Source organism: Anopheles coustani, chromosome 2 (assembly GCF_943734705.1).
Source record: "Anopheles coustani chromosome 2, idAnoCousDA_361_x.2, whole genome shotgun sequence".
In the NCBI taxonomy this organism is placed as follows: domain Eukaryota; kingdom Metazoa; phylum Arthropoda; class Insecta; order Diptera; family Culicidae; genus Anopheles; species Anopheles coustani.
The window spans coordinates 71,573,330-71,717,508 of NC_071289.1; the positions used below are offsets into that span (position 1 = coordinate 71,573,330).

Below are 144,179 nucleotides of genomic sequence, written 5' to 3' on the forward strand. Positions count from 1 at the left end.
TTCGCTTTTCTCCTATGCACTGCATTGGCACGGCTGCATGGCCTGATTGGTTAATGGAAGTTACACCTGGTTTCGTAAAATAGCGGACTGTACATTCGTTTTCTTTTGCTTTGATTTCAGTTTCTGTTTTCCCGCGGTAAATTCACCGATTTCCATCCAAAAAACCGCAGAATGCGTCGGCCAAGCCGTACCCACCTGACCTACATCGATACTTTGCCGTCGACGTAATCGAGTCCATCGAATGCGCGCGCCGGCAAGTGTTGGAAAATGTTGGCCCTCGGCCACGGGCGCACGATTGTTTACATTTGCGGGCGTGGGGGTTAGAATTTTACCGGATCTCTGGAAAATAAAACAGAGCGCCCCAGAAGTGAGCGGCTCAGATGTATCGACGCCTTGCTGGCCTTTACTCCCAGCTCCAGTCGTTGTTTGTGTTTAGCATGTAGTGTCGAGGGATAGGTGCGGCCGGCGGGGAAGGAACCACGGAGGAAAATGTCGAGTGAGAAGCGCAAGGTATAAATAATATTTTCCGCCCTCGGTACGATGACAGGGTGCACCATCTATTGAAGGTACGAGTTTTATCTTCGGTTTGGGTAAAATGGATTTTGCATCATTTTTATCTATTCCTCTATCTGGAAAGCTGATTGAATTCTAATGAAATTTTATTTTGGATGGAAAAGTTTTAAGGGGCTCTTTTATTGAACCAGTTAACATTTGAAAGATGTTTGAAAATATTGTTGAAAAGGAAACTTTTCCATTGATTCGTAAAATAGAAAACGATTGTAACAAATTCATTTAATAGTGAGATCCCAAAATTACAATCTTAATGGAAAGAGTTTCGAATAATGTTGGATTCAAATTATTAGAATTTGCTTCATTCAAACAACTATTGGAAAATTCGTTTGAGATTTTCTGTTTTGTGGTTTTTAGTTTGTATTTGTGTTTTTGTTGTAACTTTTTTCCCAAGAGTTGATATTTTACAGTTGTTAACACTAACATTTGTTCGATATAAACGCTATTTATAGAAAAACCGATGAAGAAGGGAACTGAAACACTTGTTTCTTTTGTTGGAAACGTTAGTCGGTGGTACTACACTTGTTGGACAGGTGAAACAACTGAAAAATAATGTTAAATTAAGGATTGTTGCTACGATCTTTCTCGATAACGAATATACATTGATCGAACAAAGTCAGCATTGTGATTTTCGATAGTGCGGATATCTAACTCTCGATATATTTCCAATGGTTCAAGGCCTTTAAACTATAAGTTTATCAGTGTCGATTTTGATTTAGTTGATTCACCCGGTTGTGTGTTGTTTGCAAAACCGGGTAAATTTATTCATCCTGACATGGATGCTTTACTTTCCAATCCATTCTGTACCTTTCCTAACGTCTCAATATTGTGCGCACCAACGTATGGCTCATTTATCGAAACCCCCAAACACCTTAATGCGATACGATAGGATATCGATGTCGGCGGGTACATCGGTGTAGTGCTGCCGGTGGAAACAGATGGTGCAAACATCGTTCGCCCCGTGCCTGGCCATCTTGCAAGCCGCACTAGTGGGCGTGCTTGTTGAGTTTTCCTTCTGGACGAAACCTCTCAAGAAGCTGGAGCGCCTTATTGGCATTTTTATGCATTCGATAATCCTTTCCGCTTTGGGTTTCGGTGTGCGATGGCCATTTTCGTAATAGCATTATAGCGACGGAGCGATGAGACGGGAGCGTGTGTATGTGTGTGTGTGTGTGTACTTTGCGCAAGTACCATCGTAACGAGATGGGCGTGAGGCGAAAGGAAAAAAGGGCAAAACCAGGAAGTGCCGATGATTGGCAGCGATGATAATGGGGCGAACGATCGCTTAACGTTCCTTAAAGGACGAGAGTGTCGTCAGTTTCGTTTAGATGATGATTGTTCTCGACCCTCTGGTGGAGCCTTTGAGGGTTGTGGTGTGCCTGGTGGGAATTGATATTCGTTTCGATTTTTCCTGCCTTTGGCGCAACATCTTGCACGGACCGAACGGGTTAGAGGTAAACATTGATTTATGTAGGATGTGACGGTCTCTGCGGTACGTTTACGATATTGCGCCTCAATACGGCATGCAACGCATGTGCGAGCAGCTCGATAACAGCTGGAAATGATTAAATTGCCACCGAACCGGTACGAAGACGCGACCCTGGAGGTTTCCCATTTTCCCAGCCTCCCCGGGGGAAATCAGTCGAGACAGGCCGGTACCAGACGAACCGACCGAGAGGAGGGCCACGTGCGAAACGGACCGGTTGTCGTCATACCGATAACATCTGGTGCGGGAGTCGCGGGTTGGACCTCGATCGACCGACCGGGTGTGTGGGTGTTTTTGGGAATGATTGACGCCGCGTCTTGCGGTGCGTCTGCCAATGAAGTAGTTAACCTCTAATGGTACCGATCACGCACAGTTTGATTTTCGGGGAATTTACATTAATCCAATCCGTTTGTTTACCGCACAGCCTTCAACGCACGATGGCAGCGACGGTGATCATGTTTAAATTAATCGCTGCGCTACCGCATTTGATTGCCCGAAGCGCAGGCAAAACAATTTGACTTTTCCGTGTCCGTGAATTCCCCGCCGGTCGTAAAACATAGCATGCATGCCAACCGGTCATGGAGGCAAAGATGTTTTATCGTGATCGCAAATATGATTGTTTTGAACATTTCGCATGCTCCATAAAATGGTACTATATTTCTTTGTCATTCTGCAATGAAATTTATTCAGCTGGGAGTGAAGAATAAAACAAAGCAAACAAATAACTAAGATCATAAGAAATTTGAATCGGAGGTTATTCAACATGAGGTGTTGATATTTGTATCCGATTAAAGCTACTCGAGATGGACAATTTCTGTACTTTGCAGTACGTTTTGTTGGTGTGAAAGAGAATTTCCAATGTTTTGTATCCACGTTCTCATGAGAATTTCCTAAATTTTTGTTAGATGTGTCATAAGGCCTGATTTAAGTTAATTTAGGTAATAAACTAAAACCGAACAAGAATTCAACTAAATCCAATTGTAACCTATTGTAATCCAAACAAATATAACAACCAAACATTGTTAAAACGATCTTTACGAACGCTTAAGGATTAAGGATGTCAGGTGATTCAGGAAATCACAACATTTACACTTTGTAGGAAGTTCAATTGGAATCCATTGGTTTACCCAATTATATCAAGAAAACGATTCGTGGCATATTGTATTGGAAATGTTTAATGAACAGATTTGAAGGACCTTGTTTAGAAAATGTACATATTCAAAACTTATAATAATAATTTTACAATTTTTTAATTTCTGCGCTGGTATATTCTCTGAACTACAAGTAACATAGAAAACATACACATGATGGTCCAAAGTAAAAAAATATTCTCGCTTTTGTTTCCCAATTTTATGATTTCATTTTAAAGTAAGACTAATGACTTCCTTTAAAAGGATTCGATGTAAATATTTCAAGAGTTTGTACGAGAAATTGTAAAATTCGCTTGAGCTTGGAATTTAGCTTAAGTTTTATACAGTGACCGGCAGGAAAAAGTGCCCACTTCGAATTTTGTTGATTTTCGCTCAATATTTTTTTCTCAATCCAACTAAATATACTGCAAGTATTTTTCGTATATTGATTTACATATTTCATATAAGATCCACTAATGAGTAAGCGAAAACAAATATATTTTGATTATGAGAAAAATATAATAAAAAAAAGTATCTAAAAAACAGTGACAAGAAAAAGTGCCCACTTTAGTTATTCTTTATTATACATAAAATAAGAAATAATAAATGCATTTTGATATTTTATGTGTTCTCTTTTAGCTTTTAGAACCTGCTGAAGGCGCTTTGGCATGCTTTCTACTAGGATTTTTAGTTTTTGGGGATTTTATTCTTCTCAAGCGCGCATTAGAGCTTCAAAATTGTCGTTTTTATTCGATACATCAGTTTTGTCCACCCTGGCATCGAGAACTGCCCACAAATTCTTAATCTCTGGGCTCTGAGGAGACCATTTCAACAGTTTTGTCCGACAAGACGGGAAGAAAGATTTCGTCTTCTTGGCAGTATGTCGAACTTGGCCCCGCCGGGCTGCGTGGAACTTGCCCCAGCCGGGAGAACGAACTTCTCTTCAAGGCCCGTCAGGATCAGTGAAATCTCCAGATTTTGTTGCAGGATGTTTATGTTGTAATCTGCACTCTTAACACCGTTAATGTTCCCAAGGCTCCCCACTCCACTGGACGAAAAACAACACCAGACCACCATATTGCCTCCTTCATGGCATACTGTGCCCTGGATGTGGCGAACCTGCAGCATTGCCTTCTTCGATCTGCGCTGTATACGTTCATGCCATCTTCGATTAAAAAGTTCAAATATTGATTAGTTAGACCACAGAACCGTTTTCCAGTACTCTAGAGGCATAGCAGCATGTTCCTCAGCGAGCTTAAGACGCTTGGCCTTATTGGTCATGCTCATATAAAGAAGCCTCCTAGCAAGTCTGCTCTGTTACCCGTATGCAACAAGCCGACGACGGATAGTTCTTTCGAAAACTGATGAATGAAGTGTTTCCATGACCTCTCTGACAGTTACTTTTGGATTTTTTTGATCTCACGAATGATCTTAGTGTCCATGCGTGCATCTGTTTTGCACATGTCTCCCCTACCAGGGCGATCCGCCTACTTTTAAAATTTCATTGTGATTTTTCCTACCGCTGCCTTGTGGATTTCGTGCTTTGAATGAATTACTTCAATGTAGTCGTAGAGTGTAGAGTGTCATAAAACATATTTTATGCAAGGCAATTTCTTGTAACACTTTTTCTTGTCACTGTTTTTTTAGATACTTTTTTTATTATTTTTTTCTCAAAATCAAAATATGTTTGTTTTCGCTTACTCATTAGTGTATCTTATATGAAATATGTTAATCAATATACGAAAAATACTTGCAGTATATTTCGTTGGATTGAGAAAAAAGTATTGAGCGAAAATCAACAAAATTCGAAGTGGGCACTTTTTCCTGCCGGTCACTGTATAATGCATGGATCGAAAAATATTAAATATTGATTGTATTTTATGTATCCGAAACCAGCTCCCATAATTAATTCATTTCATGCGACTTAATAAAACTCGAGTTCACACCTTGGCCAGTGTTTAATGTCAATAATCTGTGCTTTCGCGCGAGGTTAACATACGATATCTATATGTTAAACTTCTCGCAATATTTCTCTGGCTGTTTCTCGTAACGTGGTCCACAGCTTAGCATTAATCTGGGCGTGAACATAAATATTTATTCCGTGACGTACTGTTCAGAAAGCTTAATTTCGTGTCTTGAGCTTCCCGAGCTTTCGACTACGAAAAACCAGTAATCCATTCTTTACGACATGACAAAGTCAGCAGCACATCCTATAAACCATTGAAATAAACAAAAACTCGATCAACCGACAAACATGGACGAGCGCTCCTCTTATCACTATCGCTATTTTCCCCGGGAACCGCCGTCAACGAGCACTACCGAGCGGAAGCTTAATAGACATAATAGGGATTTATGGGAAAATGGTTTTATGACGAGCGAACAAACAAAGCGATGATAGTTTTCCACGGCGGTGCTCGATGCTCCGGTGGTGGTCCTCCCCGGTTCGTTGAGCAATGTCGTAAGTCATACGAGCCAGCCGAGAGGAAGAAGTGCTTTTATTGCACTCACGGCTCGAGCGCGCCTCGTTTGATGGACGTTTCCCGCCTTCAAAGCGGGAGAGTTCGGTTACCCGAAACGATGATGGGTTGGGATGATGAGCCAACCCTGTGTGTGTGTGTGCGCCATACCCAGCCTTTCATGGCAACATCTCAATCATGATTATCTACGTTTTGGCGTCCTTGCGTGCTGATGACAGCACGATGACAGCAGACGCGGAAGGACAAAGGCGGCAATGACGCCGAATGACTCATGCTAAATAGGCGAAACGTGAGATGGGTTTCGGTTCGGCCTTTGACAGAATGGGCGGGCACGAGCTGGCGGGGTTGCGTTTTGCAAAACGGACGTTTGATTGACTGTCGCAAACGGCTTTTAATGCCCGGCATAAAGAAGTCGTCCTGGTCGTAAAGTCGACTTAGGAATTGTTTTCCTCTCACAGGCCCTTATGAATGGCTGACATTGTTCAGTGTAATGCTGGTGAAGTTCGAAGTATTTTCCTTCGACCATCGAGCCCCGGAAGAAACGGAAGCATAAGAAAACTTGTTGTTTGAAAATTGATCACTGTTGCGTTGGTTGGCATTTTGGGAACATTTTGTGTAACATAAACTTTCGGAGTTAGCTTTCCAGCCTCGGGCCAACATTGGCGGCGAGCTGCCGGTTCGGTTTCGGTACCGCCTGTCAAACTGCCGCTGTCTGTTTGCCCAGGTTTGAGGGCAGGGAGGGATAAGGTAAACAGCATAGGAAAATATTGGCTTTGGTCGTTCCAGCCGACACAGTTTTCTACGGTGAAAGGTCAATTTCTGTCGAGTGTCGCACTCCCGCTTCAGTTTGACCCGACCTGTTGTACGGGCACGTTTCAGGCAGATCTTTCAACCGGAGAAACACCCGTTAAGAGTGTCGTTTTAAACACAGGCAGCAATGCGGTGTTTGTCAACAGCCGACAACAACCAGAGCCCCGGTTGGCATATATTGTAAATATATGTGAATTTGCAGCCAGGCAAAGAGTTTGTAGTTTGTTTTGTTTTCGAACCCAATGACACCAACAAAGTCCTCGCCCTCCAACGCGCGCGGGCGGGAAAAACCACGATCGCCGTGCAGCGGAGTCGTAAAAAATTGATCTCCAGCAAAACTCGACCGGGCCACAGCAGTTCGTTAATCTAATTTTAGGTCCATGTGCCACTCCGGTCCAGTTTGCTTACGGTTCCCACCCACACACATCGCCACCGTCCGCTGGTTGGGGGTGGAAAATCAGCGCCCGAAGTAGATCGATTATTTACCGGTGAGTGAAAAATTTATTTTCTTCCCTTACGTACACACACACGCAGACACATACACATATGCATGGGAAGACACTGGCCTTGCCAGACTGCGCGCAAGACGCATCTGAAGGAAGGAACGAAACTGCATGGAAGAAAGATGGCGGCGGAGAAGTTAAGCTCGCAAACTGAAGCCAAAGAGAAAAACAAAATCGGACCCGAACTAGCCACTGTCGAGGCAGAGTCCACCGTGTCAGAACTCGAACTGCGGGGTGTGTGTGTGTGTTCATGTGTCCGGGTCTCAGATGTTTTCAGTGTAAATATTTTGCCATCTCGAAGTTTTTGCGGCTCCACCGGACCGGGTTGAGCCGCAAGGTGTCCGGCGGCATTCTTCCGTCCCAAAAACCACTGCTTTATGCACTGGCAGGAAAAGCGGGAAGATTTATACTCATCCGCAAGCAACAAGCAAACATGGCTGGGAATGGAGGGGGCGGTGGTGTATATCGGACTCAGTCCACACGATGCCAGGTATCGCAGCGATATATCACGGCCTGCACCGGATGAGCAGCAATTCAGTGGCAAGCGGTTGTTTGCCGCTGGTTAATATTGTTCCGAAGTGATGCATAGTGGATGGTCGGAAAACCGGATACGAATGAAAATTGCAACCATGCAATTTGATGGTAATGGAAGTACTCTGCTGATGGTTGCGGAAAAAGTGAAAAGAAATGCTGTTGTTATTTTAAGGCCAAAATTTGTAAACTTTGAAAGTTATGTTTTGCATTCTTGTGCAATGAAATTATGAATATGCTTATGATTTTCTGTTATTTAGTTATATTTGCTCTTCATCTCATGTATATATGTGACAAGTCTTCTTATGCATGTAACGTTACAATACTATGTCTTAGTTTTTCTAATTAGTCTTAGTTTTTAAGTCTTAGTTAAAGTGTTTTGAAAATAATAAATCCTTTAAGAGACGTTCTGCTTCTAAAAATTTGATTTACGCTTACTTTACTTATTTTAACTTCTAAATAATTAATTCTTGACTGCATAGAATTTTTGCTGCTGTTTGTGGAAGGGTCAATATTTATATCATTGTGTTCATGGGAGAATCGCATTTCTTTGACTTGTTCCAAATTTTAAAATGAATTTATTTTAATATCAAAGGAAATGCATTTTACTGTTTAAAAGGTCATAATTAGAACTATGTTCGATTTGGCTAATGATGTTAGATATAAAAGTAGTTTTTTGATTTGTTCAATTTAGGGTCATATGTATTTTTAGTTCCATATCATTGGAAAAAATATATTGTTTACCGACATGCTAAATAAGTTTACCTTGGGTATTACTGTATGCAATTGAGGCGGTTTCTTCTAATTTTTCACATAGTGTTACATAGTGAACATGTCAACCAATATCCTTTGATTGTAAGTGAGATATACTAAGGCATAATCACACATAATGATGCACCGTGAATTATTTAAGTAGTATTGATAAAAACAGAAAGCAAAACTTATCGAAATGGGAAAGCACTTTAGTGACTTTAGTAATAGTTTAAAATTATTGAAATTGATCAGGGGCCACAGTGATTATCAAATCGTGTCAGTGCAAGTCGATGGTGTTTCTTGTCTAGAGGCTAATGGATGTGGCTAAATAAACCTCGTTGAACTCAGTCCAAACAAGACCAAAATCTCAACAAATTCACCTCCAACCCATAACTCATCCTTGTAGTGGTCTCTTCCGATCTGTAACCGGTATTTACGATGCACGCTTGTTGAAGGTCAGCCCCGGATCCCGCTATAACACAATAATCACCCCAAATTAATCGCCCATCGTAACGTGAGCCGAATTAGCGGGATGCATTGCTTGGTTGAATGAGGTCATAAACCCTTAGAGATGTTGTCCCACTTCTTCCCAAAAGATGTGAGCACGAGCATGGTGCCTTCGGGTGGGTTTATTTCTGGTACTTTTTGTTGTGTTCAGCCAATCGTCGCACCGCTTGATAAGACTGTGCCAAAACCGAACCGCGGGTTATCAGTCTTCTTTCGACCGGGCATCCGATCGAACGTGCGTATGGAAGTTCGTAGTTTGTACTGAAGAGTAGTTCTAGGGCAAGTTAATTCGGAGAATATAAAATGGTTCGCAATTGCGCAGGGTCGGGCCGATGTTGGATACTGTGGATCGTGTTAGTAGGCTGCCTAGGCCGGTCAGTGTTGGCGCAAAGCAATGGGACTATTTTACGCGAAGGTTTCGACCTTCAACGGTGTGGTGTTCCACGGCTCAGCGGGCTTCGCAGCCGCATCACGGAAGGTGAGCTGGCCATGGAAGGACATTGGCCCTGGCACGGCGGGTTGTTTCACCTGGACGAGTACCAGTGTGGCTGCACGCTGATCAACGAACTGTTCGTGCTCACCGCCAGCCATTGTGTGTACAACAGTGGCACGGGATACAAACTGAATGAGCGCATTCTGCGAATCAAGCTGGGCATGTACCGGCTGTCGGCGAACGACACCGACCGAACGCAGGTGTACACGGTCCGGTCGATCATCTCGCACACGAAGTACTTGACGAGCAGCCACAAGCACGACGTCGCGCTGGTGCGACTGAACGACACGGTCCAGTTCACCGACTACATCCAGCCGGTCTGTCTGGACCTGACGGAGTCGATCTGGGTCGAGCACTTGGCGGACGTGCTGGGGACGGTGGTCGGCTGGGGCATCACCGAGAAGAATCGGGTTTCGGATCAGCTGGTCAAGGCGGAAATTCCGATTATCCGGTATACGGACTGCGTCGAACAGGATCCTTCTACCTACGGACCCCTTATCTACAGTGGCATGTACTGTGCCGGCATTCTGAACGGTAAAATTGTTAATCTGACGCAATGCAGGGATGAATAAGTGCCTTATTTTTATATAATCGGATTCAATACTTGGTGGTTCAGTTTGGCTACAGAGGCATTCGTATCAGTAATTTTCGTCTCTCACCAATAGTGTAGTTATATGTTTCCAAAGTGTTAGGATGTCGATTTGAAAAAATCTGTTATTATGTGCTAGAATAATTTTTCTTTTCAATCGGGGTCTACCACCTTCCAAGTAGCGATATTTCCTTACAGTTTCTAACTTGTTCATTGCATCCTCATTAAGGCTATTCATTCGCTATTTTTTCGAATCCCGTTTTTCACTTAAAGTTTATTTGAAATAAAAGCATGCTGAACGTTCACCTTTAAATAGTAAAGTTCATTGTGGATTCATGTTTGTGATTATTCGCGGTCACGTTTTTTGGGGTATGCTCACCATTTGTCAATTTGCACACAATTCATTTGTCCCTACTGTAACGCTCTTGAGGTCAGCTTGATGCTTGGGTGAATAACTGTGTATTTTGTGTAGGTATTTTGAAAACTAATAGTTAGGAAAATAGATCAGAATGCAATAATACGCCAAAAACAAATGGTTTCCTAGTTATTTTTTGAATCTATATTTTAAATGCATTTTTATTTGGATTATTTGTCGGAACACTTCACACACATTGGCTTTAATTTGATGATTAAATACTTTTCATGCGTCCGTTCTCCGCTCTATCAGTTCGGTGCTACGAGAAGTATGTAAAATCAAGCTCAACTGTTTTCAGTTTATTACGTAAAATACAAATTTTACAGCTGAAAGAAGTTTAAGACTTCATATTTTGGATTTTTGTGCACAATTTAAATGGTTATCCTATCTTTAATAGACGTTAAATACAAGTATCTCGTGTATGCTTAAACCAAAATGCATAATGAAGCAATTTAGTGGTTCGGGCGTATTTAGACTTACACTAAACCCTATTTCCTGCTTACATCTTATCTTTCCATCTTATTAAATTTTTACATTGTTTTTCATCTAAAGAACGATTAAAAAAAATCTCTTAACGATTAAGTGATCATAGCACTGGACACATTCTTTAAATACGGACCAACAAACATCAAACAGGTACGCACGTAACCCCCAAATGTGGCACTCTGCCACGGATAACCCCAAACAAAATCCCTGTTTAATCCCATGCTTAGGGAAAACCTCATAAGAAAGAATGGCAACAACATTGCACGTACTTATCGAGGTTTAATTTTGGTGAACCTTTCTTGAAGGGGGGAGCATGATTGTGTGTGTATGTACGAAACGGATGAAACAGACTGTTTACGAGCCCGTTGTTGTTTTTTTTCGGGGTTTTTTGGTGGTTTGTGCCTCCTACAGGTACGAGCCCGTGCAACGGTGATAGTGGTGGTGGAATGTACATCTTCCGCGAGAACCGCTGGTTCCTGCGTGGCGTCGTGTCGTTTGCGAGGATTCGGGCGGGGACGAACTTTTGCGACTCGTTCAGCTATGTGGTGTTCATGAACGTGCCGTACTACACCAAGTGGATCTCGACGGAAGTGGAGGCCGCCCGGGAGAGCCTCCGGTTGGAGGCGACTACTCCGTCACCCAAAACGAACGTCTCCAGCCGTTGGGGTGAGTCGTAATAGTTTTTTCAGTTTAAAAGCAATACCCCAAATAACCGAGTTTGTTCTCTTTGCCTTTGGTTATATCTGTTCACTTTTAGACTCGGAACTCGCCGAAAACGATGCCTTGGAAGAAACGTTTTTCCCCGTCGCTAGGATGGACACGGAAGGTGAAAGTTCCTCACCGTTTCCGAGGCGGACCGCACGCTGTGGACAGAATGTGACGCTTTCTTGCGTGAGACCTTCGAACAGTATCTTGTCTTACCGCAGGGATGTCCGCTGGTATAAGCGTATCAATGGGCGAAGGGAGTTTTTGGCATCGAAAGTACGCAAGTGTAGCCATGAGTTGGGGGGAACCTTCCAAATTATATTTCAATTGGTGTTTTCAATTGCATTTCCAGGCTCTGCTAAGGCTCCAGCCCGTCCGTCCTCAGGATGCGGGAGAGTACTGGTGTACAACGACGGCGCGATCGGGTCAACTGCTCGAAAGTGGAATACTGCTCGAAGTGTCCGATGTACCGCTGCGTTTTCGGCAGAACGGAGAGTCCAAATCGTACGCCAGCTACGGTACACCGACGGGGACAGGGTTCTCCATCACGCAGTTCAGCTTCGAGATGACCTTTAGGACGACCGAAGCCGATGGGCTCTTGTTCCACAAACCGGCCCTGCCCGAGCTGGAGAGCTGGAGCTACTCGCTGTCGCTCGAACGGTCGCGACTCACGTTCCGCATGGTTCCGCCGGGGCAGGGTGAGAAAGTGTTCCGCACCGTTCGATTGAACCTCGAGCCCGACCGGTGGATGACGGTGCTGGTCAGCTGCTACGATGGGCACGGTTTCCTCGCGCTGGACGGCCAGTATCTGCTGGGCTTCGAGGGTCATCTGCTGCAGCATCGGCTCGATCGGTACTACATCGCGAACGATCCCGACCTGCTAGAAGCGGTCAACTCGGGACTGAGCGGGTGCGTGAGCCGGGTGGCGGTGAACGAGCAGGAGCTGCGGCTGCTGGAGGATGCCAGCGAAAAGGTCGGCGTGGAGCTGTGCGATGATTGTCCCACGGGGGGATGCCGGGATGCGGACGCCACCGTCTGCCCGGTGGAGCAGATCTCGTGCATAAATTACGCCTGCAGCGATGGGAGATGCGACCGTACGGATGCGTTTTCCCCCGAGAGAACGTGCGATTTCCGACCGGGCACGTACGCGGACGGGCTGAGGTTTCAGCCGAACAGCTACGCGTCCTACCGGTAAGCCCATCGGTGTCCAGGGACATACGCCTAATAACTGTACAAACACACTCCTCTTCTCTCCCGTCCCGTCTTTTCCTTGCATCCGGTGTCCGTCTGCCAGGAGCTTCCTATCGGCGACGCTGACAGTTGAGCTGCAGTTCCGCCTCCGTAGCCTGCAGGACGGGATCGTACTCCATACGGCCGAGCACCGGCGCGGGTACGGGAAGTTCATTACCGTCCTCTTCAAGGCGGGCCGCATCGAGCTGCGCTTTACAACCGACGCCCATTTGACCACGACCTTCGTGGAGTCGGAGGTCCCGTTGGCGGTGGGACGTTGGCATCTGCTGAGGGCGGGCTTCGCGAACGGTTACGTGTATCTGCAGGTTGACGGTGAACGGAAGGTAGAGCGTAGCGTCGCCGGAAAGCTGGTCTCACCGGAACGGCAGCTGGTCGTTTTTGTCGGTGGAGTTCGCTGGAAGGGCTTCATCAACCGTCACAGGGACGTATGGAGGGGTCTAGACGGTTGCATTAAGGGGGTGAGTTAAATAGCATGTGGTCATTTGTGTTTGTTGGTTCAACGTCGAGATTAAACTAATTCATACTAAATGTGTAAATATAAGATGCACCGGGTTGGATATTTTATTATCATTTAAAGCAGCTTGCAACATTTTAGGTTATAAGGATATAGGATAATTCTTTTTTTACGTTGATAATTGCTTTTTTCCATTCGTTGCTCACTTTTTGTATGGGGTTTCGATAGGTCCAAAAGCAATAAATTAGTTAAACAAAACCCCCAAAAGCAATAAACCAATTAGCTTTTTTCAAAGATCTCAATCATTTCTCGAAACGCAGAAGAAATTCTTATCGGGTACTTACACAATGAATATATGTTTTGAAAATCAGACTTAATAAAAAATCTGCAGATTTTTGGTTGGTCAGATGTCAAAAATCGATTTTTCTGTCTAAGTCGACCGATGCATGTGTGGTCAGAAAACCTTTCACTTTCACCCTATGCTTTTCTTCCCTCAGCTTAAAGTTATAAACTGAGCAATGAGCAGTTTACTGTTAAATTTGGTAATTGGATGTAAATTAAACAATAAAATTTCTTCTTATTTCATTAGAAAAATATACTTAACAGGTAAAAGGCCGTACGGTCTTTAAAGACGATGTGAAACAGTAGTTGTCCGTATACTTCTGATGTCAGCCGTACCAAATTGTACCAAATTAAAGAATTGATGTTTCGCGAAGTTAATTTAGTATCACATAAAAGTACATCCATTGGAGCTTTATTTGTCTTGTATGAAGTTCATAGTAAAATTGTTTAGAAATACCAAAAATATGAAATTCAAATAAGAAGCTGAGCACATATTTTTATAACAAAATTTGGTTTTAACATATGAAGTTTGTTATCCAAACAGGAAATAAGAAACCAGTATTTCGAGTGTTTCTTTGGGTCATTGGTCATAGTCTTTACTTTGAATTGGAATGTAAAATAACAGTTTAAGCTCTGAATTTATTCCTTTTCAAATCCAAAGTGTGTTAGTCTTTCTTAAGAAAATCTGTTGAATAGAACATATTTTCATAACTATTTAGAGGTATCGGTACAACTTTGGATATTTGTCTTATAATTGAAGAAGAGCAAAACAGAATAAACTGCCTTATACCAGTTTATAATCATAAACAGTTAATAATGTCGCCGCGGTCGTAGTGCCATCCGATCGGCCATTCAAAAACGCAATCAAGATCGTTTCATAACCTCACAATTTAACCATAAAAATAACCACCACACTAACGATTTCACCCGCAAACGGGTTGCCAGCAAGTCAATCGTACCCGCAAAATTCTTATGCGCATTGAATCACAATCAAACGGTCGATGGTCTACCCCGGCCATCCGGATAACTGACCATAAAACAAAATTTCGTCCAGCCAGCCCCTGTTCCTCCCCACGTGCACCCTGCACCAGTCAACTTGGCGCCACGATCGCAACGCGCGTTTTATGGGCACTTAAAATCTCAACACCACTTCACTGCAACTTAATCACTCCATATTTTCTCTCTCTCTTTCCTTCTCTCCATTCTCCCGCTCGTGTGCTCTGCATACATTCGTGCCAATCCCCGTCCGGCCAACTGTCGTCGGGTTCGGTGTGCTTGCGGTCCGTTAAATGCTTGCAGCTGAAACTTTCCGGCCTTCCGGTGGATATGGTCGACGATATGGTGGAATCGGCCAACGTACAAAGATGCTGAGGAGGGTGGCAGCATTGGCAGCATACCTGGCAGGGCAGGTACACCATCCCATTGGCCTCGACCCCACCCAAGCCATCGCCTGGCATGGATCTGCCCACTTTCGATTGTAATTAAAATCCCATTCCATTTATTGCAGTTCGCAGTGCAGCTGCAGAATCTGTCGTGGCAGATGGGGCGGTTGACCAAAGTTTCCGCTTTCGGGATGTCGATGGTCAATAAAAGGAAACCACAGAATGAACCAGCGGCATGGCAAGCGGATCGAGATGGACTACGCGTTTGTTCACAGATCATCTGAATGAATCGTTTCTTCCCAATAGAAAGGACAGTTAAAACTATTTAAAAATGATTGTTATTTTGAAAAAGTTTTCATAAAAAGAGAGAAATGTCTTTTTAGTAGTTGAATGACAAAAAAATGGTTACTATAATAATTCAATTTTTTAAGTACACTGATTAGCTATATTCAAATCATTAAAATATAATAATCCGAAAACGCAACCAGTTGCAAATAATTTAGAATGAAAAAATCAACCCCAACATTTGCTTTTGAAAAGAAAAAAATACATTGAAATATTCAATCCAAAACATTCAAATAAAAAGAAAATGAAACTTATTACAAACAAAAGTGGTCCGAATTAAAGAGTCCGTTTTGCGAAAAAAAGGACATTTAGCATTCCGTAAGTTCATTACCTATGCATTAAGCATGAAATGGTATTTTTAATGGTGTTAATTAATCATTTCCATTGCTGGATTGTTACGTTCCGCTAGTGACCGCGTCTTTTGTTCTTCGGTGTTCGGGTGCACCCGACTTTCGATGTATCCTACCGGTATGAAAACTTTCCTTACGCTTTCTCGAAATGATTATTTAAGCTGGCGAGTACAAAGGAAAAATGGAGTATAAAGCACAAGATACCCGTGAAACTTGGCCCCAACACTGAACGCGGTTTTTTGCTTCCTCCTGTATTTAGTGCATTCCATCTGTACCGTTTTCAAGTGTTGATGCCTGCATTCAGGCCGGAAAAACTGCCAGTTTTATCGATCGTAAGCGACCGGGCGCCTCCATCGCGCATCAAGTCCACCGAACCGACGGACGGACCAAAACGAGAACGCAAAAGTGCGCCATTGTCAAGTTTTCTCATTTTGCTGAAATCGACGTTAATGGGACGGCTTTATTGAGGTCCGTATTGGTAATCATTTGGTGCGGAAGTTCGTCCGGTTTTTTGTATGTCTGTTGGGTGAAAGTTTTACGACTGACCGTTTTCTATCATTTCCATCTCCAAGGGAGTTGTGATTATTTCCTACGTTTATTTTTTATGTGCTGGCGCTTCCTCAACGTGAAAGTTTTCGCAAAAGCTTCAATTGAAATTAATCGCTCTAGTACAATGCAATTATTCAATATCATTTAGTTGAGCACGAAATTGAAAAACATAAGTATCCGCTTTCGGGCGTTCGACGGCATATGTGTACACATTTCGGGGCCCAACGGAAAAGCGAACGAATAAATACTCCCATTGGATGATGGGAAAGTTTTCCTTGAAGAACCTTTTACGGTTATGGTTGTTTGGAGTTTAATTAATTTCACAAAAGATGACCCCATTCCGTGCCATGAAATCTCGCATGTAAATATGCTGGAACATGCTTTCTTCAATTTGCTGAAGCGAAGGAAAAGTGTATAATATTCCTCCCCTCCGTAGTAAAGATGTTAGCCTCCAAAGAGCCGTTAGGTTAGCAAAGCGAAGCCAACAAAAAAAAACACATTTTCAATCCATTCAGTTTGGTATAAACAGCCTCCCATAAAGAAAAAAACAGCAAGAGTGGGAGGTTTTGCAAATGAGAATGGCACTGAAAGAACGGCTATCCGGTTGGGCGCCCCGGGAGGCTTTTCCATTCAATTAGAAATGGTATTTGCTCGGTTTTTTATTCCCTTCTTTTCATTACCATTTGCGTTCGCCTTTCGGACGCGTGGCTCAAATGACACCAACTTTTCGGTTCGCTCTGTCGCGTTTGCTTAAAACGGCAGAACAAACGCATCAGTTGATAGATGACATGGGTTTCTTGGAGATTTAGACTGCAAGTAAATAATTAGAGAACAAAAAAAAAAAACTGCCAATCCACGCCATTTTATGTTGGCTATTCCTTTCAGCTTTCGTCCAAATGCAAGGGATTATCTAGTCCAAACTAATCGGCAATTTGAATTCGACAAAAAATGGAGGATTATTCAATTTCGTACCCAGACGTAAGTAATCGATCAAATGCTGACGGGGATGGACGGGAATTTTGAATTCGGTAATCCAATTAAACATTTTGAGAATAACTGAGACTGTTGAAGATTATTTATAATATTTAGCTAATTTATCTTATTTTATTGTGATGGACTATTTCCCTGACAATTAAATATGATAATTGATATGAGAATAATTCGTCCCGTAAGCTTTAAAATAACCTTGGTCCTTTTCTAACCATCACTATCAAACAAAGTTACCGCAAGTCCAGTTCAAATGGTAGGTAATACTCAACAACAGTAAATGATGCATAGTTAAAAAATACCATGCCTGATTTTAAACAATAGGTTTAATAAAGCTACCCAATGTCATAATGTCAATAACCTTTTTCAAGTATCATAGAGTCTCTGCAATGCCGCAGCTTTTCGCCCTTTATTTTTTCGTTGACCTCCTACCGAGTCAGCAACCTATTGTTCCGACAGCAGTGACGAAGATCGGACCTTCGAGAAAAGCAAAATCGTTGCACCAACGCTCAGCCCATACCATCAATGGACAACGTGGTGGCATCGGGCGTCGACGCTGTAAGTAAGCAAGTTGCCCGGAGGGCAGGGACGAAGGGAAGGATTGCTGAGTTGGCGTTAGTTGGCAATTTTCTCGCCACCAGTGCGGTGAGAGCAGGAGATAAAGTGAAACTCGATTCTAAATCTGTTTATTGTTATAGACCATCCAGGCGAGATTGAATTATTGCCAGCGCTTGGCGGCATGGGCTGTAGTTCCCGGGCGCTTATAGCTGCTTGAAAGATGACTATAAAGTGAAGATGTAGAAAGGAACGCTAGTGCGAGCGCTGCATTGAAGAGTGAAGAAGATAAAATGATGGGCAAGGATTATTTCAGGAAAAGCATATGGCAGAGAAGTTTAATGAGTTTCCTTCGCCAAAACCTCATGAATAAATTAGAAGAATGGATAACGAATGAGGAAACAGAGTGATATGAATCGTTTTTATAGGATGGATTTAAAAACACATACCTTAAAACACAACATCTTTCACTTTTGGTTAGTTTACTATATTTTTTTAAGTTCAACACTGGTTGTTAGCTCACAAGAGCTTCAGTACATTTGTTTTGTTACAGTTTGACATTTCTGTATGAAATGCCTGTTACATAGCCATAAATTTGAGTTGCCACATTAAGCCGTCGTTATAATGAAACGATTTTTATATCAGTAAAAGTAGTCAGTACCACAAAACAATAAAAAAAAAACATCACATAGCCCCATTTGCTTCGACACACCTATAGTGTTATTCTCCATTGTTTTTTTCCTTTTTTATTTTACAAATACAATTTTTCTACGAACCAAACGATGGCACCGAACGGTGAAGTTCGGTTCACTCCGACCGGGCCAAGGGGTTGAGCAATGATTTACTTGCATTCTGTCGCCTGCTAATGGAACCTCGTAAATCCCAGTTTATTTACGAGCGGCTGCAGATAGCGATTACAATCCAACCCGTTAAAGGTTTGGTGGCTGCTGCAGGGTTTCACAGTTGACAACGCAACCCCGATGGCATAAACATCCGTGGGCATTAAAATTACCACCGAGATCGATTGTTCGCTTGCAACAATTCGGGTTGTTGTTTTTTTTCCCGCTGGCCAGTTTCGTTACTTTTATTCGGAGGGTCGTTGGGGTCAGCTTGTTTTGCTGCGTTTCATCCAATGATATCGATCATCGGGAAATTGATTACAGATTTACGCTAATGGGAGGACAATAAATATGTATGGTCACAATGAAAGCGATTTTCCGTCACGTTGGAAGCAAATAAAGTTTGTAAAAGGATCATTCACCACAAGGACACCAAAATTGGTTGAGTGTACTTTGAAAGCGTTATTTATTCGTGATTTGAAATTCGTATTGTGACGAATGGAATGTTAAAAACCATTTACAACACATATGTTTTTTGTTAAGTTTATTAAACAAGTGGATTGCTTTTTGTTGTTGGTTTTTTACTCACCTATATTCCTAACGATTCGTTTTTAACCGCTCTGTCAGATGTCTACTGGATGAACATACATTTTCACAACAAATTTAACAGTTGATTAGACATTCCGAAAAATTTCGATAGAATTTCGCTACACAAACACAACAAACACTACCAGCTCTTCCAGGAAGTCGCCTTATTTTCCTCCCCGTTCAGCTTCGCCACTTTCAGCTTCGCGTCACTAACTCCAACAAATGCGCACACAAGCGGACCACATTAAAAGCTTGCATAAGCTTCACTCGCTACAATTTGCACGTAAAACACCATGCGTCTCCACCGTACGCTGAGTTCCACGATGCGCGCTGCTGTTCGAAGGTTTTGGGGGGAAAAGGAGGCCTAAATAAATTCCACAACACCGCTAGCGATACCGGGGCAGTGATTGGTATTTCAATTCAACATACACTTCAGCGAAACCGACAACAGTGGTCACACATCTGCACCTCTCACTCACTTGCTCCACCGTTGCCGGAACCTCGGGTTCTCCGTTTTTTAAACGTGGAAAAACTCTCCGGGCGGCCCTCCCTTATCCGGCCCGGCGGTGTCCACTGTCAGAATGGTGGCCTAGATTATTTTCCGAAGATGTGTTTTTTTTTCTTCTTTTCGCTCTTGCTCTTCACTTGCCTTTGCTGAGTCGCACGGAAGGAAAAAGAAAATATCACGTACGGAATGAAAATGCTGCCCGTTGGGCTTTTTCCCGGCCCTCGTCGAACCACGAACGAACTCGATGCTGTACGCGGAAGGTAGCCTCGGAGCACACACTCTCTCTTTCTCTATCACTCTCTTTACGTTTGTGTGCATGTGTGTGTAGGTAGGTAGCGTGAAATGGTGGAAAAATTCAATTCCTGTCTCGAAATTTGTGCGAAATCGAACAACAATGGTCCCCATGATGGATGGTCACCGTTTCGATACATGCCGTTCGGAGATGCCCTCCGGAGATGAACCGGGTCGTCGTGGGTCGTAGATGCAAGACCTGGTGGGACGCAGTTGTGGAAGGTGGGCAGGGTGGGCGAAATATAGCTCCACTTCAGGGAAGAATTGTGATCCGATTTCGCTGCGTCCGGGCTGGATGCAAACAAAATGACAACACTGCCTAGCTCTCAGCATCAGGATATTTTTGTGTCGTTTTTGTGTGCATGTGTGTGTGTATGTATGCTTCGTAGTGCGGGAATGTAGGATGGGTCAAACCGCTCGCTGTCAAGCAAGCCCGCTTTGGGCAAAACAGGAGCGATACGAATGCGTTATACACATCTATCGGCCGTTCGTGTTTTTATTTTGTTTTGCTCCCGAGCAGATACCCAGCGTCAGCCGAATCGGGCGGTGATAAATGGATATCCACTATCGGGCACATCATTTCGTACAGCCCCCACACAACGAGCGATAGGAAGGCAGCCGAAGAGGATCGATCGTTTCCAAGCACCTCACGCACGCATTATAAACACGACTCGGTGCGTTCGTGCGCCATTTTAGCCACCGGATAGCCGGATGACTATTAATTTTATGTTCGTTATTCACCACCTCCCACAGGGCGCTGGTATTCGGCTAATTGCATCTATTGTTTCTTATTTTCGCATTCGTGCACATTCACTCGTCTGCTTTATGGAGTGTTTATTCGCAAGCGAACGGTTATGGAACGGCAGTTTGTGGACTTTAAGTACTCTTGGGGCTGCGAATTTAGGAGATTTCTGCTCGAATCCTCAACACCACATTTTGTTTTATTCACTTTGTAATCTATTTTTGTGGAAAATCAAATCCCAACACATAGAAATTGATAATGTATTCCAATCAAATCAGTTTTCCTTTCTGGAATGTGTATGAACTAAGGCAACAACTACAGAAAGTATTTTCTACTGGATAAACACTTTAGTGTAGAATATCGATGATATAAGGCACTAGATAACGATGTATTTTCAAGCAGCTCCTGCCCTATATTTATTGCATAAAGCAGGTGAACCATTTCGAAAATTGAACACTATTAATTTCTTTGCTTTCCTTCGCGCATAACTTATACGATGAGAAAGCAAAAATCGATAAAGTCCATCTATTGATTATTCAAGAGGAAGGAAGTGCAAAGTCGGGCCTGCAAATGATGTTGTACACAAATTGATGTAGTGTACTTGTAGTTTTTGGTTGGGAATCAAATCTCTCTTGGGAATGAGTTGTTACTTGGTGCGTTCGTAAGTAAAACCGCCCCATGGGAATACACTGAATACTGTAAATAGTCCGGCAAAATGAAAAACTTATTCCCGAGGGGAAATTGCTTCAAATCGATACATGATAATAAAGCCTGAATCGCGGAAAACAAGTATGAAAAAGCAGTTGACGAAAACGATACATAAATCCTCAAATTACTTGCACGTAAACCACCTCGCTGAAATGGGGCAGAACACTCACTCGGCTGCCATTGTGTTCGATTGTGACGGCTTTCGGAAATAGGCATTCGATTGCGAAATCGATTCCATTGCCAATGGCGGGTACTGGCGCTTCCATAGATCGGGAAACCCGTTTTTCAAAGGCCTGCTTTGTGCCCGGCCGTGTTATCAGCGAGTCGGAAAACTTTTTACTCTTCTTCCTCCCTGTTTTCATAGACTCACACACACACACATGCTCGCGTACAGTGGAGGTTTCGATGTGATACCGTCCGCTCGCTTGTTATCGTTCACTCGGTCACGCTCGCGCAACCGTTTCACTCGGGCCCCTCGGCCTTCGGTTCCAATGTGTTGTCCTTTTCCCGTCCTTAACTAGTACGCTTTCTTTCGCTCAGCTCTGGAAAACTTCTCCCCTTTTCACTTTCTCACCCGGAGTCGGTTGAATGTGCACGTACAAAACGGAGTCTTTTCAACCGCACCGAATCGTAATTCGAGGCGCAGGGCTCTACCGGCCGGGACTCGGTACACCGCTCCCGAGGTAGTATCCATCGAAAGTTTCCCACAATTTTCCCATGCTTTAATGGTAACAAAGACATATCCTGTTGCGTCGGTGGTGCAATCCGCACCACGAGGTTCCATCACAGCTTGGTTTGCTTGTAAGCAGTGCAAAGGACATCGTTCTGGTTTGGGGTCAATGCGCGGAGGAACAGGGTCTAAGACGTTCGTTTAACATTATATTGTTTTGCCCGCGATTGGTTATTGATCAAACTTTGTTTTGTTTGCCATTTATGTATTCATCTATCTGTTTTTTCATGTTTGTCTATTATTTCTCAGTCAAACTTTTATCTTCTATTATATGTGTATTCTTTTTTTCATAATCTTTAACTACCTCTTCTGTGTTTCCAATTTGTATTTTCCAGTTGTGGCGTCTCTCTCGCTCACTTTATCGTTTACTTTCTCTTTTTCTTCTGTCTTTTTCTAGCTTACTCTTTTTCGCTCTCTCGCTCTGTTTCTCCCGGATTCGTCCTTCCCATGTATCTTTCCTTTTGACGTTAATTTATCCTCCGTCCCTTTCGGCAACAACGTGCGTTACGAACAATCATCGCTCGACGGGTTCCGTTTCGCATCAGCCTTTCCGGAGTTCCTTTGGGCAGCCTCCCGCACAACAAGCCACATACGTGCACACGCACACACACACACAATCACATCCGGCCCGTGCCAACCTCCGTTCCGCGCTTCCGGCAGGTGCGTTTCCATCCGCTCGGCAAAAGTGGCCCCCAACCGAACCGGTGCGACTGCGGGAAAAAAGACGATACAAAGAGGCAACCGTCAGCGTACCTTTCGCCATATTCCGTGTTATCAGCATATTCAAATGTTGCTGGTTTGCCGAGCAAGTGCAATGTGTGTATTGGATTTTCCTGCCCCGCTTTGGCACGAGACCACGGCTTCCTAGAGGAAGGTGGTGCCGCGCTGAAGGGAACGCTGTAAACAGCGAAAACACGATGCTTGGAGTAACGAAACGCAAATGAGATGATTTTCTTCGAACGTGTATGAAGGGGGAAGCCTATTTGTGCCACAACAAGAAAACAAAACAAAAGCAATATCCTTACGTCGTTCAATATCTTTAAGTTTCGGTTGGCAGAATGCTCATATCAGGCACATGAAATATTATTCTGCCGTTATTTGTTACTAAAACTATTTTTCATCTTCTTAGGCATACATAACGACTTTCTTCCTAAACTATTTGTTGATAGAGGAATTAACAGCATTGTTTCAGCCAACATTGTTTCAACAAACTGTCGAACTAAATAAAACTTTCTTTATAGTTTTCTTTTAAATATAGCTTAATAGTTAAATAATAATTAAAATACGTTCGCACGTTTGTGCTGTATATTGTGCACGTTTCGCTGCTAACCGACATCGTTAGGGTTCAAATGCTTGGCTGAAGGACTTTCCAGTCATTAAAAATGTCCTCCTTTGGGGCCTCGAGAGTACTTCACCGGTCGTGGGGTTACTGCTGCTGCTGCTGCTCCTCCCGTTCCATCGATCCAGCTCCAGCTTCCTCTGGGGCAGAACGCAGAAAAGGACCGTCCTATGCCGCCTGACCTTGCCTTCACCCTCCCCGCCAGCCAATGCCCCCAAATGCCGTATGCTAATTAATATCAATAGACACTCGGTGCGGTCTCGATTTTCCATTCTCGCCCACGCACTGGTGGCAGTTTTCCGATGACCTTTGGAGCCCTCGTCTGTGCCGTGCTCAGTCCAGGCCGTGTGCTCTCCGAGGTTGCTTCGGTTGCGTCTCACGTACTTCCTCCCTCTCGCCACTGCTCGTCGTCGTTGTTGTTCCATTTGTTGTTATTGTTGGTGGATCAGTTGTCATACGTTTCATCTCCGGCGTTAGCTCCGATCCCCTTGATGTGTGCATGCGGAAAGGGAACCCACCTGGGGGAAGGTGCGGGACGGCTTTTTTAGGCCACCAAGAATTTTCCTATCCCTTTTAGACTAGCAAACGGAGTTAATTTCTCTCCCTCTCTCTTACGCACACACACGCACATACTCTCGCACTCTCCCGTAGCTACTCTCGTTGTCTCGTCGCACCATTTTGCTTCTGAAGTTGCACCTGAGTAACGGGAGAGGGGAAACCGGTGGGGAAGGCCTTCTAAGAGTCACTTTGGTGGCACAAGGCACCTGCCGCAGGTTAATGAGGCCCCAGACCCCGAAGAATCGGGTCCCTCAACCTAACGAACCAATCGATCGGCCGACAGTTGGATCGAACATTAGCGTCCATTTCGGGAGCTAACGAGCGCGGAGGCTTTTCCAACCGTTCCACCAACACTTTTCCTACCGACGGAAGCAGTCACCTTTGCGGGGGGGGAGGCTCGGGGGGAGGCAGCGGGTCAAAGGCAAAGATTCACGACGACGCACAACGGTACCAGTGGTTACTTTCGTGCAAGGCACCTTTCCGTTCGCACACACCTTCACGTACGCACGCATCCGACCTCGCAGGTATTTCGGGCAGGTATTAAATCACACACTCCGAGCACGTTCCACTCGGTTGACACTTGAGCTTCGGGTGGCTCGAACGGGATGCCAGGAGTTCCTGGGACACGCAAGTGAAGCAACTGAGAACGGAGTGAGGTGCTGTTAAAAAATCATGCATCCTGATCGCCATTAGCGTGATGGAACCATTTTTTGAACCACGTTGGACAGCAACCGTTGCGTTGTGGGTTCGATACTCGTTCACTGGACCCACAAAAAAACCACACACACACACACACATTCCCATGCACTTACGCGTGACGCGTTTCCTTTCCTTCCAACCGTTTGGGCGCCCTTTGTCGTCCTGCCCGTCGCTGTTGAACCGTTTCGTTCGTGGGATGTGGGAGCAAGGGAAAGGGCCAATGCAGCGCGGGGAAAGGGGAACACTGACACTCTAGCTGTCTGCTGCGCAAAGCAAGCTGCAGTTGGGCTTGCAGTGGTTTTGGAGCACGCGATAACCGTTTCGGACGCGCGGTCCGTACGCGCCACAGTTTCCGACGGCACTGAGCGAAGCTGCGTTCGAGCGGGCTTTCGACTCCCGAACCGACTCCCGGTCTGTGTAGGGATGGTGGAGCACGGCGGGGAGAGGGTGGTGGAGGGTTTCCATGGTGGGGACATGCGGTCCGGGACGGTCTCGGGCCAACCATGGTGGTTCGTTCTCCCCTTCGAGCGGCTCTCCGAGTCGTGGCGAGCGAGAGAACAAACGCGCGTGAAGGACCGAAAGGCGTGTGAGATGAGTCCATCAGGCGATACGAACATTCAACGGTGAACCGATTCTCATCTCCTCCGAACTGCACGCGCAGCGTGGGATTGCGAGAATTTCTTCTCGAACGCTTGCGGATCTTAAACCCTCACGCACCAGCGAGCAAAAGTGAACGGTTGTGAAACTCACCGAGAGCCAAGAACGAATTAGGACAACGGGTAAAACCACCTACCACCGTACACGATGTAGGTGATGGCTGGGAGAGCACGGAGAACAACATACGTAGGGCAAAATAATACTCGAAACCGCGAGTCGAGAAATGCTTTCCAAAGCAGCCGCAGAGCAGAGACGGATCGACGCACGTTTTTGCCAGGTCGCAAAAGGAAACCAGCTGCTTGCCGATCCTGTTGCTTTGTGAAACACGCTACCGCCCTCCACCCACCCCGATGGAGGCGCCCGGTGGGTGTTTTGATTTGCGCGTGAAAGTGAAGGAAAAAGCTTTAAAGTGGAACCACCAGCGCGGGGCGATAAGTGGGCGGAAGAAGCACGCTCTATTGTAAAGATCGTTCAACAGGCGGAGAAAAAGCACTCCTGCTTACGAAGAGGTTCTTCCCAACGGTTGGGATAGTAGCTACATTTCTTGGCGTTCACGGCAAAGAACTGGTTATTTTGATCTCGAAATGGAATGGTGATAGCTAATAAAATTGCAATCTTTTCCTAAACGAACAAACAAACTCAAAATGAAACTTTTAAAAATAAATCTTTTCAATTAGGTTTATGTTTTACAGGGGATTGAATATTTTAGGCTCTTGATAATACAAGATTGGAATGGGAAAAATGAAATGTGAAATTCTAATATAAATTGACAAAGATAGAATAAATAGATACAATCTGATAGACAGAGAATATTTTAAAATTTCGAAACCAAACATACTTCAATTATCGGAAAAAAACATCCCGCAACGCGCACTGTACAGTACATGCCTGATTTATCCATTTATACATTTCTTCTTAATATTTGGAAAAACACACTTCTATATTTTCTGTTAAATTTTACTATAATTGGCAATTAAAAATTCTACATCCCAAGAAGATTCGAAATCTTAATAAAAAAGAGTACAATAGACGTTGCATATTTCACAATTTCACAAATAAATAAAAATAAAAAAAAAAATAAATTATTCACACATAAATTAAAAAAAATAAAATAAAATAAAAAAATATTTATCTAATTAAAAAATATTTATCGAAAAATGAGTTGTAGGATTTTCAAATATTTTTATGTTACATAGAACATACCATACTATACCATTAAACCATAGAATTATTTCATTCAAAGCAAAAAAATATGAAAAAAAACAAATTATGATTTGCAGACTATAATTTAAAAAAAAAAACTTTCGTTTGTTTAAAACAGACCTATAAGAAAGAAGTAAACAGCTTAGGAATAGAATAGGCTGTGGTGATGGAAAGAATCGGATCATAACAACTATTGATTCTCTAAAAAACCATTGTAAATTATGATGCTTTTTCAACCAGGATCCTTGAAAAAGGTAACATGTTTAGTTTATTACTTCAAAACGGCAAAAAGGTGGCGAATAATCAGGGAAACTCGTTCCATCAACACAATCGTGATACGTGGCCAGTCATCAGAAAAGATTGTAAACATGCTTTGCACATTGCTGAATAAACAATGAAGCACAAACAAAACACCAGCCTAACACAAAGGATAGTTTCGGTCGGCGGCGCTTTTATTTCGAACACCGCGGTGCTAATTTGGTTTGTCTGCCGCAAAACATGTGCCTCGCCTTTTCGTGTGTTCGCCCGCTCGCACACTGACGCTTGTTGACCGGCAACGGCCATGTTGGTCGGTGGCGGCCATACAAGGTAAAATGGCACGTCGTACGAACGACGGTAAGCCCGGTCAGTGGAACATGCCAAACGGAACCACACGCCCGGAAACGACAATTTGAGTCGGAAATGGTGCTTGCGTTGCTGCTTGGTCGAGCTTTCTCCGGGCCGCAATGTAGCGCCTCACAGTATGCAATCGTACCAGCAGCGCTCGTTCGAAACATTGAAGTACACTAGGTGTAGTATACCAGTGCTGTTCTAGCAAGCGTCGTGTTGTGCAAACAAGAAGGTGTGTTTTTGCCTTCTTTTATGACCCACCGGACGATGCAAAACAGCATCACTAGCTCGGGGGAGGCCCTGGGTCGTTGTCTTTGAACACTCTTTCCGTGCCTCTAAAGGGGATAGTTTCATGGCGCATTAATGCTCTACATTTCCTTGCCAATTTTTCCATCATACCGCACACGCCGGCAAGCCTTGTTCGTGAATGCTTCAAACATCCTGAGCCAAAACCGCGCTCATTTCCCTCCACGGTGAATGGGCTCTGCTGATTTCGGGTGGCTTTTGTGCCCGGGCACCGCTCCAGCCAGCTCCCGGGGTGGTGGGAATGAAAGTTCGTTACGAATTTAAATTAGATTTTCCACACCTTCTGCAATCGCGTCCCGGTGCCGTTCCGTTGCAAGGCTCGCATACTGAAGTGAGGCCACTTTCGACGCGAAAAGCTAGCACATCCACAATCGAAACACGCACACACAAACACAGCATAAAAAAAAGGAAAAGCACACCATCTGTGCCCGGACCGGGCTTGGACGGAACGGTGGAGAACACTCGGACAGATATTGCGGTCATGCAGGGTTTCGTGCGAATGCCAGCAGCAGGCCAGGGAAATGGGGTCATTTTTTCCTTTTGGACAATGCAATTTGCACTTTCGTTTATTGGAACGATGCCCACTAAATGCACGAGCTGTCTCGGCTAAGCCGCGGATTATGCCAGTCGGAACAATGGACTGAAACCGATTCAACAGTTTGAAAACTATCGGTTCGGCCATGTCGTTATCGTCGCTGTTCGCAGATGGGATAAGAGCGGGTGCGATATTTTCGTCTAACAAGCGTTGTCCGTGTTGTTGGAATTCAGATTCACTGCGATTTTCTAGCATATGTTTGAAATTGCTGGATAATTTTCTTGTTACTGAAAATTCATCGCCTGTTTCCCAACTTGCTAAACGTCGGATGTGCTATTAACCTGTATACATTTAGAGATCATTAGTTGGTTCGAGTTCGGAATTGGTTGGTTTTGTCAAATATCGTTGGTGATTGCTTTTTAACAAATTTGAACTATTTATTGGACCTGGTGAAAGTAATTTATAAATCGATTTTATTATTGTGATGCATTTTATTCGTGAAACAAACCTATTCCCAACGGTTCGGTTGTGTCTAATAAAATTAATACGTGAATTAATAAAACCCTCTAAAATCCCCTGCCGTCCGCAAAATGCAACAGATGCCAACCCGGCAGTGGCTTTAATGGGAACAACAAGGGAATAGACATTCCGAGCGCAACAGGCTCGCCTGTCCGCATAGAACTCCTCTGGCACGCAGGCAAACTATGGCTGGTAAACTGGAAACATCCGCTGCATAACAAACAGCCACCATCGTTGTCGCGCACGCTGTCTTCCTGTATGGGGTGGAAGAAAAACGAGCCGCTCAGCTTCATTGCATCCGCAGCTGCTGGGAAGACACGGACAGGGGGAAACAAAGACGAATCCAGGGCGAGCTACGGCGGGTTCGGCCCGGAACCGTCATGCCCGCCCGAACCAGTGCATATTTACCGAGTAAATCCAGCGACTTTCGAAATCATGCCAACCAGCGTGGGTGGGGGCTGGAAGGAGAAGGAGGAAAATGGAGTCCAGTACTGTGTGTGTGTCCACAGTTTGCCTTGTCCTGGCACATGCCAGAGTGCATCCGCCATGCTGCACTTCCTAGTCGGTTCACGATGCTCGATAGCTTTGCCCACACGGACGGCACGAGTTGATTCCACTCTCGGAACACTCCATCCGATAGTCTGCCCCTGCTCCGGCATTCCGAACACGGTTTGCAAGGACGAAGGCGAGAGTTCGGTTCACGCGACAACACAGGACCTGAACACCGGACTGGATACACTGCAAAGGAGAGTTGTTAATGCTGATGATAATGGGAAATAAGCAGGCCCTTGTCGTTTGCTTCTCGTAGCTCCACGCTCGCTTGTCTACACCTTCTCCACCCGGAAGCTGCTGGCTTCGTCGTTACTTTTACGCTATATCCTGGCGTTGCTGATGCTGCAGCAATTCTTGCTCGTTGGAGCATCGCGTCGTCTGTTTGATCAGGCGAAGCTGTACGTACTACCGGCGTGCCCGGGACGCTGGGTTTCCGGAAGCGGGGCATTTGTTGCTCTGCTTGTCCACCATGTCCGGGGCCGAGTAAACATATTATATTTCAAAAAAGGCGGAAGCAAACTGCGACAGATTTCCGGAGAATCTAGGGTGCGATCTGTTTTAAGTTTTGCAGTTGCTGGAAGGCAGTTTCAGTGTTCTTTGTAGGAAAAATCGATAGTTACTTGTTGAAAATTATTTTAATTCAGCTACACAAACTATTTGCATAGCCTGCATTGTATAGCTTTTATTTTGGATTTTTAGTACTAAGCGAAACGTACAAATAAAGGGCATTGCATCCTTATTGCAAACTGTACGAATCGTGCTGGAATGATTTCATCAGTGGTCAGTGCATAAAACTATCGCGACATCCATCCAAAGTCTGTGTGACCAAGTAGAAAACAATTGAGATAATGTCACCGAGATCAATTGGTGCCGTTCTGCATTCCTCTCCCCTCCAAAGTATATTAATTCAATTAAAATTGTGACACACAGCGCTTCTTTAGGCGATCCCAATTGCGGTCAGTCATGAGCAAGAGTGTTTATTGTTTTCCAGCTAACGCAGACCACCATCACTTGAAACTGTTGTTCATCGTGTCGATCTCGTCAAATAAGACGTAAAATATTGTCCCAGCGAGATCCAGTGTGGTAAACAAATTTATCTCACGTACGTCTATGTTTCTTTTCACGTTCGTTCTGACCGTGAGGCAGGGAGACGTTTTATCTTAATTACTCACTTCGTCAAGGTGCAAAAATTACTCATCTTAGAAAAACGCAATCTCTTTGAAAGTTAGAGAATATGTGGAATCATGTGGAGCTATTGTTCTAATATTTTTGAGTATTTTGTGTTAAACAGACTTGTACTCTTCGCAACTTCTTAGGACAAAAATAATTAAATAAAAAATAAAAATATTAAAAAAAATGAAAAAATTATGACGATTCAGTATAATAATATTTATTGGTAAAATATTAATATATACTATAATTGCATGTCGAATGAAACATGCTTGTCAATTTCACCATTTAACGTGTTAATAAAAATGGATCAAAGCAATTAAAATATTGATATTAATTAAATTACTGGTGTTACAATCAGGAATCAAATAATAAACGATCCGTAAAGTTGAAACCAAATTTGCTAGTCGCACATTGCTGGAAAAGAATAGAATGGAATACTTGTTTTATTGTTCAGTACTGTTGATTTAACATTACGCTAATCTAATTCAAAACAGTAGTAGCTCCTAATCGTCAAATTATACTTCAAACAAATGCAATCTGAAGAACCAGGGCAAATAAATTCTACAAAAGCTTAGCTTGATAGTCTGAAATCGTCGCTAGCCACCTAAACGAAATTGAAATGGAAAAATGGTAATTGAAAAATTATATGGCAAATTGAGGCTTATCCAGCGTTCACCCGTGTGTGCATGTAATTAGAGGTCGTTGGTATCGTTTTTTTTTTCTTTTCATTACGAGTGCATATGTGAGTTATGTGTTCTAGGTCTGGTCGGCTTGGCGGGTAGATTACATCACTTACCCACCACCATGTGCGCCATGACACCGTGAGCCAGGGGAGGGGTTTTTTATGCTATCTGTGATGCTCACCTGACCGTGGTGTGAGAAAGCCTTCAGTAGGCGTTGCATCGAACAGACAGCGTACATGAGAGTGCCCGTGAATGTGAAACGGATTGAAATGTATGCTGATGTGGTAGGTAAATCAGGTGCTGGTCAGAATGGCAACCGTGCCGCTTTATGTTGCACCAGCAGGCGCCCGGTGGTTTCCTCGACCGTAAATGTGTGCACAATGCTGTCGTTGTTCTGTTCTCATTTCTGGTATGCAGTGGAGCCTTCAGCTGTTAATTCTGCAATTACCATTTCGCCACTCAATGCATCGTTTTATCGTGGTTTTACACGTGCTCCCACCGAGGTGCTAAAATGGAAAACTCGTGGAAATTACATACGATTCTCGCCATAGGAACAAGTAGCTACTAAACTGCACGATGAAGATGGACGAGATTAATTGACGGTAAATGCACTGATTTCAATTGCGATACGAAACATGACGAACAAAAATACCTTTCCGGCCACCAGCAACGATCACGGTTGGAAAGGAGGCACAAAACGGCACGGCGGTTTTAACCGGTGGAAATCATCGAAATGGACACGATCGTCCATTTGCAAGAAGCGGGAAGTGAACGGTCTGGCTGGCGGTTCAATGCAGCCGCACGAAATATTAACCTTGCATCTCACGGTTTGCAATTAGCGGTCGCGATTGCTGCATTTAATAAATGATTATACCCTACATTGTCCACGGTCACTGTGGAATCGATGGGGTTAACCGCGGCAAACCGTTACAGGTGTTGAGGATGTGGCAGCTTTTACATTTTTGCATATCATCGGCTTGAATGGCAGTTATTTTTGAAAGCAGTTTACGTGTAATGTGCGAACTGTGCTGCTGATTGTTTGAACATTTCCTCAATGAAACACGTTGCATAGCTCCAGTTAAAATAGTAGGGTATATACTAAAAGAACAATTATTACCAACCCGACAAACTTTTTTTTTCTTGCAAACAAAGGTAGGAACCGTTGCAATAACAGCAAACTTAAAGAAGATAAACAACGTTATCAATTGTAAATTAGTTTGTTAGTAAGCAAGTGAACCAGTACTGCAAAACAAATGCTAAAAATAACCGTTCGCACGGAATCAACAAATATTCTCTGCGAGTGATCAATGGGTGTTTTCGCGTAAATATGTTTACATTTGTAAATTCCTCTGTTGATTTACACTTTACTACCCACACACACACACAAGGTGGCACAGTGGGGTTGAAATCGATAAAAATGAGCAAGACTCAACAATACACCAATTTCTTTTGTTTAAATTTAAATTCATCCAAACTAAATGCATTTGTAAACACAGACGGCAGCTTCCGATGGGTCACTGGAAAGCATGGATCGCTTTCGCTGTGTCGATGGACGGATGATCAGTTCAAGCTGCAGGAACGAATACGATCGACGATGATCGAACAGCTGTTCGAAAACCAGTTTTTCATCGTCACGAAGATCGCGTTCATCGGTTAATCTTTGTTCGGCACAAGGAAAGCTCAACACACGTACGATCGATGCAGTTTGGCGTGTTCGAAATCTGACCAAGAAAGATCGCCCACAAACCGTGGCACAACGATGGCGTGCAGATGCGAAAGACGACACCGCAAGGCTTCCGCCTCTTGTGGTAACCTTTCACGGTTCAACGCGCGCGTTGGCTCGAGCTTGGCGTGGAATGAACCGTTACTTCGAAGGGCCGCTTCTGATCAGCGCGTCGACGGCGATGAACCATGCGGCCGAGATGATCGTCATCGGCATGCGATCGCGGCTTTCTGCTCGCCTATGTCCGTGTGTGTGTGTGTGTTGGTGGCGCAGTGGCCCTATGCGTGTCCAGCTTGCCTCACCCGCACCCCGTCCCGCTCCCATAGGCTGCGGCTCTTGAATTCCAGCACTCGGAACCGCGTTCACCGCGACCGGCAGGTTCATTGCTGGGTCGACCGTCGTGTGCGCCGCTTGTGCTAGTGCGAGTGTGGAACGCGACGACGCTTTGTGCATACAAAAACGATCTTCCCGCGAGCTTGCAAGACCCTAAAGTCCAGGGCGCAGTACCGCCGACAGTAGAGATAAAGGCAACAACATAACAACAACGACTGGTTTTGTGTAATTTTGCTCTAACGCTCCTATCAACAAAGTGGCGCATCGGAAGATTTATCTCTCGAAAGATATCGTCGGGTGGCTCGGGCGCCAAGTGAGACTTCTTGTGCGTGAGGCAGCAAGAGTAGAAGCATGGCTTCTCTTGTGGGGCTGTCTAGCTCAATTGTTCCACCATTGTTCGATGTGTAAACTGCTTTACCAACGATTTGTTCGTCTTCAAGTGCGCTGTTAGTTAAGCATCAACGTTGACGAATCAGGGTCAAGGTGTGAAGTTTGTCAAGCAACTATAAAACCGAAAATCGTCCAGTGCGTACAGTACAGGTGATGTGTGACGATGCCACTGGCGCGGTAGGAATGAAAATAAAGCAAAGCCACCGAAGTAAACAAGTGAGAGCGTAAACATCGTGCCGAGCAGCGGAGCGAAGGAAAACGATACCCCCGGGAAAAACAGGCCACACCGGTTCAACTGGCCAAACCGGGTGCGTTTAGTAGGGTAGTGAAAATTCCTCTTTTCTTAACGACAATCGGCAGCATCGCTATGTTGGATCCGACGAAAAAGAAACGTCCGGGGTAAGTTGACGCTCTAAATAAAAATTCCCGAGTTTGCCCGAGGTGATCGTGTACTGGAAGTGTTCTGAATTCGATGCGATGTTTCTTAAAAATGTGGTTTGTTAACAACATGGTGCTAAATATTTAAATTCACTTGCAATTTTTTTGCACTTTCACCATCTAAAACATCTTTTCTAGCATAAATCCTTCATTTGCTCGCGAAAGGTGGCTTATGTTGTAGATAGTCAGAATCAAACAAGTGTTATCAGCTCCGATGAATAAACTGACAACGAGGGGGTGGGGGGCAAAAAAACAAAACGATGCCATACGCAAGCCGGTTCGAAGGAAAAAGTTTACCGACGTAACTTTCCTCCACCCGACCGACTTGGCGCAACAATGAGCCTGAGATGAGTCTGTCCCGATAAGAACACGTTACACGATTCCCATACTAAACATGCTTTGTTACCGTTTTCACGTGGCCATGCAGTTCGATCGAAATGCTCGGTCATGCCGGGTAGGGTAATGAGCGTAATCGTATCATTTTCCCTGCCTTAGTTTTGTCCTACTCGCGAGCTGCATGAGTTGACTATTGAAGACACCCCCAAGTCCGCTGGCTCATGGAGAAGAAAACATTGTTTGATAGTACGGTCAGGTCCGGTGTGTGCGTGTGTGTGTGTGTCGAGAAGCGTAAATCACGGCTCAACGTTCCGGATAATTTACGAGAGGATTCCCATTCCGGTTTGGAGCACCGAGCAGCCAACGGACGGCATTCCCCATCAAGTACCCATCTTCACGTCGTTCGTGAGTTAATGATCAGCAAAAACCCTTAAAAGGCACGTCTTGGCACGGCAAGCGGCGCCTTTCGGTTGTTCACCATCTCGACGGGTGACAGCGTGTGCTGCAGACAGTCATCGAGGTGGGTTGCAAAACCCTTTCGCCGGTGGCTTTTCGACCTTTCTTCGCCAGTAATCAGGCACATTATAGTTTTTCAATTAGCTACAACCGTGCCATTTCCGGTTCGATAAGCATCAGTTCTCTGGCACCTTCTCTGCCGTAAGCACTCGAGTATGCAAAGCGACGCCGTAGCAAGATGCCTTCGAGTGTATGTTTGCGTTCCGCTTTACGTTCTGGCATCCGTTCAAAAGGTGTATTCAGACAGTATGGAATGCAGTATTCTTTACCAAAAAAGGATAAATACCCCCGCACGTACTGGCACGAAGCAGAATAAAAATAACAAACCCTTACGAGGCGTACCAAAGACTCGTGGATAAAGAATTAAATCGAATGACACGCTTAGTGATAGATGTAAGCTGAAACTTGGAGCAGAGGATTAAGCAGGGATGAGCGAGAATATTTTTGAACACAAAAACGCACGACGGAAGAAACTGCACAGCGGCAAGAAGCGAAACGCTCCGTTCAGCTACAGAAATCTTCCAAACGCCTTCTGAATCATTAAACAGCAATTAAGTACTTTTTTTCCGCCGTGCCGTCGATGACTGCCCTCTCGAGCCCATGGTTTTTGTTTCGTTTTTGAGAAAAAATTAAGCCAAAGGGCCCTTTTCTACATGGAGACAGGGAAATTCAACCGAATTCTTGATATCTTGCGAGGAAGATTCAACGGAAGAATGGGAACGCGTTAGAACGCGGAGGTTTCCGGCGCAGTTTCATTGTTTTTAAAGTGTTTGGATTAAGGATGTTCCTTTTTCGGTGCTGATTTTACGACAAATTAAATGTGGCATAAACGGCACACGGCAAACGGCGGATGCAATCACACAGTTCAATATTGTTTCATTTAAATTCTACAAAGAGTGCCTTATGACAAAAGTTTTACCAAGTAAGATTGTGTTTGATTTTGCGCATTTATTTCTTTCCTTTGGTTTGGTAACACTTTCAATTGAACTAGTAGCAACGTATTGAAATATCGACGTTAAGATCACCTTTCCTTACACTTAATCCAGAACAATCCACATGGAACAAGTCTGAACTTGTACAGATAGAAGAATGGCAGCAATTTCATAACTTCATGTAGCAAATTTTCACCGTGAAATCCGACCACGAAAGGTTCACCTTGAATGGAATGTCGCAAACGGAATGCAGGGGTTTGGAATTGTATCGCCATGTTGTTTGGAAAGTGTGCTGTAGGGTTTTCGAAGAAAATGGAAAACCAGTCGCTCGCCATTTGACATGGCCGACTGTTACAGAAGAATGAGAAATAACAGGAGGAATGGTAGATAGATGGTTCCGAACGGGAATTGATTGGATCGAAGGCGGCGGTCCGCACTTTCCGTTGGAATGGAACCGAAATCACTTAACCGGATTAAATCGTGTCTTTTACGCCGGACCGAGCCTGGGACAGGCAAGGGTTCGCTGCTGGTGCGTTTCGGTAGTGATATAAAATTGTGTGTAAAAGTCAATGTCTGTGGGTGGGTTGGGTGGACAATATTTCGTCTGTGATCGAGCAGCTCGATTTGACAGCGACATAGTTTCAAGGGCAGCAAGGACATGTCTTCCACCAGCGATGCGTAGGAAAAGAATGGAGTGAATAGAGCCGATTCGAAAATATTCGTCCGTTTGCCAGACGCACATAAAATGGGTTAATTTACTAAGTGTACTATGACGTCGGCGGGTTGAGTCGTTTGGTGCTGGTAATGTGGTTCATACATTAATCCATTGAATGTTTACTTGCTATGCGAACGACATGACTATATTGTGACTAATTGGATTTACAAGATTTATATAATCAAAGTAAAGAAACGAGTAAAATATACAATTGCTGCATTTCTGTCAACTTCTGCTTTCTGTATAGAATGATGTTATCATTTATATTAAGTTCTGTTTTGTTCAGCACTAAAACAGAAGTGAATGTTTGGAATCAATTTAAAGAAAAAAGTTATAGTTATAGAAATTGATTCCACTGAAAGTCGCGATAAATGCGATAGCATTGATTGCACTACTGACAGGAATGCATTGATAAATATATTATTTTGAATCAAAGCTTTTTTGTAACCTAGGTTAAAATAACAAAAAAGAAGCGTCACATAAAACATGTTTTTTTTAAATGGGATGATAAACCTAGGGTAAGGTTAAAAACGCAAAAATATGGTAGTTATATGATACAACAGAATCGATTTTTATCAACTACAGCATTATCAAGAAGTTCTTAAAGGTATTTCGTATGTAAAAAAATTCTTACCCTATTACCACAAAATTTGTGGACATTTTCATTACAGCATTTGTTAACAGAAATTAGTTATAAAAAATTAATTACCCCTACAACCTATCGTTAAGCTTGCAATGTAGCACATTGTTCCGGCGATTCCCACGACCCACGGCATCGACCGCCGTCGCCGTCGATGCTGCTTACCCCCCTGTCAGTGTTGCGACATTTTCACCGATAATGCTGTAGCTTATGAAACAATGTTCACCCCACTAATTGTACCGACGTATCAGCACGTAGCTGAATTAATAGTCATTGCCACCGAACGCCCGGACCCTTTGCCGAAACGCAAATCCCTTTCGGAAATGACTGGACGGGGACACATTGACAATGGCTGTCGCGATAAATGTGCCTATCCATCGGTCATAGCAACCACCAACGGAACCAACGCAAAAAGTCGTCAAAACCGGTCACATGTTAATAAGCACTTTCGTCTATCGAGGTACTTAAATCTTAATCTTTTTGCGCCGCCCTAAATGAACGATGTGGTGAACTCCCGCAGCGATCGGCCAACCATTACGGGAAGCGAATCCATTTCGAGCATAATTCTTTTGCGGGGAACCACGGGAAAGTGCGAGCCAATCACCCACCACAGGCGAGCTCCAAACGTACTCGAAACGATCGGTGAAGCACGTTCGACCCCCCCGACAAAAGCCCTCGACATGTGGACCTTGGACCCTGTAGGAGGGTGCTGGAGTTCACTGGAGATGTAGTCATTGCTCAACTTCACCGACATCATCATTCTCCGTCTCCGTTCTAGTTGTTGCTGTGTTGCTGACCTGTCCCTGGTGAGCTATAGCCAGTTTCTTACGGCGCTGACGGCGTCTATGTTTTCTTCCGCTGTAGATGTGTATTGGTAAACTGTTACTTCTTCAAGATCTGTAAGGATTGGGAATACGGATTTCGCTGAACCGAGATGAAAAGTTAATTTTTTCAACCGGTTAGCCGAATTCGCTTAAACTATTTTCATTTTTCAGTTAGGTTCTAAGAAAGATGGCTCTAACAATTTGCAACCTTTATTATGTACTTTGTTTGAACAGCTCTTCAGCTCAACTTTGGTAAAATCTGTTGTAAACAATGTGTTTTTTGGTTTATTTCCCTTTTAAATTACACTTTTTTTTTGTTAATCCTACAGGAGAAATGTAATTCATTTTTACTGCAACAATGCACTAATTTTTACCAATTTGAGTAATTTACTAGTTTTAAATAGTTAATATTTTGTTTTTAGTTTCTGCTGATTTGGTTTATTCGGCCATTATGAACGAATCAACAATTTGATTTGCAATGTTAGTAGCTATTTAATTTTTGTTCGTAAGGATTCAAAATTTGGAAGTGGCTTTTCATGTTTCAGAAAGCTTTGGTTTTTTCTATACCTTTTATCAAACTGAGAATCATCTGCAAAACCATTCCTATTTATAGTTTAATGTTTATTGTGACATACGTCAAAGATTTCAATTTGAATAGGAATGTGTTATCCACAAACTACTTTGCGATTTCAAATTTAGATGGCCACAACCAATTAAGTTTTCAAAAGTGCGTACCGATCTTCCGCATTTATTGAGTTTGAAGCCAATCTTGTCAGGAAATGTCACTGTGGGACGGATCGCGGTGGTCTTGGCAGAGGGTCAACTTACGCATAACAAAGGCTTGACCCTGGAGCAGGCAGACGAACGTCGTGTTTTTTCATCAGTGAGGCGCCAGTCAGCTGTGCTTCCCAGCGTTGCAAGGCGACGCTCGTGGCAGATGCGACTGCGGACGCGGAGTTGTCATCGATGAACGCTGCCGCCAGGCCAAAAACACCCGCAATGCGCCAAAGTCAGTCTTGAGGGCAGGAAACGATCCACCATCCGGGTGCGATTGAATTAGTTCCCTCATTCCGGGCGATGTCATTCGACGAACGACGAACGGCGGGCCGCTGCAGGCTCAAACATCCACCCCGCGGGCTCCCAGGTTCGCCCAACAAAGGAACTAAAACGCATGAAATTTAATACACTTTATGAGTCTCGCGGGAGATGCAGGGCGTGAGATGACTCGGGCTGATGGTATGCAGAGGAATAAAGGCGCAAGGCAGAAGCGACCCAGCGCCGGGACCAGGGTGTCGTTGATGGCGTTGGCTTGTTGAAACTTGCCGATGGCTTTGTTGAAGGGTGCGTTTTACGCTTTCGTCAATAACGACAGCGTAGTAGAGGGAGCGATGGGTAAATGTACTGCAGAAATATTTCTTCCTGTTGTGGCAGAGTTCTTCGTTTATGCTTGACGAAACATCGCCCAAAGCCTGCGAGATTTAGAAAACGAGGAACTTTTTGAAAGCCAAGTGATTCCATGAAAGTGATTCTGTTTTTTTTTTGTTACACATTCTCATCAATCAAGCGTTGAGAGACGTTCCTGAGACTTCAAATTTATGAATCAGAGATGGTAATGTTTAGACTAATTTTGTTTCCAGCGAACCATGGCACTGTGTGCCTTGTTTATTTATACGATTTTATTAAAATTTTACATATTTTTAAAGCAAGCTAAAATGAGCTCGAATTCACGAACTTTCTTTTTCCATCTTTTTCCTATTTATATTAAATTATCAATCCAATTATTAATATTGAAAATAATGGTATGATTATTAAGCACCCAAATAGCCGCAGATTTTAATACCCAATGAGTTAAGTTTTTAAGTTGTCAAAGAGTTTTTGTCCTTGCAGTGCATTCTGTCAATTAATTTCAAACATGAAACTAGTGCATAAAAAAGACTCATATAAAAAATAAAACCAATTTCAATTTACATGACACGTGCCTAAGCTACTCGGTACCATACTGAATCAGAATCTGCTTGCGTCAATAGAAGAGAGGACTAGCAAACGTATTGATCGATGGCACAGTCCCACCTTCGCACGGCTTATAAGCCGTTGCCTTCGGGCTACGGGATGCAACAAGCGTGTACACCAAGGCCAGCCAGGTCGGACGCCCCCGCAGCATCCACAGAGGGGTCTCCTGGCCGGTTCAGTTCTGCTTAGCCGGTTTCCTGCTCCAAACCGATCCGAAGTGAACCAACTGGCCTCGGGCTAATATCTGCATCTCATCCAATGCATCTGTGGTAAATGGTGGCTCGGCGTAGATAAAGAAATAGACCGGGAATGTAGATTACCACGCCAATACCAGTCCCGTGCGGTGATGCATAAATTTGCGCGAGCCTAAAGACGTCAGCAAAATCTGTCGCAAAAAAAAAACAAATCTCGACAAACGGTAGGGCGTGGGCGACGTTGTGGAAACCGCTCCATTAACTCCATGTGGCACTCGGGTTTCGTAAACAGATTCCGAACGGTAGCGTTCCCGATACGTGGTAGGCTAGAAAAAATAGTATTAGTCGATAATGTTGTTCATCGCATCCCAAAGCACCCTTTCCATGTCACGTGTCGTCTTATACCCATTTGACGGGGGCCGATAAGGTGCCGTTTGTCGTCAGCACACTTCGTTCCAGTCCCCTCCACGACTAAAGGTGAGGCAACCCGGTCTCGAAAGATCGTATGGGGAGACTCCCTGCGGGATCGGCGATTCTCGGAAAGCAACAACTCAAAAGTGTCCCATGCGGCGCTAATGCGCTACTTCCTGATCGTGATCCACCACGAGCAGCTGACCATTCAGCTTCCATTAGGGGCCACTTCTGTTCGAAAATCGTGACAGATAGCACTCCCGGTACTTCCACGTTTGAGCAAACGGATACTAAACCGCACGCCATCACACGTACTACACACCAATGCTTCTCCCACAACTTTTCTCCCGTGGAAATCCCACCCACCATTGCTATTTCACTTCTGAGAAAAATCTAAGCACATGCTAGATACACAGAGAGAAATAGAGAGGGAAAGGAAAAAAAAAGCAGTAACGAACTTCGGAACGGGTAATCAATTGAACTTAATTGCAACTTCCCGACTAGGATGACACAAACACGTTTCACTCCGGAACCCGCGGAATGCATGAGGGAGACGGACACGGTTCATCATCCATCCACGCCTTGGCGTTCTCAGAGTACCGCGCTTCTGCCGACTGGAATTTCTAAGGTTAAAAATTGCTCCACCTGCGGCTTTAGTTAATCTGCTCAGATTTCCAACACGTGAGTTGGAACGTTCCTTGGCAGCAAGCGGTTTAAGTTATAGAGCGGCTTCGATAACCTGTGGTTTCGACGGGATACTCAATCAACGAGATGTTAATAATGTCAATCAATCTTTATTGGCTTTGAATTGAATTACTTCATTACCATAAATTTTCCAAATGACCATTTTTGTAATGACCATTTTAAGTTCTTCAAACATACTATTTTTATTTTTTGATTTTATGATCCTTTGATTAAAATAATTGACTAATTTTTACCGTCGACATGCAACAGGATTAGCCTTACAAAGCAACATGTTCCAACATTTTTCCCTCTTCATTGTTGATGAGTCCCGCAAACCGGACATATTAGCTAAAGTTGGCCGCCGTCGATAAGCTAATCGCTAACCACATTTCAGACCGCAGAGAAAATGGTGGCGGCGTGGGATATTTAAATTACCTAACTTATGTTCCCTCATCACGCAGCACCCGGGGCATGGGTTCTGGGATGGGGGGTTTTTTTTTTGTGTGTTGCTGTTTGTTTCCCTTCAATCATTTACTTTTTATTTGCACAAACAGCTACTTTGGCGCACGATTGTTTCGAGGAAGGGCCGTCACTCATCCCCCATTCCAACTGGCGTCGACGGCAGGTCGACGGTACTTTTCGTGAGATAGCGATCTTAACAAACGAATGCGCACCGTTTAAACACCTTGGGACTCCCGGTGCGATACTCGTGCGTTTGGCCAATTCCGCCTGTACCGTCCGCAGCTCATTTCTTCGACCACGTTGCGATGACATGGACCCATTAGGCGGTCCTTGATTGCTAAAATTGTTTACATCGTGCCCGTTTTGTCCGCACCACTGTGCACGATGCAGCAGTTATAGGTGGTGATGATTTGCTTTTTGGTAGTGACTACAAAGCTAGAAAGCTTTCAGAAGTACGATGTGTTCGACCGATTTGTTTAAACAATTGGCCGTAAGGTGGGCTTCATTCCCTGTTACATTCATGTAGCTACTGTCAATTAGCTAGATTACATATCCAACACGTGGGATTAAACGGAAAACCTCCAAACTTACTCCTCTAAAACGAGTACATACATACTTCCTATTGAATAAAGCGTGCCATATTAAAAATAATTGCTTACATTGCTTTGCTTGTAACAATAAAACAATACTAAGTTCCTTCAATGTTTTATTGAACTGAAATATCTCATCTATGTTTCAGTACATGGTAGACTGGGTTTCTCCCAACACTTTGTATTCACACCAGGCCATACCAGGTAGATTGGCAAAAGCTGTCTAGCGAGAATGAACCAGACATTGTAGCTCAAACAATTCAATTTATGATAATGTACAATCGTTTCATAATCCTCACCACATTGAACGATCGTGTTTTGCCACAATCTCTATCTCTCAGTCTCATAACCTAATTTGCAAACATATTAGCCCAAGGGGTAGTGCTCATCGAGTTCTACGATTTTCACGTAACTGCCCTACCTCACAATGCGTCTGATAAGAACCATTACAACACCTGTTGGTCCGGTATTCGTTGGCAAAACGACGCTCGTTGCTTGATTGTTCTAATGTGAAGCAAAATGGAATGTTTTATGCATATCGACATCAGCGTGCGATCAGAACTCGAACTCGAGGATCATCGTCAGCTGACGGCGGGAGATTTAACTTCATCAGTATAAATTAGTTTCACGGAATACTGCCGCACAACGGCACCTCACGTTAATGAGGTAGAGAAAAGTCCCCGACAGTCTCCGAGCCAGATGGAACCAGGTTTTCCTGTGCTGTTTGCACTGCACCCCGCTCACAGCTGACTTGAACGACCGGATGTCGTAAAACCTGTTCAAAGACAGAAACGCTTTCGTTTTCTACAAACTTGTTTTCCGCTAATGAAGAACGGGGTTCAATGGGACACGTTCGATGAAGCTTCTACACGTGTATGGTACGTGTTAAAATGTTAAAATGTTTTTAAATTATCTGCAAAGTCGTGTACTTTGAGGTTTCGATTGGTGTATGGTATACATGTTTTTTGTCATTTTAAACGTACGAACTTAGTCACATGCTAGATTATCAATTATATTTTTGCTGAAAATAATGTGCTAAAATTTAAATATTGTAGCTTGAGTTGCCCGAACCAAAAAGGACTTATCTATGATGATCAGGTATCGGTTACAAATTTCGCAAATAAAGAATATGCATGGGTTATTGCTTCTTTCTAGAATGTTTGTGTTGGGTGAATGAATGATTTTAATCCATATTTATTTGAAATTAAACCGCTACATTTTCTCATGTTTGCTTGATGTTTTTGAATCGAGAATAAAAACAGCTTTCAACAGTCACCTTGATAATACGATATGTACACCTTGGCCTAATGATTAGCGTGAATCGGATCGGAACGCTGGGTTCATTTCAGTGGGTTCATAAAATAACTCTATTTATGTCAATTGGACCATCCATTCTACCCAGCGTTCGATTTGAGTAAACTGAGATCAAACACATTGTCTCTAGATCGACTCGTAACTTAACTAATTCTCACATCAAATTCAAATAGATCATTAAATCATAATCGAATCAAATCAACGTGAATCAAATCTTTAGAATCCGTCAGATGGAATTCGAATCTATGGAATCCGTATAGGGATTGAATCTTCGAATCTTCCGAATCCTGATTCTGCCAACACTAGGCACGTATTCGGTACGTAAACATCACACCAGTTTTACATCAGCACAATTTCAGTTAGTTTAGATTTCTTTATTTTCTTGCCCTTTTGGTTCCGATTTTAGATGTTGTGAATTTAATTAAGGCACTACGTAGTTGTTAAGAATCTTCAGAACATTCCCTACTTTAAGTACACGACCACCGAAGTTTATTTTGTTAACTTCGCCTCGAGCACGGAAGACGAGAGTCAAACACAAAGCAGCCAATGCAGTTTCTCGTGAATTCCCCCCAGCAATAATGGTACAGCAGTGTCGGTGTGGAGCACCAGTACGGCAGGAATCGACACGGTACTAGCGACAACACTTGGGACCGCTCCGAAAACCTTCAGTACGGGCCAGCTTCATCAGGCCGGATTGAGCTATCTGCCGAACGGCACCGGAAACGGCAACCATCTGAACGTGGGCAACGGGACATCGCTAAATCACACGCACTCCCATCCGAACAGCAACGGAAACAGTCACAGCACAGGCAGTATCGGAAACAACAGCACGCACAGTCTCACGACGCACGGTCACGGCGCGGTGAGCTGGAACAACCGAACCAGTATTTGCAGTACACACAACAAGGTGAGTTTTGCCGGATTTTACCTAACCAACCTAACCAGCCGGGAGAAAGGAACCAATCACTTCGCACAGTATGACGTAGCTCCCCCGTTCGCTGGAAACTTAATGGTTGCTACGTTTTTTACGAGCGCTTCGTGATCGTGATCATTCATCAAATGTAAATATTTGTTTTAGTTATCCCGCCTGCTTTGGAGGCACTGCACTTGTTTACTCCGATGCGACTCTCCAGGCGCAGGTGGTTTTGTCGTATTAGCATTCGAATTTTGTTTTCTCGATAACAGAACATTTTTCATACGTTTGTTTTGCGAGAAACGCCTTGCACGTTGGAGTAAACTGTGTAAATAGCCGGCTAAAAAATTAAGATGTTTATGGACGCATAAAAACGGTTGCGATATGTGCATGGGCAAACTAATGGCCACAAGATTAACATATTATGAATGTATGGTGAGATTTGCAACAGGATCCACACGAAGAGCATTTAAATACCAAATAATCGAAGCAAAGTAGGTTTTCCTTCTTACTTTTGAGTTGTTCAAGATTCATATAAAGCATATCTTTGGCATATGAGTTAAAGAACATAACGAAAAAAGTAGCTTTTCTGCAGTTGTAAAATATTATAAAATTGTGTTTAACCTATTTTCTCATAGATGGGAGCCATATTTATGCTCAAAACTCAATTGTTTTCTATGAATTTATGGTATAGTTATCCTATTATCGTTAAAAATGTATTCAAATAATTTTGAAATGTTTACCGTTGTGAATTCTTGTTTTTCACTTTCACAGCCATAGGGTTTTACTTTTTATTTTCAAACTATTCAATTTTTTTCTTAAGTATTTTGAAAGTTCATGAGTAGAAACATTTTGTATGGATAATATCTGCACCTGTTGAATTTATTTTAATTTGCTGGTCAGCTATACATTTATACTTGTGTGAGCCGTAGTTCGATACGTTTATCGCAAGGTTTTAACTTTTTTTAAAGTCGTCATTTTGTACATATGTTCACCACTAAATACTAAAAGTGAAAAATATAATTTTTGTTCTGTTTTTTTTCTTCATGTTTTGTCATGTATACTGTTGGTTTCAAGGACATTTTTAGCTAATAAACTATTACATTACCATGAAAACAGTCCATTATGTCATGTTCCGGTAGAGACGGCATATGTTTATTGCTGAGGACAAGTTACCATGTAGCTACCTACGGAAGTTAAAGGTTAACCAGCGACCAAAGAATGTCCTTTGTTACGTATTCCTCGGTTTGTTTTTTTGCACTCAAATCCCAACATAAAATGTAGGGATTCGACGTTTCCTGCGGGACCGTACCCAACATAGTAGTAGGCGTTATAAATAGCGACCCCATCCAACGTCGGTTGGTCTTGTCCCGATGGTCCATAACGGTGCTGTAATAAATTGTAAAAACAGCTTCGCTCGTAGCAGGTGGTCCGCATGGAAAGGCGGGAAAACGAATTCCGGTCTCCGGAGGGTTCACCAGAAGTTTCGTCTGTGGTCGGTCTGGCGGACGACGACTTCGGTGGCCGCCGCTCTAACACATTTTTCGTTCCACCACAACTGGGCCATCTGCGTGCCGATGGGCAGCAATACGTGATACGGGAAAAAAGCGGGGGTGGGGATTTTTTTTGCCACTTCTCGGGGTCATGGTCGCGTGGCAACCACGGGAAGTTGGTCCCACCGAACACTGGGTACAATTTTACATTCGGTCAGTTAGGGAAACTATCGCGTTGACTCCGCTTTCGAGGCAGTGCAAAACGTAAACGTCCTGCGAACAAGTTCAGGGTGCAACTGACCATTCGGTTGTGGCACCCCCCTGCGCTTGGCACTACACCCGTACGAGGGGGTGAGGCAACCCGTGATCGCAATCACTCCGTCGATTCACCACGGTTGTGTGCGTGCGCGATGCCAAAAGCGGCCAAACGACCCCCTATCAACGTTCGAGCACGTGAGGAAAGGGCATTTGCACTCGCGCTCCCACAAACGTCACACCGGTGGAGGTTTTGACGCCGTTTTTGACCCGACGTATATACGCGAACCGCGACGAACGAAACACGCGAACGAATGTCGTCGCCCCTTCTTCCCCCCGCTTCGGCCCACGGGGGCAACACCAGAGTAGACGGACATATGATAGTACGTCTTAGGGTTCGGTTACACTATGATTGAAGCTTCAGTTATATGTTCGTATGCTCTGGGGCCCGACGTCGTTGGCGCGAGTATCGGATTTTCCCCCCGGCAGAGCCGAGAATCGTCAGTCACCGAGGGACTGCCGTTGTGTGCTAGCGGGGAGCGTGCGAACCTTGGACCGCCCGGCAAGGACGATCGAATATTAATTCACTCCCGCCAGTGACTCGTGCGCGCTGGGTCGCGTTAGAACGTCACACCGGACGTGTGATTCATTGGTAGATCCTTCCGCAGAGTAGTTTGACGCGAGGGAACCTAATACCCATCGAACAGGAAAGTGTGTAGGTCAGATAAACCATGTGATTGAAGGCCGAGTTGATTTGAAATTTGCAGTGGATGTGAAAAAGCGATTGATAAAACACGTGTTCATTGTGAGAGGCATCACATAAGCGATCAACATTCTCTGTTAAAATTCAAATACATTTTCAACCGTGCTGATCGACAATCGGTTCAACCAATTGGTTCACAATTGAATGCAATTGTGTTGGCCGTTGAGTTTTATTGTATTACAAACAGACTAAATGTTTGCCAACTCGATAGCGTGGCCATAATTTTCCTTCAAAATTTCGTGCACAAATATTGACTCGTTTGTGGTATTTTGAACCCGCGAATGTTATATTCTTATCTTTAAAAAAATCCCCCACCCCCCCCCCAAAAGAAACCATCGAACGTGAGAAGGTTGTGTCTGTTATCGCTCTTCATTCGTGTTCCGATTGACTTTTGAAGCGCTAGAATATTTCGTGAAAAAAAAACCAAAGTTTAAAACGAGCTGCAACCGTAGAACGGATCGTCGTCCTCGGTTGAGTGGTTCTTGGCAAACGATCCCAGCACGGCGCTGCCGCTCCAAATACAGCTGACATCCCAGATTAATGTCCGTCCCATCGCTGCCGAAGCACCATCCCGTCGCGCACATCTGTTCGTTCAATCGCTTTCGCGTCGGATCGCACGAAACCGGGAAGAGGAATTTCACGGGTTTTTGACTGGCTGGAAACTGGCTTGGCTGATGGTGGTCCCAGTGCCGTTATGTCGTTTTTATCGCAGTCCATTAACAACTCGCATTGGTCCGGGCGTGTGTGGTAAACAGTGGCCAACCATCATTTGATGGTGAAAACTAGAAAGGAGAGAGTGTGTGTGTTTGTGGTTTTATTTTTCCCGCGCGTTACCGAAGAAGTGTTGTTGCGATATTTTTGTCAACGCCGTTGCGGCACTTCATATTTTTCTCGGTCGGGTTTTCCCCTTGAACCTGGGCGTTGTACACAGGTACACGTTGACCAGGTGTCAACCGGATATACTGTCGTGTTCGTAGGCGTGATCGTACCGTTGCGTTACAGAGACAGTCGGACAGCAGTGAGCGGGAGATCGTTGCGCAAATTGGTTGGCCATTTCAACGGTAGAAAAGTAGAAGGTTGTTTTCCGGGACGAGCGGGTTGTGTTCTCACGTGAGCGGAAGATCACGCCGCCGCATCGTTACACTACCTGAGCACATCCGGCGTTTGGCACTTTATGTACCAGTACCCGTGGGAACCGACTCGGATCGCGCTAAGGTATCTTGGGCGAAGATCGCGTGAGAAGACGAGAGAACAAGAGAGACAGTGTGTTGCTGTGAAAGTCACGCGCGCACGCTCACACGAGAACCGTCCTCCGGCGGTCGTGTGATCGGCTTTTGTGGTCGTGCGGTTGCGCCCCGTCGTGGCTCGCTCTCGGTCAACCCGTGTGCCGCCGACTCGAAACAATGCATTTACATCCAAGCTGCTCACAGTCGAACCTGTGCCTCAACTCGCCGCTGTACCGGAGCTTCAACCATCCGACGGTGGCCGCATCGACGCCAACGGCACTCCTCCGGGCGAGTCCGCAGCCAGTGCCGAAGATCCGTACGGGCCGATCGCACTCGTCGACCGCCTTCGGAGGCGGTGGTGGTGGTGGTGCACCGGACTACTGGGCTGGAAGTCATCCGGCGGCGGCCAACTACGGTGCGAATACCGCGCTGCTTGGCGGGTTAAACGGTGCGACCTCCAGCTACCAGGCGGGCGCCGCGTCCTACTTGAGCCAGGAAGCGATCGTAAGCTCCATGTGGTTTCCTTTCAACCCTAGTTTAACAATTTCCTTCACTCACTCTTGTGGAATGTAAAGCCGTTCCCTTCCACTAATGTTGGTTTATTTTTTTCTCTTCTTTCAGCGACGATCCAACTTGAGCACCATGTCACAGAACGGGGAGGACCTGCACACCCCCAACTATCTCTCCTGGCGCAAGCTGCAGCTGAGTCGGGCCAAACTAAAAGCTTCCAGCAAGACGTCGGCCCTGCTGTCCGGATTCGCAATGGTACGTATGGCAGCGCGGATATATAACACCTCGCGAAGGATCGGTGGGTGGATCATCGGCCGTGTCATTGTTGTGAACAGCCAGCCGATCGTGTCGGTGGAAATTAAAACAAACGGAACAACATCGTCGTCGTCTTCGTCGGGTTGTGGTACCCCGGCGCGAAGGGTCAGTGTCAGTGTCGTTCAGCGACATTCAGGAAGGAAAACACTTTCGCATTGAACACCCAGGGTGAAGCGGGCGTTTGTATGGGGCAGGATAGTGGGGAGGGATGTACATGTTGAATAAGACAAGACTGCGCCGCGATTTCGTTTATTTTAAAAATAGTTTAATCCTAGCCATACCATCGCTTGATCACGGTGTTCCGTTGGTCATCAACCGTGCCGTTGCCCGTGTCGTTGGATGTTTAGATATTCCGAGCCTCTTCCCCGCGCAGTTATTACACACACACAAGCGCGGGAAGGAAGGGGCCTCGCGAAATTGCACGATTTCATTAATTTTGCTTCACATCAGCCCGAAGCATCCTCTCGTTTCCCTTGGATCGCGCGTTACATGTGAATCGGTCGGCATCGTCGCATCCTGCGGGACGAATTGTTGTGGACCACCAAGGCATAACCACGCACCGACACAAATCACAGAGCATCATAAACTTCTTGAACGATGGGTTTCCGACGAAACGGCGCGCTGGTGTTTTGGGGGCTGGTAGGGCTATTTTTTAGCATCCGTTCCTTTTTTCCCACCGGCTAAGAGAAACCGCAAACATTAAACCGTTAAAAAATAACTCCCCCGCCGCAGCCACCCCGCGCGTGGTGATCGCCGACCAAGGTTAAGGTTCGGCGAACGTCGTTGCCCGCTTGCGACAGTACTGTTCACGCGGGAGGGAGAAATTCCATCCCTCTCGACGAAGAAGAATGGTACAAGTTCGAGGGTGGGAGGGAGCGAGGATTATGATTAACGAGTTCTTGTAACATTCTTCAGTGCTACACTTTGGATTATTTACGCCCGAAAGGAAACATCATGCTCATGTTATGTGAGGTGTTACGTGGTCCCGGTAAATCCGCGGTACATCCGCTTATCGGTGAAATATATGCTGAGAGTTGTTTTCCTTCAGCCCCCGTGCCGTAATGATGTTGCCTTAGAACATGGCGATTTTAAGAGTGGAACAGGTGGAAAGTTTATTCTTCGTTCATAATTGAGTTGATAATAAACCGCATATGATTTGTGGAACATCTACTCTGCTAGGTTTACGGAATGCCCTTTTCATTTGGTTAGAATGGTGTAAACAATTAGGAAATATCCAATTTGGTAGGGCAGGTATCAGGAACTGAAAATAAGCAAATCTATCTCTAAATACTCACATTTTCATTTGTATTGCAGGGTTATGTTACAAAGATTTTTTTATCTTTTAATGCTGATACTGTATTTGATGAAAAAGCTTGAGTAATGCCAGTTTCTTTTGGAAACTTTTAAGAATGACGTTTCATTTTGAAATTAGCAATCCAACTCGAATTGGATACATTCAAAACAATCGAAATGATTGACGGAATAAATTTAAAATGATTATATTGAAATAATTAACCGAAATCGATTACTAATTCTATATTAGTTCAGTTGTTAAGAGTGATGGAAGATAAATACTAAATCAATTTAAATTCTTTATTTGGCACTTACTTGAGTTCGATCGATTTGAAAATGCTTGGTTTTAAAATATGTTTAAAAAACATAATCCCCAGACTTCACTAGGGAAATGCAGGGAATTGCAGAGAAATGCGAGTGAAATGTAAAAAATAGTCCTTTGTTAAAATAATGGTTGACCTTTTTCTATGAATTGAGCAAGCTTAAACGAGTTAAGCGTCTCTGTAAACTCCGGTTCGGGATCGTAAAACCGGAATAGGGCGTCTTGAAACCTATCTTGGTTTTTTTTGCAGCCAAAAAAAAAAGATGTTACCGTTCACAAATAACACCCACATTTTGTATCAATCGATTAATCAATTAATAAAAATAGCTAGTTTGGAAATTGGCCTGGTTCCATGATACGGTACCGGAATTTAAAGAGGCGACCTTTAAGTTTGCTCTATCCATAGAAAGTATATCAATTAACTAAAGCATAAAGGTCCTTTTTTTGATGAAACCTGAAATGTTTTTTTATATAAAATAAAATCAAGAGAAAAATTATGGATCTTTCTTACGACACCTAAAAATTCAAAAGATGAATTATAAATATTTAAAATACATACATAGTACAAAACCAATCAAACTACTAATCTGCTAAACTATTTCTTCCAGGTCGCTATGGTTGAGGTCCAGCTAGACGAGCACACCAAGGTTCCGCACACAATGCTGATAGCGTTTGCGGTATGCACCACGCTGCTGGTTGCGGTTCATATGCTCGCCCTGATGATCAGTACCTGCATCCTACCGAACATCGAAACCGTATGCAATCTACACAGTATATCGCTCGTACACGAGTCCCCGCACGAGCGACTTCACTGGTACATCGAAACGGCGTGGGCATTCTCGACACTGCTAGGGCTGATCCTATTTCTGGTCGAGATCGCCATCCTGTGCTGGGTTAAGTTCTACGACCTCAACACCACGGCCGCCTGGTCGGCCTGCATAGTCCTGATCCCTGTGCTGATAATCTTTGTCGCATTTGCGCTGCACTTCTACCGATCGCTGATGATGCACAAGTACGAGGTGACCGTGTCCGGCATACGGGAGCTGGAAATCCTTAAGGAACAGATGGAGCAGGATCACTTCGAGCAGCAGCACCATCACGGCCCACTGCACCCGTCCGGAATGCAGATCGTGTGATCTGCAGCTGACAGTCGCATCGGGCATTTGCATCACGACTCCACTACCGACGAATCTTAAACGTTTCATATGCAAGCGTATGTCAACTGTGATTTATATTTGAAGATAACTTTGTTCAGTTCTCGAGCCTCGATCGGGCATGCTTTTTAATTTCTCTTGCATTGTACCGTTTCGCGCGATTCCAGTTCCGAACCGCACACGCGAAACTACATTGACGGAGTGGCGAGACGATAAAATGCTAGCGTTCTTTTCTTTTGTTTAACCAATACCTACTTCCATCCCAGCGTGCAAAATCATGATGCTTTTTCGTTCTGTTTAATTCACAATTGTGAATAATAAAACGAGATAGCGTGACGATTTCGCACGCTGGGATACAGCAGAATCGAAATTCGATTTTGAAAAACACAGTAATGTGCAACATAAAAGACATTCGATAGTGATGAGTGTTTGAGGAGGGCACTCGATAAAGTGCGCTTTATGATAATAAATAAATGAATAACTCTACTGAAACCATGTATCCAACGGGTTGCGGTGCATCAATTGTGTTGGTGCACAGCGGCACAGAAAGGCTCGGAGAAGAGCGAAAGCTCCCACTACAAGTACCCAAATAGTCGATTAGTTTTAAGTTGTAATGTATTGTTCTAAACGACTTCTTGAGAGGAGCAATTTAATAAACGATTCGAAACAAACAATCTTGATATGTTGTGATCTCTGGAGTGATTAATGAGAAGGTAGTTTGTGAATAAAGAAAATGGAATGATAACAGTAGAAAGCAACTCTTGCAATGGTTTGATGAGGAAGTATTTTCAAACATGTTCTATGTTATGAGGCTGGACAAAATAAGACAAGACAACGTCGGTTTGAACAACGATAAACGATTTTTTTAAACTGCGCTTTATGTAGTTTTATTAATTTCCATAAGAGCGCTTGTGTCGTTTCTGAACTGTGTTGGTTTCATTTGAAACCAGTTTGGAAAATGGCTTCAAACTACTTTGAACCTGGTTGACATTGCAGTATAAACGGAATCGAAACTTAGTCAAAAGCGGAATAAACTAGTGGTGGGAAAATTGAATCCCTTCGGGATTCGAATCTTTTGATTCAAATTCATTCTTCTTCATCAAACAATCCTGAGACGATATAAACCAATCAATACCGGTCTGGAAATCGTTTAGCCTAATCTGAATTCTTATCAAATCATAGCTGATATATCGCTTTTTCGTGATAAAAATATGCCACGTATTTCCGATGTGAGGTTCACCGCTGTAGGTAGTTCTGTTGATCTTGAAAATCAAATAAAGTATGGAAACGATGTTCTTCGTAGGCATTGAAAACCAGATACATAGATTTCTTTCTGTAAAACTGTATAAAGAAGTTTCTCAATGGCGCCTTCTTATCCCAGATTGAGTCCAGTCCATTTTATATAGCGTTCGATTTGAGTAAACTGAAATCAATCACATGAACGACTTGTTACGTGACTAATTTGACTCACAGCAGCAGACTCAAGCCCGAACCAAATCAAATCGAGTCCCAAACAAATCAAATCTGATCCGAGTATCCGAGTTGATTCTCAAATCTTTAGAATCCGTCCGATGGGATCGAATCTTCGGATCATTCGAATCCCGATCTGCCAACACTACCTTGGGAAGTAAACATACATTTCAGAATATCCCGCTCAAGCAAACAGTTTACCTGATGAACAGTGCACTAATTATCGGCGAAAAGCAGCCAAAACAATAGAGAACGATGGATGAAACACAAGCTAACGCTATGTCGTCGGATGGAGAAGTTATTAGCGACAATAATTCGGCCGACAGCGCTGTACAGGTAATGGTAGGACCAGCGGTCGCCGTTGAATTCGGTCCACAACCTCCGGCGATTTCGGAAGGGCAACATTACTCGCCACTGCTTACTGTACAGTTCCGAAGTAGCGAGCTTTACCAAAAACTTGAGCTAGACGTCGCCACCGCCATCGAAACAGTTTTGCGTGCGCACTTACCGGACCTATGCGTCGCTGTGCGGCCAGATCCGACGCGCCAGCACACGTTGGCCGCCTTCGGAATGGAAACCCAGGGCGATGAGTCCGAAACCGGGGAGTCCCTGTTCGTGGAAGATTCTACGCCGATGAAAAGCAAAAAGATCGACGGTCCAATACCGAGCTACAAGAAGGTTATGAACAAGGTGTACGAGGGAAAGACTCCGGATGCAAATTCGACCCCAAAGCGAGCAAGGGCGAAGCAAAACTGCTGGAATTGTGAGGGCGAACACGGGCTGAAAGATTGCAAGGAGCCACGGAACTACACCCGCATTCGCCAGAAGAAGGAAGAGTTTCAGAAGAAGAACGATCGCTACCACGTCGACCTGGAGCAGAAGTATGGCCATTTCGTGCCCGGCCAGTTGAGCAGCGAGCTTCGCGATGCGCTGGGGTTGGGATCGCGCGATCTTCCGCTGCATATATACAAGATGCGACAGTACGGATACCCGCCCGGTTGGCTGGAGGAGGCGAAAATCACACACTCCGGCCTGCAGCTGTTCGATTCCAATGGCGACGTGGTGCAGCATTCGGACGAGAGTGACGGCGAGGTCGACAGCGAACGGAGCAAGTACGACGTGCGCAAAATCATCGCCTTTCCCGGTTTCAACGAACCGGCGGAGGGCAAAATGTTTGACGATCACAAGTTCTACAATGTGCCACCGTACTCCGAGGAGCTGAGCCGCGAGCAGATGATACGCCAGCTCGAGGGCACCCTGGTGCACGGCTACCGGCGGAAGAAGCTAAAGCTGTCAATCGAAGAGAGCGGTACGGCAAACGTTGTGGATTTGACGTCCAACATGGAGATTGTAGATATGGATGCGATGGAGAGCAGTCCACAACCTCCGGAACCACTGGAAATTTCGGAACCGTTGCCACCGGAAGGGCCCCAACTACCACCGCCATTACCGTCGCCACCACCTCCACCGCCACCACCACCACCATTCCAGGAACCCCAGGCACCGACAGTTCCTAAGAAGGAACTGGAAGATGGGGAGTTGTCGGAAGAAGATGGAGAGAATTCGCGCCTAAATGCCACCGTCGATGATAGCGTGATATTAATTGAAACACCAGTGGAAGTGATTACATTGGATGTAAGTTAATGATAATGTTCTCCTAATGGAATTCTGGATAAACGATTTGATCTATTTTTCCAGGACACAGTCGTCAGCGCAGCGCGCTCACCTTCGCCATCTTTGGACGATCTACAGAAAAGACAACGGCAACTGGTTGAGCAATTGAACGACAGGCCGGGAAATGAAACGAGCACGAATGACATTTCCTTGGAGGACATTTCGAGCGCCACGCTAGTGTTTGATAACACGATGCTTCCACCACCGCCATCAGATTTGGTGCCGCCCAAACCGGGTAATGCATTTGCACCGGAAGGATCGGATGAGCCACCTCCTCCACCCCCACCGCCACCGCCGTCGTTCGATCCGCCCGACACCGGCTCATCGGCAAAACCGCCCGAGCCAGAGGGCTTAGATCTGGGCGAGATCGCGATGACTAAGACACCGTACCTGGATGATCCGGGCAGCATGGGACTGAAGACGATGTCGCTCGGTACACCGATTCTGCGGCCGTTCACACCGTACACCGCGCTGCCGACCGGGGAAGCCTTTTCCAAGGGTGTCAGCGATGTGATTAACTTTGAGAATCTTCCCAACTCCACCGGCAAGTACGACCAGATGAAGTCGCTGCTGTCGCGGGTACGGCAGAAGATCAGCGAACATATGAGCAGCACGGACGATGGATGATGCGCGTAGGCGGGGCGGGCAGGATGTTGGGAAAGTGGGGATATTTATGTATATAGTTAGCGCTCCACTTGAGACCTCAGACGGACTATTAACATTTGACATTGCAAAGGAATTAATATGACTTTTGTGCTTGGTCGGTTTCTTAAACATTTGCTTCTTTACTGCGCACGAATTATCGCAGTTTCCCCTTTTCTTTTCGAACTGTTCCATGAATTAAATTTGGTTGCCCTGATTTCATTAGCTGATAAACTCAACCTTAACAATTCCTTATTGTTCTCTTCATTTTTATAAAGTGAACGAGTTGAGTAAAAAAGCATGGCAAACAAATAGAACATCTTTCTGAGGCAGCTCCAAAGGCGAAAGGCCTTGTTTTTACATCCGGTGTATAGAAGACCGCTGTCGTTGGGACTGAATTTTTTTTTAATAAAAATAAGGAGATCTCCGGGCGTGACAGAGTTATCGAAATACGGCAATAAATGAATTTTGTACAGCTTACAGAACTCGACGGCTGACAAAAGAAAACGAACTAAAGTAGAATTGTATGTTATTTTCTTTTATTGATCTCCTTAGCAGCAGTATTTAAAGACGTCAAATCAATATCCTTATATCTTCTCCATATATTCGTGTCCCAGTGGTATTAAAAAAGCATGTTATGCTTTTCTAGCGCCTATATTGGTTTTTTGCTGATCATTGAGGTAGGAAACAGGGGTTAGAAATTACACCCCGGAAGAAGGTTTTTACCATTGGGAATTAATTTACAACACTTACGCTTCCATTTGCGGATGGACAGTATTTACAATCATCCTATTGAGGATGGAGGTAACTCTGTTGACTGAGAACCAAAAATATTTAATGTGTCTCCCGAATGTACGGTACGAAACGGTAAATGCGACCACGACTGGATTCGAGATATTAGAGACCTCTAGCGTGCTTTGACAAACGTTTGAATGGAATTGAATAGCACGTGTTTTTGAAAGTGTATTTCAAAAAGTGTTGAAGATTTATATCACAACCAAAATGCTATCTTCTCTCTTAAGAACGACAGAGAAATAAAAACAATTGACTGAAAAGAAATTAGAGTAGAGTAGTAATAGTTGGCAAAGAAAGTGATAATGCATATATTTCAATACGATTTTTATGTAATTTTGCGAGGCTTACGAAGTTCCAGAACAATTAGTGACCACGAACTTTTTTTTTTCCTAATCGTAACGTTTTTACCTAAGTGTTTTAAACTTTCTTATCTTTAATAGCCCTAGACATACTTATTTCGTAGGTCTATCTCATTCATCACAATTTTAATAGATTATCGATCGATAATTGTCAGCTATCAGTAAAAAAAGGTGAAGAATAATAACCATATCCTGAGATAAAACATGATGGAGGAATAGAACCGCCTTTTTATATTCGGCCGTTTTTTAAAAATAATATTACAGTTACTAAAGAACGAGGGGGATCTACTGTTAGAGGCACAGGTATTTTCCCCCTCGAATTAACCCCCTTTTACAACACGTGTCTCCAGTTTGTTAACCATCCGACATATACGGACACTACCGTCTTAGATTTGTGCTTTTATGTGCTTAAGGATGTGCCGGTAAATTAACCGTGATACAGATGCTCGCACTACCGTAACACGCCCAAGTTATTACTGGGAGGTGGGCGTGCTCTGTGCACTTGTGGCAACGCAGCGCAGCACTGCAGGACATCATTTCCCATCCCGGGCGTCGTAAACGGCGTAAAAACCTTTCGAAAAGCGGTACCCCAGCCGAACCCGAACGGCAAGCTGGGACTTTCATGAAAAATTGATTTTCTTATAGCAGCGCGTTTCTTCAGCGGTTATCTGATCGTAAGGCGCCTTCCACCAGGGGTTTTATACCTTTGCAGTGTGCTCCCTGTCGCCCCTCCGCTTCCTCCCGTTTAGCCACTTTTCGGGCATGTTTATTGTGCATTTGGTAAATTATATTTACTACCTTTTCGTCGCAATAAAATAGCCATTCCTCCACCCCAATGGGGGAGGTAATCATAATTTTTAGTAACAAATAAAATATAATTTAGCAGGCGCCCGGACTGCACCTTTCAACGCAGTTGGCGTTGACGGGTTTTTGGCCAGAAAGCACGGCACACTGGGACGCGTTCCGGTGGATTAGGGCCGGAAAGGAACCACCAGGGGAATGTTTGGTACACCGGGTGGAAACCTGTTAAAACTTTTGTCATCCTCGAAGACAGGTAAGTGGAAGGGGACGGTCGGGTCGGTGTTTGTGTTGTGGAGGTAAATTTATGTTGCGAAGGGATTAAATTTTACGCTCGGTGAATACTAAAGAATAATTAATGACCACTGGCTGTTAAACGAAAACGGGCTGAAGGGCAGACAAAGCCAGCCTCCTGTCCGGGTGTCGTCGTCGTCGTCGACGTCGTCGTGCCGTCAACCGTAATGCAATAACGCACCACCACCGGGCCACCGGTGAATGGGCGGAAAATTAGCAGGTACCCTCCGGTCCCGGATACCCCGTGCCGGCAAACCGTGAAGTGAATTGTTTTATTGTTGCACATTTTACATTCCATGCAGGCGAGCGACCAGTTTCGGGAGGCTTCGGATGGGCCTAGTTGAAAATTGGCCCTGGCCTGCAAGCACCGAGCCTCATCCGTTTCGAGCGTGGCTCGGAAAAAGGCTCGGTTTGGTTTCGTTTCGTGACCCCAGGGATGAAAGCACGCGCGGCCACCGGATGATCCGGAAATGTACGACGGGGACGACGATGGTCCACCACGGGCGGGTAAGCGGTAAGAATGATGTCAGGCCAATGTTTACTTCAAAAGCTAATCCCTTTTCCCGTGGCACTCTCCGTCCCGGGGCGGGCGTTTTACTGCACTTCACCGGCTTTCCACGCGCGGGACACAATTCGTACATTTCCGGGTCGACCGTCCGGCGGCTTACGGTAGGACAAATTCTCTTTTAATTCCGTGGCATAATCTGACAAAATAAATCTTCACCCTCCACGTGTTGTTGGGCATACCAGCCCCCTCCCCTCCCCTCCCCCCTCCGGACTACTGATCTCACTCTCACGTTTCTCTTTCTCTTTTTAGGATGGCATTGATTCTTGGTGGAGGAAAAATGGTATGTGTGTGTGCCGAACGAGCTTTCCCACGGCGGCGAATGGTACGAACTCGAATTTACTAGGTCGTATTGGTATAAATTCCGATTTAAATTATTTATAGCCTTCCCGTCGTCATCGTTGTCGTAGCCGTCGTCGTCGTCGTCGTTGTTGTCGACCGTCGGCCAGCGCAGAACCAAATCGAAAACCATTAGTTTGACTGTCTCTGCCCGCATTTAATCCGTGGCGCTGGGACACACTCAATCTCGCTCGTTCGTTCCCTCCTCGAGATGGTTGGCGTTCTATGGGGAGGATTTTAGGGTAAGGTTTGACTAATGCCACCGTGGGTGGCGTAAGTATCGACCACGCGGCGGTTTGTGCGGGAGGCTTTTTCGGTGGCAGCGGAATCCTTGCGTGAATGTGCTCCATTATTGAAGGCAATTGGCATCCTCCGGTGGCACCGAGCGAGTACCCACCGACCGACCCAACCAGGAGCCGGCTATTTATTAGCAGCACAGAAGTCCGTCCGCTAAGAAAGAACCAAACGTTCGGCCAATGGTGGGGGGTGTGTTTGAGCTTTCCATCCGGCCCACCCTCCGATGGCGCCCAGTCAGTCGATAATATTTGTCTCGAGCAATTTGGCCAATTGAGCTAACCACCAGCCTCTCCAAACCCTCCTGCCAGCCCGCGGTTCCCGTCACCAAACGCCGAGAAGGCAAACAACACAATGCCGCGTTAAAGATTTATGCAGTACTTTATCATCGTGGCATGCTTATTTTGCGTTCCGCCCGCCTGATTACGAGTGGCGAAATAATTTTGCTACCCCCACCCCACCCACCCACCCAGCGCACTTCCTTGTCGCACTTTCTTAGGGCGGCCGGTGACGGGCCGGGAAGCAGAAGCCGCCAGAGTGATAGAGTTGTAAAAGCGCGCGAAGTCACAAGCAGCGACGGCGGCACGAGCCTAAATGGGACTCGTTATTAGAGGCGCTCTAAAACATTCGTTTCCGGTGTCCCGCTCCGAGGGTGGGTTAGGTTTTGAATAGGGAAATGCGAGGGGGAGGGGGAGGTGGGAATTAGGGGCTCCGGGATAAATCATAGCCCTTTTTCGCCGCACGCACAATGGTGTGGTGAGTAATTGAATTTAAAATTTATCGCACTGTGGACCGAAGCTGGGGTGCCCGGGGAAACGGAGGAAAGGTTGTAAAGTGCTTGTTTAATATTAAGTTGCATGATTTTTAACACGCGCGACTTTCGCTTTGATGAATCGAGCCGGATTTCTCGTGGCCTGCTAAGCTGGGCGGGTTTTTCCTCAACCAAAGGCGCCCGTTGTTTATTTGCAATCAACGGCAGTTGTTTTGGAATAAAAGAAATTAATTGCTGTTCATTTTCGCCTGCAGAGCTGGGTAGTTACGTCGCTGTTGCTGGATGCTTGCTTCCCATTAATTTAGCATCCATATGCGAAAGTCCCCGGGAAAGCGTTGTTACCATTCGCCACTCACGTGTTTTTGGGGTAGGAGAACGTGTAGTAATAAGAAACGTGTGGGGCAAAAGATATCCCTGAGGTTATTAGCAGGTTTGTGCAAGTGTTAAAAAAAATCAGTAGCAGAGCAAAATTAAAACAAGAACTCTCAAGAAAACCAGTCTGTGATTCTGTATGGATTGGTATTTTGAGCCATTCGAAACGTTCTTGAAACGTTGCATTGTTGGACTTTACTTCATTGAAGCTAAAGAAAAGAAGAAGAAGAAAGCCTATGTATTTACTCTATTATGTTAGTTTGGGAAGATTTGATCTTTGATGGAGCGTCAATTAAAATTTTAATAAGATTTTTCTGTTTACAGTATAATCTTAATTATTTGCGGTAGGATTATCAGTGATCCTTTCATGTTCTTTGTAGCTGGTTTAAGGTGCAAGAAGATCATTATGTATAGTGGAAAAGGTGTAATCAAATTTATTGACTGTTGACAAATTTAGCAGCCGACTGGAAAACATTGCATCTGTTAAGAGCTGATCACTGATTTGTTTTAAAATATGAAAACAAATTTCAACATATCACTTTGCAACTCTCAATCCATTTTTTAATTCTCTAAATAATTCTTTGAATCTGTTGATTTTTCATATGTTATGCAGATTATCTGCGGATTTGTGTCGGATAATCGCGATACTACTGTTTAAGGATTTTGTAAGCTTTCATACATTTGTTCTAAAATGGTAGCCTTACTATGAACTATTAGAACTCATAAAAGCTCCTTTTTCCATGTTAGTAATCAAATCCGTTAGTTGGAAAGATGGCAATGAGGGTTAACATGATTTGTGCTATTTTTTATGAAAATACGATTTTCAGCAATTGATATTTTGGACTTAGATGATGCTTTTGGCAACACTTTCCCCAATGTTACCACGCAAACATTTGCTAGGCGTGATCGTTTTTCCATCATTAAACAGCGCACGAATTGACCGGCTCCGTGTCGTGGCATGCAGGTTCCATGCGAGTTGCAGGAAGCCATTAATAAATGGTATGAATTTTTAAAAAGAGTACATTTGTACGATATAATTAGTTCCATAATCCGCGGGCGGATTCACATCTGCTCGAGTGCGAGAGCACCAACAGCAGCGGAGCAGATTAATGTCCCACGCATTAACGTGGCCCCGGCTGCCCATTAGTATCCATCAGTGTATAATCCGACAGGCGGGACGAAAAGATACAATCGTAAAAGTTTAGCTTCTTGACTAAATTAACCACCTTCGAGGAACTCCCGGGGTTTCTCCGGCGGAACCAGTCCAGCGCACCCGGTCGGGATTTCGAAGCCGGCCCCACCCGCCCCCCCCCCTGTCGGTATGTCGTGGTAAACTTTTAATGGCACATCATGTGCGCCGACACAGACACCGTTTCCGCCGCCGGTGGAAAACACACGGCCACAGTTTCCGCCACCACCAGCACCGGTGTCTCGGGATGCGCGCTGCATGTGAGATATGTGTGCGACAGTTTGAAGAAGATGGATTAATTGAAAAGTTTCTCGCGAATCTGGCGGTGTTGTGCGCTTCGCTATACAGCCGATCCGGCCGGGAACGCGGGAGCTTGCCAGGAGCAGCTTGCGCTTATCATCGGATGGATGAAGGCTTCCTTGTACCGGCAGTGATTGCCAGCCCTACATCACACGTTGACGTAAATCTGTTTCATCAGTTTAATCTTTGCATCGTGCCGGCACGTGGAGAAAGTTGGCAAAAGATTTATTCAGCTTATCGCAGAAGTTGAACGGAGACGCTCAGCTGACCAAGCATTGGTCCGGTGCTAAAACCATCACACGGTGTCACCTCACATATGAGACTATTTCCCATGCCGGACAGTGACAGGTAAGGGCTGCGTTGAAGCAAAAACACCTCCATTGTTGGGGGAGCTTCCAACTTGTTGCGTACTGTTCGTCGAGGTGGCCAAATGGTTGGCCTAAGCATCGAAGTATCCATTTTCTAAATTAAAACACATGCTTATCGCAGCACATTCAGCTGACTTATCTGTTTGTTACGTTTTTCGCAACGTAAACGATATCGTGCACAGTGTAGGCAACATGCCAGAAGCGATTGAATGCACGGAACTTGTTTTATATTGTGCAAGCTAATTTGATTTCTGTATAGACCTTTTAGTGTTTAGCAGAGGAAAATATGTTTAGTGCAACGTGGGACAAGCGTGCTCATTGGATGTTCCAATGAGAACAATGTTTTGTTAGTTAGCTGTAGACTTTCTTGTTGAAAAGTTACTATTTACTTTTATATATTTTTACTGATTTGTTGCTTTGATTGTTGCAATAACCTTTTTTCAAAATTATTTCATCTAAAAAATAACAGGCATTAACGATTTCTACAAACTATATAAGATTGTATATAAAATAATGCCGAAACAACTACTAATAAACAATGGTATATTTTTAGTGTGTGTAACTCTCATAAAAAAACTTTAGGTTTGAATACAGAAATGCACCGCTGTTATATCATTTAAAAACTGTTCATTTACACAAATTATGTGAGTTACTGAAATTTTCGGCAAAACAGGTATTTCCCTATCTATCAATGATCACTTTCAATGAAACATATTTATTAAAACATTTTAGAAATATTGAAACTTTGGTAGATGTTAGAAAATTGTGGGACGCACTTTTACCCCATTTTGCTCTACTCTACTTTACGTTGGGAAAGGATGAAATGTCATTTGACTCTTCCCACAAGAGAACAAAAGAAATAATTCAAGTGAAAAAGAGAGTACCGTTTACGAGCCATTGGGAAATGATTGGCCAGGTACTAGTGTGCAGGTTAACAGATCACCGCCATTAGCACGGCTGGGTATCGGGTATTTGTCAGCATAGTTTGTTCCGAGAAATAACACTTGCTCTCGCTGGCTTGTTTACACCCTTTCAGTACGGTTGTGTGTTTGATCCATAGGGTGGCATAGAATTCTTGTGAATTTTTCTATTTTAAACGAAGCGCACCGAACGCATCTGTTGTCTGTATTGTGAAGCTGTAAATGAACCGCTCGCGCCGAAGTACTTCAAATGGAGGCGCCTGGTGGCTGGTGTGGTACAAAGCGAGGGTCTTCTTCGTGGCACGTACGCATAGTTCGAGCCGAACTTGATCCAACATAATCTATCCACACGATATTTAGCCATTAGTTTGGATGCATGTGGAGTTGCGAGGGAATATAAGATACGGTTGAACCCATCAACCGGCGTTCCTATCACGTAACGTGCGGTTTTGAGCGTTCGGGTGCTGTTTGCGGTTTTGCATGGTACAGGTAGCAAGAATCATATTGGAATATTGGTCAACTTTTTGTTTGCAAACTCACGTAAGATCGAATGACGGTCGGATTGGCTATCGAGTGGATTACACCCAGTGTGTTGAACACGTTCCAAACCTGGGGTTCTGTGGAATAATATGCACTCTTTGTGTGCCCTTTACTGTTCAAATACCAATCACACACCCCGGGGAGTGCTTAAGCACGCTTTTTAATTCGGTTTCAATTAAATTAATCATAATGTCAATCATACGTGCCCTGAATTGATTATACAAATCACAAACGGTTTAATGATAACTGGTCACTCATGTTATTAATCCAATATTAAAAAAAAAAATCTGGTGCAAATAAGCTTAAATAGTTTTATTCAAATTATATAACCATGGCTATTTTTAAACATGTCGCTTTTATTATTTTTGGTGTTTTGAAAATTGTTTACATTAGCATCTTAGCATTAGCATTAGTTTTTTAGACAAATACCCTCCAACTCTCTCTTCAAATGTCATAGCAGAGGTCGAACTGTTACAATTGTTCAGACAAGATCATTTATATAGTAAACAAAAATTATTAAGTTAAGTTAGTAAATGTTGTATCTTACATCTTCATACTGCATAATATTTTATCCTACCTTTAACGTTACACATTACTACGCAACAGTCCATATAAAACTGTTTTGTATCATATTAATTAGGGGTTTCCATTTGTTCTGCGTACCACAACCATTTAGTGAGTGAATGTACAATAAAACTGTGCTACTTGAACACCGTCTACCACAAAATAATGTACAATTGTAATAAAAAAAGTGCAAAAACACACCACGCCGATGCTTCTTCTTCTTCTTCTTCTTGGCGTAACGACCTCTTGGTCATGCCTGCCCGTTAAGGGCTTACGAGACTTGTTTCCCTGGTGTACGTGGATAGTCAGTCCTCTCGTACAGGGGAGGGTCCGGTCACGGTTGGGATTCGAACCCACGCCGTCGAGGTGGTGAGCCCCGGCGCTCATGGGCCGATTTTCTAACCGGCGCTACCGCTCGGCTGTCGCGGACCCGATGCTAGTAAGTTCGAATTTTGAGTCTGGGAGTTTTAAAATCTGTTTGTATGTTTGTGTACCTTACTGCAGTATCATTAATTCAATGGTCTTGGAGCATTGTAAGGGCTACTGTAGGATACTTTAAGTTAAATTAAAAAGTTAAAAAAAGGATAATGTAAGTAAAATTACTTGTAAGCTTCAAAAGATAAAGGACAACTTAATTTCAATGTCAGTTTAGTGTGAACTAGCAATAATTAGGTTTTTTTTGTAGTTAACAGTTTCGAAAAACTGCTTTTAATAATAAACAAGTGTTTTGCTGCAATGTAAGTAATCTTTAAACAATTTCGAAGAGTTTCAAAGGAAAATGTGAAGTGAAATTTAAAATTAGTCAATATATCATTCGCTTACCGCTTCGATGCTCATTTGTGAGTGGTTGGAAGACATGGTGGCACCACAGCGGGCTAGCTGGTGGGTAACTTTATCAAATCCAAATTGGTATCAACCATGCATGGGTGCATTCACTTGGAGACACCGCATGAAAAACCGCGCCGGCGTTAGCGGTGAATGGTGCATCAATTTTCCTAAACAAGAGCCCGATTGGTGCTGCCGGGTTTGCGGTTTTGACGGTCCCTAAGTCCCAGCTCATCGATAGCCCAGGCGGGCGGACTAAAAACCGGAGGCAGCGCAAAAGCAACAAAAAGAAAAAACAAACCAGAAAATCAACAATCCCGCAGGAAAAGCCAATAACCCAGGGAAAATCTTTCCAATAGCCGCGCTGTCATGTGCCGCTAAACGGACGATCAGCAATCCGAGCGACGCGCTAGCTCCTGGAGTTTGCTTGTTTTGAGGTTCAGTTTGTTTGCTTCTACTCGGTCTAAAAATTTCCGCGTGCCAATGGATGTGACATGCCAACCGGGGAGGTTGGAGTGGGGTTGCCGTTTTTTTTTTGACGTTAAACAGAATGCGATGGTGTTTGGTTTAGCGTCGAGCAGCATTCCGCTCGGCGCAACATGCACTCTGCACTTTCAGCGGTTCCGCGCGATGCATCGTGCATCGCTGGTATGGAAAATTGTGTTTGCGAGGCGGTCAAACGAAATAGCTCACTCACGGTCGGGGGACACTCCTCGTCGTTCGCGGGTGATCGTGGGAGAAATGTGTGCTGGAGCGTGGATGCTTTGATTTTCAGCTCCGATGGCGAATGGCGCAGAGGTGTGTGAAAAGTTTTAGCCTGCAACGGCACGCAGCACTGTACTTCATCAAATACGGCGTTATGTTTGCTCATTACCACCTGCTGGCGAAGTGAGAGTCACCGAGGGAAAGATATTTCTCGTTGGCAGGTGTTGACGGGCGAATGGATTTGTTTTGGGACATTTTTGGCGACACAGATAGCTAGTAAAATTTTTCGTTTGGATTAATTGGAATTACATTTACACGACTGGGAAGGAATAGAACTTTGGCTTTTTTAAAAACTGTTGTCGTTGTTTGATCAAAATTTAACTGTATGCATTTTAATCCATAAAACTTGTCTGAGAACACGAGGTAAACATAACATCAATCAATCACCAGGAAGGATTATCTTCCGAGCAGGCAGTAATTATCGAACCAATCACGAGTGGCCTACTCCCATAAGTTTACGTTTGTCACGATAATTGAAGAATCGTTAAGAGAAAGGTTACTAAAGCCACAACCCACAATGATAATGGTTAACTAGCGGACAGGTAATGAGAGAAAGGAAAATTAGCTTTAATCTGTAATGTTGCTCAGCGTTGATAACGAACAGCTTTATTGAGGACATTGCATGTTTATAGAAAAACAAACTTTTGAGTATTCAGAACTGATTTGTTTGTTAACTTATATGAACAAAAGTTTATATGTAAATTGTGTTCGTATTTGTACAATAATGTTCTATTTTTTGTTGTTCTGTTTGTTGAAAAACATCGAGTTGGGAAAAAATATAAAGGGGACGGGAAACGAAGCGTAATCGCTAGCGTAATCGTGGTATTCTGCTGGTCAATCTGTCAAAAAGAATTTTGGCTCACCTACCCTATAATCGCATGCGTAATCTTGTCAGAACGTAAACAAACGAATCAATAGTTCATTCATCCGTGATTAGTTATCAAATTTCTATGATTATTTAGCGTAGTTTTTGTATTTATTACAATAAACAACAAAATAATAGCAGTAGCTTCAACAAATGTTGCCATTTTTACCAAATCGCAAAACATAAACAAAGCAAAGATGACGCTTGGCCTGAATATCGACGATACACGAGAGACCAGCGATTACGCTTCGTTTACCGTGCCCTTAAAAATAATTTTCAAAATTGTTAATTTGACAAAAAACTTTCTAAGTATTTGAACAAGACAACTCAAAAATCGGCCCATGAGCGCCGGGGCTCACCACCTTGACGGCGTGGGTTCGAATCCCAACCGAGACCGGACCCTCCCCTATACGAGAGGACTGACTATCTGCGTACAACAGGGAAACAAGTCTCATAAACCCTTAACGGGTAGGCATGACCAAGAGGTCGTTACGCCAAGAAGAAGAACTCAAAACAAACGGTTTTTCAATAGCTTGCACAGTTCTTCAATAGGTTTGACAAAAGCCTGCAGCCTTTTCTTAACGCTGGTAAATTGAGAAGCTCTCTTACGTTTAGCCAAATCGATGAATAACATTGCATTTTTCATTTCTTTATTTTTCTCACTTCGTGAACACAAAAGAACCATTTGCTTCCGTTCACTTTATTTCCGATGATAAAAAAGAAAACTTCTATTGACTTGAAGGAATGATGAAATTATATTGCACTTCGTACTTTGTAGTTGTTGCCCTCTTTTGTTGGAAGGTCCTGATTGAGTGTTGGTTTATTATTTTATTTACTTGGGTAAATTTGCTAGCGGATAAAATTACACATCTTAGTGCTCCGCTATAGTTTTCATTTGTTTTCTTTTGACGTTGTGATTTTCCTTTGAACTCAATGCAGATACAAAAAACAAGTTTGTGTATACTACATGAATTCTGCATCTACAATTAAAAAAAAAATGTTTATTTGTGTTTCCTTGTTTACCTCATTACTACTTAACAACATTTTTGTATATTTTGCTGAAATGTGTGCTTAGAGAAGATTTCAATATCTCATTGCTTATTCCTTGTTTTTAAATGAAAACTTCAATGTCGCCAAAGAACGCCACTTGTAGGTAAATGTTAGACATTTGAAAGACAAATTGGATAGCTAAACGATTTGTGGGAAAATTATTCACATTCATTGCTTGTAACAATTACTCAACGGTCTTCTGGTGATTGATTAATTACGGTATCCACGGTTTTCTTCTTTCGATGCCGTTCGTTTCATCTGCAAGGTTTCTACACGTGTATACTATTTAGATCGGGAAAGTTATTTCCAGGAAATTTATAGAGCAAAACATTGTTCGTTTTTCCACGTGACATCGATGAAGATGGCATGCTATTGCTGACAATTTCCACAATCTTTCATCTCGTAACACTCCGAACTTTCTGCTTTCCACGGCGATCGGCAAGACTTTGTTACGTTCCGTCGACGCGCACAATAAAGTACCAATGTTACCCTTGTATGCAATTACATTCCCTCGTGGTTGTCTCGCAAAGGTGGCTTCGGAAAAGCGGCGGTCGTGTGCTGTGAAAATTTGCATATAAATTTGATAACGAATTTATGTGTGTACACTTTCCATCGCCTTTCCATCGGTGATACCCTCCCCACACTCGCAGATAAAGTACACGCACGTTCCGAGACCCGTGCACCTTTGCGGCGAAAGGTTTCGGCATCAAGTCGGTCCGTCTTCAAGGTGGCACACGTCGTTAGCACACGGGACCGATGTTTACTATTGCCCTTCCTCCTCCCACCGCCGCTTTGAACACGGGAGTGAACTTTCCCACAGCCAACCCTCGGGCCCCGCCAGAAGGCCGCCGAAGGAAAGTAGGTGAGGCCCCTGGGAGTCGTGTTTCGTGAAGTTCACCGGAGGCGCAGATCGTTAGGGCCGCTCTGATTGAGTCCCATGGTGGGACGCCACACATACGCACACGTACGCGAGGTTGCTGGCCCGGGATGGCAGCCGAGGGACACATTACCACCGGTGAAGTTTTCCCCGCTGTTTGCCGATGAGTTTTTGATTTGTGTATCCGATCCCGGTGTGATTGCGAAATATGGTTCTTTAATTGTTCTCCCGGAGCAGTGCTGACGTGCCCGGTGCGCGCTGGAGGTAATAGAAATTATGAAGAACATAATTCGAAAACTTTGCCTCCTTATTCGGGCATTAAGCATAATTGTTAGGGCATCAACAGTTTGCTCGATGATAGCATCAAGGGTTGGACAGGGCAGCGAATAAAGTTGGAGATTGTACTCAAACTTACCTTATGCTCAACAAGAGACACTTGATGTGTTGCGATGGTAACAAGTAAATAAGGCAATAGTTTTTGGTAAAAGTTTCACCGGAGTTAAGAAGATACAAAACAAAATTAATTAAAGCAAATTTAGAAATTAATATTAGGAAAAATGTGTACGTATTTGATTTTTATGATCATGAAAAGAAAGTGTTCAATTTTATGTTTTATATGGTAAAAAGTGAATTTTTAATCTTTCCTATCTGTCATTATATTTTAAAGTTTTCTAGTTTATTCTTTTCTGTTGGGACGAATTACTTTGTCGATCTTTGGTAGTACTGAAGATAATAAATGAAAATCTATAAAAAGGGTCTTTCTTTGCATTTAGAGCAGGGGTCGGCAAAGTGCGGCCCGCGGGCCAAATTCGGCCCGCCAATTGATTTTATCCGGCCGGTAAGAATATTTTAGTGCTTCATATAAAAAACCCATCCCAATTTTTATCGGATTTGCCAGGTTTGTTTTCTTCCCAAAAATGAAGATGAAAATTGTTACGAGGTGTTCTTGATATATGTTTATATATTACGTTTTAAATACTTTATCTTTTCCCACTTTTTATGTAACTCTGATATTTAGAAAGTTCCTCTCTCCATTACAAAGGGTTTGAAAACATTTAAGCATCGTTTAAAGTATCCGGCCCGCGCCTTCGGTTTCTCTTAAATCATCTGGCCCTTTCTGGAAAACGTGTGCCGATCCCTGATTTAGAGAAACACCATGAATTTTTAAAGAATAAAATTGAATTAAAGAGAACCCGTAGCTTCAAGATCAATTGAATGTACCAAATTATCAGTTAAGTTTTCAAGTTCTTTCTCTACCACTTATTCCTTTGCACAATATTTTATTTCGTTCATCAGTGTTACGTTCAGGAAAAAGAAAAGCAAAGTATCAAATAATTTAACCTTGGAGTTGTTTGAATTTTTAACGAGTTCTTATATATTCTACGATACTTGTGTGCCTTTCGAGTACCATTTTGCGCTGGTTTATTGATGTCTTCTTCTATAATTCAATAAAATTCGCCAATCCAGTCAAGGGTCTCGGTCTGCTTGCATTAAGCTAGTTTGATTTGCATTAAAAAAAATCCTTCCCACACGATTCGAAAGGCGAACAACACGACGACTGCTCCAATGATAAGAAAGGACGAATTTTATTTCTATGCTATGTTCGAATGCAAATCCACTTCCAGTTTGCTCCATCCGGGTGTACCTCCGAGACGCTTTGGAACGTTTCGAAAGGGCACTCGCCGCATTTGCCGTGATATAGTGTGCGTTCACCGAAGGCACAAATTATAAAAGAAAAACTCCACTATAATCAAACGGAAGATCGAGTGCAGGAAATTGTTTGATCTACTTTACGGTGCCGGGCAAAGGGAAAATCGAATGTATGATTCTTGTTCCGTCGGTGTCGCGTTCGCACCGAACGTTCTTGGCTTGGGAGTGGAAGAAATAAAATATGACTACCCTTTTGCAGCTAGTACCCCCTTTCCCGGGGAAGTGTTCTTTTCCGAGGCATGCTTGCCGGCATGATTATTTGCCCCACCCGAGCGACCGAGCAAACGACTGAAAGCCATCAAGCTGAAGATCGAAATTCAATCACTGCGGGAAAATTAAACAAAATCCGCTCCGCAAAGTTACACCGCGCGAGTCCGGGCCTGCAGTCGGAAGCATAATTTGCACCAATTTGCATTCGCAACCGAAGCCCGCGTTGAACTTAATTTGCAATATCCATCGTGAAGATGTTCGATTTCAGTTCAGATTGGGAACGCCGGTCGCCACTTAACGACTTGGCTTTCGCATTTATTTTAATCAGTTTTGCGCAATGAGCCAAACTCTCTGGGAAGCAACGCTGTCGGGTTTCAGTTTCTTTTTGTTTTAGTTTTACTGACTTTCAAATGGGGTTTGTTTTCAATGCTGTGTGTCCACAAAAAGTGGTTCGCCCTCCATCGTTCCATCGGGGCACAATTTGCAAAATCAAACCGAGTTAATCCGAGTTGTACCGGAAGGACAAACAAACAGCATGGCGTGGATTACAATTTCTCGATCCGGTGGAGTTCGGTGTAGCTTCTGGGTTTGTTTTTTCCCCACCCCCACGCATGCTGAAACCAACCGGATTTTCATTATACCATCCACACGCATCCATTTCCCTGCGTTTTTACAACGTTTTGCATCCGATATCCCTTGGCCTTCGCTGGCGATCGGTCAAACAACGGTTCGGAACATTTGATCCAACCAACCTCCGGCCGAACTTCAATCAAGTAATTGAAGTGTAAAGGTATCACGCCATAAAACGGAGCCACCCGCCGACCTGCACGTGTATGCGTGCGCCCACGTGTGTGCAAACGCTCGGGCAAAATAAATCATGTAGGTAAACAATCGTTCCGGGCTTAAACTGTTTATCAATTAACAAGGGTTCGGCTGTTTATCAATTAACAAATGGGTGCAACGGTACCCGGGTAGCTCGTCGTTTTCCACCGACTTTTCCCAAACAAGCTGAGCCCGTAAACTTCGCTGGACGCGCAGCTGGGAGCGCTTTTCCCCCCACTGGCTGCTCACGGGTTTCGGTGGCTGGTTGCCTGAAGAAAAGTACCTCCGTGGACTTTACAGGGCTCACAGATGGATACATGTACACGAACGCACAAACACACACACACACCAACACCCACACATTGGTATGACTCGCATAATCTCTACCAACCGGTAGCGGTTAGCTTTTTCCCAACGACAAAATGAAGCTCGGGGTTCGGGTGGTACTCGTAGAAATAATAATAGAACCACCGGAACAGCACACTACAATACACACAGCCACACACACACACACACACACGTGCTTCGGTGCGAGTAGTAAAACTTTACCACCACCATCCAGTCCCGGGGAGCGGGTATGGTACGGTGGCTGGCTGGCAATAACGAGCGAAAACCCAAACATCTAAAGTTCGCTGGAAACTTACGCCGAAGTTAATAAATTTTACTTTATCCCACAGGATTTCCGTCCGGGTGGGTTCCCCGACCCTTTGTGCAGGATGTACACCGCGCAGGAAGGACCGGCGGTGAAGGAGAACGACGGGTAGATGGACGAAATGAGTCGTTAGCCCCCCCAAACCTCATACATTGTTTAGGAGACGCCAACCGGACGGTCGGTTCGGTTTCGAGACCGATCAGGCCGCCGGGAACGGGGTGGGGTGGACGGTGTGGAAGTTTGGGTGCCACATGTGATCGTCACGTGGGAACTTTTGTTACGCTCCGGAAAAAGGAAAACGTCTTTCGATCGCCCCATGCGAAGGGGAAAAACAAAAGAAACCGAAAACCGGTCCGTGGGAAGCTTGACGCCGGATTGACATTTTGCGTGTGTGTATTTGTTTGGGATCGCATGCGGGTCGGGAGTTGGATGGTTGCGAGACAGCCTGGGTCGGGCAAGGAACTGACTAAACAAACATCCACCCACCAATAGTGTCTATTAGAGACCCAACATCGATCCGGTCGGCTGTGTTATTGTTCCAAAGTGCGCGTGGTTCGGGTGCGTTCGACTCGGTCGGGTTGGTTAGTTTAAATGATGGGGATGTTTTGATTTCCAAATAGTTTTCCGGATCCTTTACGCGAGAGGGGAGAGAAAGGGGGGGGTGGGGTATCCCGTTCCCCGTCCCATCGACTGTCGATCACCAGATGAGGCAATCAATGTGGGATAACTATCGGCAGCTTCGATACGAGGTTTCCAATCAATAAGGGGGAAGGGATGGAAGGGATTTTGTTCATTACCGCTTGAGAAAGAAAGGGGATGTTCTGGTTAAACAAAACAATATTGTTGCTTCTACCTTTGACCCACGATCTGAACCCTCTAAAGTCCAACGCTTTGATGAAATACTATATTTTATAGAAAATTCATTTTGTGATCGGTTTTTAGTTTTCTATTTCAAAGAGTTCATTTTTTTCTACAATATTTTCATTTTCAATTCATTTTTGTCTTATTTTCAACTATTCAGTTTATTTATTCATCCAATAAAATACAACGGACAACACGATACCAGTGAGTGTCTTATAAACTAGTTTACTGTAAGTAGAACAAATCAATCAAATTTAAAAGTACCTGTAGATATGTTGAAGACGCCAGTCGGACAAGCGTTATTAAATGCAGAGGAAGATCATAGGGTAGGCAAACCAAGCAGTTGCTTGCGGCCTCAAGCTTTCAAGGGCTCCATCAGTTTTGCCTATTTTTTTTTTATTTTATTGTTTGAATTATTTTTTTTTTATTTGCAACAAAGTAGCTTGTTTTATCAAACGCGTGATGAGCTTTTAATTTACTTTTGAATGAAAGTCAACCAAGAATATGCGTTCTGCTTTAATGTAGAAAAATGCTGTGTGTTGTTTTTAGTAAAAATCTGAGGTTGATACACTACTGTAAATTAAAGAGAATAGTGTAAAGATTTTATTGAAGAATTGAAAAATTGTCTGAATAGTTTCAGGATAATGGACATGGATAAGCAAAAGTTATGTGCTGCACATTTACAAATAGAGCAATTTTGCTTAACATTATCTTTACTTTCCTATTTTTCAAACATTTCACAATTATGCGTTTTAAATCGACTAAAATAAACTCAATTAAAAAGTAACAACTATAAATTACTTTGGTCAATTTAGTTCATAGAAAATGATATTTGTCGAAAACGAGTTTCGTGAAATGTTATTGATGGTTTCGGACGAAATTCAATGGAACATTTTAGTTTGATTGAAATTTGATTCTTCATTTAAAATGTGTGGTTTATTCAAAATTGAAATTTTGGCTCCTAGAACGCTTAATCCGCCTTTGATTAAACGCCCTGCTAATGGTGGTCATCGGTACGAACTGAACACAATGAATCCTGCCAAATCTAGTCCGTAAATTGAGTTGATCGTAACTGTCGGGAAAGTGCATTCAATTCCACTAACCCAAGCAAGAATGGCGCGGCAATTTCTCTTCAAATTAGTGATGCCACAAACGAAAATTGAAAATCCTGTCAAAACGATAACTAGGGCATCTAAGTTCAAAATAATTTCATAAAGAATGTGATTATTAACGTATTTTTGTTGCAAAGACTTCAGTTCATAACACAAACTAAAAATAGAAGAACAATAAACCTGAAGTACTTTCCCTTGTTTAGTTTTTTCGGCTTTAAAAGGGAACGATCACGGTTATTTTGGATATATGTATGATTTATTTTTAAAGGGAAAAAGAGCTATATAAGTTCTTAACTGATATAGAACTGTGAAAATTGAAATCGGCATAAAAATGGTGTTATTTTAAAATGTCGCTGCCGTTAGAGGGTTAAGGCGATGGTCCAGTTTCGGGGAGGAAAACCATCGTTGACATCTTGGGAATGGCGGGAATGGCAAAAGTGTCGGCAGAAAAATTGCCGATCCAACCGAATGGGGGCACCGGCCTCCAACTGGGAGCACGAACAATAGAAAAGAAAAAGAAAAACAACCATCAAGATGGCCACATACCGGTCCCGTAGGTGTTTGTATGTGTGTGCCTTTTTGTGTTTACGTGAACGAACTCCTGCCTGCCTGCCAAATAATGAATTCTCATGACTCCATTTCACACCCTGAAGAGGGGAGGGGATGAGGATGGGTGGGGGTGGGATGGTGGTGGTAGTGTGGCAGAGACAGCGCGCATATTTTGACGCATTTTTGCTCCCTTCTGACATCCTCGACGAAATGGGGCCCGAAATGAACCTTGGTGGCACGAAGTCAGCGGTCGGTGTTTGTTTTTTCGGTTTTCGGTTCCATACGACGCTGTCCGGTGCAAATGAACGCGGTGTGGTTCGGCTGCAAGGGATGATTGTTGCGAAGAATTTTTAGCGCAGAGAGACAATAGAAGTCAACATTCTTTCGCGAATGCTCGTGCAGTTTGGGGATTTTTCTTCCCTCTTGTTCGCTACCGTTTCCTTCCGCCCTTTGCGCCACGAGCATACAGTGGGGGAGGGAAAGCATACCAATTTGTTGCTGCCAGCGCCCGGTTCCTCCCCCCACCTCTCCACTCGTTTCCGAAAAGGGTCCTGCCATCGTTCCGCCCGGTTGCCTCATGAATATTGAACGTCCACGAAGAAGGCACAAGACACTCGCAAGCAGTAATGACGCGGACGGAGGCTCGTGGGCTTAGACAGGAGGCCAGGACCAACGCAAGAGGCGGGCAGTGTGTGTGGTGTTTCTCCGTTTCCCTCCCACGTGCCGGTGCCAGCACTGACCAAAGCGTCTCCCCGAAATGAACCACGGACGAAACGGACATGCGAACCACTTCGGCGCCAGGGCATTTCGGGCCGGGGGGGTGGCATTTTCGGGCGACGGATGTCCGTTTTTCCTCCGAACGCTGACACATTTATGCAGCACAAACAAATGGACGAACACCCACCGTCGTGTGGGTGTGCGTTCGTTGGGGGTGGGTGCATAATGGAAGCCACTGGCGTTGCGGATTGTATAAGTTAGCTATTTGTTGCCATTCGGCCGGATTTTGATGGCGGAGCAAAGAAAAACAAAAAGCGTGGCAGGAAAGATGGTTCGAACACGAGCTCCGAGCGTGCGACGACTCGAACTTATCTCGCCATCAGTCGTGGCAAATCCGGGGCGATCCGGCTCCCAACCCCGTAAGTAAGACAATAGCGAGAGAGATCATTAGTTAAGATTCGTGAATTTATTGTCGAGCGCGTACTGCGAAGGGTTTTTGACAACTCTTCTCCGTTGGCCGGTGCCGTTCGCTCGAAGAGTGTGCTTGCTTTATTCCGATGCAAATTGATCCGGACTTTTTACCACGCGCTCCGAGTGCCTTCAACATCAATTCCGGCTCCGGTTTTTTTGTTTGGTTGGCTTTCTATCTAGATGTCGGATTTGTTGAAAGATTATTTCTCATTTCGGAATAATTTTCAAAAGCCGCTCCGGGGCGGAATGTAAGCAGCAACATCGCTCCGGCTTTCCGAGGCCCGGTCCCGCGTGAACGTCAATGCAATCACATCGAAGCTGGCAGCTGAGGCATCTATTAACCTTCGGGGCAGGAAATTGTAAAGCGGCCTACCTACCGTATCGTGATATCAGCCCCCCCCCCTCCCTCCCCCTCCGGACAGGCTGTTGAATATTTCAGCAAAGGTTTTGCGGATTCTAAACTGTGCGTATGGCGGGTCGGCGATTCGGGCTCGGGAAACGGAACGCTGTCCTGTCGGACCCGAGGACATGGCACTGGGATGTCAGTGCATAGAAATTGAGATTGATCGAAGGCAACACAGGGTTTCACTTCAATTACGGGCGAAACAACGCACGGAAGGAAAAGCTCGGGCTGCTGCGCTGTGTGGGTTTTCTGTTTGTTTTTTTTGCTCGTAGCGCCTACACTCGATGAATTAGTGGAACATTTCGCTTCGAGTATCATGTTTTCACTTCGGGCCGCTTTGTGAACAGACATTTCAAAGAGATTGGTAGAATTTGAATTGTACCTTTCAACCGGCTTTCACATGGGATTTTTATTTTAAGGAAAAAAACGTCGTTTGGTCAGGCAGCTTTTACAAAACACAATTCCATGAATTAGTAATCGCACAAGTGCTGTAAAATGGTGTACTAGTAAATAGAATCATTATACTGTTTTCATATAATTCCATATTACTCCGTATTCCTTATAATGCTTCGTTTCAATTCCTCATTAAACACGATGGGAGAGTGACCGGTGGTATTTTGTACACCATACAAACCTGCGCATTTAGTTCGTGGCTTTGATACTTCCCATTCCCTTTATAAGCAGGAGTTCGAGACTAAATCAGAAAAACAAAACACTGCTTTACAAAACATGCTTTCGTCCCATTATTACTTACATAAATTCAGTTTGGAATAATTGTGCACGAACGTTCATTAAGAAACTGCAAACAAAACGGAACAAGATTCTCAAAATATTACTCAACCTGCCACCACAGCACACGGTAATTACATGTAAGAACTAATTTGCCTATGATAAGTGACTTCAACTGTGACAAGTGAAAACTATTGTAACAAGCGTGAAATGAGTAGAATGAACGTTATAAATCAACTTATTCCGCATAGGAGATTAGTTAATAAGTTAGGTTAAGTTAAGATTTAGGTTTAAGAAATGTATTTTGTGTTACAACTATGTTATGAATGATGTCAATCAACAAATTATTAATACAAAATAAATCATATATTACTACTAACAGTGAAATCCACTACTAGTTCGTAACTTTGAAACATTTCCATTACTAACTATTTGGTCTAGCTGGCTACCTAAAATACTAAGCGGCCGCGGGGGGCCCCGAGCTGTCTGGGGGCCCCAAGGGCAATGTAGATCACAAAAATAATAGCAGCATTCAAAGCTGGATTTCAGCAAATCAAGGAAGCGTTAAATAAAATAGTTACTGCTGAAAATGAAAAACAGGGTACAATTTAGGAAGCAAAATCATTGTTAATAAAAATGTCTAAATGGGAAATTTATTTAATGACCATAATCTTAAATAGAATTTTGCAAAGAATGAATGCGGCCAATATGTCACAACAATCAGTAGAATGCGAAATAATAAAAGGGTCAATTTAACTTCGGATTCGGACATTCGGAACGAATTCGGAAAGGAACAAAACATTTTTTAATGATTTCAGAGTCAATACCTTCTACAGCATTTGCAATAATATAACTACCCAAATAGCTCAAAGAGCAGACAAATACGAAGAAACCATTGAACCGTTTGAAATATTTGTTGACTTGAATTTATCAATAGAACAAAAACTACAATGCTGCTAAAAATTAAAAGAAGTTTACTGAAATGACATTGATATATTAGATTAAAGAAAACAATGTAGCAGTTGGTTTGCAAAATTTACCAGAAAAATCAAACGAGCTTCTTCCTCAAAATAATATAAATTTAACAAATTTATACCGTGTGAGTGAATGACATGTCCTGCACTTTCAACGGGGCCTGTAAACGGGTCCTGTAAACGGGCACTTTAACCGGATCCTGTAACTGGGTCCTGTAACTGGGCCGTGTAACCGGGCCGTTTTACCTAGTTTGATAAAAAAAGGAAGAAAAGAATGAAATTATATCGAGAAAAGTATTATAAAGAGTAGTTATCAATAGAAAATTATCATGACGACTCGGCTAGGGACTTGGATGCCGACCACAATGAACAGAAAGGTTCAGATCTTAGAAAACTATTTCAAAATTTAAGATTCCTTAGTTGAATATGAAGAGTTACATATCAACAAGCAAATAAAAGAAAAGGAATAAAAACACCAAAGCGGCTTTATACTATAGCAATCGGGTACAGCACGGACTACGATCGAATAAAATCCGTTCGAATCGAGTTGTCAAAGGTCACTCACGTTGAAAAGCGCGGGCAAATCTGACAAACAAGTTCAACTTTGTTCAATGGTATAGAAACATGTAGGGCAATGGAAGTATCTGTAGGGCCCCGATTACCATACCGCTTGGGGCCCCGGAATAGATTGATCCGCCTGTGCCTGTATTGGATGAATCTAGATCTACATAGTTTTAATAAGAATGTTGTGCAAAACAATGAACATGTGTTAGCTTCTTGCTGTTTAAATAAAATGTCATCTCTAGAAGCGACAAAAACGGTAAAATATTTAAACGATGTCTCACGAAAATTTGTTATCACTAGTAAGATGGCTTTATCACACTGTTCACCAACGGCGGTATGTAGAAGACACTGAACTGCCAAAATGTATGCCTCTTGGTAATGTGATAAGGTGTGGGAGTTTATGTCATTCACTTCATACGCTTTCGGTTTATACGGTTCTCGGCAGCTCAGAACTAAAATATTGAAAGATTATAATTTAACTAAGCATATAATTGATTGCTAGCGAAACAAGAATCACTTTCAATTGATTGATTGATTCACCAAACATGAATCACTTTCAAGTCAAGTTAAACACGCGATAGACAGGAAATTCCACACAATGACAGCTCAGTGATATGAGCAAACTCATTTCTCCAACAGATCCCCCTTCACTCGAACGCAATAAATGCAATAAATTTATGTTGTCCTGGTAGAATAAACATTTCCTGGCTATAGCTGGTGGTTTTATTGAATATTGTGTTTTCTAATCATGATGTCAGAACTTTAACAAACAGAACTTTAACAAAAATCAAACACAAGGATGCTTTCCAAGTTTTGTTTGAGTGGTTTTTGTTAAAGGACGTATTGTAAACTTTTGGTCGATTCCAATATTTAATTAGATAACGTACGATAGTGCACAAATTGTAATAAATAAATTTGGAAATAAAGTAACTTAAGAGTGAAATCCATTGATATTCTATGGTAAAGGGTGTAAAATATAGTTATAAAGAACTATGGTATGTTGTAATTTTGGTTTATTACCATGCTTGATAAGTACATGTTTTAGCCAGGAGGTTTGAACAAGGAAAATAGTTTTATTCAGGACTTCTAGTATCAGTAGTTAGGAACTCTCAATAATTCCTTCACAAATTTTGATTTTGTCGGTTAGCGAGAAAACCCTGGCAAATTCAATGTTTCCCTGTTCTTATGGCATAACTCTGCGTAAAATAGCAAAAAGCTAACTATTTCCAAAGCTTCATTATGGATGGAAAAATGTTTGGAAGTTTTCTACGCCAGTGCCGTTGCGGGCAAAATTCGTCGGCTGCACCGCAACCGGCATCGCCATCGTGCGGCTAGAGCTCGGAACACTAACTCAAAACTCATAAGACAAATTGGCCACCACCGAAGAGCGGGTCGAAATGCGAGCATAACGATTTGGTGGACCTTTCCTCCGGCTGTCGGGGAGGCCTATTGATGCGTTCACTTTTTCTTTTTTCCCAACCGCCCCCCGAAAAACCCGTATGTCGATATGGGCCCGTTCCTTCCGGCCGCACTCAAAAGTTTATCTTTGTCGCAAATGTGAATGTGCAGGAAAAGGGGGGCACAACCGCAGTTCGGCTTCGATTTGCCGACCTGGTTTGCGCCGTGCAATATTGGCCCCGCTCGCAAAGGTTATCGAAAAAGGGTATTTCTCGGCGAAAGATGCACTTCATGCCGTCCGGTGCAAACGCCGGTGGCCCGGAAGTATGCACCAATCTCCAGAAGTATGCCACCAGAAGTACCGAACGCTTTGAAATGTTCCGAGACCTTCGGTTTCGAATTTCACCGACGGGCAAAAAGAGTGAAAAGAAAAACAAAGTAAAGCACTTTTCTCATACCCATTGCTCGAATGACCTTTCCTCCTACTCTGCCTCGCCGAAGTGAAGGTCATTGGGTGGCCATCGGTTTCGGTGGAATTTTGCTGGCAAGGATTTAAAGCTCCGCCAGTTCTGGGGGTTGAGCCTTAAATATGCATGAGCCCTAACACGGTCGTGCTGTTCCCCGAAACTCCAATAGATAATCTCGAAACTCCTCAGAGTCGGATAGTTTGAGAACAATTTGAGCAGCCGAATTGGTCACCACCCACCGTGCTGGGGAGGGGTGAAAAAAAACTTTCCCCAGAACAATCGTCTTTATGGAGGGTACCATTGCGAAAGATTTGCTTTCCGCCTGCGTCTGGTGACCGGAAGCATCATTCCCAGTCGCTCCTTCCGCCCTTTTGCCACTCCGTTTGCTACGGGGTTTTTTTTTGGCGGCGGGCTCACTTTGTCGTCCGATAATGCTCACTTCCTGTCACGACGAGCAGCAAAAGGCGGTCTACAGGCGGTCGAATAAAGCAAAACCAGTGTTCAGTACACAGCAGCACGAGTTGGAATTATTTATTCAAGAGGACTAACGCGGACGCGGCCAATGTCAAATAGCGCCGTGGAAGGTGGTGGCGGGAGGATGTATTGAACCGAGAGGATATTTTCGGGTTGAAATTCTTTGATTCCATCCGCAACGCCGCTCGCAAATCGGAACGGAAACGTAAACAAATAAATGCAACTTTCGTCCGAATGATTCGACCGATTCCCGTCGACCACCCGAGACGGACGTAAGCTTCCGGACCGTAATGCCAGTGTTCGAGTTCGGCCAGTCGGGGGTTCTTACACACTGGAACACTTACCACGGGTTCTCGAAAAGGTTTCGGATCCGAGAGGGGGTTAAAGGGGGACGGCGTCGAGGACCCCCCTTTTTCCGACGACGGCGACTGGCGACGGCAGCGCCATTTCTTTCCTATTTATGGCGATAAAAAGTAACTGCAAATATTTCACTTTCTCTTTGTTGGCCGTCCCTGTGTTTCCTGTGCCCTTCCCACGGTAACACTCGCCTGGCAGTTGGTAGTAGCTTCCCATTGACAACCATAAACTCCGCCGACCTCCGGGACGGTTTTGGAGAACTTGCCTCGTCAAAGGCGAGGCATCGAAGGCGGCGAAGACGGCGAAGGCCGGGGTTTTATTGCAGCAGTGGAACTGTTTCATGGTTGGGTTAGCGTTCGGGATATTTACATCGTGATCGTCGGTACTTTGCCCATTCCGATCGGTTCCTCCAGTCGTAGCGCAAATGAGCTGAACAAGGAATGTCCACACTTTTTCCTTCGTCGCGTTGCGGTCCCCCTTTACGACTTTTGTTTGCTTTTTCCCGGGTGTTCGACGTTTGATGTGCGTGCGTGTGTGTGTGTGTGTGTGTGAAGGGTTTTTCCTGTTTTTGTTAACAAGCCTGCTTTTGTACAACTTTGCCGAAATACGCTCCAATTCGGCAACGGAAAATGTTTACCATAATCAATTCTGCTTGAACCATTCCAATCTTCTCCGTCCATCGTCGAGGCCTTCTATCATTGAAATTGTTGTTGTTTTTTGTTGGTGCTGATGCTTTTGTTGTTATTTTACCTTCTTTCGTACCATCCACTGCCCTTTTGACCAAGGGCGCCCGGGGAGGGTCATTTTCGGGGTCAACTCAGCCATGCGAAATGGGGGGAAAAAAGGAGGGATCAAACATCCTTTCATTTTCAGCGATAGAAAGTTAGATAAATAAATTATGGTCGCAGTCGAGCATGGATGAGCAGTGGGTGCTGCCTTCTTTTGGGGGGAGGTGGGTTAGTTCGGAGGGCCGTTTGTGAAATGCTTGCGTTTGCGTCTTTTGGGCCTTCACGTTGAAAGATTGCTCTGCCGGGTGGTGAAAGGATTGGGTCAATTGAAGATGTGTTATTAGCTGAAGCTGTTTCTGTTTTTCCTAAGCCCGCTTAAAAACGACATAAAGCAGGCCAATACATTGACTAAGCAACATGTTTTTGTGGGCAGGAGGAAGGAAAGAAGAATTAATAAGTTGTTAAAATTGATCGACATAATAAAATTTAGTTGAAGAATGGAGAAGTGACATAATTTGTAGTCAATGAATCTCTGGGTGATAAAATAAATTTCACTCTTGCTATCACTTCACTAGAGAACCAGAATGAACATTAAGTGTTTACGGATAAACAAGCCATGAACATTAATTAATTCTTTAGCTGGGAATGTCAAAATTTACTCTTGAAAAAATTCTATGCGCCGATAAACAGTTTTTGTGTTGGTACAAATGGCTGCTTTAAGTACATCTAAAGCTCCTGTTCTCGTTATATTTTTATTTTCAAGTTAAGTATAATTTTGAAATTCCAACATTCAAATCGAGTAGGTGATGGAGAGTTGTTCAAAGTATAATTATAGTTGTAATGTGCAAACATTGGCAAAGTATTTGATACTACAGTCGACTCTCGATAATTCGAAGTTGGAGGGACCCAGAGAAAAGTTGGATTTATCGAGAGTTCGAATTATCAAGAGTGGTAGGAAATAGACGGCTACGGTTGCTGAGTTATGAACTGGAAATAAGTATGCGTGTCGTGATTTACGCTATGCCTTTACCTACCGTTTTCGCTACAAAGCATGTGTGCCCCAAATATGGCCGTCTACACCATGTAGTCTAGTTCGGACGAAAATCTTCGTCCCCGTTCAACAGAGTGTTACAAGGCACCTGCAATGAGACGAGATCTATCACGTTTCAACTTGCTCAGAACTTCGAATTGTTGCGAGTTGAGTGGATACAGCTTCGAATTATCGCGTGAAGAGAGCAACCTAGCTTTGAATTTTACTTCGCTTTATCGAGTGTACCAATTCGTATTGGTTTTGTTCGAAATAGTGAGAGTTTTCCAAGGGACTACTGATATACTTCGAATTATCGAGAGTTTAGAATTATCGAACGTTTGAATTAGCGGGAGTCTACTGTATTTATTTTGATGTTCTGTTAAGGTTAATTTAAAGAAAACTATTGAAGTTTTCGATTTAACATGTTTTGGTTATGAACAACTATTGGTACAAATGGTATCCAAATGCCATTAAGAAACATATTAATATTTTTAATGTACAATAGGGAAACAGTTGTAGTTGAAACAATGAAAAATATTATGAAATAAATAATGAAAACATGAGATCGGAAAGAGAGAACTTTAGTCAAACTTGATAAAACGCAAGTTTCCATCGAGACAGATGTTAAAAGTTAGATGATAAACAGTAGTTCACTTGTTCAGTACTGTTTGCTCGAAAGGCTCTACAAATTGTTCACAACATTATTGTCTAGTTTGAAAACCACAACAACCCTAATCGTTTTCCACCAACGATGAAAAGCTAACCGTGACCGGCTGGATAGCAACTGTACCATGCACATAAGTTATCTAAAAATATCATCGCAAATATCAACTAATAAGTGTCAGGACGCGAACGAAACAGACAAACAATTTCGACAAGCCTGGCGCCGATTGGGCAGCGGTAACAAAAATGGTTAAATATTACCGATAGCTTACCGACTTTACTTGAACCGTCGGGAGGGAGCGCAAAGAGCAAAAAAAAAAAGAACACACTGCACTCAGCCGCAAGTTAACCAGGTTTTCGGTTAAAATTCGGTGCACATCCTGTTGATGGCAATTGCGTTCTGATTTTTATTACTCCCCGTGCTGCACAGCGTTGAACCGAAAGTGTTATTTTATCTGTTTCGTTCAGCGAGGGGTTTTGTTTTTCACCTTCGTTTTCTTTTCCTCGTTATTATGCCTTGCCCGATCCGGGAAAAAGTGCCAGTTAAGCCCCGGCGTAGTGGTGAAGTGTCGGTGCAAGTGGCGCCGAGTTTGCAGGTGGTTGAACCAACCGGGCGAAACAAGCGGAACGCTGCAGAAAAGCAGGGCGGAAAAGTGTCACCGGAATCGATTATTTGCGAGCGGCTCTGGCGGATCTGGTCGATGCGCCCGGCGGAGGTGAGATACCAATTTCGGGGCGAACGAGTGTCGCCGGGGATATGGCGACATTACTCAATTATGTAAACGACATCTCTGGGACCCGGGATCACACGGTTGGCCCCGTTTGGCTGTGGTATAGATTTCCGGCCCGGGATGAAACTCTTCGATGGGCCTAAGGATCCGGGGATTGCCTGGACGTGGTCGAAACGCTCGAACAGAACATGGTCCGAGCTTTGATTTTGAGTCACCGAATGCGGTAAAAGAACAAAACCGTTTGCCGGCAACGGTCGATGCCCTGGCGAGGGCATCCAGGGGGAAGGAGAGGTGCTTCATGCTGCAATCAACCCGAGTGGATGCTCCGGCTTCCGCCGACGCCCGAACGCGAGACGAATGAAGCGTGAACTGTGCAACTTTATCATAATTTAGATGAGAATGGAAAAAGTTTAAATGTGATAACTTTTTCAACGGCCCGAATTAATTGTGGCGAATATGCTTCATCAGTGCAGCGGTGTGTGTTTGTGTGTATGTATGTGTGTGTGTGTGGTATGCGCATATCCGTGAGCCACGCTTAAATTAATGAGTGGAACCGGAAACATGCCCTGAGCAGGGCTTTGTGGCTCCAGGTGTGGGAAAACTCCCGCGATTCCCATTCCCGTGGTTCGAAATGATAGCAGCTGGACTTTGCTGGTTTGTTTGTATCAGGCTGAGAAAGGAGAAGCGAAAAAAGAAGCGCAAAAATCAATATGCCCAATATCTTACAATTATGTTTTAACTGCGCAATTCCGGCGAGCATAAGTGCCATTTTTGCGGTTTAGCCATTTTTGATTATTACGTTGTAACGGGGCGGTAAATATCAGGGTTGAATTTGTACCACTGTTGCGGAAAATAGGAACGCAGGATTTGAATGTGGAATCATAAAATTTGAACAACAACTTTTCATTAGTAAAAAATTGTAAAGATGAAGATAAAAAAATACTAAGCGTTGTGTCAACATGGTGGCATGTTTTTCTGTTCTTTCGGGGCCTTTATTGAGAGACATTTGGAAGATTCGCATTGTTGGGTATATTGATTATATTTTAGCGGTGCAACTCCTTCGTCAATCTTTCGGCATAATAGATGACCGTGTTTGGCATGAGAATATTATTAATACTCTTTATGATATTTTCCGAACAAGTTAGTCAATTCCATAAAACGCAAGTTTTGACATAATGAAAAGCGACTTGACAATTTCCTTCTTGTTTATTCTTTACCACTATATAGCTTGTTATGGGAATGTTTGTTCGAACACATGCGATATTTATTGTACTAGTTTTTTTTTACCACTCGTTGCCAATCAGTTCCAAATATGTCACAACATTCATGATGGTCATGATGTCGTGATTTTCCCAAAACATGTCCATATTTTCTAAACTATTGGCCAGATGCAGCGACAACTTCGATTTTTTAATCCGAAACCAAGCATTCAAATTAATTTGTTACCTATCTACCTAAAATACATTAAACTAAAAATGCAGCTTCGTTTAGTGGACATAAAATATCTCTCATTATCCAGTATTGTTAGTTTTTGTTCTCTAAAAAAATCCAAGATTATCCTCAAAAATGTGCAATGTAGAAGATTTGTCACATTCATGATACTCAGTATTGTTGTGGAGTACTAATGTTTGTTTGGATTCTGGTTAGATCGAAAACGAATATCAATTTGATTAAATTATCTAATCCCCCTTAGTGAGACAATTTTGCCTGTATTAACTTTCCCTCATCGAATACATTTGAAGCTTTAGGAAGTGGAGGGTAAAAGAAGTTATAAAGTACAGATGAAGTTTTTATTACAAAACTCACTTGAAATAGATTTACTCACTTCTGTGCAATAGAATGGGGCTAGATCCTGACAGTAACATAATTCAGAGCCCGGTGTGCGCTGGCTCGATTTACATAATTCATTTGACATGACAGAGTTCCACCAGCCTCTCGGCATCCCTGTTCCACCCAACCCACAATAGCTGGTAAATGAAGAAGAAAAAAACGATATCTAAAATGCCACGGTCGTGCAACGCAGAACATTCCCGGGGCGCTTCAGAATAGAAAATAATATTTTCTCCGTCTACGATGTGTCGTAAAGTGTGCGCTAGTGCAACCCCTGCGATGCGGGTTCAATGCAGGTGAATTAAATTTGTTCTATTCCTTAGCGATGTTGCAGCTGACGAGCCGGCATTCTTGTTTGCAATGCGGACCGCCGCTTGGCGGCGTCGAGTGGCTTCACCGGAGGCAGGGTTTTTGCAAACTATGTCCTTTTTGGCGTGCGACGTTTGTCGCGGGGTAGCAATTTTCCTCGTTAGCAGCGGCAGAAATGGAGATGCACTGGAACTCTTGGAACTCGTGTAACCCGGGGTAAGCGGGCTCGGTGGCGTTGGTGGTGCCTTTGGTATACATACATGATCTGCATTGTGCCGAGCGCGCGAAAGTTGGCCAACAATGCTTGCCGAAATAAACTTTACGAAAATTCCAGGCTCGAGCTGTGGGTTGAATTGGGGAACCCGGGGGTATTTACATACCTTCCATAAGTTTAGTTAGCAATTTAAACTCTTACTGCAATTGAAAAAAAAAAACACTGCAATAAAGCATCGTAAAATTGGAAACGCCTTAATTGTAGTAGAGCTCGTTTCATAAAATTAAACTACCTCTCCTTTAATTGACATACATCAGTCATAAATTGGAAGTATCTAAATGACTCCATGTGATCGTTACCTTGCTCTTTAATATGCCATCGAAGGGATTTACTCTCATTCTTGGGCTTCGCATGCCAATGGCGGAAAAAAGCTCTGCTCCAACCTTTGTACGCCCACGATGAACCGGGTACTTACCAAACGATTGATACGTGAAAAGAATGCACATGTATTGTTGCGGTCGGATGAAATGGATCCTAATTCAATCGAGCCCGAGTCTATCTGCATTCTTCGGCAGCTTTTCATACACTCTCGCGACGGATCCGGGGACCAGAAGGGACTATCCGGCGGCTCAATAAGAAAAGATACAACGCATTCATTACATGTCCAATAAACGACCCCATTAGCTGTCAAACTGTCGGAGGGAGCCGAGAACATGATAGACAAAAGAGCAGAGCATATAAAAGTGATAGGAAAACAGAAATATCACGACAAGTTGGAACACACACACACACACGCGGGCATACGCGGTCACGAAAAACGACTACAACCACCAAAAAGGACACACAATGTAATCCAATTAATCCGGTCCCAATGGACGCTCGGCACGCATTACGATTTTCGCCTAAACGATGTTATCTCATTTTATTTTGACCACATTTTTCCTCCCGCCGAAAGCGGACTCTTGTTGTCGGCATGTTTCATCTGATCGGAGCCCCAACGACACAATGGGATGCCTGCCCGGCTCGGCTCGGGGAGATGGGGTTGTTTGTAAGTGGTTTTGTTTATGGGAAATCTTCTCTTTCATTGATCGTGAATTTTCTGGCGTCAAATCTGGTGGTCGGGGTGTTTGGTTGGTTCACTTTGCTATTTGATAGCTGGAGTTTAAAAACTCAATTAATCAAGTGAGCTCGTTCCCGAGGCAACAGCAACGAAAATGTAGCATGAACCTTTTTTGTTGTTGATTAGCCCGCATGCCTGTCAAGTGTCAAAAGTCATAGATGAAACAGACAGTGGAATACGATCGTTGCTTTTGTTTCAGAATTTAATTTGAATCCAAATGCTTTGTGCAAAGAACTCTATATTTAGCATTCCGATTTAACATGCTCTTCAAAGCATTTGATTACAATTTGAGGTAGTTAATCACATACGCCTGTTAAATAAATGTTTCCAGGGATTTTAGAAACCCATTCACATTCTCATAAGCTTTCCTCGAAAACATTTTAATCAAGCCTGCATGAACTCGAATTAAACGCTAACTGTTTGTGTTCCTTTTTTTTCAAACTTTATTGTATAAATGAGTGATTATTGGGAACTTTATTATGGAATAAATGAACAACCCTGCTTCCGGAAACTCGTTACGTGAATAACAGAATTGAGTTTTTTTTTGTGTCGCTTCGTAGAAAAAAAAAAACATACCGTTTTTCCACCACCCGGTGCGCAAATTGGAAAACGAGAAGAGAAACTTTTCCCACCCCGAATCTGACTTGACTGCACAACTAAATATTGCAGCAAAGTTGCATCTCCGCCTGGTTTGGATTTGCTGGCACCGGCTTTGACTGCAGTCTGCAGTGGAGAGATCTTACCAATGTAATCGTTGCGGGGAACTAGCTAGAAAACCGGGAAGTAAGCGCACTCCGGGCGCTGTTGAGAAAGGACGAACTTTGTGGGCAAAACCCTTAAAACATACATGATGATACAGACCACGTTTGAAATTTGCAATCGCGCCGAGCACGGCAAAGTTTTCGGCTGGTTTCGGCTCTTATCGTCCTTTTAATTGGTAGGATGGTCCGTGTTTCATTGAAGAGATTTCCGGATAAAGGTAAGCTTGCGATTTGATTTGCAACCTCGGGCGGGAAGAATGGTTTTGGCACAAAGCTGAATTTTTAACAAACTTTGATGAGATTGTTTGACTTCGGTTCGGAAATGCAGATTTGCTTTCTAGTGTGTCTGTCAAACGCAATAGACTCATGTAAAGGATGTAGGTTTTCCATGATGGTGTAATTTGTTTTCGATCACTTTATTGACCATTCAAAATTAATCTATACGTTTATTATCAGTGTCGGATTTGATGAAGTGTGGACTGAGCGCCCGCGGGAGGCCCCAAGCACGCAAGGGACCCCGAACTTCCAAGGATCAAGTTCGTATAATTTATAGTTAAACAAATTTTCTGTAGAATTCATCGATTTTCCTTAATTTAGACAGGTTCGAACGGAGTACTATATTGTACTGTATTCTATAGAAATTATTGCTTAGAACCATAAGGAAATAATATAAGAATAGTTCGGTTTATATTCAGAGTTGAAGAATAATGAACGAAAAATGTTTTATAACATATCAATTAGAAAAATGCATGTATTTGTATCAAAACAACATGGTTTTGGAATATATCAGGTATAGAACCAAAATAATGCGTTGAAAATTTTTAATAGTTTCATCTATTTGATAACGAGCAATGCTTTTTTTCCTATCCTGTTAGATGTTGCCATACTTATAAAAACACTGCATACCATTCCAAGTGAAAATCCTTCTTAAAAGAGGTGCATGTTTAAACGAGTACTCAAGCAGTTCTTAAATAGGGAAGTATAAAAAGATAATTTTTCAAAATTTTATTTATTGAATAAGAGTTGTTGACCAAAATTTATAAAATCAAAAATCAAGAAGTCTACAGAAAACTTATTATTTGTAGGAAAAAAGTAATTGATAACATTGGTTTGATGAAATGTATATAAAATAGAAGAAAATTTATCACATTTTATCGTACGGTGTATCAATAATGATCTTCAACCTACATTCAATTGCATTGTATAAAGTTATTTCTTCCGTTAATTTCTTTTATTTTTCACACAAAACTATAACGACATTTGTCCTTTGCTATCAGACCTGTTTGCCCTATCAACCCACTTTCACTTTCGATTTTTCAGACAAGATCGTGCACTATTTGATTCGTTTATAGCGATTGAATAATAAATTTCCTGTAATATCGTCCGTTTTTGTTCTTTTATTACTCTGGGGACTATTGCTGTTCCGTTTGTTTGTGTTTTTTTTCGTTGCGTGAAAGTTGTTTACCATATTTATCATTGGCCCTTTGCAGGGCGGGGTTTCGGGTTTTGCGATTATGATATTGTTCGACAGTTCGCAACCACCACCGAACCACCCGGTTTGCGGTTGCCATTTTCCCTGTCCATCGACGATCCTGTCACAGCAACGCGGTGCGGCCTGGGGTCGGTACAGATCACACGGTATAAGTGTGCAGTTTGTCCTTTACATCGCAGGCACAGGACAGCATCGAAGCCATAACGTCCCCGAGAGCGGTTGAAACCGTATAATTTTATTGCACGCGGAACGATGCTATCAATTCGCCTTTTTGCCGCCATTTTCGCCTAACTGCTGCTACTAACATTACCGAGCATGGCCGGGCGACGATGCCGGCCGCCTGTCCGTCCGCCCTGCCACCCCCAAAAGCCCTCGGCCCGGGGTGGAGAGCCGAAGTGTTATTGAACTCGAGCCACCACGAGGCAACCGAGGTGCAAGGGTACCCAGCTGCCAGTGGTTGAAATAAATCAGCTCGATGAACGATCATTCGGTTTCGTTATTAGGTGGTTTATTTGTTGGGCAGCTTTAGTTTGCCGTGGGTTTTTTTATTCTGCGCTCCTCTTCCCTCGATTTCACCCGTTGTCGATTACAGCGCCTCGCGAGCAACCCTCTCCGCTGACCCGAATACTACCGCCGGGCGATGGCTTTGATGCGGCTTTGAGGTTGGTGGCTGTTGCCATCACGTTCAATGGCCATTAATCATGCATTTTATTCGACTCGATGGAAGGGTTCGGATCTAATTAGAAACCCTCGAGAAAGGGGTTTCAAAATTCGAAACTGCTCTTGAAATTCTCGAAAAGTGGAGATAACTGACCGCTACTGGAGCCCACGAGCAAGCTCACATAAACACATACAAACACACCCAAGGGCTTGACTTGAGGAGCAGATGCACGGCTCGTAAACTCGCGCAATATCAACCATGGACTTGTGCTGTTTTATAAAAGATGTAGTGCCATAAATAACATTTATTGGGTTAGGAGAATGGATGACTGAGTAACGGGCTTTGTGTCGGTGTATATTATCAGTTCACTATGTATATTAGACGCTACCCACGACCCTCGTCTATCGAGCGATTTATGGTCTGCCGGGGGCCGGGCGAATATCTTATTCTTCGAGGGCCTCAATCCGCCCGGGGTTGACCATGGATGGCCGAGTCGATCTGGCTGCCCTTATACCCGGGCTGTGTTGATAGTTAGAATCAATTGGCAGACAAATGTAGAGAAATAAAATTGATAACACATTATTAGCTGCGAAATGCTACCGTTACTGAAGGATCCATAAACGATGGAACTTTACGGTCTTACATTTTTTTTAAATATATTCTTATCATAATTTGTTAATGCGTTGTGTAGCGGTGTTGATTTGGTAATTGTTTAAACAAAAGCGTATGTATTAAAACAATCTTAACAATTTAATTCAAAATAATTTTAGATTTTATTTTTAGTTTGTTTCAAATGCATTCTTATAATATATCGAAAAAAAAAATTAACGGTCCTTAAACGAGATATTCTCCAAATTATGCTGCCGTACACTAAGAATACATCATAAAAGTGAGTCACAGAACAATATTTTATCATGCTTTGTAATGTTTGTCTGTAATGTAATGTATTTTGAGTTTGATGATTATGACATCAATTGTGAACGTTGTAGTTAGTTCAACTGTGGTTGGTACCAAATTTATCTGTTGAATTATTTATTTACTGAAGAAAAACAGTAATACGGTAGCTAGAATGGTTTAACGATAGAAAAACGTGATCCGTCTTGGAAATTTAGCAAGAACCGATTGTTAAACCGTCATATCGAATCGGATCGAACCGAATGAATTTTTAATTTTTGTTAAATAATTGTTCCTCACAAAGGAAATGGCCTTTGAACCTGTTTTGGTTCTAAGTGTACTTACCTTTGTGGTGTAGTGTATGTCAAACGTATGTCCAAAAATGTGGATCAAACCCTGGACAGGAATATACACTTCTCCGAATGAGAAACGAGGCATAGTCTCAATATGACTCAGTTTTGGTTTGAGATTAAATGTCAATGTTTGTTAGAAAATGGTTGGTTGTACCGGAATTTGCAATTTAAATTAGTGCTTGATGTTGTACAACGTCGTAGCGATATCGTCGAGAACACGTTGTTGCACAGAAGCGGAAGCAGCAAGTTTTATTGTCGGATGAGCTGTGTTGTAAAAACTCAACAGCTAGTTCCTCGAACAGGAGCAGCAAGTTTTGTTCAAGCTGTGCCCCGTTCTACATTTCTAGGACAACCTTCTCTTGCTCTTCCCACGGGGAATCCTCTATCAAAGCAGCACCCAGGAATCACGTTTATGTTCTTGGGTACCCATCAGATTACGACATCCAATCACAAAGTGAAATTGCACGCTGCAGCAGTCGGAAAGGGGAAGAGAAAAAGAGCGAAAGAAGTCCCGGACGCCGCTATTCTAGACATCTCTTCCGGCGATAATTGCTTTCACATCCATCCGTCAGCCTGCACCGTACACCGTTACCACTGAAGACGGACGGATCAGTCGGTGTCGGATGACGGTTAGGTTGAACAGATAAACAAAAAAGAAAAGAAAATTGAAATCAAAAGAAATCCCTCCATTCAACTGACATTATATTAAATTTCAACTACAACTGGATCAGAAAGAAATAACAGGATGGTTTTGCTTTAACTTGCAGTGTTGCTTCGGGAGATAATTTGTTGAAGCAAGGAGATAAGGATTCGTGACGAGAGCATTTGAAGATGTAATATGACCAGGTGGATGGACTCGTTAGAAAAACACTGCAGTCTTTTAAACTTACCAGGAAATGCATTTTTTAAAACGCTCACCAAACCGCTTTCGTCGTTGACATGTTGAAATGAACGTGTTCGCATATATTTTACAACCGACCAGGCGTCTCCATCGCGTCACAAATTCTACAATGTTTGTTATTTGCGCTTCAAATAATATAAATGCAAAATCAAAAATCTGTCAAACAGAGTACCTTTTCTCATACTTTTTTATCGCAGGTATTATCGGACGTGTATATTTTGTTACACATTATTTACTGAAGGTACGTTTGCATTAAAGTCCCGGTCCTTTCGCTCGAGTACCATTTGCAAGCAGATTTGCTCATTTTACGAGCAACCAAAGTGTATGGAGAATTATAAATTCCCGATGGGTGGTGTATTTCTTTTGTCAATGTACGCTAACGAACCGCGTTAATTGACCCTTGATGAATATGGATAAATCTCCCACCGCTCCCAGACAAACAAACCGAACCGATCCGGGACCGTGCAATTAGAAAAGTACATACACCCTGGGCGACGGCCGGGAGTGGCTGGAGTGTCGGAGGGGTATCCATTTCATTTGGATTTCCGACCTCGAAAACCCAAACCCGACCGGTTCCGGTCGCTCCGTTGACCGGTGGGACCCCCCCACCCTCTCCCCCATCGGAAGAGAGGATAATCTGACAGGGGTCATGTAATTTACATTCGCCTCAAGTTGGTGATTAGCTTTCACTCGTCAGCGCGAACCGCGTGCCCTTTTTGGGTAGGTGGCCGCGGTGAGGGTTTTGATTAGTATGCGTTCGGATCGCAAATTAACTTCTCTTCAGCGAATAGGAGGATTCGATTTCAAAAAAGGGTTCATCTGCCGCGAGGACTCCGCCATGTCAAACGGGACGGTCGTGACATTCATATCGCATTACCGGCGGAAGGCAGGCGGAAGGGTTCGTGGACAGTGAATTAATCACCGTGGCTAATCCCTTTCGGGAGCTGTCGTTGGAGATATCAAAGAAAATAATTAAACCACCACCGGTTTGTTGTTGTGGAATTGAAAGTGGACCTTTCTAGACGAAATATGTTTTTATTCGCCCCCCTGTTTATACGTCGTGTTCCATTTTGCAACAGTTTAGCAAATTAGTTTTGTCGGAGAATGATTTGGTTTGATCTTTTTAATTAGATGCAGATTAAAATATTGTTACAAATTTGCTTTTAGTTGTGAAAATCACTTTTGTGGGTAAACACAATATAAGTACGTCAATCTTACCATGGACATTTTATATCTAGAGTTGTGTAGCTCGCATTTGGGTTCATGATTCTGAATGAATCCTACAACAAATTTTACTGAGCAGAATTATAGAGTGAAGGATTAATGAATTTTATGAGATTTTTGAAGATTATTACCAATTATTTATGCATCATAATCGATCTATGAACCGCGTCTCTCTAATTCAAACAATCTATGGATCATCGAAGATGGAATTTCCAACAAATTTCCCAAAATTTAGAATCGGGATGATTTTTAAAACATACATTTTCGTATCGTTTTGCTTAATTATTTGTGATTTATGAAACGTGTATGATTAAGAAACGGCTAATGAATCTTGCTTCATTCACAAATAAACTTGTTTAATGTTTCTTTTCGTTCTTCAATGTTTTATTGAAAGTTTTATAAATAATACTGAGTAGATCTTGCATGAAACTTTCAATTGAATGACTGTCGTCAAAAGACTCGTCTATACCTAGCTTATAATTCTGCAAACGAACTTGATGAGCTATTCTCGTTGGAGGTTGCACGACGCAGCCAGTTGTCACTTGAATTGGGTTTCTTCGTTCAACTAGTGCGCCTGCGATGTACGTGCTCTCATTTCCCTGCGCCTCATCACTGTTTCCAAGACAGCCGGTGGGGAATTACTGCGTTCAAATTGCGCTGGATTGTGACTGGCATTTGATAGTATACCTCAGAGAATCCGTTATCTGGAACGAACGGGTGCATTGTGTAGTTTATTGGGAAACATAGTGCACAATAAATCTATTTATCTGTTATATCAATGACTTTTACTAGTGAATGACTGTTTGTCCTTTGGTTTTTGTGCTGTTGCTAGTATAGATGTTTATTTCTGTTTGACTTTAGCTTTTCAAGTTACTTTCTCCGTCAACAGGTCAATCCTCAATAAGCGTTTTTTGGAATCCTATCTCATCCTGGGAAACGCGGTCGGTAATTTCATGGAACTGAAAAATCTACTTCAGATAAACGAGATTAGGCCTTTATATAGAAAGAAAAGGGCAATGTTGTAAACAAATGTACCATTAGGTGTGATTTAAAATTCAGAAAAGCACTGCTAAGCTCTCTCCTGCCCTCGCACATGGGCATTTTCGTGTAACCGAAAATGTCACATTAAATTTAAGTGATTGGCACCGAGGACCACTTTTATTCTCTTTCACTGAAATCCATCCATCGACCATATGTGACGAAGGTGTCGACAACTGTGGATTTGCTGCCTGTTTGCAATGTTTGCAGAAAAAAGTTTGATTCATTGTTTGACAAAGAACGGAGAGGAGGTTTAATTGAATCTGCCCTTCAATCCGTTGGTTTGAGATGTAACTCTCTCTCTTGAATAAATAATTCTTGTACATTTACTAGACAAGACATTGGAATACTGTGGTAAAGCATCCGGTTGGTATCAGCTTCTGGTATCTGCTGCTATTAAACTTATATTGTGTGCGAATTTACCGCTCATACCGCATTTGTTCCATGCGAGTGTTTCATGGACAAAACAAATGTATTTTACACTCATCTTGAAGTGTATCGTTGACTAGCATCGTATGAATCCTTAACAACAAGAGCGAACGAAGGTTGCACAAGGGGGAGGCGAAATCGCCACTCAAATAACCCGGAAGTCACAAAACCAGTTTTGCTTTCCTTACATCAAGAGGAAAGCATTCTTTTATCGGGCCGTAAAAAAGAAAACTACGGCACTCTGATGTTGATTTATTATTCCACAGTAACACTGTCCAAACAAGCTTACAGCACCCAGAGCATCCGGATGGTCACCGAGCGGGCCAGGGATTCGCGCTTGGATCTCCGCTGGGACGGCGGCTCCGGCACACAGAGACCGAGGGAAAACCGGGAAAAAAACCCATGGAAAACCCCGAGCCGTGAATGAAAAAAAAAGAAGAAGAAAGAAGCAAAGCAAAAATCTCTAAACAATTTACGGCCGGCTTACAGTCGGCTGCGGGTTGCCCCATTGTTTCGTTTTCAAACAAATGGACCGCCCAGATAGCGATGATGAATGATTATGGTTAGAAGTGGTTAGTCCGAAACGTGGATCAAAAATTAATTTGGCGAATGTAGCGCCAGTGCGTGGACAATGGAGGCCAATGGCGCAACCGTGTAGCTGGCACGCCGAATCAAGCGAGATGAAACTGATACGTTGGACGAGTGGCAATTTTTTGGCAAAAACCGCCAACCATGAGAACACGCTCCCGGTAGAGGGTCGGTGATTAAACACAATCTTAATGAAAGGTTTCTCGAAAAAAAAAATTCAAAATAGTACTTTTTTTCTTTTCCTGGAGAAAGCTTACAAACGGCCAAAAGAAAACCATAAAATGTGAAGGAATTATTCTAAAGTGAAAAGGAAAAAAGATATGTTATCAAAGATTGTGCTCGTTAGGCATAAGATAAGTGATCCATGGGATTAAATTTCCAAATGTTTTTACGAATTTATTCTCAAATTGTATTTTTTTGAAGTGATTTTATTATAATTTTTTGCTGGCCATGTTTGAGATTGAGCAGTTTTAAAGTTGATATATTGGAATAATACTCAATTTAGATTGACAATCTATTTATTTGTATATAACAGTTGATACCGTATCGTTAAAATTAGCCATTTTTTCAAATTCATTTTCCGGTACTTTTAACCGATGCTTATTTTCAAATGTTTGTACGTGTTCTTATCTACGATATTGTTGACTACTTTCTTTTTAAGTACAAGCATTATGAACTGTTTTTTGGAAACAGAATAAGGTTGTTAGTTTTCATTAGAAAACATTACAAAATATATTGTTTTTTATATTTAAATGCTCTATCTTAAATTTGGGGAACAAAAACCATGCCTTGCGAAACCAACAAACTACAATTACACTACCTAAAAGTCACAACTCAACAAAGGCTCACGGTTCATCAGGTACTCGTCGTGAAGAAATCAATAAATCGACGAAACCTTGTTAGGTCCAACGCGCCACCAGTCAAATACAGCATTTTTATTGAGTTTTCCAAAACCGTGCTCCAGCGAAGGCATCGATTGAAGGCTGATGAAGTGTGAAAAGAGGAAATTTCTGAACGATATGTAAATATGTGCTCATTACCGTCCGCCCTTTCCTCGCCAGGGGAGCGGGGAGCAAATGTCAGCTTTCTCAAGCAGACCCTTTCTGGCCCGCCAGCCAGAGTATCTGCGAGGAATCTAAATGAAGTTTTCCGCCAGCAAGTACCGCACGTAAGATGGAGTACTTCTTGCTTTTTGCCTTCAGCGCGCAATCAGCAAAATCCCAATACTAAACAACCTTCGGCGAAGCATGTGCTGCCCCTTTCGCGCCCTTTGCTAATGCCGTTCGGTAGAAGAAGACCGGAGCTTCACCGGAGTAAATTACTGCCACCGGTTGCTATTTTTACACGCTCTGTTCCACCTTTTTCGGCAGTGAATGTTTAATAATAAATACGTAGCTTTCCCTTTCGCCGTCATAATGTGATGCAAATGGGCTTCCGTTGCAAAACATTCCTTCACTTTAATGCCACGTATTACACGAAGATGCCGCGCCGGTGATGCTATCAGAAGGAAAAACGGAATGAAAGTAGAGCCTATTAGAATGCAAAACGGTGATTATGGGACTCTTCGGTCCCGGGGTTTTCCCGCGGCAGTGCCGGCTACAGGTAGGCCGAGGCGTTATCGTGGAACAAATATCTTGATTCAGTGGAAAACTCGCTCACGCCCCCGATGATGGATGGGAAATTTCCGCATTCGCTAATGAGCAAAAATATTCAAAGGCCCAGGTTAAGTCCTTAGACCTACGAATGTGCGTGGTTTATTTTTTACTCGAATGTTTTTGAATATTTTTGAATGGAGTATCTTTTTCCGTAGAGACCGAGCAAAAGTTTACCGGCGGGATGTTGATTATTTGCCAATAATAATAAACCGTAGCAATGACAAATGGTGTTCAGAGAAGAGTGGTATAAAAAAAAAAAATACAAATAAACATGAAACAGGCCATTTTGCAGTTGTTAAGCGTATTATTGATAAACATTCTCCCTGCTATTGAAAATATCCTGCTTCTTTCATTGTTACTATCAATTTTTAGATGTTTAATTGAAGACATTTTAATTCTTTGAACATGCAATATGTTGTCTTGTGTCGTTGATCTTAATTATTTAAATGTGAAAATTACCTTTTCGTGTAAAAAACACTTTCATTTCGCGTATGATTTTATACTTCGCATAAAAACAAAAAACAAAGTTGTTCTATTTGCTGTTCTTACAACTCGCGCGAATAAACGTAAGGCCAGCACGTACTCTGTTCTTAACGCTAGCCCAACCCAGGCTCATCCTTCCGAGAAGTTTACAACTTTCAATTAACGCCAAGGCTGAACGTGGTCGGAAAGGGAATATCTATTTTATGTGGCGTTCGTTAAATAACGTTGTTTACGAGGCAACTACCTACTAAGAGGCGAATTTATCGTTTAATTACATATTAAAAATTCGGCGTCTTTTGAACTTCTCGTTTGGTTTGGTTTGGGAGAGGATTTTCAGTTCGATTGCCAATAGGAAAGATATTCTACTGAAATTTGTTTAACTAGCCGAGGCTTGTTGTGGTTGTTTAATGGTTTGATTCAAACAGTAGCAGATATGTAACGTTAATCAAAACTTTGGTTTGTTTCGGGACTGTTATAATAAGTTTTTAAAAAAATCACTGCGCTTTGATAGGATTTTCTAGCATTTAACATAAAAACCAAAAACCATTAGAAATTAATCTAATAGTAAGCTACCAGCACCTAATGCGAATGTTAATTAATTTGTTAAAAAGGTCAACGCCAAAAATCTAGGCCACAAAACTGCTGCTCGTTACGGATTTCCAATACATTCCCGATAACAAATAGCGACGATCGAGAAAACGGTAGTTCGTTTAGTTCTTGGCGGAAACAGTCGCATTAATCAAAGAGATAATTAATTAATTAGCGACGTATATATTGCTCTTATTTTCCTGCTCACTGGCATCAGCACTATTAAATTACTTGCTCGTTGCTGGTTGCTAAGCCGAGTCGTCGTGGAGTTTCCAGTGACTGCATGCCATAATAACCTACGCTGGCCGTTATTTGAGCGTATCGTAGTGGAAACCTGTCGATGGATAAATCCGTTTGTAACGCAGAACCGACGCACGGCTCGCCGGGGCCATGATGTAATTAGTGACAGAGAAACAAGCCAAACAAAATGTTGATATTGTCACAGGCCGAAAGCGAAGTTCGCCCCGGGCTCCACATACTCAGCACAAATAGGCTGGATCAGGAATATCGTGTTTTCCTCCCGCATGGCCGATCGTACGGCGATGAGTAATTATGCGCCTTTGTCTGGCGCTTTCCAAGACTTTCGCTCGGGTGGCAAAAGAAAAAGTCCGCGCAAGCATGTCCTTGCGTTAGCGTCCCTCTGTTTGCTCTCATATTGGTCAATCACTTAAGCACACAATTGTGTTGTGTATTAGCGCACATGAATAGACACTTCTGTCCTTCGCTTTCCATATCATCGCGGGCGCCACCAAGCGGCTGCCGGAGCCGTTCGCACCGACCGGATGGATCCGACCTTGAGGGAGAAGATTCCTTTTCTAGCCAAACACAATTATTTCTATGTTATCTTTGCTCAGCGATAGCAGCTTCAATGGCTGATCCGGTGCGAGCTTCGAGCATGGGTCTTTTATGTCCAATACGCAATACATATACGGGGAGGGTTCTACCGGCAAGGGGGGGAGGATGGCTGAGAAGAGTATCGTTCAGCGAGTCCTATTTTATGTGCCTTCGCTGGGAACGTTCGGTGTATCCTTGGTTTTGCTGGTGCTTTGCTCTTGTGTTATGTGAAATTATATATTTTCAAACCTTTCGCTCCCTCTGGGGAGCACCAGCAGCAGCTTCTTGGAAAACATCGCCAACGACGTAAATCAATCACTTACGGAAACTTACGGAAAAGCTATTTCATGCCACTCAATCAAATGATTGGCATGCTCTCTATTTGTATACGGGAACGGTATCAGAAAACGCTAGGTGGCACCTACAGCTTTTTATACTGTATCGTTAGTTCCCTCTTTCACGGTTTCTTTGCAATGATTTGTTTAAATTTTGTTTAAATAAATGATCTATCAAAGAAGATGTTTACCAAGCAAATAATTTGTGTACTGTTGCTGTCACTCTGCAAAACGATGTTATATTAAGCCTGTAAACTTTGAATTGAAATGATGATAGCAATCGGTAATCTATTTTTAAAAATACCAAAAATTGGGGTAGGTTTGAAAAACTCAAATTATGATGATTCTCTACTAATAAATAATTTAAAATATGATTTTTTTTTAACCGTTCGAAAGCATTGTCACTATTTTATTTAGTTCTTGGTCTCTTGTTCGTTTGATTAAATTAAGTCAATAATTGTCTTTGCTTGTGTCTCATTTTAATCTAAGCATCAATAATATTCGTTTAAAAATTTAAAAACTGTAAAACTGTTTTCTTTTAGAATTCTACCAGTAATTGAATGCGTTTGATTTTTCTCATTGACCCACTGGCAGAGTGTAAACTAAAACGTTTGCAAACGGACGAAAGAAAACCAAAAATGAAAAATTTCGAACAATCCGAAACTACTTCCGATTTTTAAATTAATCGAACCCAAAATAGTTTCTTCAAATGCTGAACTTTCCGTTCCATTCGTCCCCGAGCTCCTGGCGCCCAACGCTTGATGGTCACTTTGTAGTTCGGCCACGAAACTTTCGACCAACTCACTTTGCCAGAGCACTTGGAATCTTTCTCCCGGTATCGGCGAAAATCTCGGAAGCCTCCGGTCTTCTCCACGAACCAAGCGAATGGAAAGCGCACCGTCGCTCAATCCCTTTTGGCCGTTAAATAATTTCCGATACACCGATCCCTATTTTCCCCATCAATTACGTCCGCACCGGTTGAGCTGAAGGTTTCGGAAGCAGTCGCACGGGAATGTATTTCTCGTGTACACACAAACACTCCACGTGCTCCTCGCAGCCGCCGACCCCTACGAATCCGTTCCTTAATTTATAGTTTGAACTTTCTGATTGAAATCCTTTCGTCGCCGATGCACGAACGTTTTTGGTCGGGAGTGATTTCCTTTCTTTTTGCGTGCTTTTCTACGTGTTTTCTCCTCCCTCCTATGGCCTCCGAAAAAAAACTTTTCCCACTGCGGGACCGGGCACAAAGGCAGTGCAGCTTTTCTCGGAAAACGTTTGATTCTTCTATTTTTACTTCCGTTTTGAACTTTCGCCCCACTTTGCTTACTAAATGAGAAGATTCCAAGTTAGCCAACTTTGCGCGAAGACAGAATGACGCGCGTTGGGGAACAGGGGCCCTCGTGGTGCGGGCGGTGGGGCGAGGTTCAAATGAATCCTTACAATAACAGAGCTTTGGGCAGATTGGCGCAAACAGGATTTGCTGGGAGCTGCGCAAAATTGAACAGACGTGGGAAGCAAACAACTGTTGCAGGAAAGGACTAATTTATTAGTTCCGTCTGAAACTCTCCGCCCGGTTTTCGGAGCGAACAATAATAGGACGCGGGCGAAAGATGGAACGGATGGAAAATTCAATTCGAAGTCACGCTAGCTCCGTATGAGCGCCTCGTGTGGTAGGGAAAATCGCCGCCATTCACAAATAGTACAATAAATTTGGTGCATTTCGCGATGTAATGAGAAATAGTCTTCCTGATCATGTTAAGACATTGCATTGATTCTTGCAACACCTTCGGGTAGATTGTGCTTGTTTCTGTGCGATTGTACAATTGTGTATATGTGTATAAAATGTTTAGTGCACTCGATTTTATTATTTATCGATGTATTGAACGCTAATAAATTACTTGGTATTATTAAACTAAGTTTAAACGTAATAATATAAATAACTACCTTGGGTTACAATGAGTTCATTAAAACTTATATAAATGCAGCAAAAATTCGTTGCTTTCAGTAATTTTTCTTCAATTTTTATAAAAGTAGGAAAACACCATGTTCATAGAATTTAGTAACATCTCTCCGGTTGGCAGAAAAGATTTCCACATTCGTCGTCTGTGAACGTGCTTTTCTTGCGTCTAGTTTTCGGCTAGCGTCTCGACGTTCAATAATATGCATTTCCTTCCAAAGTTCCAATGATCCATAGTTCTACCCATTTGTAAGCAGTTTAAGCTTCAATCGCTACAATCGTGTCCGAAAGCTTCTCTAATCACTAAAGTTTCCAATGAATGGTTCTCCGATTCGAGCAGGGCTTATTTGCACTTGCAAGATTCCTAGGCGTGGTCCTTATGTACTGCTTTGGATTAAAATGGTGGTTCGAGGGAAAATCTGAATACAATGGCCAGTTGCTTTGTTTTTGGGGAAGCATTTGACCACTCACGCTTTTCCGGTGATTTGCAGGAACAGAGGAGCAAATGGTTTTGCAGAAGCAAACACCGTTATGAAAAGATCGGATATAGCTAGGATGGCCATGACCAAGTCTGACGAACGCAAAGTGCTTTCAGTAAAGTGGTTGGAAAAGAAAATAAATTCTCGGCACTGGCACGGGATGATCCAAGCGCAAAATTAGCATAATTTTAATAATATAAAATGCAACTTTTTCCTGTCTCTCGATGGTTAACCAGCACATAAAAGAGCATGATTTTTGAGCTGAGGGATAAAGAATACCATTCCGGGAATAGTACACGCTTCGCTTCACAACCCAAAACGGCCGGGCCTGTAATCAATGCTGGAAAAATCTCTGCCAGCGCACGAAGCCGTAAAAGCTAGCAGTTTCCGTCGTTTGATGATGCTACTGTTCGTTTTTTTTCTGCCCTACTCTTCCCTGGCGATTTGTGCGCTGCCGGAGTCTATTTCAAATTTATTTTCAGAATGCTGAAGGGAGAAAAAAAGCATCGGACCGGACATTAGTTACTTAATTTCCTATGAAAGATTTACTGTTATGAAAGAAAACAGAAATATCATCAGCCGAATCTCCTGGGCTGTCGTGACGCTGTTCCCTCCGGCGTAATGCAACCGGAAACATTCGCCACAGGTTTTATCGCTGCGTAGGATCGCTGCCCGTCAGTGAGATACCGAGCGGTTCGATTGGCTTTCAGCGTGTGCAATGACCCGGAAGTAACTAGGTTATTTGTTTTTTTTTTTGCATTTTCGGCACGGTGTAACTCTTTTCATGTGAACCGAACGCCCGGGAATGGGTTCCGATTTTATCGACCGAAGGCTAGTTTCTCCCGAAAGGGATGCAAGGATGGTCGCTTGCTGTTCAAACGAAAACCGGACACGGGTGTTTTCTGGCAACGGCGGTTCGCAACCTTTGCTGCGCTTGGGTAAGTAATGGTTTTTCTCGTAGTTACTTGCTACAAAGTAGCATAAGGCGAGCGTCACTAAAGGCCGAAGACCGCTTCGCTTCGCACGGCTTAGGCGGTCGTCTTGCGAAAAAGGGCACTTTTTCCCTCTGTCACGTTTGCTCTATAAAAAGCTCATTATGGCAATAACGCAACCGCATGGAAGCAGGAGGTGCAGTACAGCACCAACAGCACACGATGGTCGAAAGCCATCTTCTAGGTACGAGGTTTTCCCTTTTCCCTTTCGCTATCGCGGGCTGACCTTTGCGATGGCTGCCTGCTCGCTTCTTGACGGAGTGAGTGGTGGCGAAGAAAAGGTTGGCGTTGTACCTTGACTTGACAAGAAAAGTGTTGATCCTACCTTGAACCCGCCCGCTTTCGCACATCTTACCCCGGGGTTTCGGGTTACGGGGTCTGAAAGCCATCCGTAGCACCGTAAGCCCGCATGAGCCGCCTAAACGACCGGAGTTAAAATGGGAACAGGGGGGAAAAAAAGAAATCACGGCCCTGCCAAAGTGTTCCGAAAGAGTGTTGTGGGTGAAAGAAATGTGACCGTCCTACGATGCTCGGCGCCGACCCCGGGTTTGGAACGAGAAGACTTCCGAGGATCTTGATACACACCGTGCGGAGGGAGGGGGACGCGAGACGAGGGGAGCGTTTGGGGTGGATAATGATGATCAAACACAGCCCCTCGGTACGTTTGACACCATTGTCAAATGGCGCAGGCTGCCTGGGGGGGCGAAAGGACTCGGCGCGAAAGACAAACAGGACGACGGAGAGGCAAGAAAAGTGGGTCGTGTTAATGTAGGAGCCAACGAGACAACAAACAACAGTGAGTAATGCAAGTGTTTGCGAAGTGTCTGTTGACGGCGGACTAACTTCGAACCGTCAAAGAGCAGCTTTTCCCCGTGATTGAACGAACGATGTCGCCGGAATCGGTGGAGCTTAGCCTGGCATCGATGGCAAAGGGAGCGAAGGGCAAAAACTCGGTATGCCACGGAATGTGCCCATATGCTCCCGAATGCCATCGGTTCCGTGTAGGATTCGAAGTTCGCAGAAGATTCACATTTCATGGCGCAAGGCGAAGCATGTTTTTTGTGTCTCTCCTTTCTACGATTCGATCCTCCGTGAAGAGCTCGGTGTATAATGATAAAAAATGGCTGATATTATGGAGATTTTATGGTGTTGCTTTTGAACTGCACTGTTTTCAACCGATCTCGCTCGGCTTCGGTTCCTCTAGTTGACCCACTTGTGAACAGTGCCGATCATTCAAATGTTGTTTAAAACGACTTGCCAGCATTACGAGTTGTGTCCTTTAACATGTTGTCTGCTATCAGTTTTGATGAGCTCCGTTGTGTCTGATTAGCTCAAATCGATTGATCGGTTGAATAACATTCGAAAGTGTACAACAAAACATTGTTTCACACTTATGCAACCTTTAATCTGACAAAGGAAAGATTTGATGTTTACCTAATTATTAGAATTTGTTCAAATAATTACAAAGTCTATCTAATTTAGTGTACGCTGATACGTTCAAATTAAAAATGTACCTTTTGCCTCTATTGGGTTAAATTCATTTATATGAATCTTTCAACCAAGATTCATTCAGATTGATTTATACGCCTTAGGAGATCAGCATTTCAAAAGGCAAAAAGGGGGGAAAGTTTTTTTTATTTCTCTGGGCTTAATAAATTTGTTATTGAAAGGTACACGAATCTTTTGGATTCAGGAATTTCTCATTCAGAGGTTCAAGAATATCACAACCGAGGTAACGATTATTTCAACTGTAACAATCTGATTCGGAATCACCCAACTCTAGTTCACACGTTTTACACAAAACAGAATTGATACAGCACCATCATTATCAAATGTTTTCAACTTCAAAACTTGAAGTATATAACAATTTCATCTGAATCTGAAGTCCCAACTTTAGCCAAATTGAATTCGAATGCACTGAATTTGAATTTGATTACTTTCGGGCAAAAAGTTTTTTTTTCCTGTTCGCCGAGGTGGGAGAAACTCAATTACACTCGATGCAGTAAAATTAACTTTTGCTTTGCTCACAGAGTAATTTAAATTTGATTATTTCTTTGCGTGACGCTTTCCACTTGAATTGTTTAATCTTCATGTTTTAGCGTCATGTGTTGTGTAAAGCAACCATGTTGCTGATGTTTACTTTACTCAAGCAATTATACGGGGAACGGGGATGGAACTTTCTGCGTACTTCAAGTACTAAAAATAAATATATACGATGGTAAAGCTATAACTGCTTTAGCTTAATTGAAAATGATACCGAATACTTCGCCTGGCGGTGAATCTATGCTGTAAAGGCTAGCACGAGTGCTAACACTCAATTGCAGAGCACTTTAATCGCGCGGCATGCAGATGATTTATTGTGGTATGCAAATGACATATGGACCTCGGTAATAGCTATTTCCACTCGGTACAAGTGGAATGTGGAAGGTCTTTAAGCGTATCGTTCGAAACATTTATCTTGTACTCGTAATGTTTTTGCAGTTTGAAAGTTTAAATTATAAAACTCATTCGTTATATGTTGGATTAATAACCTAAGCCACTAGCAACTCGCCGTGCAACACGTGGTTCATCTGCCTTTGGTAAACTCATTCCCGTTAGTATCCTAACAAACTGCGAGTCATAGAGGTCATTTTAATTTTTTGCCAACTGTCGGAATTATTTACTCGCCCACGGCGCACGGCCGAAAAACACGTGTGCGTCCCAGTGCAAACACATCATTACAAGCTTTCCACTACATCTTTCATCCACAACTTGCTGCATTTTCCGTTTGTTCCTTTTGTTTCTGGTAAATAAAGCTCCCGTATGAGTATTTACTCGTCGCCACGAGTTTTTCTCTCCATTTTTTTTTATTGTTCCACCCCACATGTGCTCGTGCGTTGTGTGTGTGTGCGTGTGTGGAGTGGATTATACTGGGAAACATTGGCCTACTCGCTTGCCCCAAACGTGTCTCATTTCCCGCCCCCTTGCCGTGGTTATGCTGCCTGACAAAGGCTTTTGTTTGCCGAAGCTAACCAATGCTAATCAAGAGCCAGCTCGTCCTCGGGATGGAGTCGTTGGAAATTTTCAGACACCCCAGCTACAACCGGGTGGGTGGAGAGGTGGGAGGAGGAGGGGTAGAGAGATGTTCTTGGGTAATGATACCAGCATAATATTTTCATTTGCCGTGATATTTATTCCGACTCGCCGGTTCAAACGAGCCGCCGGTTTGCAGTGTTTGGAGGTGTGTGTGAGTGTTTAATTTACGTGTGCGCTTCATAACGATTAATGTGTTTCACCCGAGCAACAATTGGGGAAAGGAAGAAAAAAAAATCATCAAAAGGATATTTTCCAATAAAATGGAAAGATACTGGTTTTTGCGAGTTAAAAATAACTTTTTTCCGTTTCAAGAAATGTTGACAGTATCCTAAAATGTGTAAACTGTTTGGTTGGTACTTTCCCGGCACGATAAAGGGTACGATGTTTTAGGGGCGCCCCGAGAGATTTAAATGACAGGGAATAAATAGACCGTATTTATCACGAAAAATGTTGACGCCGTTCGCACCGCATGCGCCGCCCTGGCCGTCCCGAGGAAAGGAAACCCCATTTTTAAGTTTTCCCTTGCATATCAAACGTGTCTGCCGTGTCACGGCACAAAAATGATACACATTTTCATTTTTCCACCGGAAAAGGGTTGCCTGCCTGGGGAGGCCGGGCCTGGAAAAGTTCCCACCAAAAAAAACGTTGGGCATTGTTTATTTTCCCACTTGAGTCGCACTTTTCTGCGAGCATAGTTGTCGTAAGCCACACCGCACTCCGGAAGATATGGGGCTGCTCTGGGAGCGTGCTATTCCCCCGCCGGGAGGCAACTGGGGGACAGACTTTATTGTGAGTAGTGTTCCGGCAGGCACCGTAGCTCCCCTTTCCCACGCCATCTTGCCTCTGCTGCGGTCAAATGTGGCAAATGTCGAACCTAATGGTACGATTTAGAAACAATCATCAACGCCACACCGTGCACCCCCTGCCTCTACCCCAAGCACGGGGCAAAGGTGCGAACGGAGAGGTCTCGAGAATAAATCTTATGGTCTCGCCGGGTCTGTCCCCATCGGTCTGGGGTGGCATTACGGGAAATCATTCGATCCTCCCCCGTATCAGCCCGGAGCAGGCTGCTGACACTACTCTCTGGGGCTCAATTTTATCCAAGAATGAGGCTCCCAGGAGGACACGCTATTGAAATTCTTCAAATCAGCTCCGTCAGAACGGAAGGATGGGATCTTGATGGTGTGGGTGGGAGTGGAGGGAAGGATGGTTGCTCGATCGAAGCGAAACTTATCTTTCCACACACAACTCTCGCCAGCTGGAACCGAGGAAATATTTCCTCAGTGTGAGAAATATGTTGCTTTGCGTGGCAATTCCGAGACCTTCAGGGAAGCGACCAACCGTAGCGACACTTTTAAGAGCTGCTTCGGCACAAAATGGCCAAAAAGAAAGCTGTAACTATCCGGCCGTGGACATGACAACCCGGTAGCGAAGTTGTAAAGCTGGCCCGGGGGAAGGCCGGTTCCGTAGCACGAGGTGTTGATGGCAGTTTCAAGCAGTTTTCGTAAGCGGTGTGGGCACCGCATGTCATAATCGTTGACAGGAGCGGAAGTTTACCAGTAACGTGTCCGATGTTCGTCCGGTTACGGCGGGTGTCGATGGAGTGCACTCCATCCATCCACTGGTCTCGCATGCCGCAGTCGATGAATGTGATTTATGATGGCAAATCCGAACGGATTCGAATAGATTCTAGTAAACTTCAACCTACTGAATTCTGAAATTGTGAAGTGTCACTAGTTGAACTGGTGTTTAAACGTTCCAACCGGACGGTATGTTGAGGTTATGTAGCAAGTTTTCCTTTTTCATTACGCAAATAAAGTCACATGCTGAAGTGTATTGCATTTGATTTGTTTGCAGTACTCAGAAACTGCTGCTTGTGGTACGTAGGAAAATGGAATTTAATAGTCTGAAATTCTAGTTTAGTATATTGCTAATTAATAGATTTTCTTCATCCAGCCCAATAAGTATTCAATTATTTTCAAAGACAGTGGAACGCATTAGATAAATGATAAATGAAATTCAAATGACGTTTCTCATTTCCTTCTACTTTTCAACAAACAATCATGCAAGTTTATTTGTAGCCTATCATCCAATCGTTGCACTTAAATTTGCAATACTCTACTTTAAAAGCCAATTCCAAACCAAGAATTGATTGCATTATTTTTGGATAAGATTTATTTTTGTATTTGTATTGCAATAAACAAAACCCCAAATAAAATCATCGTTATCTTGAGCCATAGCACCGCTTTCTTTCGGTGGATGAAATAATCTGCAGGATCATTCGACGCGCCGCCCTACTTAGTCGGTAATTTATAATGTGGTTAAGGGTTGAATGTACAGATTCATCGTCCCGAAGCGCAGCAGGCTGACGGTTGAGCGGAGTTTTAATTAGTTTTATAAATGGTTTATTTATTTCCCGCCGAGCGAGTGAAAGTAGACCAGACCGAGCAGCAAAGCCACAACGATGCTTCCGGCTAGGGCTGCATTCACGGGCGACGCTTCTGGTTCTAGCTCCGGGGGCGGCGCTGACGGCGGTGGCATGTGGGTCACGGTCGGGTTTGGCGAGCGTAATCCGCCGATGTTTGACCCGCTTTGACTTGCAGATTTGGTCTCCTCACGATCCGGCCGGCTTCGGTTGTTCTGTCGCTGCTCTGCATCGATGTACTGCCGGAGCAATTCCAACAGGGGCGCGCGATTTTGATCCGTCACGGGAATGCCCGGATAGCCGAAGAGGATGAGCCGTTGACGGATTTCGTCGTTTGAAAGTGTTTCTAGGATGTCCGCCACCGCTTGCCTTCTGGTAGTCATCGCGATGTGGCAATTCAACGCTTTCCACGCAACAATTTTTCGCACGAAAATTTGATACCGTGAATCGTTGCGGACCGTTCTTGTTGTTTTGCTACATTGGGAATCGCAGCATGCTAGATTTCACTGTATTGAACAGGTTTCAAAGGATAATTGTTTATCCCCGTCGTATTTGTCAGTTGAATTTTTTTTTTGGTGAGTTAAAAAACGAGAGTATTTTAAACAAGATCAATGGAAAAGAACGCAGCATACCATGTAACGAACGAAAAATCGTGGGAATATTTTGATAGTTGGTTAGAATTTGGTTTACCACATACGAGCAGCCAGGACAGTGGAGTAAAACTACAATTTTGGTATGTTTCATCAAACTCAAGCAATTGAGTTGTTCGGTATACGTTATGGAGGAAAGCTGCGCGTGAAGAAGACCATCGCACATAATTATTTTCGGCAATCATGGAGACCAACAGGATCCACATCCCATAACTTCACACGGACGAGCAGTATCTATCCGCGAGACCATGGGACACTGTGATCCAGAATTTTATTATTATTTATTGAGGTATGATGGACGTTGCCGTATTGTGTGATCCAGAATTTCCGATTACCTATTTCGCGTAAGAGGTTTTTGCGAAGATCTCCCACATAGTGCAGGTATGATTGAAAACACTTTTCCACAACAATAGTTGACCAGAAAATAGTTTTGCCCCGGTCTCTCTTTTTCTGATCTTGATTTTAGACAAGAGAAGAAAAAGCGCAAGTCAGATGAAAGAAGACTGTTCTGAAAAAAAAATTTGATTGGTTGGAAAATGGTTAGTACTGAAACAATTCTTGTTAGACGCTTATTCCGAACTTATTCCGTGGAATGAAACTAAACAAATAGGGAACCTTAATCGACAATAACCATTCGTTTTGGTTATTTAATTTAGGCATCTCAAAAAGCAGTCCATACTAAATAGTTAGCTTGAACTCTTATTGAACTTGAAAATAGCCATTAATTTAGTTATTTATATCGAGCACTAATTGCTTTGCACATTAGAGTATTTACCTAATTTCTATTCAATATGTAAAATGTAAAAAATAAAACCACTACCCAAATGAAAAATCTAAAATAGCTGGGTGTTTTCTTCTATATACTTCATTACATTTCATTTATTGCATGATTGATGTCGTTATCGCGTTTGTAACATAAAAGAAGATGAATGAAGCAGACACAAGACCATTGAGTCTTACAAAATTGTGGCTGAAGACTAGTTGGTTTGGTATTTCACTGTATTATTATGCAAGCTGCACTGAGACAGTGGTTACTAGCCACATTTTCTTGTTTCATTTGGTGCATTCCAGAATACGCTCGATGTGTCGATGGAGGGATTCAATTTAGTCATACGTATTGTTACATGCTGCGTTGCGCTCGATAACGCATCATGAAGCAGATATTACATTATCTGGTAACAGCAGGCCACACCGGACCATCACGACAGATGTGGTAGGCGTACTGCATCCTTCGATGAACGATAGATGAAGATTAATTTTCTGTTCCGTGCATTCGAGAAGCTGTCCGACGAGGAGTGGTTTTCGATTGCGGATATCATGGGGAGAAATCATCTTGATAGTCGGCGGGAAAAACTGAATTTCCCAGAACCAGATGAAAATGCTCTCATGCAAAGGGAGCCTTATTATTTGACCGTACACGACGTCGATTTGAACCGGGCTTTGTACCATCGTTGTCCAAGGGACGCTGCTGCTAATCTCACAGTGGCGTGCTGGGACCCGTGCTCGAGAAGCGTATTTAGATGCAGCTCAAATGCTAATTAACTGTCTTAGTGACTAATCGACCATTCTCATCGACGTCCGGCTATCGAATATTGGCGACCGTAGTAAACGAGAACACCGGCGACGTTTCATTCTTCCCGGGAGATTAAGTGACTCAGTGGCGAAGCCCCCACGGGGAAGTACGTGGCTTTTACGGGCAGGCGTTTCGGGAATCATCGATACGTGAATGCTAATGGGGGCATAAGTCCCCTAGGCAATGAACGGACGATCCCCAAATTACCTTTACTGGTTCGGAAAACGCTGCTCGTACCGGGGCTTAACCAAAGTATCGATCGAGATCTGTTACTCGTCGAATGAAATTTTGGTAAATATGCTTCGAGGTCATGCGAAAATGGATACGATACAATAAATGGTGTTATTAGTAGAGTGTCCGCAAGGCACGTTAGTCCAAGCAATCGACAACCGTAGTAACTGGATACCGTAGTGGACCAAAACCGAACTGCATTCTAACGTCACTTAAAAATAGTGGCGTAAAGGGGAAGAAGAACAAAATAGATTTAACTAAATTACAGTAACGTGAATTAGGATCCTATTCACCGTAAAGCTTCTAGAAAAATCCTGAAATGGTTACGTAATCCACTTGAGTGATTTCATGTAACTTTCAAACAATAATAAAAATTGTAAAAAAGTCGTGGTCAAGCTACTAAAAGTTGCTCGGATGAAAAAGTATACTGGCAAAACATAAACCGATGGAAAGTGTAACTAACACAAACTACTTTACCAACACGATGCAAACCATTTTGTATCATAAATTTCAAACTTTTGTTCGAAATGCAGTTGCTGGTTGCAGGCTAACGCGTTTTTTATGTAACCGTATTCCAGCGCTCAAGACAGGAGTTTCAACGAGCAAAAACATGTCTGTATAGGGTTCTCGTAAGCAAGCCCAACTTTGCCCCACCATCGATTAGAAACGATTATAGGAGTTAGGGAAAGTTATTGCAGTGTTAGATTTGTGCATCCATGAATTTTTGTAATGCTTACTTTTCAATCCAATTTACGACGTAGAGGATCGCTGTTCGCTGTTCGCTGTAAAAAGTGATTGCTGGTAACGTAACTGCAACAATTAAATTTAAAGTGTATTGTAATTCAGGATTCAGTTGTAAATGATGCAATCTAATGGATAGAAGAACTACAAGTAACACACTTGTATGAAAAGCATATCATAACAGTTCCAAGCAACAATTGATTGTGATAATAATCATTCAATCGTCTGAATAGTGGCTGTTAATTTAAAGATAAATACACCAACTGTCAAGAGTTGTATTGATGCTCTGATTAAACGAATGCAAATTGAATGGAAATTTACAGATGAAATAGAGGAAATAGATAATAAATAGAATTCGATACCGAAACTAAATGCTTTTCCTAGTGCGGCATAGGTAATGGAAACTTTTCATAAGTTGTTCCGTGAAACAGTGCATGTTCAACAATTATAAAGACAATAAAGACAGAAAACAACAAGTTTTTCAACATCAACCAAATTAGTAGGTGTGGAAATTTTTCCACATCCAAACAGACTCTCGTACTTCATAAATAAAATAGACTCGAAAAAAAGCAATCCAAACTCAACCATCCATTCCAACTACTCCGTACCCTGAGACGAAGAAGGACGCAGAATACCTTCAATATCAACATTCAGATGTTTTGAGAATTGCTGCTAACTGTACCCAAGTTCTAGGAACTCAATTTTTTGCTGCACTTGCGGTCAGCTACTTGAGTGAAAATATCTAGATAATTTCCGAGAATGGACAGATTGTTGAATAAAATGGGCGTAACTTGGAAAAGTATGGGGGAGGTAACAAATTGAAAACATATTTGTTCCTCGTTTTGCCTACGTGGTTGGTAAGCTATTTTTGACATTAAGCTTTTGTATCCTGAACTAACGTGAAATCAATTTGTAAACCTTTTTTTTTCAACAAAACCTCAGGTAATAGCATAGCAACATCTAGTGTTTACTGTATTCTATAGTACGATATTCGATAAACAATTCTACGAATACGAGTACAAACCGTTAGCTTCCCATGGGAACTTATTTCCAGCTGTATGCAGATTGCACGACCATGTTAGGCTGGTTTGCTATGGGACGAGTGGTGCGTATTGTAAATGATTTGTCCGCATGTCAGCATTCGAATGCGCATTGATATATTACTGATGTTTATTCCACTGTGATCCTAGTTACATCCCTGCACTGTTTAGAAAATGAATTTCATTACCATAACAAATAGGCATTTACTGCTTTAGAAGCTGCAGTGAGTTTGTAGTTGAAATATAGGCTCAAACGGGAGTCTTTTGTTATCCTGCAGCACATGCGAACATTTCAGGAGTAATACTATGTATTCCCATGCACACATTTCAATCCATGGTGCACCGTTTCCTTCGCATGATGATTCATATGGATCAATCTAAAAGCATTCAGTGTTACCTGTTGTTACATGTCACAAAAAAAAAAACGCTTTTTACGCAACAAAGTATTCTTTGAACTGTTGTTTTAAATAACACTTTCACTGATTATTTCCACCCCTATTTCCAAAATGCCTTTTGAGTATGATCGATTGAAATCAACTTTGTAAATGTGTTGGCACTGATTTGAACCTAATGAACCTTTGTGTTTCTATTCTCAAAATTGGCCAGTTTTGATGTTCATCGTAGAAGATTGCGAGGGTATAAGAACTGTGCGCTCAATGTTATTTGGTTACCCATGTTAATACACAGAGAATAACTAAAATCAGATGAGTTTCATTCATTTTGGCACCTAGTCATATTGCTCATATCTGCATTTAGTTGTTTAAATAGGCATCCTACCAATGATAGTAAATTCTAATGGTAATTTAGTAGCGTTTGTTAACAGTTATCAACAGCAGAATGTAAATTCAGTTACATTTTTAAGCAGATGTTTATCAGTTATTTATATTAGGTAGACTTGAACCTACCTACCTTTTTAGAGGCAATTTAAAATATGATATTTTTTTAGAACAATCTGTAAGAATCTCTTCTTTGCTGTTCTGAAAATAGCTTTCGTTTAGGTAGAAAAGAGTGCTGGTTGACGTGCACTGAAAAATAACAGAAACTCATTCAAATCCCATTCCACTGTTTCTTCTACGTCCTGAACCCGTAGCCTTTGATGATGATCGTACGGAATTCAGCATCGTCATTCCTACTCCAACGGGAAAATGCACTGTTTCTTTGAGGGGAGCTCTTGTTTAGTTAAGGTCTGGCAGGTATGTCGGCATGGACAGTTTAGTGATGGGAATTTCACAGTATGAAGAGGCTGCTTAAGTAAACACTAGCTGCCATTGGTTGACCCGAGAGGCCAGCTTTCACCTGAGTGCCGTCGCTGGTGTGCTGCATTTTACGTTTATCAACTATGCTGTGTAGCAATGCCTGGCTGACGGTTTCTGCTTGAAAAGCATCAAACAAGGTGTGACAAGCATGCATTAAAACGAGCATGGATGAGAATCTTAAGGTGTGCTGTGGTTTGACATATTTATTGGAGCTGAATGCTGTTAAATGACGCAAGAGGAGCTCTTTTGCACTCTGTGCTTGTGGTAAGCTATGTTTTAATCGGACACTTAGCACTCATCGTTTTTCGCTTTGTCCATTGCAAAATCTGTGTTGAGTATTATACAGGAACCCTTTTGAACTTACATTGAGTCACAAGCATTTTGTCAAAAAATCTATTCTATTATCCTGATTTCCAGCAATGCTAGTTTCTTACCTCATAAATATCTTTCCTTAGACATCGGTCATTTTTTCTTATTACCAATCTTATTGCGAAATTTGTTGGAAACTTTATAGTTTGATTCTGTTTTGCCAGCTGAATGGTGGCAATCCGTGAAAGGAATGGACGCAAACTATTATTTTTAAGAAAGAAGTTTCAAAGTTGGTGTTAAGAATATTTCTTTCCGTGGTGAAATTTTTTTTCTCCTACGTCCTACATTTTATTTAAATTTCTTTAACTTATCCCTGCTTTAGAATTTATTGCCTGAGTAGGTTTTGCTTCCATAATCTAGAGCGTTCTTGCATAACATAATAGTATCGAGACAACTTGATACTTTTCTTTATGATTTTTTTTTCAACATATTTATACAAATATTGAAAAAAAATCATAAAGAAAAGTTAAGGGCTGACTAGAGTCTTAGCATTTGTTTCCGCGATTCTCCACACAAATATCTTGGAGGTATCGTCACTTGAAAATATTATCCCATGGTAGAAAAACTTCGAGTGAAGCGAGTATCAACTGCCCGCTAGCTCACGGCGCGCAGAAGCGTCGAATTTAGTTAGCTGCAGGAAGGTGAATTTATTTCATTTTCTCAGCATCCGGGAATCATCTTTACTTTTCGAAGCAACCACGAAGCACTACCTTGACGTTTGATTTATCAGCCAACATCGCGTCACGTAAAAAATTTGACCAACGCTCGGTACTGTCGAGCAGAGGACATCCAAATTTGCATCTGCTTATACTCGGGTGGGGTTTTCCGGTCAAATAATGACGCCGACGGAGGATGGAAGCGGGAGCACAATATTTTAAGGAACTTAATATCCGCAATGGGAGTAATATTTTTCTATCTTGAGCTGATACTCATTTCCGCCGGAAACTTTTGATTTACTTTATTTTCCTTAACCTGTCTAGGGTTGGGTTTACATTTTGGGTAAATGAAAACTTTATGGCATTCATGTAAACTTCCGCACATTCATGTAAACAAAATCTCTTTTTACATGTAAAATGCATTTAACAAAAAGTGGCATGAACGCTTTTCAGCATTTTAATAATATCTGTACTCTTTTATAAACCAAGCATTATATTTTTCCTTTTATTTCATTAGAGTTATTAGTAACAAGAATCTTTTAGTGCTATCTCTTGCCCATCCTGCAGTGGTTGAAAAATCAACAACACAAGCGGTGTTTAACAGACAGCTGCAACACAATGCACAGAGTACACTAACTTCTCACGCCACAGTTTATGTGCAAAGCCGTTCATGGTACAATTTAATTTGTAATTTCGAAATCAGATTACATTGCCCACAAAAGCTGTTGAAAGCCACACCAATATAAACCGCACCGAAGGTAGTCGGTGCCCAAATTTCTGTGCTTCTTCTTGGAAAGCCGTTTTACATTTAAAAAAGAAAAACATTTTCAATTATTCCAGCATAATCAGCGAGGCGGAAAGTTCTTGCCTACCCTTTTCGGGGAGGCATTTCATACCTTCGCTGAAAATTATATTCCTGAATGTACCACTTAAAATAGCCCTTTTCACATAGCGATGCTTCAGCACGAATAGGTCTTGAATAGAGTAATTGAAGTGAAAGACAAACATTTATCTAAATAGTATAAGTAAGCTGAAAATAAAGTTGCTGATAGCGTAGATACTTTGATAATGTTTGCATTAGTTTTTGCACCAAGCAAGTCGTCAAGCTTCTACTTATGTTAGGTGTAAGCCATTTAATCTAATTCAATCATTCCAATCGCGGCTTAACGGTGTCCCAGTCGGACTTACACTAATTGAATGCGGAAAAATGAGTCGTACAGTTTAACTTTCCGCCGACGGAGAATCATTCAAACGCCGTAAGTTGTAAGCGCACAAGCGAGCAGTTACGAGCTCGCCGGGCGAACGAGACGCGAATCTTTGCCGGAAAAGTACGGTTTTAATTGAAAATTCCCCATCAATTAGCTGCGGAAGAATGTTCAATGATTACGTTATTGGAATTAATTTGCTTCAGAATCTAATTACTTGTCACGGACTCGGGCGGTTTCCTTTGACGCCTTCCATTCGCAATTTTTGCTCGTGTCACTAGCAGCGATCACAAGCAACGATAATGAGTTTCCAGAGTTACTCCAATTGTCTGAGATGGAAGTCCGGATGAATGGGATGAATGATTCGATGTTTCCAGTGGAGCAACATTTGCAGAAATTCGATGGTGGGTCGGTGCTGATGCGGTGATTTTTAAGATGAAATGATGGAATTTTATTTTTAGACAAATCGATGCCTTTGGCCTGTGGTTGATATTTTTAAATTAATAAGAACTCTTTCGCTCTCTCTTACTCTTGCCAAAATAAGAGATCGGCGAGGAGCATGTTTATTGCCCTCAACCGGAATAAATCTAATTAAACCTCATTCATTACGAATAATTCTGCCAACGTAAGCGTGTTGGCGTTGGTAAATGTGACGAAATGATTTACATCCACCAATTACATCGATTAGGGCACCTTTTCGCTCGATTTATCGAAGAACCGTCCTGTGGAGGGAAATTCATCTGTGGTGTAGCCTTCCTCCTCTCTTCTCCCTCCCATTTCTCCATTAAAGCAGAATGTGTATCTTGATCCGGTGTGGCTCATATAGTAAGTCACATTTCTCATTTTGTCACTCCTCTTTGCCGGGAAGCAGCTTTCCGAATGCAGGCTACAATGGCGCAACCGGTGCCAAAGGCGGGGTGGAGCGGCTTGCTACTTGTTTTCTTCAAAATGGCACCGGATCCAAAAACTCAGAGTTGACGGTTTGCACGCTTAAGTAAATGTCTCGCAAGAGCACCGGGTCCGGGGCCTTGCGTTGCGGAAGCTACGAGATGGAAAACCAGCGGACGTGTCGTCTACGGGCGAAATATATATCGTGCAGAACTGCGGCCGTACGTTACTGGCGCGCCCCGCAAAGCGACGGAAGCCGTGGAACTCGTCTCTACATTGACTGTAATTAAGAAATATGTTAATGGATGCTTCAGCGAGCCGTGGAGAGGCAGGAGCAATCCTAACCGAGATCAAAGATACGCAAACGGCGCGTTGCTTCGGGCGCCGTTGGTATGTCGTTCGGGCGGGAGGGTTGGGGTGGGGGGAACGGGGGAAGACATGATGCCTTGAAAAGAGCATTAAAACAAAATGCCTGCGGTGGAGGCGCCCGGAGGTACGGGTTGATCCACGTGGAAGACGGCTCAAGTGAGCACGTAGCTTGGTTCGAGTCCACATTTAGGGTAGCTCTTGTGGGGCTCTTCTTGCGACGAAGTAGTTTTTTCTCTCTCTCTCTCTCTCTCTCTCTCTCTCCCCTTCTTTGTGGTGCGTTAAGCTGCCATCCGCAAATGTCACATTTTAAAACTCGGGAGACCGTTTTTCCATTGGCCGCTAGCTACACCATCCGACAAGCACCTGCGAGGAAAGAATGGATTGGTGCTTCAGCTTGTAAGCTTCCGCACGGCACATGGACGTGCGATGTTAACTTTACGCGTGAAAAACGAACGTGTCCGAGGATGCAGAGCGGAAACACATTTGAGTTATGACCGTGTGAAGAGGTGTTGATGATTGAATCCGGAAATTTACTTTTTTTTGACTTCATTCTGAATGTAGAACTTGCGTCGTAAAGTCGGGCCCTTTTTAGCATCTACTCATTGCATTCTCTGGAATACTGGTGAACTCCAAACAGAAAGTGACAATTTAAAACTACTCTCATAGGCAAGGAAACTGAATAGTATTCTAATTAACATTTGCATTGAAAACAATTGACAAGTTTTCGTCGGCGATAAGAAAAAAGTTAACCAAGCTAATTCAATGAAATAAATTTTGTTGTAAACGTACATTATTTTAGTACTTTGAAAAAATATTCCGACAGCCTGGAAAGCGGCCTTACGGTACTTGGCCGGTTCTTTACCCATAGTCGGCAAAACCATTCATGTAGGGATGTTTTTCAGTTATTATGTGGCCTTCGTGAACAAATGCTTCTCTGTTTGGGTTTTAAAAAGTTGGAAAAGGTCCTACCTTTGAGAGTTGTCAATGTTTTATCGATTGGTTATAGTTGAGAGGCATAAGGAATAAATCATTCCCAAAGATCATCGGAGCAGTTGATCCAAATATAATTAATATACCCAGCACTACGGTTAGTAGTGATGGGTATATTAATTACATTTGATCGACCCAACTGCTCCGGTGATTTTTGGGAATGATTTACTCTGGCCAAGTATATTAAAACCACTGGATTGTACTCTTTATAGAATTTTCTGATAAAGTTGCTTGATTTCTCAAGACACTGCACACTATACACTTCTCCATACGCCGAAAGTCTTGACAGAATGAACAGCGGCTTAGTGTAACGCCTTCTCGCTGATTGTCTGTCACCATATGGCGTTCTATGGGAGTTTAGGGATCGCAAAACATTTAAAATATACGGTAACATGCTTCAAATAGAAAATGTTTCCTAGGAGTACCATAGCACGGCCCGTGGCCGGACCAAGGCTTCCTTTTAACACAAATCAGCTGAGTTTCGTAGACAGGAAATGTTTCATAACATCAAACAAGTTCGTTCCGCGATACAATTGGAAGTTCCATTGTATAATCGAACGTAGTTATTTTAAATGTTTGGCCACGCGGATTCATCTTAAACTTATCAAACTTGTTCTTAATTTATACGAAATGCAATTCTTTATTTTGTTTTCAAAAGAAAGTTGCTAGCGTTTTCCGTTTTTGCATGTTAAGTCGTTAAAGTTTGTCTAATTTTTTTCATGCATACGTTGAAAGGGTATCTAAAATGACGCTTAATCAGTGAAAAATTAAAGATAAGTGCATTTTTTTCTAATATTTATATGTGAGGTATAAAAATATAGCAATGCATCCTTGCTTGGATTATTAGCAGAAAAGTTTACAAGAAATCTAATAAATACTAGCAAACATTGAAATTTTCACTTTATTGTATTTGTTAATCTTTGAAAATGACAAAAATCCCTCCGAAATAGAAGATTATATATCCAGTCACTGAAATCAGCTCAAAAGAAATAACTGCAAATCTGGTAACCTTGATTAAAATACTTGCTACGTTAAGCTCATTTCGAAATACATTCCACAGCATGTTGTCATGCATGAAGAAACGCCCTATAATGCGCCCTAGCTGAACGTCTCGAAGAGGGTGTTTGAAGACGTTGTTGGTAAAGAAATGAAATAAGTTGTCGCTGACTGCAAGAAAACTTCATCGAAACTATGTATTGTTGTGCAAGTTGCAATACACATTCTAGACTCAGTTCATAGTTTCCATTCGAAGAGTGCAAGAGTCACGCACTAATTTGATGATGGTGTTCCGTTTCCGGCGTGTTAACAATAGCCGATGATGATGATGATGATGATGGTTGGCGACAGTTTCCACGGCACCCTTGAGTGGGCCTTGAACCCCGCCGGGTATTGATTGATTGTCACTGCTGGTGTAACCTTCGAACCGAAACGTGCGAACAATGTATGATTTTCGGTCCGCCCGTTCTTGGTGTATGGAGTGCGGATTAATTTGATGAAGTGATTGTTACAGCCGCTTCCGTGAAGCTTTGGGCGTTTTCGCATAGTAAGACCAGCATGTTTTACCCCGATGGATTATTGAAGCATGATTTTCATTCACCCTGTTCAGTGATTAAAATTTAAAGTTATCCATCCGAAGCATTACATATCATACGGTTTGTGAACATTGCTTGGTAATTAGGATGATGTTTTTGTTTGAGTGAGTGTGTGGGTGAGTGTGTTTGAAAACATATCCGCTACAAATAAACCTTCCGGATACTCCGGTGTGAAAACACATCCATCTACTAACGAGAACCTCCATGCCTGTCTAAATGTTAAATGAGTAAAACGTGCCGCCGAGAGTTGGAGGAAAAACCATCGTAATCAGAGTAATTGAATCGGTCCGATGGCAGTGCGCAGCGAAAGGTGATTTAAATGAAACCATTCACAGTGCTGACTCCATGGAGCCGCCAGTAGTCAGTTATCAATTTAACCCAACCGGTGGAGGAAAAATGGCACCGAAGAAAAGGCACACGCGCGACATCAGAGAGTTGTGCGGGAAACGGAAAATTGTTTGTGGATGGGATTCAATTTCCCCGCCACCGACCCAACGGGAAATGTATCTTCGGTGGAAGATGCAAGGAGTGGTCGGGAATCGGTCGTCGGTTCTAGCGTCCGCGGCCACGACGGGCAGCGAAGCAATTAGTCGGTTTGGTGAGTGTCGAGTGCGAGCAAAAATTTGCCGCCTTTCTCATCAGAGATTGAGCAGGCTGCAAGCGCGCGGCTGGTCAGCGAACTGAAAGAGCGTACCGACACGTACAAGAAGTGAAAATCCTATGAGGAAAAAATGGCACCAAAGTGGAGAAACCCCTCTCCCCCCCGTCCCGTCCCGCTTCCTCCCCGACCCTTTCAAAGCACTTTCATTAAGAGCTTTTAACCCGTTTTTTCCGCCGTCTCGGTCGCCGCAAACTTAAGCCTGGGACATTTTCCGCCACTTGAGCGGAGACGGCAGTGTACGGTGGACGTTAGGATCTCGATCTAGATTAGCCACGCCATCCAGTGATTATCCTTTTCCGATGCACACGTGCTGAAGCGATGGCTCACCGAACGTGCTCTCGTTACATTCTCGGTGTTTTGTTTTGTATGATGGAAAAGTTTGTCAATTCAGTTTCTGTTTTGTATGATGGAAAAGTTTGTCAATTCAATGTTTCAACCAATTGTTCTACCGGAAGGCTGCTGGAGTTAATTTTCCCATGGTCATAAATTAGTCAGACAACAAATGGGTCCACCAACTATCGAGAAAGCACAAATTAAAGTTCTTTTTCATGCACTCCAGCATGGGATGTCGTTCACCTAATAAACGCTGAATGTGTTTCAGTAGTTCATGCTTCTTCACGAACCATGATGATAATCGTGACAGAAATTGTTTGCTGGACATTTCCCCTTTCCATCGCATTTGTCCGTGTGTAATGAAATTGAGTACGATGCTGCCCGGGCGGATGTGAGCCCGAGCATGGCGAAGTGAAAATGACAACTGCAACCTATGAGTAGATTTGCCAAAAAGGTCATCGCTCAATCGAAATGCTGTCGGCTCTCGTTACGAGGAGTACCGAAATCATGCTTAAGATTTTCTGTTTGCTGCATCACGCACGGTTTTTAGGGGACCGATGATGTTGCCAGCGAGGTTTACGCATCAGCACGTACAAGGGCTTCGTTTCCATCAGGTTCTATCAGGATGCAAGGCAGTAGGAGACGTGAAGGTAGAGAGGGTAAGGGAACGGAAGGAGTTTCCTGATGGTCACGGGTCAAACTGACGAAAAATGTGCACTTACATTCTGTCGCACTATTTCTACGACGGTTTTATTTTTATGTTCATATCTAAGTGAAACGCATATTCTATTTTAGCTGTGACCATTTTTACAATCAATAAAATTCTGATTTAAATAAATCATCCTTTCCTTGCATGTCACATTTATTGTAAAAACTAAATGTAAAATTTTACAATGTGTTGCGAAATTAAATATTTCAACTGCAAACGCTTCATTCGCTTAGTTCGACAACCTTCAAAACGTCTAATTGATGTTATTGGCGAACGAAACCGAACTTTTCGGAAGGGTTTGCCTTCTATCTGTGAACGCCCCACTGATGATGATGTTGGTGTCCTTCTTTATTATGGGCAAATAAAAACCAATGATGGTATAAACATTAATTCAGCAAACGAGCACCCGAAGGAAGAGGTGTGTCCTGTGAATTCGTAGACAGTGTTTTAGACGGTGATAGGGAAAGGGAGGGAGAAAGAGAGTAAAGAACGGGGAAGAATGAGCATATAAAATGGCTTTTTCTTTGTTTGGTGTTAACTGCCAGTTTGGTCACCCTGCGCCAAAAGAGGTACCGAAGAGTGTCTGGCTCAAGAAACGAGTAATTAGTTCGCCTCTTGATTGTTTCAGTCACATCCCTGAACTGCTCTTTTTTGCGTTTTGCGTACCGATAAACGTCGGCCAAAGCGAGAAAAAGGAGGGATAACGTGAGATGGTTGTTACATATCGTGTAAATGGTTTCGGGAGTAGGTAGTAGTGAGTGAAATAATTCCATCAGTTACCTATGTAGGTTAAAAATCTCATTAAACTAATCGTTCCATGGAGGGGATTGAATCGGGCTAATTGATATTTGATTGTTGATTGCTTCATTGGAAGCGATTATTTTACACTTTTATTGCCAATTTCGCACCTTCTAAACGCAACCAGTTAATAATAATTACTTCAATTGACGGATGTTCTCTTTTGATGTTTTAAATAGATAAAATAGACAAATTTGTGGTTTATTCACGGATTAGGAACGCTTTTCGACTATTTTTGTTTGGTTGTGATAATTTCAATTATTTCTTCATTTTAATTCACCTTTCATAGAATATAATGAGTTAATTCAAATATCAGATATTTTTCTAGTTTATTTACGATGTAAATAGAGTTGCAGACGAGATAGAAAATGTTTCAAAACTAGTCCTCCAAAGTTAACCACTTCAGTTCAATCTTCTAAATGGCACTGGCATGGCCGCCACATATGTCAACCATTTGCAATAAGTGAATCCGAGGTACAACACGGACACGTAACGCTTCGTTGGAGTTCTTTATGTTATTTCCTGCACTATGGCAGTCTTGTACATGTGACTGAACTTTTTCAACATTCACCACCGTACTTTCTTCCTGGAAAGTTTGAAATAAAGCACGGCAAGACAATTTTCAATTTTGCCGTGCAAGAAGAGATAATAAAAAGTGTGCTTCAGACATGCAGGAAAAACTGTCTCCTCAGATTTCGATCCCGATGGGCGTTTTACCGAACTGGGTTGGGGAGAAGTCTTTTGGATTTTCGTTCGTTCGTCTTTTCTTTTTCTTTATTGCCAACCTCCCACAACCGAAACGAGCTTGTTCGTGTAATATGCAAAACAGCGTTCAACTTGTCGTTTCAGGGCGGATTTTCTAGGGCCATTTCGAGTAGGTTTTATTCGTACCTGTTTCCCAGTTGGGGTGGGGTTTTTTGTGTTCCGTCTCTTACTTCACCTGTGTTGAAAAGTGCAATGAAACACTACTATGAAAAGCAGGAACTGGCGAAATATGATCGAACTAGTTCGATATGAAGCAGATGCTTTGAAAAAGCTTAAAGATGGCATAGAAAGTTGCAGAACACATAGAGAGAAAATTGTCTGTAACGATGAATGCAAAAAATGTGATGATGGTAGCATATTAAATTTAAACTTATGATCGGGGTTATGCCATGCAATAAATCATAATTTATGAAAATTTCCAGGAGAACCCGCATTGGTAGCATACTGAAATGCTTACTCATTTGATTATCACTTTTTTTCAACGTTTTTATGTCATCACTTTCTTTCTACTATGTTTTGAGAAAGTATTTTCATTTGAATGTTTCTCTTCTGCACATATCACTTTTAATTATAAGCTAAGTTCCAAGCATAGTGTCATGCGTATAACTCGGTATTATTTCTGAAAATAGAAACAAATGAAGGTCTGGTTCAGTGGATAAACAGCGTTATGAAGGAGAAGCACGGTCCCAGCAGTACATTTCATGAAGCATGCTCGTATTTTAACATATCTTTATGGCACCAATATCAGTGAAGCAGCGGTACCGTGTAGCGGCCACAGCATCTGGTGTATGTTCGTGCAACAAATTCATGGCAACACACGTATTTGCAAGAGAACTTCTCGGAGCAGGAACCAGTTCGCCTTTTTGTGGCACTTGCAAAGTGTAGGTTTCGTGAATTGTCCTGTTACAGCCAATCATAAATGTTCTCTGTGGTTGTTTATGGTAATTCTGCGCTGACAAAAGCGATACCTTCTTGTTATATGTTGTCGCATATTCGACCATGTGGATGTGAACGACAAAGAAAGGAACGTAATTAGCTCACAATAATAAACACCTATGTTTAATTGTGTATTTTGGCGAAATAAATGAGAGATCTGTTAGTAAAATCACCATCCTTTCATAGGATGTTGTTGGTATCAGAAAAGATGTTTACTAATCGGTTTTTCCAAGTATTCAGTAATTTTATATGTTATGCCATTTGAAATTGACTCAGTTTATATCAATAAACACTGCAGATTTGATTCATTACGTTGGCATTCAATAAATTCTTTGAGAAAAGAGATTTAGAAATAACAAGGACAATATGACAAAGCCAATTTAGAAAGATTGCGATCGACAATAAAATTTGACTGACAAGGGCGCAACGTTGGTTTTTTTTATGTTATGATACGCTGTGGGTGGGAAATTTTCAATTTTACATCTCACCTTTAGGCTGTCAGTCAACAAGGATGGTTTGAATCTGTCATCCTTAGCAGTAAGGTGATCAATCAAGTTTCTTTCAATTTTAATAATCATCTGGCAACTGTTTGCACCTTGATGTGCTTATGTTAAATCGTAGGAGTATGCTTGCAATGTCATACAGTTCTTTGTGTGTTGCTATTTGAATTTTGTTCGAGTAACGCGTTGTACTTCACATGAAAAATTAAGTTCGTTATAGCGAGATGGTTGAGAAGGTTTGTTATGGATTAAACAGATCTAAAACAAATGCAGTTTTCGATTACTTTAGGAAAAATAAAATAAATTAAGAACCGTTCAGTAAAATATCATATTATAAATTTCAAGCTGGAAATCAAAATCAGCATCAAAAGTAAAATCTTTTCTATAATATCTTTGCTACTGCAGGCAAGGTAAAGACCTTGAACCGTACTTTTGGATAACCATCGTTCTGAATTGGGAGATAAGTTTCAACATCATCATAACAGAAAAACAGATTTTCAAAACTTTATAGCAGCTTAGCAGCATTTCATGTGGTTTCTGTCATGTTTACCTCAAAAACTTTTAGCATCCTTTTTGTATGTGTAAACTTTTTCTGTTCATCTCTCTGCTGCATAAGGGAGGAAAATAAACTTCAAGCAGAATTCGTCTATGATAAGTCACAGAGTACGAAAAGTTGTTACTTTAGACATAATTTAAATATAAACACCGTGAAGAATGAGTACGTAAAGACACGTTAATAATAATTCGTGTAATGTGTAATAATGAGGACTGTTAAGGTAACTTCTGACGGGTATCGTAGCAAGTTTGATTATGGTAGTGATCGTGGTATTTTTTACAAAGGCTTCAGGTATGGAATCTTTTACAAAAACAAATCAAATCATATGAGAAGACTTTCAGAACAGATTATTGCTAATAAATAATGAGTTCGCAACAGACTTAAGTTTTCTTACAAACTATGTGCAATAAATGTTGTCACTAGTTTGGTTGGACCTTTAAAAAGAATAAGGGTGCGATAACGATTGGGTCTAGTTTTATTTGATTATCTTTAATTGATTAACGTCAAACAAGTTCCGAGATGCGAGGTACAACCATCAGTCTCTTTCTTGTTGGTTGTCGATTCGAAACAAACGCTAATAGGCGAGTGAGCTTGATGCGTTATACGATGTATGTTGGGAAAACTAGGTCACGGGTAGATTTGGGACGTAAATCTGCTTCTGAGTGTATCTATGTTCTTCACTAATGGACCACTATGTTCCGTCTGAGCTTGACGTTTTTAATACGATTCAGTTTGATTGCTCTCGGCTATTAGGTTGTTGCGGCAGTCGTAAAATATAAGTCTTTAACGAATTAGTTCGTTGGGTTTCGGGTGAGGTTCACCCGGACCCTATAGTCTCAAGGCCGCGACAATTGACGCTTATAAGATACAGAAACAACACGTTATAACCGATTAATCAAAGTCAGTTCTTCGAATAAAAAAAACACGATTTTTATTATATATTAGTAAACATTGAATATTTTTAAATACAACATTCTTGTAGTAATTGTACCATTAAATTATTCCAGCTTCAAACAGATTATGTTCTCTTTTTCAATACCTAATACTTTCATTGAATTCACAATAAAAGTAAATGATCCTTTGATATATCCCTATACATTTCAAGCATATGAGAGAGTTTATGATAAAAGCTGGAGGACATTTATTGTTTTCATTTCTACAAGAAAAGTAAAATCACACTTAAAGCTGTAAAACAAAACTAGGGACAAAGATACCGTAAAGTACAGGACAATTTGTACATTAGTAGCACACAAACTATCACTCAACACACCGTACGTGTCGGTACAGCTCAATTTAGATGCCCCGCAGCAATAAATATGTCACAGCGCCTTCAATGCCTGGATGCGCTCATGGTTGATGGGATGATGTTTGCCCCGCCGTCGTTCAACCGGCTCGTTCTTGTCATTCACTAGCCCGGAAAAAAGCCACTTGCCTACACAAAAAAAGCCCTTTATGCTGCAACCGACTACGTTGCGGGTTGTACGGGCGCCATACGGGGGCCCGATTCGCTTTTCACGCAAAACGGTGGGTAAAAACCGGCAAAGTGTAGCTGCAGTCTCAGCATACGTATTAAGTCGATGCCGTAGACACCCGGATGATGTTTGCTTTTACCGTCCCTTTTTATGCTAGCGCTATGTATAGACTTTTGCGGAAATATACATCCTTCGCTGGATTTGAAGGATTGCCTGTTGGGCAACCCAACAACATGCAAATGTGGGACGTACAACGATGGCAAGAAGAAAACAAAAATGCTCCAGAGGACACAAAAAAAACACACACAGAAAAATCCATTGACATGTTTAATATTCATAAGTGTATCCAACATCATGATTTGAAGGATTTCTAGTGATCCAGAACTTTATTTGAATCAGGGAAATATGTTTGACTTCTCTTGGCGGGATATTATAGCAATCGTAAGCAATGCGTACGAATAAACGTCCTTGTTATAATACAGCAAAAATCATGGTGAGGTCTATGAAAAATTAGATTTTATCAAAATTTTTGTTATTCAGTTACGCCAAGTGTGTTTAAATTCATCTTAAAGTTAATCGATATTACCACATCCATGAAATAACAACACGTTTGAGATTTACAAAACACTTTAATACGTCACCACGTAACAGACTGGATGATAAAAATTCATCCTAAAAAGGGTATTAGTGATGAAGTTTGCTTTTCATTTACAATCCTTATCAGCAAAAAAACACAAAACGCTTTCAACATGGGAATGGTTAGAACCGCACCTTACCCGAAGAAAAAACACATTTAATTACCGTCATTAGCATTTACCTCCCAGTCACATTCAAATCATTAGTAGGGACGCGGACAGCAACAGTGGGATGGAGAAAAAAAAGAAGCATCCGGAAGTAATTAAATGTAAATCATTATCGACAAATAGAAGTAATTTTGACTACAACAGATTCGCTGGAAAAACCCACGTGTATTTGATAAAAATTCTAACGTTACCAACATTGAAATGATTACAAACTGAATGATTTGACGAGAATGATTTCAGGACTAATCAGTAACCAGTAATAAAGCCAAACATTCTTTAAACTCTCATAAAGAAATATTATCTTGTTTTACCATATGAAAATAAGTAGAAAGTAGGAGTAGCAAAAGATAGCGTTATCATTTCATTTGCAAATGAATACCCCATCCAAATACCCAAAGTCCGTGTGTTCGTTGCTGTGGATTTAATTGTGGATGCAACGGTGGTTGTGGTGAATAGCAACGGTTTGTGGATGCACAATACACGCAGTGCGCTAGTGTCGCATTACACGACCTACATATTCTGCTCTGTATGCCATTGGATACCGGCTGGGATCTGGTGCGGTCGCATCGGAACCGGTTCCAGCGACGTACGCACCGCAAACCATCTCACTCACATTACTCTTCCCAAGTCTCCCCGTCATTGCACCTTATTGAGTTAACACAACTTTCACACTTCAGCCGCTCGCAGTCGCAGTGAAATATCATTTAAAATCCATGCGTTGTTTTACAGAATGTTTATTCAAATACAATTCCTTGCGCTAGCGGTAGGTCTGACGAGTGGTTGACGGTGATCGTGGAACGGCGTGCGTACTGCTTCCAGGCGTCCGATCCAGATTCGCGGCCACCACCGGTGTGCTTTTCCCCTCCAAACGCACCTCCAATTTCGGCTCCGGAAGGTGAGGTATTGATGTTGACTATGCCACAGTCAGAGCCACTCTCGCCGATCCACTGTTAATTGTAGAACGTGTGTTAGTACTTAGTGTGAGGTGATTCCGAACGTAGTTGTGCTATCTTACCTGGAATGCGGACTGAATGTTCTTGGTGAAAAGTGAGGAGGAAAGTCCCTGATCGACCTCGTTGTTCCATTCGATCGCTTCCTGCAAGTTCTTCGCCTTGAAGATGTACACAATCGGGGCAAATGTTTCCCGCTTCACCACCGGGGCGTCGTGGGGTAGGTTGGAGATAATGGTCGGCTCGACGAAGAACCCGGGCCGTTCCATGACCTTGCCACCGCATTCCACCTTGCCGCCTAGGGCCACCGCTTCCTGCACCGTTTGCTTGTAGTTCTCCACCGCCTGCTGATTATGCAGCGGCCCGTACAGGGTGGCGGCTTCCAGCGGATGTCCAACGCGTTGCAGCAACGAACTGTACCGTTTGACCAGCTTCTGCAGGAAGCTATCGTACAGGGACTCGTGAATGATCAACCGCCGCGTGCTGGTGCAGCGCTGTCCAGCCGTTCCGATGCAGCCGAAAAAGGCCGCATCGAGCGCCATCTCTGGCGGTGCGTCATCGTTGATGATAAGCGCGTTGTTGCCGCCGAGCTCAAGCAGACACTTGCCGAAGCGACGCTGCATCTCAACCCCGACCGTTCGACCGACGGCGGAGCTGCCAGTGAACGATAACAACTTGACGCGCTCGTCGCTCACCATCCGCTTGCCGACGTCCACGTCGCCCTGGCAGAGCGTCACCACGGGTGGCAAATTGTTACGCTTGATAACGTCCGCGACAATCTTGGTGGTCGCTACGCTGACCAGCGGCGTACTGGGTGCGCCCTTCCATAGCACCGAATTGCCGACCGTCAGCGCAATCGCTGCATTCCAGCCGAACACGGCGCACGGGAAGTTAAACGCCGAGATCACACCGACCACCCCGAGTGGGTTCCACTTCTCCAGGATGGTGTGCTGCGGCCGTTCCGAGGGCAGAATGAGTCCGGCGAACATGCGTGACAGTCCCACGGCGTAGTCACAGATGTCAACAAACTCCTGCACCTCGCCGATGCCCTCGGGCAGTATCTTGCCCATCTCCAGCGAGACCAGCTTGCCGAGCGGCTCGCGGTACTTGCGCAGTTCGTCACCGATTTGACGCACGATTTCGCCCCGGAACGGGGCGGGCAGTTTCTTCCATTCCTGGTACGCGGCCACACCAGCCGTAAGGCACTGGTCGACGTCCTGCTCCGTGCCGGTGGTAATCTCCGCGATCACACGACCGGACGCAGGGTCGATCGACTGCACCGACTTCCCCTTGCCGGCAGTCCACTGGCCATTGTACACACCGTGATTGACCCGTCCGAGCCCGAGATCCTTCAGGAACGCGTACTTGCTGTCCTCCACCAGGTAGGTCGCCATGCTTCTGGCCGCTTGGGGGACAAGTTTGCCGCAAACCACACTGTGTACCGTTGTTCCGCTGCGCAAAAGTGCTCCTAACATGCTGGAAAGACGAGACGAAACGCTCTGGTTAGGGTCCGGAGAAAGACTACCGGCCTCGGATGTGACACGATCACATCGAACACCACCGAACGATGATCGTTGCGGGACCGCGTGGACACACTTACTCTTACGCTCGCGAACACAAAAACCAGACCTGCGGTCGCTAACAGAACCTGTTGGTAACTGCAAGCCTCTCGACCGGCCTTCAATACGCGCACGGCACATTATCTTGCAGCCGTAATCGAGGTTTCACCGAATGTTGCCATTGGACCAGTCGTGTTACCAGCCACTTGAACGAGCCTCAACAAGCAGCGATTAAAGCGCTCAACGCGATAACGGCGCTATCTCGGCCTCCCGCGGGTTCGGACCAGCGGCGCACACAAACATCGAACGTTGGCGCGATAAGTCGAGTTTCGAGACGACAGACATGTGATGCGCAAGGATGGATGGTGCGTTGGGCAAATGTATGGATTTTGAATGTGACAATGAGGCTATCAGCTGCTGATAGCTATCTGTTTTGGAAATTGAAAGGGAGAATAGTGTTTGCAGTGTTTTTCACGTAAATTTAAGAATGTTAAACTTTACACATCACTGTTGGTGTGTATTTTTTTAACTGTTTCGTGTTCAATTTTTTACACATTGTGTGTTGGTGCTTCACATAACTTTAGTTTCTTACATATTTTAACATATTATGGAGCGCCTTCGAGATACTTTCACTATGTTTTCTAAACATCTCATTTGAAGTGTACATTTAACATGTATGCAACGGTCCTAGTCACATTTGAGAAGTATTTGACGTGGTGTGCACCTTAAAACTAACCATATTACATTTTTCTACTTCAATTTTCTAAACAGTATAAAACATCTTCCTTGTCTGCCTGTTGAACTGAGTAGAAAGTACGTTAAAAGCTATTAAAGCTATTCACCTTATATCCGTGTGTCTAAAATAATCCTTGTACGGGGTGAAGCAAAATACTTGACGACTAGAAATAGCTTCCAATTAGTGAAACTTAGCCAAAATGAGATGAAATTGGACTTATTAGAAAAAATAAGAAATCACAATGATTTTTCAAATCGTCAGATTTTCCTGCTTCACAATGTATAATACATAAGTTGATTAGTGTAGTACAAAAAAAAAAGTATTTAATAATAAATCTTCTTTTCACAGTTTGTGCTCTGCTCGTTGCACAATCTATTATTACAACTCCCTTCGCAAGTGTTCAACAATCTGTTTTACTTTAATCAAAATTTTAAGTGTTCTTCAGTTTAAATAAAGTTTCGACTTCACTGGTTTTTTATTCCTGTGTTTAGGTTTCCTTTAGAGCATAGCATTTATTGTTATTTTGCAGTGCTGATTCTATGAAAATTTTGCGAAATAATAATGGAATAATGTTATTTGTTACTTGCCAAATAATAATCAAGTTTTTGATGTTTTCAAGTGGCTTCCATTTATTGTAAGTCTTGTAATTATTTGATAAAGTAATTTTACTCGCCGCGTCTTATTGGCAATAACAATAAGTATGTGTCAATCCAACTTTAAACCGTGGTGGCAAATAACTTGGAGGGGTTAAATAACACAGCGTAAACCTTTCTTTTTTGTTTATCTTACCTTGAGCTCGTCCTTAAATGAACGCTAAATATCCGCCTCAGGCGGCTCCACCGAGGAACATTTCGCCAGCCATGTATTCTCGGAGGACTTTGCTTTTGCTCACAATTCTTTGGAAGTCGCTCCCGAAGTTATTTACAAGTGAAGCTACAGCAACGTGCTCGCTCATCCGGCTTTTCCTTTGCCTTCCAGGACCGGAAGGGTCGTGCTTTCTGCGTGAAAAATGAACGTAACCGAGGATGAAAAATGGTAGCACATTTGAGTTATCGTGCTGTTGGAAGGCGTTAATGAATGAAACCAGAGTGCTGTTCCACCCTTCACGCATCTATTAGCCCTGGGGGATAGGGCGGTGGGATTGTGTGCCGACCTGCACAGCCGTCTGTCACACCGCCGGCTGGCTCGACGTTCTAACAAATGGAAAATTCGACTCACAAGAATCAGATTTCAACCGACGCCAACGAGGCCTTCCCTGGGGGGGAGTAATTCTTTTTTCTTTCCGTCGTGTAAGTAAAGCTGGTTGCACGGTCTGCCTTCTGTTTGCTGTGTATGAGTTTCGGGAGCAGAGACGAGCGATACTCTTGAATTGTATTTTTGTACCTTCCCTGTACAGAAAGGGTGGGGCAGTTGCATTCATTCTTATTTATAATCAAGCCCTACAGGTGGAATAGCTCACTTTATGCAGATTAGCATCCGTCACCTACAAGAGCAAAGTAAACTGAAGGGAGCAAATATCCTGCGGGGTTTTATGAATTTGTGATAAATGCTTGGTAAATGAGGTACATGCCGTTTAAAATTAATTTCGTAATGTTTTCCTGGGCTCATTATCCCCATCGTGTTCATTACAATTAGTGAAAATTCTTCATTTATCTTATAATTCTCGTTAAGTATATGTTATGACTCTCGGTTGTATTTTCCGAACATGCTGTACGAACATTTCTTTCATTTAAAATTTATATTGCTTAATATTTTTTCATCATACCTGACCATACCGTAAAGGATTCAGAACGAGCGCCTGGTTTAAACCAGGTCAACTTTGCAACCACCGTCCCCTTTTCGTTCGAACACAAACAAGACATGAAGTGGCATGGCATTAGAAAAAAAAGAACAGGCGTTGAAATCGTGCCGGTCGAGAGGCAATGTTTATTTTGCAGGTTCAATTTCTTTCCTGCCCGGTGATAAAGGGGGCAAAAAAAAAAAGAAAATGGCAGTTCTCCCGTTCGGCCTCGAAGAAATGGCGGACGCTGCTTGCGGCTGTGCAGTACGTTACAGACATCACAGGGATGAAAAGAAGGAAAGCAATTAGTCTCGTGCTGCCGAGCGTGAGCTTGCATTGGCGACAGTTTTCAGCGGAAAAGTACAGCAGCATTGGCCCGGGTTTTGCTTTTTTATCCCGTCGGCGGGATGGGTTCTTGCGTTCCCAACGATTTGTCATTTCGATGCAAGAAGCCCCGAACGACCGACGGTCCAATAACTGTATCTCATTAAGAACTTTTAAAACTCGTTTTATATTGTGTTTGCACAGCTTTCGTCACCGTAGATTAGCCATGCATGCGATTAGCAGTGAGTTGCACTGCATGCATGGATCATAAAGCAGCGCAGGGGTGCATCGTACGCTTAAGTAATCCATTAACCATGCTTGAGGGATTCTTGTGAATTTTAATGTGAATTACAGCAACTTTTATCCACAGAATTATTAAATGTGAGTGAAGAGAAATTGTAAACCCGTTTCAATCAATCTTTCGTTAATCAAATTTTGAAAAAGGTTTTGAAGAAAGAGTTGTTTGCTTATTTGTTTCACACAATAACGTCAAACAAAAAACCATTTAAATTTTACTTAAGTTACTACTGACACAGAATCCTTTTTTTTCACTCCGAAAGTCGAATGCTTGCCCCACGAGGGCCGAGTGTTGACGCAAAAGTATTAAAGTATGTTAAAATATGTACATCGCTTTGCATACATGGTCAAGTTTAAGCTTCATTGGCTGCTTCTGAGGCACATATGTGCGCCACATCAGCTGAAAGAAAACTTCACAGCAAGTGCCCTTTGTTTTTGTGTTTTGTTTCGTTCTCCATGAAATGCATCTTTAAAATTGTACATGACTGAAACCATTATTCAACACCGGGCACCTCCCACCGGTAGGCCAGCCAGCACATTCGGATGCTGTTCGGATGTTAAGTTGCACGTACTCCTCACTCACCACGGGCTGTGAAACAGTGGTTTGCGACTTGTGGGAAAAGTCTTTATTTGTGCCCTGTGGTACAAACTGTGGGCTGCGCGATGCGAAGAAAGTGGGTGCGATAAATTATGCATAGTTTCAACAGCCAGCCGAGCAAATTGGTCGTCACAGCATATGGTTCGTGTTATGCTTTTCAAACTACTGCAGATAAGTTTTGACTGAAAGGTGTTTGCCGAGGGAAAAGTTGGTTCATGCGCGTTTGTCGAGATAGTTTATTTAAATTATGTCTAGATTTTCTTCTGCACATGCTTTTCATGTTTAAATATTGTCTGCTGTAGAATTAAATGAAGCATTTCAACGAATTTCTGAATTGTATCATACCTAAAGCTCACATGATTATAGGAAACGAAAATGTCGATGATAGTGGGAAACGAAAATATCGAGGAAATTATTAATTGTAACCGATTCATGAGTCATAGTGCAGGCAACAAGTCAGGATCTATTCTTCTCTTGTTGTTAGAATGTAAGCATTCCTTACCAAATCTTATTCCAAATTTTCAAAAGGTGATTTATTGTCGCAAAAGCTAGTTTTAAGTATTCTAAATAAATAATAAAGCTTCTCTACAAGTAGAATTGATGGGAAATATCATTTCCATAACTTATAAGAGGAACATGCTTTGTTGTTGTGCAGGCTTCTTGTTGTTGCATTTTAAATTTTACGAAAAAAAAGATCAAATTGCATGAAAAAACAGACTAAAGCAACATATATGTTAATTTATGTTTTAAATACAACAATGCTCTAACACTCATTGGAAATAGATTAAAATTCCCACGAACACCAATACAAACTTTGAGAAGAGGTTCTCACCGATACCATAAATTGATTGCTCTCATGATTCTTGTTTACCTGTGTTACCACTCGGAATCGAAAACTTTTCAAATTCGTCCTCATCCAGTGTGAAGAGTGTTTTGACGTTGATTGTTGATAATTTAAAACTTTCCCATTCGCTACCGAACAGATTCAATTTACCATCCGTTCATAATTTATACCCTCTAATAGAAAATGGTTTGTTTTCGGGCCGTGGAAGGCCTACCTTTTCTTCGAGGGTGTTCTTATCTTACCTGCCGGAAATTGATAAATTATCTGCCCATGGCATCTTCCATCGGGGCTGGCCGTTCCGCTCCGGTGCCCGATGCTGCGATAAATTATCGAATACTTTCGACCGGATGCGAACCAGGCTCGTTTCGGTTCGTCGGTTGAGCTGTGCAAAAATCTCAGCCAACCGTCAACTCGCCGAATGAGGCGATTTTGTGTGAAGTGAAATGATTTCCAGAAACGTTGAAAACTTCAGTTCTTCGGAATGCCTAAGATATCCGCTAGAAATATCATTCCGGGACTGAAGCCTTCGACGAGGACGGAACGAGCGAAAATATGTTGATGGATCATAGCGAAACTAATCATCTACTTAATCTTAGCTTCTAGCCGAAATCCATTCAATTTTGTGCGACGTTTTCCGCGAGATTTCGCAAATCTCTTCACTGATGAATGGCTTTACCATCTGCTGCCCGCGTGGCTAGCAAAGCGACAGAGCAGCTCTTGTTGGCAACAATGTAATTTTAGATCTTAATCCGTTTTTATCCGCCAAGCGTTCTGGTTAATCAAAAGTGAGACATCCTTCCGATCGGGATGCTGTCATCAGTGCTTTTGAAGGCTATACTTTTAAGTCGCCCTCCCCCGGACAGAACTGAGTGAGTGATATAAATATTTGTCATAGAAAACATCTTTCTCTTTATAATCTACAACTTCGCGGAGCTAAATAAAAGACGACAAAAGCAGCTCCGAAACAGGTCTATAATATAATCGATTTTATTCGTCTCAGGATGATTCGATTAGTTGTGTTGTACAATCAGTCACTTACATGAAATAAAAAATAGTTTGACATAACCTTTGTTTAGCGTATCATAATGGATTAACCTTGCTAAGAATTTCAATAAAAAAAATAGGTTCCATTAGAATAAATATAAAAAATAATTACTAATCCGTGAAACTCATTCTAAACTCAATGCTAAATTTTTGTTGAAAAAATTACTTACGCTTCATATTTTATTTCCCAAAAAATCAAATTTTAGTTTTGCTTTTCTCTTCATGTGTTTAAAACAGATCAGATTTTTTTGTGATTTAAAATTAACTAATATAAATGAGAAGTATTAACATCGCTTGCATTGTTTCGGCTTGTTCATCATCTTATGGTAGTAAATAAAATGAATTAATTTCCGGTAGTTTCTTCACGCAGCGCTGAATGATTCTACAAATAAAGTTGTTGCTAGGTGCTCGAAACGGATCCGTAAGTGGATTGTTTGCCTTGAGTGTCTACCGCGGTCAATTTTCGGCGATCACGAAAACCTATGAATAGTGCTTCCTCTGACTGTGATGTATATTATGTGGAATGGATTTTTCTGCTATGAACCATATCTTTGTTCGCTCTAGTCAACTTAAGGTATGGAACCAAAGTTGCCAAGCTCATTGTTGTTACACGTTTGGCAGATTCTACAGCGCTGTATCTACAGGAAAATTAATTTTCTTTTCTATCTTAATTTTGTAGCTAACCATATTCTGTCCTGTTTGTTTGACAAACCGTGCTATTCTACAATGATTCGCTTGCTGTTTTCTATTATCTGTGTATGTGTTTGAGTGATTTTGTTTGCCGTTAGTAACTATATTACATTCTTGCTCAATTTGCAATGATCTTATAAAGACAGCAAATCGGCACGTTCTCCTGTTGAAGGAGTAATCTTACAAATGTACCTTTATTCACAACGTTTTAATACAGTTTACAAGAAATTCGTTTATCACACGTCCTCGTTTTGCGTTCCATTCGATTTACGGTGAATCGTGTCGTCATTAGTTTTATCTACGATAAATCAAGCCTTTCTATTGAACAAAACATGTTTGTGTAAAATGTTTCGTACTCAATTGTATAACCACGATTTTCGGTCAGCTTTACATGGATTTTTTGTTTTTCCCTTCATTTAACAGTCTAGCAAAGATCTTAACAGAACTATTTTACATAGCATAGAATTGTTCGAACTAGCCTTGCACACTTTTCCATTTCTGTCCCAAAAGTAAACCGATTTTACTATCTCAACCATCATACATACAGAGATAAAAGATATTTTCATTTTAACACAAAGGATAATGCTATGCTTTAAAATAATATAGTTTTTCACAAACATGGACGGACACATCACCAAATACTCCAACTTTCGCGTGTAGAGAAAATGGACCACAAACCACATCCGGTGGCATGCGACCACATCCCCGGCTAGGGTCGACTAAAAACCTTTCTCTTGTCCATCTTTTATAATTTCCGGTCTCTACTCCTGAATGGGCAGCTCGGTTTTACGAGCTAGGAACAAGGTCTGAAAACAACCAACTTGGGAAGGCTCAGCGAATAGATTTCCCACAACATGCGAACATAGCCATATGCTTTTCATTCTACCGCACCAAGGGCGGCCGGGTGGGTTGACACTGAAGAAAACTGCTTCTTGTTGCTCACCGATCGATCACCTGGAGGTTCCCGGAGCAGCGTGAGGGGCCTCGTTTTCAGTCTATCCATTTCGACCGTGTGGCCACCTCTGCCGGGAGGGCTTAATTATCTCATGCAACAATAATAAAGCATCCCGTAGCGAATAAAGTTTGCGCGAACGGGCCGGTTCGATGTGATGGCTCCCAGGGAGGCATCGCATCAAGTTATTTTAAATACCGGATCAAACTTTTCAACAAACTGAAGATTATCGGTTCACCCCGGGAAGTAGTTTACCGGGCACTCCGGGGAAATTTGATGACAAATTAATTAGCAATCTCAACAAAGCGTGGCCGGTCGGCGTAGAAGCGGTCTGCCCGGCCGTCGTCGTGCAAGATTAAAACTTCTTTGGCGCAACTAGCAGATCCGGTGGTCTCGAGGTGATGCCTGGGGCATATGGGAGAAGCTTCCTTGAGGCTGTTTTCCCCGGTATTTTACTCGTCGGCAGACTTATGTTACTTCCGCTGCCGAGGCCAACAATTTATCCTTTTATAGTACACAGCGTTTGTTGAGCATGCGGGACGTGTTCGTTGTTTAACAACGGTAGCGTTGCTCCGAGAGCAGAGTTTGGGAAACTGAAAACTTGTTCCGACGCAGTTGTAGGAAAAACTAAAGCTCCAACTCCATTACGAAAATCAATTTCATCTAAACGTTTTCATTATCTCGTGTAGGTTCGTGTGTATGTACATTCGTTTCCACTCCGGAAAGATATGCGTATTGTAGAGTGTACTGTTTGAGTTTGCAGTGTCAAACTTTAAAACATGTTTGTGTTTGTTTTTCATTTCTATTAACATTTGATGTTGCTATCGGCAAGACTGTATGAAGATACGAAATTACCATGAATGCAAAATCGTTAAAACATTATGTTTAAACTATGAAACAAACTTCTGTACACATTTTCTATGGAAAAACTCAACAACAACGCTGGTGGATGAGGAAAACATCCACACTCACATACCCAATTTATTACCATGTATGATGAGATCTTGTAATAGAATGTTAGATTTTACTAGATGTAATTTAAATCTACATGCCCTGTTCACTGGTTGTTTCTCCACTACAACTCGGTTGCGAATTCTTTTCCATTTAATGACGCGTTGTTTTAAAATGTGACTATATTTTCTACATTTGTTCTCACTTTTGTACAAGCCTTTAGCACATGGTGGCATTCTTGAGATAGCTGCCAGTCTTGATCGGTGCACAATGTGCAGAGATTTTGGATGAGGACAAGAATTGGGTGTCAATGGAACAGCAAGTAGTAAAATAAATGTACGAGAGGGTTTCTGTTACCGTTGGTCAACACTTCAACAAAAAACCCTGCATCTACGGCACACATCCTTCCGCATGCATCGTTTCGTATCTTTGTTTTGTTTTTTTTTCACGAAAGATATCGCGATTCACCCTCAAACAGTAAATCACACATCATGCTCCTTTTCAAGCTCATCACGTAGCGTTACGTGTACCGTCGTACCTGTTCTTATGCAGGGTTATGCTTCGTTTCATCTAACCTCTATAGAATCGGATGCATAGAAACATGCCTTCAATCTAAAAAAGTTCAACCGCAGTATATGCTGTATCTGACCGAAGAGAATAAGAATATACAGCGTCTGTAGCAGCAATGGTCGTGAAAAGGTTGCTGCTGCATTGTGTTGCATCGCCGCCGGGTGCTCCCCTGTAAATAGAAATGATAGGGATAAAAGAAAACGAGGTATGAGCGATAAAATATTAGGCTGTGTTGGTATTTTCCAATTATTGAAACACTCTTTATTAAAACAAACGTTAAACCTACTAGAATCTTTTTGAACTAAAACAAAACATAATGATTCTCATTGCGTTAATGCACCTGCACATGTTTACAATTCATATGAACATAATGTAAGTGGAATGGAATGCTCAATGTATTCAAATGGCACGGTTGGAAAACGAAAATAAACGCACATGTTATGTTTCGCATAACAAAGGACTTCAAAATACAGACAATCCTTGTCCATATAGGAGTAGTTACTGCGAAATTTCGCTTACGCGGCTCAATAAAAGCCTTTTCCGTGAGTGATACGCATGGGGGCGATATATGCACTTTCTTTTCCTTTCGCAAGCATGAGAGTTATACCGTCCACGTTTGTTTACTCACTAAAATATGCAAGCACAGAAAAACGCTCCGTCCGCACAAAGGCAAACACAGAAAAACGACAGTGGAACAGGCTTGCAAAATACGTTTCCTTTTACGGTAGTATCGTCTGCTAACGTTCGTTCTTGCATTGAAAAGACATCGGTACTTACCGCTTATAACGTGGGCATAGACGCTGGCAGACTTGGCCATCGTTGGCACGCAGGTGTAGTTTCCAGTATCGCTTTGTACAACCCTTTTGATTTTGAGCCTGTTGAAAACATCAAACCAGAAGAGAGTGGTATTCGTTATACTGCTTGGGAAAATAATGTTTTCGTTTGAAAGAAAATAACATAATGGCATTCACGGTGAAATACTTCAAAAACACCGCATATTCTAAGAAACTATTTTAACTCCATTCAAAATTTATCTGCAAGGTCGATTGTTTTAAAACTAATTGTAACAATTTCTTACTAGATATTTTTAAATTAAAAGCTGTCCAGTTGGAGGTATCAGGTGGTTGAAAAAATATCCTACCAAGAAAATTCATTCTTCTTTCCCCAACGGAGAAACGATTTTTTTCCTGAAAGAAAGCAGCATGTGCCGGAAATCTTGTTTTATCGGTATCCAATTTTCTCAACGATAATCTGTCGAGGAATAAATTGGGCAGATCGTTTGTAACGGATGAATAATAATAAACGTTTTTGTACCGCTTCGCCTTATCAAAGAAAAGGCCCTATAGCCTCTTGTTATCCCAGGAGGAAGTTAGCCAATTTCTGCTGCTCGGCGAGGTGTGAATTTGAATGTCAGGTTTTGTTTCCCTTTCAGCAATAATCTTTCTCGCAAACCTCGTTTATGCGTCTACCTTAAGGAAAATAAAATGATAAAAGTAGCTTGTTTTTCCCGTTACCTCGACGTCAAAACATCAGTCCAATCCGTTTCAACGATGATCCGTCGATGTTCACTCGAAACAATGTCGTTTTCTTGGTTCGCCGGTTCTATCAGCGTGTTACCTGGAAGAAAAAGGCATTAACGGTATTGCCAGTCAATAGTGGTTGGGGATGGTTAAAAATAGATCATTTCAAATCGTTGAAAACAGGTTAACCTGAATGCTTACCTTTGTACCAAAAAACTGTCCCAAGCTCGTGTGGTCCCTGTTGGATGACGCATGTCATTGTGATCTCACTTCCAGATTTCACAAATATATCCGAAGGACCCAATACCCTCGCCCTTAATTCTGTGGGTGTTAAAAAATAATTGTTTCTAATATTTAATACTAGTACTTGTAGAACTTGTAGTAATCTTTAAAACCGTTTTTGATAATTTAAAATAAAGAAATAAAAAGGCTGAAATGCTTTTAAAACAATTTCGATTAAGGGATACATATTTATCAACGCTACACGTAGTTGGTGTTCGAATAACTATCACCCAAGTGACAGAATTCACAAGGGGTGTCGGAACAAAACGAAAGTTCAACGCCTAATGGACAAAAGCACCGAACTTAATCTACCATTAAGCGTCAAAACTTTGTTCGTACTTTATTCATACCGCCGGTTATGGGACCAATAGAAAACAAATATCTTTTTCAATCATCGGCTTCACCTCGGGCAAACGAAACTTTACACGATTTCACCGATACCAAGAACAAACAACTTTTACCTCCTCAGATATCTATGCAAAACAGATTTCATGGCTACTTAAGCGTGACCCATCCCAAACGTAAAAACTTTTTCTTCACTCGCACACGAACTTTTTTAAAACATGTGCCCGATCGAGAACAAAAAACCCAAACAGTGTTAAAAAACAAACACGCAGTCCCTTCAGTCACGTTCACATCTTTTGATCTGGGAAAGTTGTAGATGTAGGGTACTTTACAGGTGGTTTGAATGTAAAAAAAAGAACAAAATTCTAGGGAATACGAACGTCTCCAAAAATTATCCGTAAAGGATCAGCTGCAAAAGGCTCAATTTAATTCGCGTGTTCTAGCAGTATCTTAAAGCTCTAAAATTTAAACATAAAATCGGTTGACTAAACCATGTGCTACGTTTTACGCACCGATTACATTCAGCCTGTAGGACAAGGACATTTTGGGCTCGGTGTTAATCTGACACTCGTACACCCCCGAATCCCGAACCTGAGGATACTTTATCTGCAGCGTCCAGTTGACGGAATTCTCCTGGCGGATCACCTTGGAAAAGGGAGAACATAATATCGTTTCAATGATTTTGATCCCGTTTTCCTGGAAAGAAAGTTCATACCAACCTGAAATCGTTGATCCGAAGTATACGTAGATGCCCCTGTCGTAAGAATGTGCAAATCTCGTTGCCGAATCCATGCCACCTAATAAAAATTCAGTTGATATTTGAATGAAGGGATACACATTTAACACATGATGGTTTTTTTTTTTTTTTTAATGGCACGGCATCCCCTAGTGGGACAAGGCCTCTCTCCGAAGAGAGTTTGTGTGACCGAAAGACGGTATATTATAGATCGGTGGTCAGCCGTTCGTAATACCGGAGGGTGCCAGACTCGAGATTCGATCCCACACCTGTGGTGTGGTGTACACATGATGGTTGGTAGTGTGTAAATCGTAAAAGTTTCCGTATTTGTATTTATTGTACTTTAAAAAGGTTACTTTTTTTTGCTCCCTTTTGTAAACGAATCATGAAAAGTTTGCTCAATAAAAGAAGTTTCACGTGTGGTTTAGAAATTGAAGATTTTAGAAGCAAAATAAAACAGAAAACATAAAAGACTGTGCTAGCGGCGTACGGAAACCCTAACCAATCGTTCTTAACTACCATCGTTGGGGTTAGCATTCAAAATACCTCCAAATCATAAAACAGAGTTTACGGAAGCCAAAGGTCTTACGGCGACGGAAAACAAATCCAATGCTTGATCCCACTTTCCTCCCCGGGACTAACAATACCTTTTAGAACGAAAAACCAATTTTACCCACATCACCGGTGCTCGACAGGAAATGGCAATCGATTAACCACGTGCAAAACCCATCAGCAGTAACATCAGCGCCAACAAGACCGCGGCTACGTGAACCCTGAGAAAAGTCGGACCCCGGCGAGAGCGTAGCGCAAGCAGACGCAAATACTCACATCCTTATCGCCAAGACGTTCCACTCGGCAGTGCAGGAAACCGGTTTGACCTACGGTTACGGTGAGATTGCGCGGTACGTCAAAGTCAAAGTATGGCTGTAGGGCAGCGGACTCCTCGGTGGTGGTGGTCATCATGTTCGAGCTGACGGAAACTGGAGAAGAGGATGAAAATTCAGCGCAGGTAAGATTGGCGTCTTCCAAGCAGAAAAGTTAAGTATCAATCCGGTGGACTGGCGAACGTGGCAGAAGCGAGAAGTCAAGCAATCGGTTCAGAAAATGCATCAGTAAAGTTGAAATTGTACGTGAAACGCTGAACAGAATACCTGGGAGGAACCCCTTGAGCTTTGAACATAAGATTGAAGTCTCAAAAGAGGGAGAAGAGTGTTTCCAGCGGCTGAAATTGATCCTTGGTCCTCGTCTGGTAAATTTCATTCGCCTTCAGATATTATTGTTTGAAGAAAACTCGGAAATGAGCTGCAACATCAAGCTTCCGTACTTCTAACAACTTTTCAAATGAGGTAGAATCGTTCTCTTGTTCGATATTTCAATAGATTGTATGTCGCTGAAAACAGTTCATTTCATTAAAAAAAACCTTCTTCTATAAATATCTCCTCGTAAAGCTATCAGCTTGCTGTTTTGCAAAACGTCGAAACCATTTTGTATCCCATAAAATAAAACAACAATCATAAATGTCAAACACGATAAATTTTATGAGCATGCTGTTTTCCTGTGATAAAATGGTACCGAACAGTTTTATTATCGCCCCGGAAGGTTTTATATCATGTTCGTTCATTCATTTAACATAAACATTGCCGATGTGTCATTTTAATTTGCGTAAGCGTACAGCATCCGGTAAAAGGAAAGCTTTAAAAATTTGAAATTAGCAGCAATCGAATCAATGTTTTGCATACATAGTATGTTTTACAAAGAGACGATGGATAATCATCTAAAATAACTTCTTGTAAGGTTTGTTCACCTAATTTTGAAACATTTTTCTGTTTTAACAACTCGATCGACATCAAAACTCCTGTTCAATGAAGCCTCAAAGTTGGACTCAAATGGAGCTGTTAGCAGAGCACAGCATGCTGCATAATTTTCGTGGAATAATCTCCACAAATTGGTCGATAAAATTCTCAATCGTTCACACCTTACCTTGATTTCGGCTCTGCAACAGTAGTAAATAGGTTCCAATATAGAACAGTAATTGATTAAACATCTTCACTAATTAATAATAACTGTACACAAATGGGTTTTGATCACTGCGCAACGATGTTTAATGCACCAATTAAACGATAGCCGCTCTGGGATTCATTCATCTGGCACATCACACAGACACACACACACACACGCTCCAGCACACAGACGCTGCACTTGTTAATGACGGTCGGCGGGTGTTGGCGCACGAGCAAGTTTACAAAATTCTCGCTTCGTTGTTGAATATCTTTTCGGGTGATCCCGTGCATCTAATTTGCGTCGTGCGCAGCGGTTGTTTCCGTTTTTTCCCCCCGTTTTCAACCCG

At 42.7% G+C, this 144,179-nt stretch overlaps 5 protein-coding genes across 6 annotated transcripts; 3 read left to right on the plus strand and 2 right to left on the minus strand.

The window, feature by feature from the left end:
* The first annotated feature begins 9,070 nt into the window (after positions 1-9,070).
* Positions 9,071-32,566, plus strand: LOC131264947 (uncharacterized). Its single transcript, XM_058267210.1, is given in 7 exon segments — positions 9,071-9,794; positions 11,162-11,416; positions 11,508-11,731; positions 11,808-12,646; positions 12,750-13,164; positions 14,802-14,979; positions 32,406-32,566. Coding segments are annotated over 7 exon segments (2,796 nt in total).
* A 502-nt stretch (positions 32,567-33,068) lies between these two features.
* LOC131262148 (calcium release-activated calcium channel protein 1) lies at positions 33,069-52,281 on the plus strand. Its single transcript, XM_058264076.1, has 4 exons — positions 33,069-33,754; positions 43,995-44,328; positions 48,693-48,836; positions 51,120-52,281. Exons 1-4 carry the CDS (start codon positions 33,723-33,725, stop codon positions 51,645-51,647), a joined length of 1,038 nt encoding a protein of 345 aa, XP_058120059.1. The 5' UTR covers positions 33,069-33,722; the 3' UTR covers positions 51,648-52,281.
* Positions 52,282-53,322: 1,041 nt separating this feature from the next.
* On the plus strand, positions 53,323-55,969 carry LOC131262472 (zinc finger CCHC domain-containing protein 8 homolog). Of its 2 annotated transcripts, XM_058264482.1 has the most exons (3): positions 53,323-54,561; positions 54,655-54,770; positions 54,834-55,969. In XM_058264482.1, exons 1-3 carry the CDS (start codon positions 53,391-53,393, stop codon positions 55,434-55,436), a joined length of 1,890 nt encoding a protein of 629 aa, XP_058120465.1. In that variant the 5' UTR covers positions 53,323-53,390; the 3' UTR covers positions 55,437-55,969. The 2 variants fall into 2 exon arrangements, with proteins under 2 accessions (XP_058120465.1, XP_058120464.1); XM_058264481.1 differs by having other exon boundaries at positions 53,323-54,770.
* A 72,403-nt stretch (positions 55,970-128,372) lies between these two features.
* On the minus strand, positions 128,373-130,292 carry LOC131267487 (putative aldehyde dehydrogenase family 7 member A1 homolog). The gene is made up of 3 exons (XM_058270375.1): positions 130,205-130,292; positions 128,670-130,080; positions 128,373-128,601 (listed from the first exon to the last, which is right to left on the minus strand). The coding sequence occupies exons 2-3, from the start codon at positions 130,077-130,079 to the stop codon at positions 128,389-128,391; spliced, it is 1,623 nt and encodes a 540-aa protein (XP_058126358.1). The 5' UTR covers position 130,080; positions 130,205-130,292; the 3' UTR covers positions 128,373-128,388.
* An 8,644-nt stretch (positions 130,293-138,936) lies between these two features.
* LOC131267488 (zwei Ig domain protein zig-8-like) lies at positions 138,937-143,876 on the minus strand. The gene is made up of 8 exons (XM_058270376.1): positions 143,813-143,876; positions 142,661-142,812; positions 141,816-141,893; positions 141,609-141,741; positions 140,671-140,790; positions 140,464-140,566; positions 139,727-139,824; positions 138,937-139,118 (listed from the first exon to the last, which is right to left on the minus strand). Exons 1-8 carry the CDS (start codon positions 143,874-143,876, stop codon positions 138,946-138,948), a joined length of 921 nt encoding a protein of 306 aa, XP_058126359.1. The 3' UTR covers positions 138,937-138,945.
* Between the last annotated feature and the right edge of the window lie 303 nt (positions 143,877-144,179).

Bases quoted from the DNA above. Each gene is read 5' to 3' on its own strand.
- LOC131267487 (XM_058270375.1), bottom strand. From the start codon at position 130,079: ATGTTAGGAGCACTTTTGCGCAGCGGAACAACGGTACACAGTGTGGTT. The intron at 128,602-128,669 runs GTAAGATAGCAC...TACAATTAACAG, and splicing joins ACATTCAGTCCGCATTCCAG to TGGATCGGCGAGAGTGGCTC.
- LOC131267488 (XM_058270376.1), bottom strand. From the start codon at position 143,876: ATGTTTAATCAATTACTGTTCTATATTGGAACCTATTTACTACTGTTG. The intron at 142,813-143,812 runs GTAAGGTGTGAA...CCTCTTCTCCAG, and splicing joins GTTGCAGAGCCGAAATCAAG to TTTCCGTCAGCTCGAACATG. The intron at 141,894-142,660 runs GTGAGTATTTGC...AATTTTTATTAG, and splicing joins AACGTCTTGGCGATAAGGAT to GTGGCATGGATTCGGCAACG.
- LOC131262148 (XM_058264076.1), top strand. From the start codon at position 33,723: ATGTTGGATCCGACGAAAAAGAAACGTCCGGG. The intron at 44,329-48,692 runs GTGAGTTTTGCC...CTCTTCTTTCAG, and splicing joins TTTGCAGTACACACAACAAG to CGACGATCCAACTTGAGCAC. The intron at 48,837-51,119 runs GTACGTATGGCA...TATTTCTTCCAG, and splicing joins TGCTGTCCGGATTCGCAATG to GTCGCTATGGTTGAGGTCCA.
- LOC131262472 (XM_058264481.1), top strand. From the start codon at position 53,391: ATGGATGAAACACAAGCTAACGCTATGTCGTCGGATGGAGAAGTTATT. The intron at 54,771-54,833 runs GTAAGTTAATGA...CTATTTTTCCAG, and splicing joins TGGAAGTGATTACATTGGAT to GACACAGTCGTCAGCGCAGC.